Source organism: Prionailurus bengalensis, chromosome B2, assembly GCF_016509475.1.
Source record: "Prionailurus bengalensis isolate Pbe53 chromosome B2, Fcat_Pben_1.1_paternal_pri, whole genome shotgun sequence".
In the NCBI taxonomy this organism is placed as follows: domain Eukaryota; kingdom Metazoa; phylum Chordata; class Mammalia; order Carnivora; family Felidae; genus Prionailurus; species Prionailurus bengalensis.
The window spans coordinates 121,008,136-121,130,031 of NC_057349.1; the positions used below are offsets into that span (position 1 = coordinate 121,008,136).

Here is a 121,896-nt window from a genome sequence, read left to right on the forward strand (position 1 = left end):
AGGGGCCAGCTATCTCATGGGGTGGAGGGGGTTCCCCAGGGCTACTCAGATAAGCTCAGTGTTTTATTTATGTTCTGGGAAGGGATGCAGGAGGGTTGGCTTTTTCTAAGGCAAAACAAGGAGATACTGGGCAAGGATCTATACACCCAGAGCCTGTCCCCACAGGAGAGAGGGAATAGGCTTGGGGTCACAATGGGCCCAGTCTAAGCAGACCACCTGGAGGGGCAGAGGGACCCAAGGGTTAAAATCCACACGTAGAGCCTCAGGCGGCCTCCAAGAGTGGAGATGCATCTGTCTGGGACAAAGGACAATGCCCACAAGAGAAAGCTGGCTCTAAACATGTGCCAGGTCCAGACCCCATGGAGTCAGATTATAATGATACCCTGTTCTTAGGGCATCTTTCCCTTCCCCTTAAGAGTCTCTGGGACAACTCCTTCCTGTTTCAACTTTACAAGATGAGAAACTGGCAGGGTTGAGGGTAGAGGAAGGAACAAAAAGGGAGGAGAGATGGAGACGGGTTCAACTCTATGGCCCTTTGCCACTTGCGGCCCTAGGTTGGCCTGTGCTGGGGGAGTTGAGCCTTAACACATAAGATAGCCCAGAACTTCTCTTCAGATCTTGGGCCGGATATTCTATTTACTGAATGGAAACTCCATGACACTTAGCACTGTCTACTGAGAATGAGCAGAAAATGAGGCCAAACTTTCATTTAAGGAAATAAGAACAAATTCCCCCACTGAACACTTTTTAAAAGAGGCAGTAGCAGAATGGATGAATAAGGAAGTAAATAAAGTATTTGAATTACATCAGTCTACCAGTTATATTTATTATACGGACTTTCCATTCCTCACAGTATATTCCACCTAGGTTAGAAAATCAGCACTAACTCTGTCTTCCTATGGTCCCCTGTTTCTGTAACACATAAACCGGAGACCTAGAATCATCAAGATTTCCTCTCTTGTATCTGCCCGCCCATTCAGTCTCTAATGTATTCTTCCTTTATATAGTTTTTATATTTCCATTCCTTCCTTCCTTTCCATTTTCCCTACTCTCCATTGTTCCATTATTAGGGTCCAGACTGCCTGATATCTTGGTTACTATGATAGCTTTCTCATTAGTGTCTTTGATCAGGTCTCAGAATCCCTTTCCAATTCAACTTAGTCTACACTGAAGCCAAATCTTCATGAAAATATAGTATCTCTCTATGCTTCTTTGCCTAGCATTCAAGGCCTTCCGTGATCTGACTTTACCTTCTTCTCAACTCTAGGCCTACTTCTTCCCTATCCAATGTGTTTATTCCAGGCCAACAGGTATGCCCTGGATCTTTTACTTACGCTTGAAATAGCCTCGTGATTGTGTATACATTTCAGTTTTGTGAAATCCTATCCTTCCTTTAAAGTCGGACTCAAATGCCGCCCATCTCATGAAGCCTTTCCCAGCTGCCTCAGTTGGAAAGCTTAGTTGCGGTGTGAGTACGGTAGATTCCAGAAAAGTACACATCTGCCTAATTATAATTAAATCAAATAAGAACAGGAAGAAGCATAACCTTTGAAGGTGCCCACCAATATCGACTTGACCTTTTAACGAAATTTATACATCTGAGTCAAGGATGAATTGACAAAAGGGACGTGACTGACATCAAGAAACAAAAGTCTGCGTTCTATATTCAGAACTTTCCAGGAAGATATGAGGGACAGAGGAAGTTTTGTCACAAAACAGTTACTTCTATGGTGGAATAGAGTTAACTGGGTTTTCACAGAGGTTGGGTGAAGGACCCACTTTTATTGTCGGTGTGCAACCAGAAATCATATAGTAATCTGAACAAGAAAGTGTAATTTAAAAAGTTAACTACAGGGGCGCCTGGGTGGCGCAGTCGGTTAAGCGTCCGACTTCAGCCAGGTCACGATCTTGCAGTCCGCGAGTTCAAGCCCCGCGTCGGGCTCTGGGCTGATGGCTCAGAGCCTGGAGCCTGTTTCCGATTCTGTGTCTCCCTCTCTCTCTGCCCCTCTCCCGTTCATGCTCTGCCTCTCTCTGTCCCAAAAATAAATAAACGTTGAAAAAAAAAATTAAAAAAAAAAAAAAAAAAAAAAAAAAAAAAAAAAAGTTAACTACAAAAAAAGTAAAAATAAGGAAAATCAAAAATTAACTAGAGCAAAAGATTAACTAGAAATAGAGAACCATGGGGCTGAGAAAGTATACCCACAGAGGGAACAAACTTGGAAAAGAGGCCCCCCCCCCCTCCCAAGTCTAGGCCTCAGGCCTTATTAGAGAAGTCCACTGGACAGAAAAAATATCCCTGGATTATTCTGGGCCAGAAATGGCCCGTAGTTGATCGGAGCGCAGGCTGGCATGGGACTAGGATGCAGGGAACACTCTTCTGGTGGGAGGCAGGCAGAGGCTGGTAAACTGGGAACCATGGCTCGGATTCACTGGAAATTTACCCTCTGGGAAGTGTGCAGGGGAAAGCCATCCACGAGAGGTGCCACACCTCCAAAGTCATTGTAAAGCCACCAGAAGAGCTACTGGGTGGAGGTCCCCACAGGGAGGTGCTGTATTCTGCTGGCCACTGGCCCCTGCTGGCTGCCACTTGAGCTGGAGGAGCCTGGCCTGCAGAAGCTGGCCCATCAAAGGACCCTGCTGGGAAGGAACATTGTAAATGAATTTGGAAAAAAAAAAAAGAGCCCCTTCCTCCTGCAGTGTCCCTCCAGCGCCCTCTACTGACAAAGTTTAACGTGCCAGCTGCAAAGGAGAGACGCTTAAAAATCCAGCGGCAAAAGAGTGGATTGGAGACTGAGAGGTAGTATGCTGATAACTGGAAGACTGCCCAAGCCATTCTCTTCCTGTGCTTTATTTTTCTATTCATCAGACAAAATGGATTTGCTAATCAACTTCCCAGGTACTTAAATCTCAGGATTTTTCCTGGCCATTACCATCGCCATCATCAAAGAATCCCAAGGGGACAAAAACATTTGTGGAGACTTGCTCTAGAATCGATGTTTACATACATTATCTCCCGAAGTAGCAAACTATAATAACAACCATATTAAACAATAAGCAGTATGTAAGTACATGCTATTAATCTTTCTATTTGAACCTATGGGAAACTAAAGTCCAAGAACACCTAGTCAGTAAATGATGGATCTAAGAATATGAACCTGGGACCATCTGATTAGAAAATCAGTACTCTTTTCACTAACCGCCTGAATTTCTCACCAAGGGACTATTTTTTTGGTGTGCTAAGAATTCCGGATGCCAGGCTGAAAATGCAGTGCCTCGACTAAGGCCTTGTCTTTGAGAAAACCCGCTGGAAATCAGTTGTTCCTTTTTGTACCCACATCTCCATTGCGACTCTGAGGTTATTAGGCTCCCGGAAGAATGTTAAGCTGTCTCACGGTGAGCGGTCCATTTCTCGGAGTTCTGGATCCGGTACCCCTTGCCCATTCTCATTAATGCCAGGTGAGGTAAGGCAGAACCGTGGGTACTTGACACAAGCAATTTGCAATAGTCTAGGATGAGGATAGCTGCTGATACAGCAAATACTTTTGGCAAATTCATGTTTCATGGCCTTGTCTCTCACCCTGTGTCTGCTTGCTGAAAGCATCACATCCACGGAAGCGACCTCTGGGCAACTCAGCTGGTGAGTCTCCCTTGGTCTCCACTTTAGGTGTGGCCTAAAATAGATCTCAGCGCACATTTCCGAGACACTCACACTAGAGCAACACTTATATAACCACTGAGAGCAAATTCATCAAAATGCATAATGTTTAAGTAATTGCCTCACTTAGACTTCATTAAATTCTACTTAATTATCTCATTTATACAACATGACTATCGTGCCAAAAGTATTTGTGATAAAAGGTAGGAACAAAGAGAATTTTAAGAATTTAATATCCTATAAATACTATTTTACTTAATAGTTCTACAAAATAAAGTGGGGGCATATCTAGACCTACTTTTAAGATAAAAAAGGATATATTCCTTCCGTAGACCTCTCAGTTGCAAACATCGATCAGTCAATTATAACATCTTGCCGGGACTTAAGACAACTCCTGGTCTTTAAAGACTTCTGGATGCAGTCTAAAAAGGATCTCACGTTCTTGTAAATCTCACTAAGTGAATCGCAATAACAATTACAAAAGTGGGTCATTACTGTTCTAATTAATGAAAATTCACGGAGCATAATTTCCTCAATTCTCACAATTCTCTGTATAAATCGCTCCTTGCTGTTCAAGTTCGCACCACACGGTGGCAGCCTTGTTTCTCGTTTCCAGGTCTGTATTTTCACAGCAGGGATCCTGCTTGTTACTGATTCGTATCAGGTTTTCGGGAGCAAGGAGCTGATGCAGGACAATGTCCTGGAGGAAGCCAGCAGGAAACATAGCGTGGGCCTTTGTTTGCTTGCTTATAAAACCAAACTGATCTCCAAAGTCCCTTCTAGCTCTAACTTACGATTCCAAAGCTGACTGGAGACTGGCTTGAAAACCAGAATTGTGAGGAGAGGAAGGTGGCACAGAGCCCCCGCAGCAGCAAGCCCAACAAACACCTGCGCCACATGAGGGACCTAGTGAGGGAGGGCACGAGTGAGAGTGTTCCCAGCATTTTCCGGAAGGAAAAGCAACGGGCTCAGCAAACCTCTTTGAACGGTTGAGAGTCCCCAGGACAAAAGGAATTAATGAAGATTCTGATGGAAGTTCTAAATGAGCTAGAAAACACTAGTTACAAGTGTTGAATTTCCAGACCCTAGAAAATGTCCTAAGATGAATCCTAATGTGTAAAATTACCATCTCAGGGCGAAGTTAGAAAGAATCAATTCCTAATGGAAGTAACTCTAGAGGGGAGCTGCAAAACCACCCCAAGCCAATCAAGGCATAGTTTCAGGGGGGATAATCAATACCTGATCAATAATATTATTGTAACTCCTCTCAAGAAAAACCAAATTCATAGAAAGATAGCAATCTGCATGCTGTCTAAAAAGGGGGAAACGGAAGAATTTAAGATGTTTCTGCAGCACTGTGCGGGAGAGACAGTCTTGATCACATTGCATATATAGATTTGGTCCATCTGAGGCATATGTACTTTGTAAAGAGATTTTTTTTAACGTTTATTTATTATTGAGAGACAGAGAGACACAAAACGTGAGCAGGGTAGGGGCAGAGAGGGGGAGACACAGAATCCGAAGCAGGCTGCAGGCTCTGAGCTGTCAGCCCAGAGCCCGACACGGGGCTCGAACTCACCAACTGTGAGATCATGACCTGAGCTGAAGTCAGTTGCCCAACCAGCTGAGCCACCCAGGAGCCCCTGAGGCATATGTACTTTTAAGTAAGACATTTACTAGCCTAGTTTGAGAATGCTTGCCATTGAACAAATGTCCTGATCACTGGTTATTTCCGTTACAGAGAAACGATTTTATTTTCAGTATTTATTTGGAGACAATAGAGCAAAGTGTTTCAGAGCACAAGCTTTGGAATTAGCCCTTGCAAGTTTAAATTGTCCTCCCACCATGCACAAATAAAAATCATTTTACTCTGCCTTTATTACAATTATTTCGTTTTCTCCTCTCACTTCCTGGGCTAGAACTTCGAGAACAAAGGGGAGAACATAATGGTGATAAGAGGCATCCTTGTCTTAGTTTTATTTTAATGACTATGCTGCTAGTCTAGGCTTGACAAATCATATACATATGAAACACACTGAACATGTTCAAAGTTTGACTTTTCAGCAAGCCCAAACTTCCTCCCAATAAGGTAAATGCTAGCCTGGATTTTTTTGCTTATAGTATCCTTACTTATAAACATTGTTCTTGTTACTTTTTTTTTTTTTTTTTTTTTTTTACCCTTCCTTCACAAGCGATTTTTAAGTTTGTTTCATTTTGCCTGTCTTTGAGCTGGGTTCACACTCCATGCAGCCTTTGCAACTTGTTCATAGCACTCAATATTGAATTGATTAATCCCTGTGATTGCTTCTAACGTCAGTTTATTCATTTTTGCTGCCATATAATATTCCCTCGTATAAACACACCGCAACTTGTCCCTTCTATTTTTTAAGAAAATTTTGGATTTGTTTACAAGTTTAGCTACTAGAAGTGTGGCCTTGAATATTTTTGTGTTTGTATCCCAAAGCAAGAGTTACTCTATCACTGCTAACAAGATGAGATTGAGCATCTTTCCCTATGTTTGACTCATATTTTTATTTGTATCATCATGTTTCTTCTATGAAATGCTCTTTATGTCTTTTGCCCATTTTTCAACTGGGTTGTCTGACTTTTCCTTACCGATTTACAGAAGTTCACTACTTCTCCATGTTTTTTCATGCAGTAAAGACATTCATTTTATTTTGTTCATAAAAAAATTTGTTTATTTATTTTGAGAGAGACAGAGACAGAGGGGGGAGAGAGAGAGAGAAAGAGGGGTGTGTGGGGAGAGAGAGAGAGAGAGAGAGAGAGAGAGAGAGAGAGAGAGAACCAGAGACTCTCAAGCAGGTTCCACACTGTCAGTGCAGAGCCCGATGTAGGGCTCAAACTCACGAACTGTGAGATCATGGGTTGAGCCAAAACCAAGCGTTGGACGCTTAACCAACTACACTCCACACAGGCGCCCAGGAGATTCATTTTAATGTTCTAAACTTGAGCTGCTTTATGATTATTGCTTTCGTATCTTGTTTAAGAAATACTTCCCAATCCTGAGATCATAAATCCAATATAACCATTTCATCTGCTTCCATGCTTTCTTTTTAAAGTCTTGAAACTTTACCCGTCACATTTAAGTCCTTCCTCGGGCGGGAATTGATATTCCTGTATGGTGTGAAGTAGGGATCCTATTTTATAACCCATTTTCCCAGCACTGATAAGTGATTCGCTCATTCTTTCCCCACTGAAATCGCAACACGACCTCTGACATATATCAGGTTTCCTTATACGAGTCTGACTCTGGCTCCTTATTCTGTTTCGCAAGTCAATTGATCTAACCCTACACCAATAGTCCATCACTTAACTATAGAGCTGTTTAATAAATTCTGCCTGTTCTTCAGGATTGTTTGTCAAAGTTCCTCTAAAAAATCTCGTGGGGATCTAGATCGGAAGTCAATGGAATCTACAGCCCAGTTTAGGAAGAAATTACTTCTTTCAGACATTGAGTTTTCCTACCTATGAAAATGATATATCTCTGCATTTATGTAAGTGTTCTTCAATTTAATTGAATAACATAATTTTTATATAAAGGTCTTGCATATCTTATTAGGAGCATTCCTAAATGCTTCATTTTGTGGATTCTATATACCTTACATTTTTTATTACATTCGTTCAATTTTTGTTGCTGGATGAAGTGGATATGGTTGACCCTCAGTTTTCATTCCTACTCTTTCCTAGTATCACTGTTGTATTGTCACTGCTCCTTCCAGCAGAGTCTGGAAGGCTAACATCTACATTTTGCAGACTCTTCTGAAGCTAGTTTTATCTTTGTGAATTAGTTTCCACCAATCATGTAAATTTACAGGAAATTTGGAAGATGAAAGTAAGGCAGAGGTCATCTTTCTGACACTTCATCCGTTTTTGGCTAGTAAGTAAGCACGGTCATTGAGATGGGGAGCTCGTCTGCGGCAGTGTTCTAGAATCCAGTCACATTTCACAGGCATTGAGTTGAGAGGCAGTTGGGAAGTGGCTTTCGGATTCCACATTCCTGAATCGCAGCACTGGCGGTGTGTTACTGAATGCGGTGACCTGATTCTCTAACTTGTTTATTGTGGTCTTTGGAGGATCATTCTGTGTCGTTCTGAGCGTCATGTTTGGAAGCCCAAAACTTCCAATGATTTCATATTCCTCTAATTTCCTCTGTTAAACTTCTGTTTAAAGTACTTGGAGTGGCTTTAGTTCCCAGTTGTTAGCTGATTTGTAGAAACGCAACTAATTTTTATATTTTATTTTGCGTTTCACAACCTTGCTGAACTCCTTTTCTTATTCTAGTAACTAATAAATTCTTTTGAATTTTATTTTCATAGAAATAGTTCATCTGCTAGACATAACCATTATGTTTTTAAAAATCATTGTATCTTTGGGGTGCCTGGGTGGCTCAGTGGGTTAGGTGTCTGACTCTTCTTTTCTGTTCAGGTCATGATCGCAGGGTTTGTGAGTTCCAGTCCCACAGCAGGCTCTCTGCGGGAAGCACAGAACCCACTTGGGATCCCCTCAACGATCCATTTGGGATACTCCCCCACTTTCTGTGCACACACGCTCTCTCTCTCGCTCTCAAAAATAAACATTTTTTTTAAAAGGGGGAAAAAATAAAAATCTTTCTATCTTTGGTATATTTTTCTTGCCATACTCACCTGGCTGAGACTCCAGTAGAGAGCCGGTTGAAACAAAGTAAAAGTTTAACAGCAATTGTCCTTGTTTGAGTCTCATTCTTAAAAGGGAAGTGTTTGGTATTTCACCATTGGGTATGATATCTGCAGTAAAGATATTGTTGTTATTTGTAGATACTTTTTATCAGTTTAAGCAAATGTGGTTTTATTCCTGGCTTTATAAAAGTTATATTTTATTTTATTTTTTTTTTTAATTTTTTTTTTAACGTTTATTTTTTTTTGAGACAGAGAGAGACAGAGCATGAACAGGGGAGGAGCAGAGAGAGAGGGAGACACAGAATCTGAAACAGGCTCCAGGCTCTGAGCTGCCAGCACAGAGCCCGACTCGGGGCTCGAACTCACGGACCGTGAGACCATGACCTGAGCCGAAGTCGGACGCCCAACCGACCAAGCCACCCAGGCGCCCCTAAAAGTTATATTTTAAATCATAAATGTATATTGAAATACATCAAATGCTTTTTTTTGTATCTATTGAAATATTCATCTACTTTTCTACTCTTTTGTAAGAAAGCTTATTTATTTATTTTGAGAGACAGGGAGGAGAGAGGGAGAGGGAGAGAGAGAACAGGGGAGGGGCAGAGAGAGAGGGAGAGAGAATCCCAAGGAGGCTCTGCTTGGGTTAGATTCAGGGCTTGAACCCATGAACTGTGAAATCATGCCCAGAGTCAAAACCAAGAGTCAGATGCTTACCGACTGAGCCACCAAAGGGCCCCTGATCCTCTAATCTATTCATTTAGTGGATTATATATATTTACTTTCTTATATGAAAGCAACCTTGCAATCCTGGGATAAACTCACTTGGTCATGGTGTGTTTTTTCCTTTTTATGTATCGGCTACTAGGTTAAGCACTTTTTTTTTCAATGTTTCTTTCTTTATTTTTGAAAAAGAGAGAGAAAGGGACAAAGAGAGAATCCCAAGCAGGCTCCTCTCTGTCAGTGCAGAACCCAACCTGGGGCTCGATCTCACAAACCATGAGATCATGACCTGAGTCGAAATCGAGAGTCAGGCACTTAACCGACTGAGCCACCCAGGTGCTTCCAGTATTTTTTTTTTTAATTTTAAACTATTTCAATAGTCGTGCCATGATATCTCATTGTGGTGTCTCTGCATTGCTTTAATAACTAATAATGTTGAACATCTTTACATGTGCTTATTTGCCACCTGTATATATTCTTTTTTTTTTTTTTAACTTAAATCCAAATTGGTTAGCATCTAGTGTAACAATGATTTCAGGAGTAGATTCCTTAGTGCCCCTTACCCATTTAGCCCATCCCCCCTCCCAAACCCCCTCCAGTAACCCTCAGTTTGTTCTCCATGTTTATGAGTCTCTTCTGTTTTGTCCCCCTCCCTGTTTTTATATTATTTTTGTTTCCCTTCCATTATGCTCATCTGTTTTGTCTCTGAAAATCCTCATATGAGTGAAGTCATATGATTTTTGTCTTTCTCTGACTGACTGATGTCACTTAGCATAATACCCTCCAGTTCCATCCACATAGTTGCAAATGGCGAGATTCCATTCTTTTTGATTGCCGAGTAATACTCCATTGTATATATATACCACATCTTCTTTATCCATTCATCCAGCGATGGACATTTGGGCTCTTTCCATACTTTGGCTATTGTTGATAGTGCTGCTATGAACATGGGGGTGCATGTGTCCCTTCGAAACAGCACACCTGTATCCCGTGGATAAATGCCTAGTAGTGCAATTGCTGGGTCGTAGGGTAGTTCTATTTTTAGTTTTTTGAGGAACCTCCATACTGTTTTCCAGAGTGGCTGTACCAGCTTGCATTCCCAACCACCTGTATATATTCTTTAGTGAAGTGTCTGTTAAAGTCTTTTGCTCTGTGTTTTATTGAGTTGGTTTGTCATAATTGTTTTCTTACAATATTTTTAGAGTTTTTATAAGGCATATGACTTGCTAATACTCTCTCCAAGTCTATGGCTTACTTTTTCATTCTCTTCACATTTCTTTTGAAGAATAGAAGTTTTTAATTCTTTTTTTTTTTAATTTTTTTTTTTCAACGTTTATTTATTTTTGGGGCAGAGAGAGACAGAGCATGAACGGGGGAGGGGCAGAGAGAGAGGGAGACACAGAATCGGAAACTGGCTCCAGGCTCTGAGCCATCAGCCCAGAGCCTGAGGCGGGGCTCGAACTCACTGACCGCGAGATCGTGACCTGGCTGAAGTCGGACGCTTAACCGACTGCGCCACCCAGGCGCCCCTAGAAGTTTTTAATTCTGATGAAATCCAATGTATTGGTTCTTTAATAGGTAGTCTTTTGATGTCATACATAAGAAATATTTGCCTAATTTGAGGACATAAAGTTTTCCCTGTGTTTTCTTCCAGAAATTTCATGGCTTAGGCTACACCTTTAAGTATAGGATCCATTTTGAATTAATTTTTATATATGCTTCAAGATATGGATTGAAGTTCTTTTTTCTTTTTTTTTCCATTTGGCCACCAAATTATTCTAGCACCATTTACTGAGAAGATCATCATTTCTGAATTGTTTTGTTCAAGAATTTTGCCTAATGATTAAAACTGGCCAGTATTTTCATATCTCACACCCTCTTTGTAATGTTTGATAAGAAGTCATTCTATGAAACTAGGAGTGTTTCCTATTTTTCCATTCTTTAGAACATTTTATATAAGCTTGGAACTATTTATCTTCTTTGAATGTTTGTTACCAGAGTGTTTGGTATCCTCAAAAGCCATCTGGGCCTGAAATTTTCTTTCTGGGAAAATTCTGGCTATTAAGTTCTTAGGTGTGGCAAAATATGTTTTCCTAGGAATGTGTCCTTTCTTCTGTATTGCCAAATCCTTTGCTGTATATATGAATGTTTATGATATCCTCTAATCATTTTTTAATGTCTACAGCATTTAAAATAATGACCCCTTTTTGTATTCCTGATAGTAACTGTTTGTACTTTCTCTCTTTCTTAACTAATCTCAACTAAACAAATATTTGTAAGTTTTATTAATCACATATATATCAGCCATTAGCTCTTTGGATGTTACCTTTGCCTCTTTTCTCTCTGCTCTACTTCCTGGATTCTGATTAAATGTATGTTAATCATTTCTTTCCTGTCATTTACGTCAATACCTTTTCTTCTGTATTTTCTTTTTGTCTCTGTTTCATTTTAAAATATTTTTTCTAATTTATCTTCTAGTTCACCAATTCCCCTTTCAGCTGTGTTTGCTCTGCTATTAAAACCACTAATCAAGTTTTTAATTTCAGCTATTATATTGTTTTGGTTCTGGAAATTTCACCTTGACCTTTTTCAAACCTGCTTAGGTAATTTTTTTTCCTACAGATATTTCAAATGTATCTTTTATTTTATTAAATAGTAAGCATAACTGTTTTATTACCTATTTGATAACTTTCTAAATCTAAATATTAAATATTTTTGACTCTATTTCTGTTATTTGCCGTTTCTTTCGGTTCTTGCTCATGTGGTCTTCTTTACGTGCCTATATAAGTCTAACTCTATATGCACTGGGAATAGCACTTGGAAACCTATTTATAGGAATAATTTGAAACCTAATAGAAATCTACCTTCTTACAGAGTGATCTGTGTTTCCACTGGGCACCCAGGGACACTATCAGTCTGAAATCAGTGTCTGGAAACAACTACTACCGGACTTGTTTACTTCAGGTACATTCTTACCCTCAGGATATAGCCCTTCGGTGTCTCACTTTGATGTCAGGAAGATCTCCTATTCAACTTCCCAATTAGTGCAATCACTGGGCTATTGCTGTGCCCTTCACTTACGGAGGATGTCAACATTAAAGTTTCAGGTCTCAGGACTGGCCAATACTCACTGAGCAAAAATACCTTCTGATGACTATTGACCTTTCCAGGCTCTTCCTTTTTCTTAATTTTGCTCTCAGAGTCTCTTATTCTCTTTTCAGTATGTGCTTCTAAGAAAGGCTTCTGGATTTTTCTCCCAGGATTTTTAGTAGTTTTCTGCAAAAGAATTAGTCAGTTACCAGAATCCTGAGGTCCATTCCTTTCTTCCTGTGTCATTTTTGCTGTTCATACTTTAGGAAATTTCTCATTTCTTCAAAATGTTTAAATTTATTGGTAGAAAGTTGGTCTAGTGTTCTCTTTTTATCTTTTTAGTCTTTGGCATGTCTGAGGTTAAGACTCCCTTTTTCATTTCTAATTATTTTTATTTAAGCTTTATCTCTTATTTTTCTTGGTCAGACTCATACAACTGTTGTCTACTTTATTATGCTTTTTTAAAAATAAGTAGAATCCTCTGTATTTTCTTTGTGTTTTCTATTTCATTAATTTCTGTTTTTATCATTTTTTTTCTATTTTCTTGGAGTTTCTTCAGCTTTTTATTCTCTAATTTCCTTTTCTTTTTATTATTTTTTTTAACTGTTTATTTATTTTTAAGAGGGAGAGAGACAGAATGCTAGTGCGGGGAGGGGCAGAGAGCGAGGGAAACACAGAATCTGAAGCAGGCTCCAGGCTCCAAGGTGTCAGCCCAGAGTCTGATGCAGGGCTCAAACTCACGAAGTGTGGGATCATGACCTGAGCTGAAGTTGGATGCTTAGCCGACTGAGCCACCCAGGTACCCCTCTTTCTCCAACTTCTTAAGTTGGATACTTAGCTCATGAATTTTCAGGCTTTTTTCTTTAACACAAATCAAAAGATTTTTAATTGTATTAATTAATCTCTACTAATTTTTATCTGTGTTATCTATTAATAGTTCAGAGAGATTTATTGGCATATCTACTCTGATATAAATTTGTCAAATTTTAACTTTGTATCTTCTAATTTTTGCTTTTATTTTGCTGATATTAATGTGGCTACTACATTTTTATGATTAGCATTTTTCTGGAATCTTCTTAATATTTAACTTTCATAATTTCTGCTATTCATATATAATAAATCTTTAGAGATCTTCTATTTCCTTTTCATTTGTTTATTTTTTTAAGTCTTATTTATTTAAGTAATCTCTACACACAAGATGGGCCTTGAGCTCACAACCCCTAGATCAAGAGTCACATGCTCTGCTTGTTATTTTTTTTTAAGTTTATTTATTTATTTTGAGAGTCAGAGAAGGAGAGAGAGAGAGAGAGAGAGCACACAGGAGCAGGGGAGGGGCAGAGAGAGAGGGAGAGAGAGAATCCCAAGCATGCTGTGCATTGTCAGTGCAGAAACTGACTTGGGACTCAGTCCCACAAACTGTGAGACCATGACTTGAGCTGAAATCAAGAGTCGGACGCTTTACTGAGCCACCCAGGCACCCCATGTCACATGTTCTTCTGACTGAGCCGGCCAGGTGCCCCCATTTGCTTATTTTTTTAATCCACCAAAACAATCTCTGTTTTTAAGCTGGCGAACTCAATATATTTACACACAGCATATAGTTGAATTACTTGTAATCTATTATGTTTTTTGTTTTTTGCATGTGAGTTTAATTTACATGTATTTTGCTTAGTAGAAATTTACAACTTTTTTCCACTCTCTTACTTTACATCATCTCTTTGTTCCACTTTTTCTATGTCTTTTTTCTCTCTTGACTTTATGTTTGTTTAGTTGTTTGTTTTATTATTTAATTTTTGCCTTCTATCACATGGGAATATATACACTATTTTTTATTCTCTTTATAGTAGCAGTAGTCTTTTAGTAATCTTATTTAACAACTCAACAAGATCTAAAACCCATCATACTGTAACTTCTTTCAAACGATACAAATCTACCTGCACCAACATCCACCCTGCTACCCCAAGTTAAGGAGTTGGTAAATGTCCAGGGTAAAATTTCCAGAGTAAAAATTAAAAAGTTAATTTTCATACCACTAGAGGGCGAGATGCATTTTTCAAAATGACTTGTTTGACACACTTCAAAATAATGTTATGGTAAAACCCTGGTTCGTGAGCATAATTCATTTTCAAAACATGCTTGTAATCCAAAGCACTTGTGTATCAAAGTGAATTTCCCCATAAGAAATAACAGCAACTCAGATGATTCGTTCCACAACCCAAAAATATTCATATAAAATGATTACAATGCTGTAATAGAATACAAAATAATAACGAAAATACAAAATATAAAGGAAAATAAACAAATAAACCTGCACTTACCTTTGAAAAGCTTCATGGCCGGTGTGAGGGAGACAAGAGAGAGGAGGGTTATTGTGTAGGACGGTTTTCACACTTTCAGTCTCACTAATGGAATCACTGCTGTCTATTGGCTCAATGGAATCTTTTTTCTTTTCATGCAACTTTAACAAGGAACCTGTCCAATGACACATGGCTTTTGCTCCCTTTTGAGGATTTCGTGAAAATGTGACATTGCATTGTTATTAAACAGATTCATTGCTCACACTCTTCAGCCTTTTTTGCGTAGTCCTTTCCTACAAAATTGTGTACTCTTCCCCACGTCTTATACATCTCCCTAATCTCATCTGAAGTGAGGGATTCCTCCACCTTTGTCTCCTCCTCCTCTACAGATGAGATACAGACGTAGACTTCTTACAAAATTCTGCAGTTTTGGCCACTTGCAGACCTCGTTTGTACCTCTCGATGATTTCCTTCTGAACTTCCACTGTGATCATTTCCTTCTCGTAACTGCCTTTCTTTTCAACCTTTTTCTGCATGGGGGCCATTGTATACACTCTCACGGGTGTTGACTACAGTACAGTATTAATAAAATCTTTTTACCTATTGTATTTAATGTAACTGGCAATAAGGCAGCAGAGGAAAGGGTCTATATCTGCAGGCAGCCTGACCTAGAATGAAGCAAAGCATCCCTAAACTTACTCTTGTATGGAAAAGCAAAGGACTGTCCATAGGTGCTTTGAAGTGACAAAAAATCCACTAGTGCCAGTTGTGGGCAGCTTCCAACGTTCTGAAAAACCACTGATTTCTGCCAAACACCGTGGGCTGAGACGGAGCATCTGAACATTGAAGATGATCACCCACAATCCTGCAGCGAGCAAGAGAGAGAAGAACCATTGGCTCAATTGCAGTCATGTGATATTCGGCATCACGTACTACCCATATTATAAGACATCGCTTGTTTATCAAGTTAAAATGTATTAGAAATGTTTGCTTGTCTTGCGGAACGCTCACAGAACAGGTTACTCGCCATCCAAGGTTTTAACCGTATTTATATTAGTTGCAAATTGAATGATCTATCAAACGACCAAACAAACTTTTGTTTCAAGAATGTGGCCTAAAGATACATATGCTCTAGTATTTTAAGATTCAATTAAATTAACGGAAGAAATATAAACATAAAAATTAATTCAGAGCAGCACAAGAAATGAGTCTGAGGTGCCACCAGAATCACAGAACAGTGGAGAGTTTCTGAATCATGTAAAGCAGGAGCCACACTAGAGCATTAAATCTGAGATGGGGGGGGGGGATGGCAGGAGGGGGACACAGGAGGCTCCATTTTGTGTATGTACATTTGTGTCGTCTGACTTTCTACAAAGAAAACGTACTCGTGCATCATTTGTGTAGGAAAAAAAGGTTATTCCATAGTCATTTATAAATAAACTATATGGATAGAGATTTGATGATAAAAACCTAACAGAGCTGAGGATCTTTGAAGCTTGTACATTTGACCAATGTCGTAAGAACTCCTCCAAAAGGGGGCTAACATCAGAGACAGCGGAGGTCTTTAATTCACATGGAATGTATTTTTGTTATGAAATAAAGATCTGACTGCATATATATTTTTTCCAGTGGATAGTCAACTGTCTCAATACCATTTACTGATTAATTACCCTTTTCCAACAGAGTTGAAATGCACCTTTATCATTTAATAGATTCCTTTAAATACATAGATATGTTTTCTATTTTTATTTTTTTTTAATGTATATTTATTTTTGAGAGCAAGAGAGTGTGAGTGGTGGAGGGGCAGGGAGGGAGGGAGACACAGAATCTGAAGTAGGCTCCAGGCTCTGAGCTGTCAGCACAGAGCCTGACTTGGGGCTCGAACTCATAGACTGTGAGATCATGACCTGAAGTTGGACACTCAACTGACTGAGCCACCCAGGTGCCCCTGTTTTCTATTCTTTTCCACTCATATTCTGTCCGCCCCTGCCCCAATTCTATACTATATTAATTATTGTTGCTTTAAAAAAATGTTTTTAGTGTTTATTTTTGAGAGAGACAGACAGACAGACAGAGTGTGAGCGAGGGAGGGGCAGAGAGAGAGGGAGACACAGAATCCGAAATAGGCTCCAGGCTCTGAGCTGTCAGCACAGAACCCAACGTGGGGCTTGAACTCATGAACCATGAGATCTTCACCTGATCTAAAGTCAGATGCTTAACCGACTGAGCCACCCAGGCCCTCCCATTATTGTTGCTTTTTAATGTGTTTTTAGATCTGGCAGTTAAATATATGATTTTTTCTTTTGCAACACTATGTCATGCTCCTGCATTTTATTTTTCAGGTGAAATTTAGAATTTGATTAATTTTCTTAAAAATTATCATTAGCTATCGATTGGCATAACATTGAATATGTAGATACATTTGAGGAAGATCGACTTCTTTATACCACTGAGCCTTTCCACCCACGCAGTTTTACATTTGCTTGTCTTTTTTCTCCATCTTCTGTCTCCACTTCTCTTCCTATGTCACTTTGTTATCCGCTAGTGAACATTATTCTCTTCCTTACAGGATGTATCAGCTCGTTGTGTCAGTTCACACCTTCCCCGATTTTACTGCCAGAAAAGAGGACCGTTCTTTTTTCCAGCTGTGCCTCAGTAAGTCCTAGAGTGGGACACTCTTTGGCCTGGCTTGGTCACTTACCCTCTTCCTCACCAATCACAGGAGCCAGGAAAGTGGGGTCGTGAGTCCAATCAGGAGAGGTAAGCTGCACAGGGATTTGAGCAAGAACAGTATAACATAAAGAATTTTTAACTATCACAGGAAATTGGGAGTATTAATGGGCTGGCCAGCAAGAAACAAAGAAAACACAAAAGAATATAGAAACTGCACATTTGAGGGGCAAGCACTATTCCAGGGGCTGGGTTGGAGATTCAAGGAACAGACTTGCGCACTCTCCCCTCGCCCCCAATACAGCTGAGTTCCAGGCCTTATCGGAAAGGGCACGGCCATGGCTCACTGAAATTTGGTAGGATGCTTTCCAGAGAGAAGTCATAAGAAATCCACCTTCTAACTGCTGCGGAAAGCAGTTCACGGGAGATGTCTCACGGGGGGGAGGCTCTCCTACAAAACCTCACGATAGGGAGCAGGGGTGGCGGCTACCTGTGCTGTAGGAGGCAGACACTGGAGAAGCTGCTGACGCTGTAGGAGCCCCATGAACTACAGAAACCTGCCTGACCGCTGGGCTCCATAAGCATCTCTACAACAGAACGATGCTGTATTTCTATGGAAGAAGACACTGCTATCCTCCTTACCAGTAAAATGCTCACCCTTTTCCCAAAAAAGGAGACACGGGGTCCTCAGATTCATCGTATCCATTGCTAGCTATATTACTTAGTCCTCAGGTTCAGTCACCATTCCACTGAATATTGTTACTTAAAGACTAATTGTAAGGTTAACTTATGTAGCGAGTTGCATTGTGGCCTCAGGAGATAGGTCTACGTTCTAGTGCCCAGTTCCTGTGAATGTGTCCTTTCTTGGAAACAGGGTCTTTGAAGACATCATTCAATTAGGGATCTTGAGATGAGGTCATCCTGGATTTACAGTGGGCCCTAAATCCAATGACTGGTGTCCTTATGAGAGAAAAAAAGGCAGGGGCGGGGGCAGATTTGAGCTACAGACACACACAGAGAAGACAATATGAAAACGGAGGCAGAGATTGGAGTGACGCATTCATAGGCCGAAGGATGCTAACGATTACCAGGCTGCCACCAGAAGCTAAGAGAAAGACATGGAACACATTCTCTCTCAGAGCCTCCAAAAGAAACCAACACTGCCCACACCTTGATTTTGGAATTCTGGCTTCCAGAACTGTAAGAGAACAAATTTCTGTTGTTTTAATCCATCAGATTTGTGGTACTTTATCACAACAGAACTAGGAAACCAACACGGCTTCCAATAACTTGAATGTCAAGTAAAAACAGGAAGGAGATAAAGGGATAAAATGATCAGTAAACACAAATGAACGCGTAAGGTATAATAAGCCAAGAGAAAACATGCAACGATACTGCATTTCTGTAATTGTTCACAAGGTCACAGTTAGTGACCTATAGCTTTCACTTCACTACCCATTCTGCATTTCCCTACTGTCAGCTGGGACCTCAGTCGGTTGGGATTCTTTGCTTGGTGGAGTGGCGCAAACCTTCATTTCCAAAGGATCTCAGTCTTCTAACACCCTACCATTTATTTTTGGTTGCTATAAATTTTCACTCACTTTAATATCAGACACAGAAGTACGAAGAGGATTCCGGAGACTCTTCTGGGTTCTAGACTGTCTTTCTTGCCTCCACTGTGTGTAAGTAACCTAGTGTCCCAAACAGTGTCACCATTTAAGAATATCATCTCACTAACAGTTTACAGCTTTGGGTAGGGATTTTACTTGTTGTTGCTAATTTAGTAAATATAAGAGGGAGTTCAAAATGCCTCTAATTAGTTTGTGTGTGCCTTTTCTGTATACTTTATTTATATAAATAAATGTCATAATAGTTTCTTTGTATATTTATATGTTATTCATGCAGTAAACGTTTGGTAGAAGTCATATATATATATATGTAGTGATATATATATATATATATATATATATATATATATATACATACACACACAATTAGTGTATGTGTACATACATACATATCTCTATGTACATACGTACATACATACATATTACTCCAGCCAGTAAATTACCTGTTTTTGCTTTTTGTTGCAGCGGTATAAGGAACCCCAAATGGCCAGATGGTAGTCTCGTCTTCCAATTTAGTGAAACCATTGATATATCTCATGAAAGAAGCATTCTCCCTTTGGGGACTAGGGTCTCTACTCCGGCAGCAAAGTTTCCAGGTAAGGGAGGGAAAATTTCTGAGGGCATTATAAGGTGAGGTTGTGAGAAGAGCCGCTCCCACTCCCATACCTTGATTCCGATGTATTATGGCTATGGAAGCGAGGGTACCATGTGATGATCTCTGATGCAAAACATATCCTGTAAGACAGGCTTTCATTTCTTTCTAGGGTGTTGCCTCTCAGCTGGGCTATGGCTGAGGCTTCAGTAAGTCATTTCACTGTTCAGCTCAGCCGGCTGCTTTCAAGCGACGGGGTACGTGGTAAGGCCCGTTAATTTCCTATGCATGGACGCATGGCTGCACTTCCTTTGCCGTGAAATGAGTTCCCCGATCGGATGCGGTGCCGTGTGGAATGCACTGCTGGTAGATGGCACACCATTTTGTGAGTCACAAACACTAGGTGCTGGCAGAAACATTATGAGCAGCAAAGACTATCCATTTTCAGGGTACAGGAGTACTCCAATAAGGATGAATCTTTGCCCCCTCAAAAGTGGAAGAGGTCCCGTATGATCAATCTGCCATCAGACAGCTGTTTTTAGTAGCCCAGGGAAAGGGGGCCGGATCAAGGACTCGGTGTTGTTTTCTGCTCTCTCTCTTTTTTTTAATTTTTTAATTTTTTTTTTCAACGTTTATTTATTTTGGGGACAGAGAAAGACAGAGCATGAATGGGGGAGGGGCAGAGAGAGGGAGACACAGAATCGGAAACAGGCTCCAGGCTCTGAGCCATCAGCCCAGAGCCTGACGCGGGGCTCGAACTCACAGACCGCGAGATCGTGACCTGGCTGAAGTCGGACGCTTAACCGACTGCGCCACCCAGGCGCCCCGTCTGCTCTCTCTCTTGACAGTAGTGTCAGCAAGGAGAGTGTCGGTAAGGAGACATTCAGATTGTTGAGCGTATACATAGCCTGCATCCCCACCACCATGGCCACTTTGTTCAAGGGCCCACTGAAGAAGCCATGGGTGGCTAAGCAAAGAGGCTGCCTGACATCCAGAGACAGTGCCATTTCACCCACCTGATTATTAAAGTCTCCTCTGCAATGGGTACCTGTAGCGTGTATCCAAATGGTACACACGGATCTTCACAGTGTGTGCTCATGAAAAGAAACTTATCTATATACCTCTTCCCCACACTACCTTGTCACCAATCTTCCAATCTTATTCCTTTCCGAGTCCCTGTACGTCTAGAAGAAACCACTAGCAATTGCAACTCCCACTTGGACCCACATTAGATTGGAGGTAGGTAAAGAGCAAACATAGTTCTCCAAATAAGAGGTGTAAGTACTTTTCCCAAAAGAAGACAGGTGTTCTTGGCTGACAAACCAATAAATGTTCCCTACATGTTACCCTTTGGCTGTTCGGTGCACGCACACACACACACACACACACACACACACACACACACTGGTTTTCACATAGCTGTAGTTTCTCTTAACATAAAGCAACTATCCCTTATGCAATTGACAATGTACTCAATCCCTACCCAATGCTAGAGGAAAACTCAATGTCACCTGCAGCCCAAATTCAGAATCTTTGAGTGTAGCCAATCTTGATAAGGTCCAGATCTAGCTAAATGATAATGATAATGGATTTTTTCCCCAATGCACAAATATATAATAGAGGGGGGTGGGGAACAGGATAACGAAACCTAATAAGAAAGGGCAAAAAGGAGACTCACTGTGCCATGGTTGAGCATATACTGTATAATGTAGAATAAGCATAAGAAGGACTTCTCTTCTCCAGGAGAAAACTGAGATCTCTTGTCAGTCACTCAAAGTGCCAAGATCTCCTTTATCTATTATCCTCAAAGGCTGTCCTTTAGAGAAGTAGTGAAAAGGAATTTCCTGGGACTTCCCTGGCAACTGAATTCCACTTTCTGCAGATCCCAGGACTGGGATGTTGTCTTTGAGACAGCACAGCAGTAGAGGCCTTTTGCAAGGCTAAAGGCTTTCTGGCAATCCCTTAAAATTAACTTGGCTGTCAGTCAATGTCATTTAGGGGAAATCCATTAGCTTGTTATCAGAAATCTCATTTAGGCAGCAAGCTTTAAATAGGGACTTTGCCCTTCTTGTTTCCATCTCTTGGAAACTGGCCTGGGAACTCTACTCTGTCAATCACCCTAGATCTTAGTTCACTGTCTTTGCCACAGACTTTATCTGAGGGCAGGGAGGGAAGCAGGCTGGGATTGTAAAGCCAGGTTACAGCTTCAGACTGTCCCCTAAGTTGTGCCCCACTCAACTGGCACAATGGGAGAAATTATCTCTCAGTTGGTAAGGGGGCACAGCAGAAGATATTTGAGAAGAGCCCCGAGGAATGAGACATCCCTGACTCCATTGTCCTGCTGGGTCTCTGCAATCCTGTTTAGTGTTTTAACCTTATGAGGGATGAAGCGGCGTCGGGGGGGGGGGGGCAGAAAATCTAACTGTTTCAATTGGCAGAGTAGATATTATCTGATCACTATCAACGCAAGATCACTAACCCACTGGCAGAAAGGACTCCTCTTACCAGCTATATAAGTACCACTTTATTATTGCCCATCTCCTTCTGAGTGGCCCTGCTGAACCAGTCTGTCTCTCTCAGAGCACCAAGGGAGTAAGAAGTAGCCAATATATTCCAATAGCTTGATTAAAAAAAAAAACAAAAACGAGTTTTCATAAAGCTAGAAGCCTTAGTGGACACAGATATCTGTTGTGAAGGATCACTTCTTGCTTGTTTGTTTTTAGTTATCAACTCAACACAGACAAATGCTTTCATAAAGAGCAAACTGCATGCTTAGGGGCCACATTAATGTCAAATTACTAAAAGTTTCAAAATGCTCCTCTCAACTTCTATACCTATTTCATTGCTGATCAGCACAGTTTACAGACTGGCTTTGGTCCATACATCACATTTTAAGGAGCACTTATCTAACAGATAAATCTGACTAGGTTCCCAGCCTAGGTATCAATTTCTGTATTAATGGAGAGTCTTGGTTCAGAACATATACTGTATATTCTAACCTTACCTACCACCTGAATAATGAGTAATATTATAATCTTACCTGGCACCTAAATAATGGAACACATTCTAAGCTAAGACCAATGAAGCCCACTGACTCTATCTCACTGTTTTACGTCTTCCCTGGTGAAGTGAATTCCTTGGTCAGAGGAAGGGTGTATGGGCTAATGTGATAGGTCTACGGAGAATGGGGCTTGCTTGCAGCAACATACATCCATTTCCTGGATGAGGCACTTGTAGTGAGACAAACTGTCGACTAATCTATGACAAAAGGAGTCTGAAGTAATTGACTGGCTTCATACCAGGTATCTTGCTGGTCCCCTGAAAGAAAGCTGCCTCATGAAGACCTTAAAATTGGTCACCATTGATGTGAAATTGACTTTTCAGCCTTGGCACTAATCAGGGGATTACAACCTTTCCCTTGCCATTTCCTTGGCAAATCAGACCATGTTACACTACAGCTTAAAACCCATCACTTCCTCTAGCACTTGGAAGAAAATCCAAACTCCCTTCTGTGTCTACAAGGCACTGAAGGTTTAAGGCCTGACTTTGTCTGCAATTTCATCTGATGTCACTCTTTCCCTTGATTAGATCAGGACGCTCCATCCACGCTAATGCTTCGGCATAGCAAACTCTTAGCATATCTTGTTCCCTCTGTCCGGAACACTCTCTGAACATCCCTTCCACTCCCATAGCTTTCAGTTAACAGCTGGAATGTTACCTCCTAAGAGTCATCACCCCAGTATGACACAGACATTACTTTCCAGTCAAGCCTCGTTTATTTTCTTCACTTATACCTAACCAAGCTACAATTATTTAATATTATTCGAAAATAAGTTAGTACAAATATTGCAGCAAAATGGAAATTCCATTCATCTACAGAGCTTTTTAAATGCTCAGATATTTTTTGAATACTTAGAGTAGGAAGCAAAAGATCAAGAGCCATCCTTAGAGACCCAATAGATAGACCCAATAGATAATAGATAGACCCAATAGATAATAAAATACCCAAATGGTTGCATACTCCCAAATGCCCTGAAGTCAGCCCTTGCCTTCATAGTGGCATTATCATTTTTCATCCACGATTCACACCAATCAGAAACCAGATACCCATGACCCCGCCTTGTGGCCTTTTATTAAATCAGAGCTGCCCGTCGGCCTCTTCTGTGGCCAGAGGCTTCTGGCTGCAGCTGAGCTCGGGAGCAGAGGCCCGTGCCAGCCTGAAGAGTGGGACTCCGGGGGCGCCGCGGGGTTCTGCGCTGCCTGGCGCTCCCCAGGCCGTTACCCGAGTCTCGCTCCCGCGGGCAGCGCCTCTCAGGCCACCCCCGAGAGCTCATCGGACCCCAGCGCGGCCGTTCAAACTGGCGAGTGTGCGCCTCTAGGGGTCCCCGGATTCTAGGGCTACTTGGGCGCAGAGCCGTGAAAGAGTCTCAGTCCCCAGGCGCCCAGCTTTCGAGTGACCGCCCTCCTACGCCCGTCGGCCTGAGCCACCGTTTCTCCTGCTGGGCTCCCCAGCCCTAGCCTGCAGCCGCCCTCGCCCCCGTCCATCCTTCCAGGATCTGACTGCGCCGCGCATAAGCCTCTGAAGTGCTCGGGCTCCCAGGCGGAGTCCTGACCGCAAACCCAAGTTGAGTAAGGAATAGGGAAGGGAGAGGCGACAGAAGTGTGACCTAAGCTCCCTGCCTCTATCTGTCTGTCTATCTATCTATCTATCTATCCATCCATCCATCCATCCACCCACCCACCCTTCTATCGATCTGTCCATCCATCCTTCCGCTATCATCTCCTGCCGCTGTATTTTAGGACTAGAATTAGAATTCCTTAATGAGAGGTTTATCATGACGTCGTAAATTAACGCGTTTAACTGAAAAAGCGAAAATAGGACTTTTTCAGACAGAAAATGTCTTAGAAAATAAATTTACTTGTTGAGAACTAGTTTTGCTAATTGCGTTAAATGGTGGACCTTGAAGTTGAACGAGCTAACGAGAAAGTTCTAAGGTTTTGACGAAAAAATTAAAGTCCATTTATACTATACTGTATGCCAGGAACAACGAACTCATGTTTAGAGATGAGCTAGAAAGGTACAAAGATCACGCAATTTTTTCAAAACCTTTTCAGGCGGTCCTCCAGCAAAAGAAGTCTAGCCCAGTAGCAGTCCCTGCCCCCAACACCCGGACGTCGCCAAGCCCAAGAGCGGGAGGGGCCTACCTTGGGGGACCAGGAAGGAGGAAGGGAAAGTGGGGAAAGGGGCGGGGGAAAGTGACGGGAGCAGTGAGAGCCGGAAATGAGTGGCTAGCGAGGAGCCCAGGGGCGCCCTGTCCGGCGGCGCTCTAGCCCCCGCGCACTGTCTCTATGTTCCCCCTGCGTCTGGTCTATTTATTGTCGCGGGGAAGAAGCGGCCGCCCAGTACCCGGAACAACAAAGCACGAAAGACGGAGCTCGAGCCTCGGGGGCTCCTAGCAACGGGTCGGGGCGGGAGTTCCATGGAGACTGGGGAGCGCGCCCGCCTCATCATCATCCTTGTCCTCCAGCTTATCCTCCGCGTCCGACGTAACCGGCAGCAGCGCTGCCGCCGCGTTCTCTGCCGCCGCCCCCTCTTCCCACGGTAACCCCGTAGGCGACCCTGGGCGGGGGGAGCGCGGGCGACCGGGCGGCCTGAGCGCCGGGTGCCGGGCATCTGGGCGCCGGGGCTGGCGTGTGCGAGCCGGGCCGTACGGTTGGTGGGGTGTGCGGGGGCGGACGACCCGAGGAGAGGAACTAAGGTGGGAGGAATTGGTCCGGGGGCCGAGGGAGGGTCTACTTCTTAGGAGGACCGGGTGATATTTGGGGAGCTCATCAGGGATAACGGCGTGGGGGGCGGGGCGTCCCTGCCTGCGAGCTTAACCGAGCGGGGTGTAGCAGAAGAAAAAGAGGTGTTTTGTTTTTCCTGTTAGCCACCCCTGGGAAAGACAGAAGGGAGATTCCCCATCCGTTTCTGTGAAGCCCTCACCCTGGAGAAGAAGAATCGTGCAAAGATGCTAGGGGTCCATTGCTTCCCAGAAAACTTCCAGCGGCCTCTGCCGCGGCGGGAATGCTACCAAATAGCATCTTCCCCGGTTACTGGTGCCGGCAATGCCAACAGCCCCGCTTTATTATTATTATTATTATTATTATTATTACCCAAATTAGGTTTGATGAAGGGTCCGGAACTGAGGAAGATAAAATGAATTGTGGGCAGAGCTAAGCGAGGATCAGAATTGGGATAAGCGCTTAATGATAGCCCGTAAGAGCCCTAAAAGTAATTTAATTGAGAATGACGGTTTTTAAGACTCCTTCAGCCGCGGTGTGCATCTGCGGGCTCTGTCAGTGTGCTCATTGCAATAAGACTCAGACTGCAGCCAGCCAGTTCACATCTGTGAGTTCTCTGGCTGCGTCTGTCACCTGCAGTTGCAAAGCGACACTGGCAGTTAACCAGCGTGGGCTTCTGTATTTAGGGTTAAGAACAGTGCCTTAAAATTGGCTGAAGGTAAAAAAGAGAGAGAAACAAGCCTGGTGTGATTTTTGTGTGAAGAACCAATTACAGAATCCCTGAGAAAATTGAAAAATAGAAATACAAGGAAAAGATTTAGCAGTCGGAGCGTAATCTGCTGTCTCTTTTAAAGTTTGAGAAAATGGCAGGCCATTCAAATGGAGAAGGGACTTTTATCGCTATCTGGTTTAAAGAATTATTTGCAGTTTGATACCTCCAGGTAAATATTTGTCAGCTTATATGATCTTGGTGCTTTACATCACTATTTAGTGGTTTTATACTTTCCCAAATCATTCCAGGTCAGTAAATGAGGTTTCCCTATGGCATACTGAAATGGCCACATATACCTTCAAGAGAATATCACCTTCATGTCCAGTGAGAATAAAGCTCTTTATATAAAGTTGAGGATTAACAATGAAAATAAAACTGATAAATCACAGAAGCAATTATGTCAACCACAGCTTCTGTTTGTCTCAAGCTTTTTTTTTGGCTAAGCTGGCTTGTCTTAAGCAAAATGTGTCATCCTTATTCTCAGCCCCCTCTTTTCATACGCTTTGCCTTCAAGATCAGAAACTAATGGTCTGCTAATAAGTGCTCTTGATTGGTTCACTATAGCCAGAATAGCGTTTTTAACACAGGCATTTTCCTGGAGTTGGGGTTCAGTATCTCTTGTTAAAGGACTTTCATGGATGTGCAAAGAGGTGGGCAGTTAGTTATCTTTAATGGAAAGTATAAACATTGGGAGATTTAGAGTTGCTTAAGATTCTAAGAGGAAAAACCCAAGATTGTCACCTTTAGGTTAATGAATCAAGGATTGTTTAATCTTTTCATAAAGCTCTTCTTCTATGAAGGATATCCTGGGGGAGGACCACACTTGAAGCTGTTGGATGTTGAGTCCCAAGATTTCCATAGTGCACATGAGACTTAAGTGAATTCCCTCAATCCCAGGGTTGCCATCACATACTTCACCTAGACCCGTTTCTGGTTCCCTGTCTGTTCCGTGTTTGAGTGGGGGTCAGGCCCTAGCTTCCACCTTTAGTAGCAATCCAATTTCTGTGTTCCCTGCTCTCTACTGTAGCATTCCCAGTGTTTGGTGTTGTTTTAGTCCCTATCCTTATTTAATCATGTAACAGTCCAAATGATTTTTTGGGCTATTTGTATTGTTTGTTTCTTACGGAGTTTTCGGTATACATCCTTGGGCTATATATCCTTTTCATTAATGTTAACTTTGTTGTATTTTCCTTCTTCTGTATCCCTCCCCTTTATTTGTAGAATTGAAGTGGTCATGTCAGATGTTATGTATTCATTCTGTTTGTGCAGAACAGCAGGTTAAGAGCCTCATGCTGGGACTGTATTGAAATAAAGCAAGTAAAAAATATTGTCACTTTTCAGAATTAAAAGGTGTTTTACAAGTTCAAGTGGTAGTACTATAATTATAGACACAGTCACTTTTTTAAAGGTTAAAAGTATTGTAGAGCTCACTGTGTTTTTAATTGAACCTCAGATTTTCATAATTTTTATTCTGAAAACCTTCTTAGTATCAGTCTTTTCTGATCATTTTGCATCTGAATATTTAACTGAAATTACATTTTGCCAAGTTTGAGGGAACAATTTAAGTGATTCCCACAAATTTTTCTTTATGTGGATAATTTTTATATCAAAACTTTTGTGGATATACAGTAGTCCCCTCTTTATCTGTGGTTTTACTTCCTGTGGGTTCAGTTCCCCCTGGTCAGCCAGGGGCTGGAAGCAGACAACCTTCCTTCTGATGTATGGTCGGAATGTCAGTAGTAGCTTAATATTAGGTTATTAGGTCATAGGGCCTACGTCATTCACCTCATTTCATCTCAACATATATGCATTTTATCATCTCACATCACAAAAAGAAGGGGGAGTATAGTACAATAAGATATTTTGAGAAAGACCACATTCACATAACTTTTCTTATAGTACATTGTTATAATTGTTCTGTTTTATTACTGTTGTTAATCTCTTACTGTGCCTTATTTAGAAATTACGCTTTAACATAGGTATGTATGTACAGAGAAAAACATAGTGTATATAGGGTTTGGTATTACCTGCAGTTTCAGGCATCCACTAGGGGTCTTGGAACATATACTCTACAAATGAGGGGAACTACTATATACGTGTGTAGAATGTGCAGAATTTGCTAAAGTAGAGCAGATACATATGAAATATGCAACCGAATGTTATTGGAGAATGTTATTTCTTATCATGGATGTGGCACATCACTTACAATAAATATTGTATGATCTAGTTGAATGGGTGTCAGCATTGTTTTTAGGCGAAGGGAGCCGGTAAGAATCTGGTGATTGATTTCCTTCCGTTGCATCATTGACCATGTGATGAAATTATTATTGCTTTGAAAAATAAAATTTAAATTGATTTTAGAAGAATTCATAGTAGAATGTTTCCCCCGTGTGTTTAACTGAAGACCTGTAGTGCTTTGAAAATTTAGCTGTGTTGTGACATTTGAATTAAAAAATAAGGATTTCCTGAAACGTACACTCAGATTTGTTACACCTTTTATATGCCTAATGCCGCATCGAGTATGTAAAGCTGGATGAAATGTGTTTCTCTTCAGGTGCTTTTTGTGCTCTTGTAGATAGCAGAGAAATGGACATACCATGAATACCGAAACATGACACACAAATTTGTATTTTAAATCCCTTGTTACACACTGCCCGGTGCTATTGATGTACAGATTTCATCATGCCTGATAAAATTAGGACTTTCTGGAGGATCAGGACTATGAGTTGCCATCCTATTGTATGCTAATGTCATGCAGGTGTGTGTACATATTTTGAAGATTAACATGTTAATAAAAGGGTATATTTATTTTCTTTGACTTCGGAGAGTAATCTGGTAGATGAGGGGAACCTTTAATTATCTAATTAATTAATAATCTAATTCTTGATGCCTACAATTTCAGTTATTTTGGGTTTTTTTGTTTTTTTGTTTTACTGGCTGCAAATTAGAAGCAAAAACTTCTCTAACATGATTGGGGATTTTTTTTTTTTTAAACCAGTTCAAACAGTAAAAATAATGATTTACTGCCTTGAGTAGCTCCAGTATTTGCTCGCATGAATACCACCTTGGGAAATTTCGAAAGGGTGAAAGAGTATATGCGTGTTTGAGGTCTTGCCAGGCTACGTATACAAATTTGACTTTTGTGATACAACCTTTTATTAAGAAGAAAGATACGGAGTGTGTGTGTCTGTGTAGTTGTGGAAAAACCAAGATTCTAGAAATAGGTCGTTAGTGAAAAAGAATCAGTTTGTATCAGAAGTTATATTCATCTGGTCTTATCTTGTGATTGGTGATAAAACTCAAAATTTGGCTTCGATGGCTTGTTTTGTGTGGGACACCTGCTGCTAGGGATCCCATTAAATGTTAAACACACTAAAGTGAGTTCTGGGACAGTTCGGACGGGCCTTCGTGCAGGAATCAATAATGAAACTGTTTAAAATTTCACGAAAAAAAAAAACGTAGCACAAAAGTTTGGCTGGCAACTTCAAGCATGCAGTATTCATTCATCAAGCAAGAGTACTGAAAATCAGATTGTGTACTGAGGACGCTTTTGTCAGGACATGTGTGGATGAGGACTCTTACTGTTTTAATTGTATTTAGCACCATAGAGATCTGCTTATAAACATGGTCCGTGGTATGTTTTTTTGTTTTGTTTTGTTTTATGTCTGTTTATTTTTGAGCGAGCGGGAGAGACAGAGCAGAGCTTGAGCAGGGAAGGGGCAGAAAGAGAGAGAGGGAGAAACGGAATCGGAAGCAGGCTCCAGGCTCTGAGCTGTCAGCACAGAGCCTGATGCATGACTTGAACCCACAGACTGTGAGATCATGACCTGAGCTGAAGTTGGATGCTTAACTGGCTGAGGCACCCAGGCGTCCCTGTTTTTGGTTTTTAACTCCCTCGATGAGAACGCATAAAATTTTAAAAGAAGTAAAAATTTGTTTTTGTTAATTAAATAGTTCCAAAGAATCAGGTGCGAGCCTTCTTTTGTTGATGAATTACAGGTATTTTCATTGTGAGGCAGAACAGTTTTAGTCAAAATCAGTTATACTGTTTTCTTAGGATTAGTCTTAATATAGCACTTAACAGTATGGAATCAGGATACAGGCTGTCTGTGTTCAATACAGTGGCCGTGCTGCTTTTTGATGATATGGCCTGAGTAATTTATTTCACTGCCTTGATTCCCGAGTTGTTTCAACTACAGTATGGGACTAATCCTAGTACGACCCTGTAGGATTGCTGTGAGAATTAAGTGAAAAGCATTTGGAACAATGCTCAGCGTAATTAGGTGAATAGATATTCCCTGATGCTGACAGCAGTGGTACTAGGCAGCACATTAAAGGTGAACCAGCTATATAGTTTGTGTCCTTCATATGGAGGCTTTCTGTTAAAGCACTGGAATTCTTGATGTGTGATTACCGACTTAGACTCATCCCTGCTGTTAGGTTCTGGGGGGAGGGAAGCACTTTTGTTTTAATTTTGAATTATCACACAGGCATCTGGTTAGCACTTACGGCAGATGGACTAAGTAAAAAGAGACATCTCTGTTTCTTGGGAAAGGAAGGCCAACAAAGCCTGATCTGGCACCACGTTGCAGCTATTGAAATGCTATTACCCTGTGGACTTGACCACTTGTTTTGCTGTATGGTGCTTCTGAATAAAAGCAATAGACCCTGATGGTTTTATTTAGCAGAATTCCTCTTTCTTTAGAGGATACTATTTTTGCTTGTATAACCTTAAATGGTGATAAACTTGAAACTTGTTGGTGTCTTTGTCAGGCCATTTAACTTGTGTTTTCTGTTATCACTATAAATGTCCTACATTGTAGCTTTCTTGTAATTTTAGAAGTAGCTGAGACTGCTGCTCTGCTCCAGTAATTCAAGTGACTCAAGGATGACCGCATAGAACTGGAAAATTATTTGTTTATGGTAAGGCTAACACCAGATACCGAGGCTTACCTAATCAGGGGAATAGCTTGATAATTGTAGTTTTGTTTAGGCTGTTATTAAAATGGTTAACTTTTTAAAGCGAAGTACAAATGTTTTAGTTTAGTTAGAAGGACATTTGAAACTGCTGACTAGAAAATAAATGTTTCTGCTTAAATACGGTGAATTGCAAACTGTTCTTTTCTGTTTTGGCTGACATCCAGGTTGAAATAATGTTTTCATAAAAGGTATATTACAGAAGTTTATATGAAACGTGCTATTAAAAATATGTTTTGCTTTAAACGTACAGGGGCCGAGTTTTATAACCCTTCCATCTTGTGCTGTTTTGTTTTAGTTGGTTTTTATACTATTTCTCCCCTAAGAAGATTGGCGTATATGCTTGTATGTAGAGATGTGGCTTTTGTTTTCCTGTTTAAAGAGAGGGAAGTTTAGTTGATGTTCTTGATTTAGTTGAGTAGTCATTTCGTTGACTAGATTGATATAGTATTGATATAATATTGTTAACATTATTCCTATAGCCATCATGGATTCTGGATCTGAAAAATATTGAGATAAGCAAAGAAATGATCATGGCTATTTCACTGATATCTATATCCATATGTATCTATATATATCTCTGTAGATATCTATATCCATAGATATATATCCATAAATATATCTATAGAGATATAGATATATAGTTTATACATACACACCTCCATATATCCTTTTAGATATTCTAAGTACTATAGTGGGAGATTTGTACGAAAACAGGTCTCCAAGGTGTTAATATTGTCCAGAATAAAAGCCCGTTTTGAAATAAAGGTCTGACTGACACATGGTTAAATGTTCCCTAGTGTTCTTTCCACCACACTTTTTCAGGGACAGGTGTTGCTGACCTTGAGATATAAAGATAATAAAGCTAATGTGTAGTCTAAAAGCACAAATACCAAGATGGGAACTTGGTTTTTGACTACGGTCACCATTTATAGAACCCATCGTTGTTTGAACCTCAGCTAACATTCCTGGTAAACCTGAACCTTCTGTGGAATAAGAACCACCCCAGTCCTTGTAAATTGCTGCAGAGCCTCTTTCAAGGTGCAGAGCCTTTTCTTTTCCTTACCAGCTGATGGCTACAGTGAGCTTCTTGGCTGTCTCCAGTTATTCGTAGGCATGTGTAACCCGGTGAAGTTGTGATGAGCATCCTTTAATTGCACGGCTTGACCATATATATCCCAGAATCTCTGCTGGGGGCAGGTTAGGGTAGATGTGGATGGTACAGCCTTCTTGAAGGCATAGTCACCAGTTCATGAGACCTGCCTCAGCACCACGTTGGTATGCTAATCTCAAAGGGACACTAGATTTCTTAACCCAGTTCTTTCCTCCTTTTTTGGTGATGGTGGCAGTTAAGGTATGTGACACAGCTGAACAGTTTATGACTGACGAACAGCCATGCGAATAACTCTTTTATCATCTCAGCAGCATACTGCTAGTGTGAATCCTTAGGTTAGTAAAGCTGAGAAAACCTTTGGCTGGCCAGTGATCTTGAAAATTCTCCTTCAGTGCATAGTACAGTACTACTTGGGTACTTGTTTAATTTGTGTGTCTATTAAGAATGTGTGTCTATTAAGAAGGTGTGCCTTTTAATTTACTCTTTCTAGGCTTTTTGTTTGGGGCCGATTAAATTGGAAGAGTTTCAAATGTCTGAAGCTACATTCTTAATTCGTCTTGTGTTACATCCTCACTCTTACTTTGTAAAGAGTGGAATGATGGCTTTATTATCATATTCGTTTAATTACGCGACTGGTAGGCTGGAAGCAGCTGACCTGTTGGCTGGTCTGTGACCAGCTACCATGGAATGAACTTTGGGTATGGATGGTTTAGGGCTCACGGGACTCCTGGGGTTAAAATGGAGAACGTAACCCTTAGGAGAAAGGAAAGGGAATATATACATCAAAAACGTTAAGGATCTGTATGGGTGCTTTAATTAAAATAATTCTTTCTTTACATCAGAAACATACTTCTGTATTTGTAAAAGCTCCTGAAACACAGTTGCCCTTCAGGATTTGGGGGTCTAAACTGAAACCAATAATAACTTGTTAGGTGTGTGAACACTAAGCAGAACCAGTAAGTTAAATAAGGGACATAATAGATGCTGTTAGAGAACTTGAGTGGTTTGGGGCTACTAAGATTCTTACCTGTTACAGTGAAAAATGTCTGCCCTTCCTACTTACTCCCCAACCCCACAATTCGGTTTTTCACTTGTTCTTGAAGTATTCATCTAATTCAGCAACTATTTGTTGAGTTGATGACCAAGTGCCAGCTAAGCCAAATTCTAAAGGTTACACATTTATATTAAACAGCTCTCTTCAAGGCGTGTGGGGCCTATAGGACACGGTTATCATGCAGACGGTACCTCTGCGGTACCCTCTGCTCGGAGAGCTCCTCTTAGTGTTTCGTGACTGGTTCCTTCTTATCCTACAAGATCGCACGTTAAGAATAATTTTTCGTCTCTGAGGAACTTAAGAGGCCTGCCTGCATCATTCCTCCTAGAGTTTCTCTTGTGTCCTCTTATTCCCTTCACCACATAGATCACATTTTCTTAATTATTTTATTTTTTTATTTTTTATTTTTTTAAACTATGGCTCTTTATTTTTATTTTTTTTAATTTTTTTTCAACGTTTATTTATTTTTGGGACAGAGAGAGACACAGCATGAATGGGGGAGGGGCAGAGAGAGAGGGAGACACAGAATCGGAAACAGGCTCCAGGCTCTGAGCCATCAGCCCAGAGCCTGACGCGGGGCTCGAACTCACGGACCGCGAGATCGTGACCTGGCTGAAGTCGGACGCTTAACCGACTGTGCCACCCAGGCGCCCCTCTTAATTATTTTAATTGCTTATCTGTTCATTGTCAGATTCTTCCACCGGAATACAGCTGCCATGAAGTTTCCTTCTCTGACCGTTGTTCTGAGCTGTATTCCCAGTGTCCAGCTACAGTGCTTGGTTCGTATCAGTTGTGGATTCAATGAGTCTAACCACAAGTAAGAGTCTGTTAGTGAAGCAATGAGGAAAGGGCATCCTAGGCAAATTTAAAATTAAGAAAAGGTCTGCTGGAGGAGAAATAGTTGAGATTGTTAAGGTGTGTTGGAAGTGGAAGAAGATTAGGTCACAGAAGGTAAATTGGAGGCTCGAAGCTCACTGCATTCCAAGCCAAGCAAGTTAGATTCCATGTGTCCGTGCAAGAGGGCCAGACTTTTCTTTAAGCAGGGGTGTGGCACAGTTAGGAAGAGAGCTTATTTGTTGGATGGACTAGATTGTGGATACTGCAAGCAAAGTTCCATTAGAAGGCCGTGGTCATAAGGACATGTGAAAGCCTAAAATAAAATGTTGATGCTTCGGATGCAGAAAAGAAGCAAAGTGAAAAGTTAACTGGGTATAAGAGAAAGAGAAGAGCTGAAGGATGATTGATTCTGAAATTTCTGATTCAGGTGTTGAGTGAGTGTTGGAGGGTGGTTCCATCAACTGAAATTAAGAATGAAGAGACCACAAGTATTTCTGAGGGGATTAATTGATTTTGGATGTGTTGGTTTAAGTTCATGAACATACCGCACAACCAGTGAAGAAAATGGATTCAGATCTCTGATAGGTTAGGATTGACGTAGGAGTCATAAACTCAGAGATAACAGTTGAAGCTTGGAAAGCTTATAGAAGAAAAGGGCTCTTAAATTCATCGAGAATATGAAAAACAAATGGCCCCCTCAGGTACACATCCAAATTTGTGTGTGCACAATTTCAGGGGTTCCTCACCTCTGGAACCTATTGTTGAGCTTTTCAGGAGCTGTCCTGGGATTCAGTGAGGAACTTCCAATTTGCAGAGCAGAAAAGTATTGGAGATGGGAGGAGAACCTAGGGAAAGGTGCCTCAGAAGCCAAAACTAGGGGTGGTGAGGGAGAATTTTGAGAGTCAGGAGTGCCCCGTGCTTTATGCTCTGGAGAGGTCCATCAGGAGGGAGTTTCAACTGCGACATCAGATTCAGCAGTGAGCCGCTCGTTCCTAAACATTTCATACCATGCAGAGGCACAGGGCAGAGTGTGACAGTTTCATGCATGAATCAAGTTAAGGAAACAATGCATGGTAAACAGACTACAGAAGTCTTGATGTTCTCTAATGATAAACAGGCCTAATACGAGAATAGAGTCCATTTTAAGGACCTGCCGAAAGGGAAATTCCATTATTTTGATGACCTGTTGTGGTGTTGCAGCCCAGTGGTTCTCAGCTGGCTACCCACTAGAAACAACTTGGCAACGTTTTCAAAAATTAGGGCCCCCATGAAGGTTAGTTAATCAATATCTCTGGGGGTTGAGGCTTTTTGTAGTTGTTATTTTGTTTTATCTTTTACTTAGTAGTTAAGAGCTAGTGTTGCAGTCAGAGAACTTCATTATCATTCTTGATTTATGTTCTATGTAAGAATACTTTCTTTTACTTGTATGTTATCTAATTACTCAGTTTACTGTTGTGCTGTTTTAAAATATTTTGTCTTTCTCACAGACCTTAATTTCCAGTTTAAAAAACGTGACTCAGCCCTCAGTCAATTAAAAGATCTGACAGTTCTGAGTAAATTAAGACGTTCTTAATGGTGCTTACATGTGGAAAGATATTCATTCTGTAACCCTGTTTGCTTTTATTTAAGTATGTTACTTTTTTACTAAATAGTAAAAACTGCTTTTTACCTAGAAAAGTTTGAACTCTGTATTACTATTTTCCAACTAGCTAATTTATTTCATAATTCTACCTTCCTTTTCTTAAAATGGCACTCATACATGACATAGACCTTAAACGGGTTGTCTACACTAGAGCACACATTTTATACGAAGGGTAAGCCTGTAAAAGCAGTTGAAAGGAAACCATCAAAATAGAAAATTTCTCATGTTGTATTCTACCTTGGGGTGCTTTCTCTTGATTAAATTCTTGGTGAGCTGTCGGCATTCAAGTTTGAACCCTGCATTCACATCCCTGACATAAAAAGCAGAATACAGAATACGGAGAACTTTGAACTTTATGGGTGTCAACCCTGACACCAACCAGCAGGTGAAAGAGGGGTTGTTCAGCTTACTAGCCACCTAGGGAGTTAATATTTATACTACCAAGAAAATGATAATCTTTTTAAAATTATGTGGTTTTATTAGCTTATTAGTGGCTTAATTAGTTTCACAAAGTGTGGTTACTTATGAGTAAGTTAGGACAAATATCAAGATTCTCTATAAAGTGACAGACGTAACTAGTTTTTGAAATGATGGCTCACCATATGGGAGAATACGACATATAAGACTGGGGAGAAAACCTATGCCATACACTTGAAATGAACACAGTAGATTTACACTTTAAGCGAGATGAACATGATACACAGTTTTGTTGCAGTTTAGTTTCCAAATCTATTGTACCTCTAATTTTCCTGTGTTTGCAGGTACCTAGCTAAGTAAAAGCAAAATATATATTTTGCAATATGTAATAGACTTGGTCAGATTCTTTTTCCCTCTCTCTCCTTGTTCCCCTTCTCCCCTAACCCCAACCCCCCCCTCCCCCCCGCCAAAAAAAACCTCTGCATAAGAAGCACTTGGTTTGAAATGGTTTTATTATTGGGGATTTTTTAAAAAATCACTGTTAAATCTATTTTTTTATAATAACAGACACATCAAAATTATATTCTTTATTTTTTCACTTGCTTTTTTCTTTTTTTCTTTTTCCTTTTATTCTTTGTCTTTTTTAGAGTTTATTTATTTTGAGAGAGAGAGAGAGAGAGAGAGAGAGAAATCCAGAGTGGGGGAGGGGCAGAGAAAGAGGGGGAGAGAGAGAGAATCCCAAGCAGGCTCTGCACTGTTAGTGCAGAGCCTGACTTGAGGCTCCAGCTCACAAACCACAAGATCATGATCTAGGCTGAAATTAAGAGTCAGACACTTAACCGACTGAGCCACCCAAGCACCCCCAACCCCACTTTTTTTTTTTTAAAGAGAGAGAAAGCAGAGGAGAGGGGCAGAGGAGCCTGACATAGGGCTCAATTCCATGACCCTGAGCTCATGACCTGAGCTGAAATCAAGAGCCTGATGCTCAACTCACTGAACCACCCCGGTGCCCCTCTACCCCTTGCTTTTAGACTTGAAAGAACAGGATTTGTTTTTGTTTTTGTTTTCCAAAGCTTGAGGACCACAGCAGATAACTGGAAATCCTTTCCAGTTTTGAACACTTCTCTATTCATGGAAGATAAAGAAAGGAGATAATAACAACAATGAGAATGGCTAAGTTTGAATGCTTACCAACTGTTAGTACTGTACTGTGTTTTGCATGAAATTTCAATTTTTGCAACACTGCAGGATAGGTCCTATTACCTGCCTTATTTAATAGATGAGGACATTCAGGCACAAAGTCATTACATAACTTACCTAGGGTCACACAGCTGATAAATAAATGGTAGGGTCTTGATTTAACCCAAGTGATCTATTCCAGAGTCTGAGCTCTGAAACTTGTGTGTGTGTGTGTGTGTGTGTGTGTGTGTACTGCTTTTTAATCTCAAGCTAACAGTTAAGCTCTTCCAGACATTTTATTGAATGTGTTTAGTGTCTTGGGAACTATGCTAAGGTTTGGGTGTAAAAATAAGTGAGATTTGATTATGTGCTTGAGGAGTTTATTGTCTACCAGGGAGACATAAATAAATACGAAATTTTACTATAGTGTGGGGAAATCCTGTGATAGTGGTTTGCATAGCAACATGGTACTGGGACTCAGAGTAGGGACACCCTGGCTCAGTCTTAGGGATCGGATGTCTTAGTTCCTTTGATTTCTTATTTTATCCATCGTGGTTTTAATTACCTTCTCTACTCGGGTTTTCAGATTTTTACCTCTAATCTGGACCTGTCCTGAGTGATGGACTCTTACCTAATTGTCTGCTCTGTACCTCCCTATGGATGTCTTATAAGTTCCTTCAACTCAGCATTCCCCAAACAGAATCCTCACCATCGCTCCTTGTCCTGTCTGCTCTGCAGCTTGCTCTCCTTCCAGTGTTTCTGTAAATAGTATGTTAGGCAACAAACCTGGAGTCCTCCTCCACCCCCTTTTCCTCTTTCTGTATCAGCCACAAAGCTGTGTTCAGTCATCTCCTAGAAATGTCACTCTTCTGTCTACTTCTTTGCATCTTCATCCAGCCTGTCTCCACTGCTTCCCTCTCTCACCAGGACTGCTGCACTGGACCCTGACTGAGTTTCCTGCCCGTTCTTATCATCCAGTCCATTCTTCCATTACAGACGTGCCAGGGATATATTTTTAAAAAGCAAATACTTCATGTCATTTCTTGCTTCTCTTTTAGTTCATTGCTCTTGGGATGAATGTGAGAATGTGAAAATCCTTAACGTAGTCTGGAAGGCATGACCCCTCCGTGCATCTCCAGCCTGGTCTTGCGCCACTCTTCCCACTTGAGCTGTGCTGGCCCTTCTTCAGGTCTGAATAGTTTGTACTCTTCACCTTGGAGCTGAGAACCCCTGCATTCCCTCTACCAGGTCTTGCTCAGGGCTGGATCCCCAACCACCCCCCGCCCCCCGCCCCCAGCATGAGGCCTAATGCTTAGATTTCCAATTCATTTCTACAGAATTGATTGAATGAAGGGGATGCTGAGCTATAGAACAAATAGGAGTGAGACAGGTGAAGAATTTTAGCGAAGGAATAGCATAAGCCGGCAAAAGATTAATATTCTTTAACATATAAGAGCTTGTATAAAGCAGTAAGAAATCTCAGGAGGAAAATGAACAAAGAATCGGAGACAGTTAACAGAATAAATACAAGTGGTAGTATTTTAAAAGTGCACTCTTATCAGTATTCAAGGAATTTCACCCTCACCAGTTAATTCACTATTGGTTTTTCTTGTATCTCAGATTGTCAAAGACCTTTTCAGAATACTTTGTTGGGGAGCTATGACAGAATATACATGTGATCTCAGTCTTGTTTAATATGCAGATAAATGTAAGGATTCAGCAGCCTAAAAACATGTGCCTTTTGAGCATGGGGGAGGGGGGACCTTAGTAATTATAACTGTGCTAGGACTTGTTTTTCTTTGAGTATTTTGTATGTGATTGGAAAATGATGTGGTATCTTCCTTAAAATCCTGCATTAAGGCCATTTATTTGAAATACTAAGAAATCTATCCAAAGTAAATTTTGTTCTTCATAAGGAATTGGTACACTCAATTTCTCATCTTTTGAGTTTGAATCCGCAAATTTCAAGTTATATTCAGTAAAATATACTTATTTTCTTGTTATCCACAGTAATACATTAGTTGATGTTAGCATTGACTAATATGGCATTAATTGGGCACATTATGATTTGGGAGGTGTTCATTAATTTCTCAAAACAAATCATGTGATGAGTAAATGGTGTATGCATTTTGCAAATAGTGTAGGAACGTTCAGAGCCAGCCCACTTTCACAAAGCTTCCACTAGGATCCAAGTTCTCTTACTTTATTTCTGAGAGAGAGAAAGAGAGCCTCTGCTCAAGCACTGGGGAGGGGCAGAGGGAGAGAGAGAATCTTAAGCAAGCTTCATGCTCAGCGTGGAGCCCAACCCGGGGCTTGATGTCCAAACCTTAGATCGCGACCTGAGCTGAAATCAAGAGTCAGACACTTAACCAACTGAGCCACCCAGGCACCCCCAAGTTCTCTTATTTTATAGATAGGTTTTAGTACATGATGAAATAGTGAAATTCTTAAGTGGGCTACTATTGAAACATTATTAATATGAGGTAGATATTAGATTATTCTTAAATTACAAAAATACTTTGTTTTGTTTTAACTGGAACTTTTTCTTTGAGTGTAAACCATTGATTTGCCTTTCATTAAGCACACATTCAGAAAATCATCAAGTTAAATTTCCTCCATTATTTTTTAGGCACCATCACAAATATTTTTACTGACTGAAACATAAAAATTTTCCTTCCTATTTTTTTTAAATAGATAGTTGCTGGCAACCCACCACTTGTTGTTAATTTCCATAAAAACAGTATTTTTGTAGTTTCCTTAATACAGATTTAAAAAATCGTAACAGTTCATTTTGATGCAAGGTATTTACATGAATGCTACCAGCTTGCTGGTCTTCAGAATTGTTATTTAGACTAAGTCATAGGTGGAGGCAAAAGTAATGAAGATACTTGAACTTTCTGTTTAACTCAATGTAATCATGGTTTGTATATCAAGTACTTTTTGCTTTATACTTAAATACTTGTTGAATGTTTTATGTAATATGGATGGCATAATATATAAGCTTTTCCTTTGGAAAGTACAAGGGTTTTTTTTTAGGCCAGGCGTCCTGTTAGTAAAATTTTCTTTCTGTGGCTAGAATGCAAAAATGCCAGCCCTAAAGATGGGTCCCGGAAGTGCACCAGGTGACAGAATGATAGAATGTCACCCTGCCACACGGGTGCAAGGTTTGCAGCTTCGTCCATGTGCCTGTGCTGTTGCCCTGTAGTGCTGCCAGTCTTCTCCCTCCGCTGCCCCTTTGAACATACACGCATGTTGAAGGCAAAGCGGGAAGTTGAGAATTGGGATGTTAATTTAACTAAACTGACACAGTAGCTCTAGAACTGAAATAAAAATTTAGTGTATAATGCCTAGTTTGTCAGTAGCCTGCCTTCATCTAAGATGTTAGAATCTGGGATTTGAGAATTGGGTGGGACCTTAGAAACCATCTAGTCTCATCTTAATCGAAGACTCATTCTATAACATTCTTAACTGTTGGTTAATTCTCTAGCCACACCTCCCCCCCCCCCCCCCCGCCTCCTTTTGTGACACTTCTCTTCTGTGGAGTCCCCTGCTTTGCAGTGGTATTTGTTTATCGGTGTGGCTTCGTGAGATCTGCTTCCATGTGACTTTAACTGGTTCTGTCAGTTTCCTTTTTATTCAGATATTTGAGAACAACTGCTATCTTTTCTTTCCTGCGCTAAATGTCCTGAGACTTCCCTCACACACTATTTTTATATCTCATACCATCCTACTTCCCTCTGGATATCTGGTTATCATTGCCCTCTTTAAATGACAGTGTTTGGATATTGAGACATTTTGGTAGCAAAAAAGGCTATAGGCACTCCTTTGCTGTAGGTGCTCCTATCTAACCTAGGTTCTGTTTGTTTTTTAAGTAATATAATCACAACTTCATGTTGTCTTAGTATGGCCTAGTGTGAAGTAAAGTCTTTTCTTAAACACTTCTTAAAATTATTGTGGAGAGGCACCTGGCTGGCTCAGTCGGTTAAGCATCCAACTTCGGCTCAGCTCATGATCTAACCTGGGTTCGAGTCCCACGTCAGGCTCCGTGATGACAGCCTGGAGCCTCCTTCGGATTCTGTGTGTCCCTCTCTCTCTGTCCCTCCCATGCTCGTACTCTGCCTCTCTCTCTCAAAGACAAATAAACATTAAAAAAATTATTATGGAAATTTTCAGAGAGAATTAAAGGGAGAATAGTATAATGAATACCCATCCGTATGTCTATCACGTACGTTTAACAATTGTTAAGACATGCAACAGTAACGTGACATTTTTTTGGTCCTAAAATACAATTGTATTTACTGTCCATATCTATTCTGTATCCCAGAATAGATTGTCCAAATTTGTTTGGTTCCTGTAGCAGGATTCCAGCATCTAGGGAGTCATCTGAAACTTTATCCAAATCTATTTGTTACTGAGTTCAGATAATGAAAAACACTTGGATTTTAACGTAAATTATAAACACGACATGCCTCCCTGAATATTTTGGTAGTGTCTCTAAAAAATAAGCATATTGGTCTATGTAACTAGTCTGTCATTGCACATAACGAAATGAACAGTAACTCCCCAATATATGTATCACTCAGATCCATACTGATGTCCCTCAAATATTTCCTACAAATGGTTTGTTCAAACCAGTGTTCAATCAAGGACCATGACAAACATATTTTATGGATTTTAATAAAAATGTAGATGGGGGGCCTGGGTGGCTCAGTCGGTTAAGCATCTGACTTCAGCTCAGGGCATGATCTCACAGTCCATGAGTTCGAGCCCCGTGTCAGGCTCTGTGCTGACAGCTCGGAGCCTGGTGTCTGCTTCAGATTCTGTGTCTCCCTCTCTCTGACCCTCCTCCGTTCATGTTCTGTCTCTTTCTGTCTCAAAAAAAAAAAAAAAAAGGCTTTAAAATTTATCAGTGTTGCATTTTATTTTATTGATACAGCCTAATTGGGCCAGCCCAGGAATTAACAGACTTTTTTTTTTTTCCTTAAAGACCGGATGGTAACTATTTTAGACTTGTGGGTCATCTGGTTTTTGTCATAACTGCTCAGTTGTGCCACGTGGTCATTAGGTAACACTTGAGCATGGCATGTTCCAATAAAACTTTTTTTTACAAAATGGCCACTGGCCCATTGTATAATTTGCTGACCCCTGCCTAATCTGCGGCGATCTCCATTTTTTTCTCTCTGTTAATATGGCTTCTCAAGGTTTGCATCGGTTCATGAAATAATACTATTTGGTTATAAAATTCAACTACCTGTGAATCCATCAAGCAGTAATAGCTGTCATTTAATTAATGCATGCTGTGTGCTGTATGGACATAGATAACCGTACTTAATCCTTCACAGCACCTTTGGGGGGGGGGGGGTGCAGTGATACCGCCAGTTTTCAGACGAGAAAGGGAAGAAGTAAGGTTTCTCCTGTGCCATGAAACAGATGTGAAAGAACGTTGGCTTTTTCAAAGGCACAACGTTAGCTGGGTTACAGGCGTGTGCTGAGGGACTGTCAAGTCGTCTGTTGGAGTCAGGACACAACGTCTGTGTCCTGATGTGCTATTTTGAGAGCTTTATGACGAATATGAGGTTACTTTGGATGGCATGCCTCACCTGTAGAAAAGAGCAATCTCCAGGAGACCGTGAGGGTTCATGTTGTGTGCAAATGGGTCTAAATCCAGTCTTCCCCTACTTTTGCCATTTCTCAAATCGTGGAGGGTGATCTTGTGGTTAAAGCGTTGGAGGCCGCTCTCCCGGTGTCCTCAGATGCAACTTGAATATCCTCAGAGTAGCTAATATGTTATTTTTCTGTGCTCTGTTTATTTCGTTTTGTTCTCCTGGCCTTTTATTAGGTTTTGGGGGTATTTTTGCCTTGTTTTTACGAAGAGTGTTTTTTGTGGCCTTTCAGTTTCAGTATCTTTCCTGATGTGGAAAGTATAAAATGTACTAGAGCTATTACTGGTCTTAATGCGCTCCACAGATACCGCGTTTTTGGCAGACGGGAGGTTTGTGACAACCTTGCACCAAGCAAATCTGTTGGCACCATCTTTCCAACAGTTAGATGATTCCCTCGGTGTTTCAGACTTACTCATTATTACTGTGTTTGTTATGGTGATCAGTGATCTTTGCTGTTACTCTGTAGTTGTTTTGGGGCCCTGTGAAATGCTCCCGTTTAAGGTGGCAGACTTGAAACGTATCCGGTGTGTCTGCTCCACCAACTGGTCGTCCCCCTGTCTGTCTCCTCGCCCCCCCCCCCCCCCCCCGTGCCCCGAAACACAACGGTATTGAAATTAGGTCAGTTTGTAGCCCTCTGATGACCTCTAAGTGTTCAAGTGAAAGGAAGAATTACACTCCCTTGAAATCAAAAGCCAGATACGATTACGCTTCGTGAGTGTCAAAAGCTGCAGTAGGCCAAAAGCTAGGTCTCTTGTGCCAGTTAGTCAAGTTGTGACCGCAAAGGAAACGTTCTTGAAGGAAATTAAGACTGCTACTCCAGTAAACACATTAATGGTACGAAAGTAAAACAACTGTATTGCTGATACAGAGAAAATTGTAGTGGTCTGGATAGAAGGTCGTACCAGCCCCGACATTCCCTTAAGCCAAAGCCTGATCCAGAGCAAGGCCCTAACTCTCTTCAATTCTGTGAAGGCTGAGAAAGATGAGGAAGCCGGAGAAGAAAGTTTGAAGCTCACAGAGGTTGGTGCATTTAAGGAAAGAAGCCATTTCCATGACCTAAAAGCAGGGTGAAGCAGCAAGCGGTGATGTAGAAGCTGAAGCAAGTTATCCAGAAGATCTAGCTAAGATAAGGAAGATGGTTACATTAAACAACAGATTTTAAATATACACAAAATAGCTTTCGATTGCAATGAAATGCTGTTTAAGGATTTCATAGCTAGAGAGAAGTCAATGCTAGCTTCAAAGGATAGACTGGCTCTCCTGTTGGGGGCTGATACTGCTGGTGACTTTCAGTTGAAGCCAGTGCTCATGTACTATCCCAAAAATCCTAGGACCTTTAAGAGAATCTACTCTGCCTGTGCTCTATAAATGGAACAATAAAGTTTGGGTGAAAGCACATCTATTTGCAACATGGTTTATGAATGTTTTAAGCCCACTGTTGAGACTGCTCAGAAAAAAAGATGCTTTTCAAAATATTACTGCTCGTTGACAGTGCACCTGGTTACCCAAGAGCTCTGGTGGAGATGTGTAATGAAATTAATGTCGTTTTATGCCTGCTACCACAACATCCGTTCTGTAGCCCATGGATCAAGGAGTCAGTTCAACTTGCAAGTCTTATTGTTTAAGAAATACATTTCCATAAGGCTATAGAACTGCCCCAGATAGTGATTCCTCTGATGGATCTGGAAAAAGTACATTGAAAACCTTCTGTAAAGGATTCACCATTCTAGATGCCATTAAGAACATTCATGATTCATGGGAAGAGGTCACAATATCAACATTAAGAGGAGTTTGGTAGAAGTTGGTTTCAATCCTCATGGATGACTTTAAGGGGCTCAGTACTAAAGTGGAGGAAGTAACTGCAGGTGTGGTGGAAACAGCAGGAGAACTAGAATTAGAAGTGGAGCCTGGGGGCGCCTGGGTGGCTCAGTCGCTTAAGTGTCCGACTTTGGCTCAGGTCATGATCTCGTTCACAAGTTCAAGCCCCGCGTCGGGCTCTGTGCTGACAGCTCAGAGCCTGGAGCCTGCTTCCGATTCTGTGTCTCCCTCTCTCTCTGACCCTCCCCCCATTCATGCTCTGTCTCTGTCTCAAAAATAAATAAACATTAAAAAATAATTAAAAAGAAGTGGAGCCTGAAGATGGGACTGAATTGCTGCAATCTCATGGTCAATCTTGAATGGCTGACGAGTCGCTTCTTAGGGAAGAGCCAAGAAGATGGTTTCCTGAGGTGGAGTCTACTCTTGGTGAAGATGCCGTGAAGATTGTTGAAGTGACCAACAGAGGATTTAGAATATTACATGAATTTAGCTGATAATGCAGTAGGTTTAATGGATCGAGAGGACTGACTTCAATTTTGAAAGAAGTTCGACAGTGGCTACCTACTATAGGGAATGCATCACCTACTATAGGGAAATCGTTCATGAAAGGAAGATCCGATCCATGTGGCAGACTTTATTGTCTTAAAGAAATTGCCGCAATCACCCCAATCTTCACCCCAACTGCTTCATTCTGATCAGTCAGCAGCCATCAACATGGAGGCAGAACCTTCCATGTTCTCCTTTTCCTTTCCGCCAGCAAAAAGATTGACTTGCTGAAAGCTCAGATGGTTAACATTTTTTAGCAATAAAGTACTTTTAAAATAAGGTTTATATGTTGATGATTTTAGATATAATGCTGTTATATAATTAATAGACTATAGTATGGTGTAAACATAACTTATATGCACTGAGAAACCAGAACGTTTATTTGACTTGCTTTATTGAGTTACCCGCTTCTTCATGGTGGTCTAGAACCAAACCCACGCTATCACCTGTAGTCTTTGATGCAATTTGTCTTAAAAGCCAGGAGGTGGCGGTGTTTTCCAAGTAATGCTTTAAGGTTGCAGTTTGTGAGGGTTACTGAAGTAATGTTTTTGAATACCACTGAAAAGTCAGAGAACCTAAAACACACAATGTGTTCTTATCCATAAAATCATTGAGTGAGGAAGAAGCTGCTTCAGCCTCTATGAGGAATTTTTTCTAAGACTATTTAAAAATTTTTATTGAGATACAATTGACATGTAATATGTTTCAGGTATACAACTTAATGATTTAAAAAATATATATATATATGTATATGGGTGTGTATATGGGTGTGTGTATATATATATACATATACATATGTATATACATACATATGTATATACATACACATACACATATACATATATATACATATACATATCTATATACATATACATATATATATACATATATACATATGGGTGTGTGTATATATATATATATATATATATATATACACACACCCATATACACACCCATATACATATATATATGAATTGCAAAATAACCACCACACTATGTCATTAGCATCCGTCACCACACATAGTTACACATTTATTTTCTTGTGATGAGATCTACTCTCTTAGCTTTCAAATATACCATATGGTAGTACTAACTCTAGTCGCCAAGCTGTACATTATATCTCCAGGACTTACTGGTTTTATAACTGGAAGTTTGTGCTTTTGGCCACAACTGTAATGGACTTAATAAGAAGCTAGAAATATGATAGTTCCTGAAGTTAGGGCAGGGGCAGTTTTGAATTCTGCTTTTTATTAGGAGGAAATATTTGACAACTCATAGTAGGCATACTTGGAGCACAGGACGAAACACCTGATTAAACCATGCCTTAATGTTAGGCCCTGTGCGGTGAGAAAGTCATTGATAATTCTATTTAAATCAAAATAGAGTTAACTGTGCTTTTCATATATATGTTGTTTTTCTCTAATATATATGTTATTTTTCTATACTGTACAAAGATTCTAATATTTATGTTGTTTTTCTGTACTATACAAAAAATTGAAGAAATTAACTTTTTCATATTCCTATATGAAAAAACTATTGGAATCTTTTACATTTCAAAACTTGGAGTTGAATTTTTCTTTTATTTCTACCATGTTTGCTTTTTTAGTTATATTATTTCTACTTTCATTTACCATTTTCTTCCTTCTATTTTGTGGTTGTCATTTACTTGATTTCTTGGATCGAATGCTGAAGTCATTTATATTTGTCCTATACTTGATTTCTTGGATCGAATGCTTAAGTCGTTTATATTTGTTTTCTTTTTTATGGCCGAGAAGTATTCCATTTTGTATATATACCACATCTTTTTTTATGCATTCACCCATCAGTGGACATTTAGGTTACTTCCATAGCTTGGCTATTGTAAATAATACTGTGATGAATGTAGGGGTGCATATATCTTTTCAAATTAATGTTTCCCCTTTCTTCAGATGACTTTCCAAAAGTGGAATTGTTGGATCGTTTTTAATTTTTTGAGGGACCTCCATACTGTTTTCCACAGTAGCTGCACCAGTTTACATTCCCACCAACAGTGAACAAGCTTTCCCTTCTCTCCACATCCTCACCAGCGCCTGTTATTGTGTGTCTTTTTGTTAACAACCATTCTAACACATGTGCAGTGATCTCTCCTTGTGGTTTTGAGTTGCTTTTCCCTGATGATTAGCGATGTTGATTGAGTATCTTTTCATGTGCCTGTAGGCTATCTGTATGCCTTCTTTGGAAAAATGTCTCTTCAGTTCCTCTACCCATTTTTTAATCAGATTGTTTGTTGTTTTTGCTATTGAGTTATAAGAGTTCTTTTTATTTTCTGGATATTTACATCTTACTGAGTATATGATTTGCAGCAATTTTCTCGCATTCAGTAGGCTGCCTTTCATGTTGTTTGCTGTGCAGAAGCTTTTTAGTTTGATGTATCGCTTGCTTGCTTTTGCTTTTGTTGCCTTTGCTTTTAAAGTTAGATCCAGAAATTCAGTGCGAAGACTGGTGGTATCATGGAGCTTACCACCCGTTTTCTTCTAGTTTTATAGTTCCAGGTTTTACATTCAAGTCTTTAATCCATTTTGTGTTATTTTTACGTGTGGTGCAAGATAGGAGTGTAGTTTTATTCTTTTGAATGTGGCTGCCCGGCTTTCTCAGCACCACTTCTTGAAGAGACTGTCTGTTCACCATTGTGTGTGCTTGCCTCCTTATTCATACATCGGTTGACTGAACGTGCATGGGTTTATTTTGGGCTCTCTATTCTGTTCTGATCTCTATTACTATAGCTTTGTAATATAGTTTGAAATCGGAGTCCAGCTTTGTTCTTTCTCAAGATTGCTTGTGTGGTTCCATACAAATTTTCGGATTGTTTGTTCTATTTCTGTGAAAAATACCATTGGGATTTTGATAGCGATCGCATTGAATCTCTAGATTGCTTTGAGTGGTATGGACATTTTAACTATTAATTCTTTCAATCGATGAGCATGTAATATACATTTACTTGTTTTCCATTTTCTTTCATCAGTGTCTTACAGTTTTCAGTGTACAGGTTTTTCATCTCCTTGTTTAAATTTATTCCTAGGTATTTTGTTCTTTTTGATGCAATTATAAATTGAGTTTTTAAAATTTCTCTTTCTGATAGTTTGTTGTTAGTATATAGAAACAGAACAGATTTTATATATTGATTTTGTACTTGGCAGCTTTTCCTGAATTCATTTATTAGGTATAAAAGTGTTTTTGGTGGAGTCTTTAGGGTTTTCTATATATAAAATCATGCCATCCACAAAAAGTGACAATTTTACTTTTTCCCTTTCCAATTTGGATGCATTGTCTTTTTCTTGCCTAACTGCTCTGGCTAGGATTTCCAATACTGTGTTGAATGCAAGCGGTGAGAGTGGGCATCTTTGACTTGTTCCGGATCTCCGAGGAAAAGCTTTCAGCTTTTCACCATTGAGTATGATGTTAGCTGTGGGGTGAATCTTTGTTAATATCCACCACTTCTTTCTTGTTTTACAAGATAGCTAAATTGACTGCAAGTGGGTTTTTTGTTTGTTTGTAATGCTTCAGAAATGTGGAGTCTTTCGTGTAGGATGCCCCTTTTTTTTTTTTAATTTTTTTTTTTTAACGTTTATTTTTGAGACAGAGAGAGACAGAGCATGAACGGGGGAGGGGCAGAGAGAGGGAGACACAGAATCTGAAACAGGCTCCAGGCTCTGAGCTGTCAGCACAGAGCCCGACGCGGGGCTCGAACTCACGGACCGCGAGATCACGACCTGAGCCAAAGTGGGCCGCTTAACCGACTGAGCCACCCAGGCGCCCCGCCTGATTCTTTTTTAAGTACTGACTCCATATTCTGTCCTTGATTTAAAACGTATTAAAGCAATAGTGTTTTCTGAGGCTGCTTGCCAGGTTATATTCATCTAAAATATGAACATTGAGTAACTTAGGATGAACTACGCCTGTGATCTCATTTTTAGAGTTTAAGTTACTAAAGTACAGGCACAATTGTGTGTTAATTTCAAGTCTTCTTTGCAGTCACCGAGATTTGCTTTATACCTACTTTCTTGACTTATTTTTACCCTACATATTGTCCTGGTATTCTCGCCTTAATTTGTTTTAATTTGTTTTAATGTAAAAAACAAAATCTGTGTGAAACAGTAAATTTGACAGTTTCTTCATACGAGTTTCTTTTTAAGTAGTGCTTTCTGTAGCCTCTCTCTTGGGATGTGCATCCGTTAGGATTAGGCTTGGCTGCATATGACAGAAATTCAGCAGGCGAGGGCCTTGAGATGGAAATTGATTTTTCTCCCACCTTCATCAAGTCTGGAATTAGGAAGTACAGGGGTAATAAGGAATTCCATTGGATTAGGGACTGGGGCTTGCTCTGTCTTACTGTTCCACTGCCCTTATCTCATAGTCTCATGATCAGATGGCTACTTGAGCTCCCAATTCTTACATCTAAAGTCCAGCCAATAAAAGTGAAGAAGGGTAGGAAGGCCAAAGGGGTCTTGGCTGGCTTAGTCTGGTCACTCTAAGCAATCTTTTCTTCGCAAAAGATACAAAACCATTTCATTTTGCATTTCGTTAATCGTGACAGGATCGTGTGGCCCCTTGGCTCTACCTGTTCCCAGGGAGCCTTGAAAGTATGGATAGTATTTTATTTCTCCCAAACACCTGGGTTCTGTTCATCTGGAACGGATGTTGGGGTATGCAGCTAAGAGCCTCTTTACCTCAGTTATTTCATAGTTTTTACAGGAAAATAGAAAACCTGGTGAGGTCTATATGGCTCAGCATCTGGGCTATAATATAATCATGGGAAATGGTAGTAAGATATCTCTGCTTATTGATTATTTTATCCATATTAACTGTCATTTTTGTGTTATTATTGCCAAATATGTATGCTAAGTACTTTTTATACACTCTGTATAATCCCCACAACACGTTCTAGTAGGACACTATATTCCATGCCACAAATGAGAAAACCGAGGCACAGATAGATTGCATACCTTTTTCAGGTTCTCGTACCTGGTGTGTGGGGAGTCAGGATATTGATCCTGCTGTTTAAGGTCAGTGTTGATAACTGCCTCCATCCTCTTTAGTAATCCGTCTACTTGTATATGCACTGCTACTCCTGCCCCATCCCTTGTACGTAAAAATTATTTGAGTTGACTTAGAGATACACAGAAAACAACAAGGAGATAAGCAGATTGAAGGGAACGTAAAAGTCAGAAATTGGTGAAGCGGAGATACAGGTGGTGCACAGAACTGAAGGCTCCATCGTCCTAGAGAGGTGCCACAGGTCTGGTCTGACTTGTGTTCTGTCAGATCCCAAACGGCAGGAAAACAAGCTGGAATTTTCTTTATCGGGACCCTTGGCATCTTCGTTGTTTTAGTCATGCAATAATTTGAATCCTTATAAAGAATACTAGTTTATCATATTGTAGCTGCAAGGGATCCCCAAGATGATTACAATGGTATTGTTACTGTTTTCTGGTATTCTCTTTGTGGGTTAGGTGAACTAAATTACCATTACTTGTTTTTTAAGATGTGGAAACCTGGTCAGAATTTTTTAACTGGAAATGGGTCATATGCTTACTGGTAAAAACTGGGGCTCTTTTTTGTTGGTTCATTTATAGAAATGCTCGTATCATAGTTTTAAAAGGATACAGACCTTGAAAGACTGTGATCCTGACGAAAATGGTGTGCTATTTTGTGAGAGCTTCTTCCTACACTCATAGACTCGTGAGCTCCTTGATGACAAAAGATTTTGCCTTATTCATTTTTTTCCTGGTGTCCTCAGTGCATAGAAGGTATTCAGTAAGTGAATAATGAATGGCTGACTAGTAAATGAGAAAAATCTATTAATATTATAATTAATATTTCTGCTTCTTTAAACAGGTAAGTCAGTTACCTAAAATAGAGGAAAGACAGGTCATCCTTCTTCTCGCCCTGGCAAGTTGTATGAGGCGGGTTACAGTACCACTAATGATTGGACATTGGGACCACAAAGTCCCACCCTTAAACTTGGTGCGTTTGGAGAATTGCCATAATTATGATACACCTGAAACATAGTTGTTGTAAAGGGAAGTACCAGGAGAGAAGTCTGGTAGGCTCCTGGCACGTAAATGTTACTTATTAATTGTAGAATAAAAGGTCCGGATTTTGAAAGATTCTGTACGACATGTTTGTTATCTTTTTAAAAATGACATTTTTAGTGAGGAAAAGAAGGGACATGATTTGGTTTGAGTCACATTTGAAAACTAAATAGTGTAATTCATTTCTTATATTTTAATTTTCAAGACTATTTATGAAAAATAAATTAACAGGATATTTAAGTGTAATTACTTTATTTTGTTTTCTTTCTCAGGATGTGATCTTCGTGGTGGGAAGCTCAGTTTTTAAACTACCCCAATGGATGCAGACAGTGATGTTGCATTGGACATTCTAATTACAAATGTAGTCTGTGTTTTTAGAACAAGATGCCATTTGAACTTAAGGAAGATTGCTTTGGAGGGAGCAAATGTAATTTATAAGCGTGATGTTGGAGTAAGTATCTAAATTTTGGCGTGTGGGCTACATAGACTGGTTTTGTAGTGCTATAAATGATATACTAAAATATATTCACTTACCGATAGTTTAAGAGCACCTTACCAAGTGCCGGCTGTACTCAGTACAATATGGAGCCCTGTAGAAGCCCCCCCGCCCCCGCTCCCATGAAGTGCCAACTTTTGCATATACACATCTCTAAGTCTTAGCAAAGAATTCACAGGCTACTAGACATTTTTTTCTCTTAATTTCTTTTAACTGAATAAGGGGACATCTGTACAGTGGTGTATACTTAATTCAAATATAATTTTTTACTTGCATGAATGATGCATGATACGAATGAGGTCCTAATACATATGTTGTGATTTTTGTAGTATGTTGTCATACCCCTCTTTATTTAGCTAAAATAAAATAGTTGGTATTCTTAGTAACACATTGCTGAAAATAATATGATTCATATCCTAACCTGGATACTTTCAATTTTAGTTTTTGTTAGACCTCTACTCTTTAAAATAAAAGCATTGAGGGGCGCCTGGGTGGCATAGTCGGTTAAGCGTCCGACTTCAGCCAGGTCACGATCTCACGGTCTGCGAGTTTGAGCCCCGCGTCAGGCTCTGGGCTGATGGCTCAGAGCCTGGAGCCAGTTTCCGATTCTGTGTCTCCCTCTCTCTCTGCCCCTCCCCCGTTCATGCTCTGTCTCTCTCTGTCCCAAAAATAAATAAACGTTGAAAAAAAAAAAAATTAAAAAAAAAAAATAAAAGCATTGATAACTTGCCTTTAACCTTATTGAAGATTAACGTTAGAAGTGACAATACGTGTTCATTGGATTTTGTAAACCACATGATGTTGAGATGTGTATCTTATACATTTATTATGAAAATTATGAATGTATATGAAGGCTCCAAGCTCTAAAAATTAGGTGCCAGTATACCTCAGTAAATTATTAGTTCTTAGTACTACAAACTAAGTTAAGGGGAATTGAATTCAATTAAAACTTAATAGTGACACAATTAAAGATTTTCAAGTTCATCAGCAATGCCATCGTCACCTAAATAAAGGAAGGAATATGTCCGCTGAAGAAGGTTAGCGAGTAAAAGGCCTCGTGCTGCTTTGGATCTTGTGTGTGCCATGGGACAGGGAAGTCATTTTTCCTAGGAAGATGAACTGAAAAGGCTGAGTTGATGGTAAGCAGGTGGTGAAAGGCACTTAAGTGCAGAATAAACTCAGTTTAGTGTTTCCCAGCCACTTGTGTGTGAAATTTTATACTATCTTTTAGTTCAGATTTTATTTTGACTCTTTGGGAAATTTTATCCTTCCAGATTTAATAGCTTTGATAATAGGTGGGTAATACGGCATATGACAGAGAAGGGGCAAAACTCAAAATGCCAACGGAAGTTTGAAGGAGAAACGTCTGATTCATATGCTATCGTAATCAGTATACATTTACTTCTCTTATGCACACTGGGCATATAATTAATATTTCCATAAATGAAAAACTACAGTGAAAACTTAAATTTGTTGTTCTCTTGGACCTTCGTCCTTGACCGACTTATGCTCATTCTGTAGATAATTTCATTCAAACCCACAGCTTTAAATGGCTCTCATATCTAAGGAATCTAAAATTACATCTCCAGCTCCACCGTTTCCCCTGCATTCAAGATTTGTGTATTGAACTTGAACATGTAGTAGGCATCTCAACTGTAAGGTACAGAAAGTAGCGATGAGTACCATGAAGCAGAATAAAGCAAGGTAGGAGGTGGGGAGCGACAAAGGGACGGGTGCAGTGATGGAGTGGTCAGGGAAGGCCTCTCTGACATCTGGTGAGAGACTTGAATGAAGTGAGAATATTGAGGGAAGAACATTCCGGATGACAGTAACAATTACTGCAAAACCCCTGAGGTGTGAACAAGTTTGGCATGTTTAAGGATCCATTTATGTGGATTGCGAATTGCAAATTCCAGTTATGTAACCAGCGGGGAATGAGAGTTGGAAAGTGTACAGACTCGTGGCGTATTGATTTCAAGTATATAGTAAGAGGTTTATGCAGACCTTGTATTTTTGATTAATTGAATGTCCTTTTGGATTAATATGTTCTTTGTGTTCGGTATGGAGCTCGATTCCCGAATGGATGATTTGGAGAACAGTTATTTATTTCAGGCATGGGTAAGCGTCGAGTAGTCAACTTGTATTAAAATGGCCACGTAGAGCAGCACCGTAAGTGAAAATTAATATTTAATGTGTAATCAGGTTTTGGGTTTTGTGTGTGTGTGTGTGTTGTTTTTTGCAGAAAGTATTAATGAAGCTTAGAAAACCTAGAATCACAGCTACAATTTGGTCCTCAGGAAAAATTATTTGCACTGGAGCAACAAGGTAAACTTTCCTTGGACTTTTAATGTTTCCTTTGTACAAGGGGAGGACGTTTTCCTGGACTTAAAATCATGTGTGTCATTTGTCATGTTTGTCAGTATAAAGTTTATTTCCTGTGTGACTGATAATCTTTTCGTTTCCTTAAAACCGTAGCGAAGAAGAAGCAAAATTTGGTGCCAGACGTTTAGCCCGCAGTCTGCAGAAACTAGGTTTTCAGGTAATGTTTTCAAAAAAACATCCAAACTGCAAATATGAAAGGATTTAGTTTGTAAAGGTAAACTTTTTAATTTAATAGACGGAAGAAATCACACAAAAACTTCCTCACGATTGGCCTTTTTCTTACCGTCCTTCGGTACAAAAATTACGCAGTGAGCTTACCCACGTGAGTCCTTGCAAGGATCCTGGCTTTTTCACTGCCCCCTTTCTCAGAGACGCTTGTTACCTTACACGTGACCTGCCTTCTCAGCTCTTCAGGTTGTTCACTCCTCACACACACACACCAGGTCATGTTTTTGATGACCTCAAGAGTAGTTTGTCAGGATGATGAGCAGGGAGTAGGGCCCTACGTTCAAAAAGTTGAAGCGCATTTGTTTTTATTTGTAGATAGCTATCACATAAATTATAAAGAAGAAAAAAGATATTAGAACGGAACTTGCCTAGATCTATACATTTTATGGCTAAGAGTAAACAGTGTTCCTACATTTTATGGTTAGTGACGGCATTACCATTGTAACAGGAAACTGTGATTATTTAAAAATATGTAGAACTTACTGAATCTGTGCTTGAGAAATAACAGCATTTGCTGGTGTAAGTTGAAAAGGATTCACATGAATAACCAATACTAAGTATACACCTGTGTATAAGAACTCAGAAAAGGCTGCATTTTGTAAAATCAATCAGCTGTATTAAAAATGACATGAATCCTGGGGCACCTGGGTGGCTCAGTCGGTTGAGCGTCCGGCTCTTGACTTCGGCTCAGCTCATGGTTGATGAGTTTGAGCCCCACATCGTGCTCTCTGCTGTCAGTGTAGAGCCCGCTTCAGATCCTCTGTCTCCTGCCCCTCCCCGACTTGCGCTCTCTCAAAAATAAACATTTAAAAAAAAAATAGCATAAGTCCAAAACAAAATGCACAGTGTTTGAAAACGGACATTGTAAGATTGGCCTGCTGTGTTAGATCCACAGTTTAGTCCACAGATAGTGCATACTGGTTGGTGGGCTCTTACTTGTAAAGTGACCATCACTGGGAGGTTAACTTTATCAAATACCATTTTATGGAGGCATACATTTGGTAAAATTGCTATGTAGTATGGACTTGTTACGTCACTTGCAAATGATGAGTCAACGAAAGAAAAATAAAGATGTGCTGTGGTCCCTGAAGAGATGGGCCCAGGCTGTGTGGAATTCAAATGAGCAGTTGTGGGAAGTTGAGTTTCTCTGTGTCTTCCTCCGTCTTCCCCGAGGTGGAAGATACTAGAAAGGCGCCGGGGTACTGATGGTGGGAGAGGGGTAGGGTTGGTGCCTAAGAAAAGTGGCAGTATTGAGAGTCGTGACTCATGGTGGGGCCACTTTGGACAGTGTGGTGACTTTCATCAGCTGCCTTGTGCAGGTACTCCGATGGAAGATAGTTAACCCAGAATTGTGGTTTTACTGGGAACGTTTCAAAAGATAATAAACTGCTCCATTCAAGTTATTGGTAGGAGTGGCTGAAGTTACTTTTCAGCCTTGGACCTTGTCTTATTATAACATTAGACGTGTTGAGAAAAATCCCAGTTAAAAACACCATTTTCTCACTCTACCCTCCCGGAAGAAAACGTCTAACTAAACTCGCAGAAAGGTCATTTTACCTTACTCCTATAAGCAAAAGTCTGACCTTTCAGAGCTCAGTGTACACGCAGTACTCAGTATTGACTCAGCGTATACTCAGTATTTACTTATTTAAGTGGCAACTTCCATTTTGACTCTTGAACTCTGCTTTAATTTTTATAATCACTATTCTTTCTCCTGTCCCAGCAGATTAAATATCCCACTTAAAGTTTAAAAAAATACAAGATAAGATTCAAAAGACCCAGATGTTTTAATCTTGCAAATCTCTCAAGTTTTATTTAATTTTTTGATGAAGTTTTTGACCTTTTTCTTTAATTACAGTGGGCCCTTGAACAACACAGGTTTGAACTGTGCGGATCCACTTACGTACAGATGTTTTTTGATAAATCTATTACAGTGCCATATATGTATTCTCTCTTCCTTTTGACTTTCTTAATAACATTTTCTTTTCTCTAGCTTTATTGTAAGAATACAGTATATAATATGTATACAAAATATGTGTTAATCGACTGTTTATGTTATGGGTAAGGCTTCCAGTCAATCGTGGGCTATTAGTAGTTGAGTTTGAGGAGTCAGAAGTTATGCGTGGAATTTTGACTGGCAGGGGCACTAATCCCTGCATTGTTCAAGGGTCACCTGTATGGTAGTAAGAAGTCACCGAAAACTAAATCAGTTCGTCAGGTGTTGTTTTTCTTTCTAGTTTGTTCTTACTTTTAAGGATTGAAACAGTTACTTATAGTTTCCCTGATGAACAATTTCTATTTTCTGCTGAGCAATTTTTTTGTTGCAAAATAACTCATTGAGTTGTACTTCTCTCCTGAAGGTAATATTTACAGATTTTAAGGTCGTTAACGTTTTGGCGGTGTGTAATATGCCATTTGAAATCCGTTTGCCAGAATTCACAAAGAACAATAGACCTCATGCCAGGTAGGTCTTCGAAGAATCAGGACAACTTACCAAATTTGTAATTGTTTGTCAGCCTATAAATATTTATATTAATTGTGTGGTTTTTTTTTTTTGTACAGTTATGAACCTGAACTTCATCCTGCTGTGTGCTATCGGATAAAATCTCTAAGAGCTACGTTACAGATTTTTTCAACGGGAAGTATCACAGTAACAGGTATTTTATGATACTGAAAGCAAGCGTATGGCCAATTATGGTTTGAATGAAGTGCTTATATCCAAATATAAATATTGTCTCATTGCCCCCTTCAGTCACTTCTGCCCTTCAAAGGGAACCAGTCTCCTGACTTTTAAAACTGTAGTTTCGTTTTCCCTGCTTTTTCTACTAGTTTTAAGTCTTATACATACTATTTTGGGTCAGTGTTCTTTCATTCATTATTACCTAGTGAGATTCATTCGTATTATTCCATGTAGTTGTAGATTCATGACCTAAGCCAAAATCAAGAGTCAGACGCTTAACCCACTGAGCCACACAGGCACCCTAAGAGAAATCCACTTCATAAACTTCATAGAGGTTTTACCTAAGCAAAATACTCATATATCACTGGTGCCTATTTATCACGTCTTATGTGTATTTTGTTATGTATCTTCTGAGTCCTAAGTATTCGGAAGGGGTGGTTTCAAAGACCAGGCATAGATGTCAAAGGATCACATTAGCACACAGGATGGTTTTTAAAAGTACTGTGCGTATAAATTGTACGGAGACATCACTTGAGAGTTAGGCCCAACCTTTGACTAAATTGGATTCAGGAAAATTTCTTTGGTGTCCTTGAATTTTTCTTTTTATTCCTTTAGTCCTTAAGAGAAAATACACGTTACCAACACCTTTAGACTCTGAACAAGTAAGTTTTAGTTTTGACTCATTCTATGGGTTTTCACATCTTCCTTGGAGACTTTTAAAACCTACTGCCAGGGTCATGCCGAAATCTTAAAATGGAGTGTGGGGGAACAAATCCATGTGTTCCCTTCTTTCAACTGCCTCTTCCTACATTTTGGAGCCTAGGCCTCTGCAGAGCCCCAAATCTGTTGAGAAGTCCCCATTAAGTGTAGAGTTTATGATGTATAGGTAAAATCTACATTTGAGTTAATAGGTAACTAAGCAACATCACAAACTGAAGACAGGTTGATTAGTATACGTTATATATTTACATCTGGAACATCCTATGAAATGTTAACAATTCAGTGAACAGATACTGAGTGGTTCCCATAGGCAAAACACTATCCTATGTGGGGGAAGGGAGAGGAATCAGGAAAGAGCAGACCCTGATAGCACGTGGTCAGTACCTTCAGAGAGTTCACAGTGGGTACAATATGTGTGTTTTTAAGATCTTTCAAAAGAGTTAAGCGTACGTTAGTGAAACCATTTTTATTAAAATGTTTTATGAAAATATTTGGTCTTTTTTTATGTTTCCTTTTATCTATTCAAGTGGAATATTAAATTTTTTAGAAACTAGTTATTCCTAGTATTATATGGATTAATTCATATGTAGCGTCACCTCATTCCCATGTGTGTGTGTGTGTGTGTGTGTGTGTGTGTGTGTGTGTGAGTGTGCGTGCGCATGCGTGCGTGCACGTGCACGCGCCCCTATTTACTGAGTGAACTGTGAGGATGAATGGCCAGGTTAGTAATAAACGTGGGGGTGGGTAGTGAGTACTAACCTGCGGGGCGTTTTAGACCAGTTAGCTAGTCACAGCCCTCTGATTTCCCAGAACTTGGAAGCAGGCTTGTTGTACTTTACTGGGTTCCTCAGCACTCCTGTGAGCGTCAGAGGCAGCCTAACCAAAGCCAGACTACAGCGACCCAAAGGATAGTGCCCAAAATGTCTGCTCCCGTTTTTCATTCCTTCCTTTAATCAGTATCTCACATCGCTTCTTATTCTCCTTCACGGCAGTCTGTGTGTGGTTTTTATGTACACTGTCTTCACCCTGGGGCCCGAAAACAAGACGAATCACATCATTGGTGTTTCAGATTGCCTTGAACTGTTCAGAAAGAATTTTATTCTCTTGGTTTTTGCTGTGACCGTCTGACTATGTAAAGTGTAGAGCTTTTTAAAAACAACCCCATATATTTTCAGTTCTGGGAAATCTGCGTTCCTGGCGCTCTTCTCACCCCTTCCTCTCTCTGTTGTGTTTGGTACAGGGCCCAACGTAAAGGCTGTTGCTACTGCTGTGGAACAGATTTACCCGTTTGTGTTTGAAAGCAGGAAAGAAATTTTATAATTCATCGCTTAATTGGTTAGAATCCCTAACTGAGCACCTTTTAAAACCTGCTGCACATTGGACTCAAAACAAAAGGAAAACTGGACCAACAGTAATTGAGGAAATAGACTCTTTTATTCATTCACGGCTACAGTGTAAGCTCCAGGCCCTTTGGATTTTATTTCAGACCTTGCTGTAATATAAAAAGGAAGTTTACAAGACATGACATTGCTGCTTTTACAAAAGGACATTCTATTTATTTTCGCAGTAATTCTCATGTCCCCGAAAGCAGAGCTGTCACAGTGTGCACTACCTTAAATTGTTCTGTTGTTGTCATTAGTTTTTTCCAGTTTGAGCTAATGTGTTTTATTTGTGAATAGTCTTTTACATTTTTGTATGCTGAATATGGGCACCAAAGAACCTGTAAAAGTTATCTTTTTCAATTGAATGTGCACAAATAAAAGTTTGGAAAAGATCTCTCTTCATATCCATTCTGTAACTTTTATTCCCCATTTTCTATTTTAACAAAAATTGTATTCACAATTCTTTTTTCTTTTTGATCTATGCAAGCTTAGACTTTTGCTAAAAGTGTGTTGGCTTCTTTTTGAAGTGTATTTTGTAAATATATATATGCCACGTGTGTATACTATCTTTTAATGCTCTGTTACCAAATATCAAATAGGCAATTTTTTTCTTGCAGATTAGAAATAAAAATATGTGTATAAATTCTAGGGAATGAACCGGAGTAGAACTTTATAGATTAAGCATAATGTTTTATGTTGCTAATTTAATATGATAGAAAATGTTAAATATCTTTTAAAAGTTACAGAATTGTAGTTTAAAAAAGCGAAACCTCTTACCTATGAGATGGATGTGAGAAAGAAGCTGTGATGGGTTGTACCTCGTATACACTTCTGTGATTCTGGTAAGACTCAACTCTAGTTGTAGGAAAGTAGTAATCTGACGTTGGTGTTCGAGGCTGTACTAAGAGTCTTGTCAGAAGTTGATACGTTGCGCTGTTTTAACAAGAAGTGCCCACAAGCTGCCTCTGTGCCACAGTATAATTATAATATAGTTCAACTTGAACTTGAAAGCCATTTTGCAAGGCATGTCTTTCCCCTCGCTGTGTCTTATTTAATGGAGCTGAAGAGTGACTGCCTATCCAGTATTTGGGATTGCTCCTCTTCAAATGACAATAAATGTGCATGTGTGAAACATTGGCTCTCTGGCTCACCCGCGTGAGCCCTGGGATGGTGGCGTGCGAATCAGGCTGCAGTTGTGCTCCACCCCTGGGGTGAGGAACTCGGTAGAACCAACAGTAATTTCAACGGGAAGTGAAGTTGAGTGGAGAGTGCAATTAGCTTCTCAGTAGAAACCTACTAGAGACAGTATTCCAACACAATCCTCCACCAAAACCTGAATTTCCAAAACGTTTTGAAAGCTTCATGAGAAATGGCCGCGTCCTAACCTCCATATTCGAGTCCATTTTCCTCACCATCTCATAAAGTCTCCCAAACCTCACTTACGTCCTGCACTGAACAACACAGGTTATTTTAGATTTATTTTTATCTTCTTTCCTCTCGATGCCTTTCCCTACTGTGCCTCTCACTCTTAATGGCGGGGGGGTGGGGGTGGGTGGGCAAAGGCTAACTTCTATATTTTCTTTCTTGTGAAAGACTTCTGATTTTCAAACTTCCGTGTGCTCTCTCTCTCTCTCTCTCTCTCTCTTTTTTTTTTTTACATTGTGTTTATTTGCTTCACGTTAAGAGCCAATAGGATAGGTAGACCTCATAAAATACAGAGGATACCATTCCGTGAAGAAGTTACAGGTTCCGGGCAGACTATTTTAAAAATTGAGATTTTCCACTTAGCTTTAATTAACAGTAACAAGTGACCTGTTTTGTAACGTTCGCCCCAAAAAGAAATGTGGGGGGGGGGGGGGAACATGATTATATGGCCAATGTGCGGATCCAGATGTTGTAATATTTTCAGCATTCGAGTGACTTGAAAAGTGGGTAGATCAGTAGCGCATCAAAACGCTTTCTCAGAAAAGAGGAAGAAAGACAATCTAACCGGTTTAGGTTTCAGGGCTGCTGTGTGAGCGTCACCTGGCAAAATGTCCTGGCTGACCCACTAAACTTAACAAAGCTGGGAAGAATGAGCGTGTCTGAGGTCTTCTGCTGGCTCTTCACAAGTGCTGTAAATTTTTTGATAAATAAAAACTGTGAATATATACATACACATTGTAAGTATTCCCCCTTTTTTATTTTTGAAAACCAAAAAAAGCTCTGATTGGGGACATGTTGGGTAAAAGTTGGTTCGAAGACAGAATTATTTAGTCACGGACTCAGGGTAATAAAAGACACGTGTAAGAGTGTTTAAGGTACCGAAGTTGAAATCACCAGTTGAAACCACCTAAGTTTATGAACAATTTCCTACCCATTTATGATGAATGGCTAAAACAAACTGCTAATGTATACGTAGTGCTCAGACTTTGAAGGGAACGTGTAACAGTTTTGTTAAATATCTCACAATCTGGGACGCTTGGCAAAGAAAACAAATGTGTATCAATTCCCTGTCTTGATTAAAAAAAAAAAAAAATCCCAGCATCTAATTCCACTGAAGATTCATAATAAATTTCTTAAATTGATCCTCTAGAACACACTTTTCCTTTTTCCAAAAAAAAACAAAACAACACACAACCACCCAACACATGCTCTAACTTGCATAGGAAATATGCTGTGGTAGAAGGAAGGTCTCAAGTCTCCCTTCCTCGTAACTTTCCCTGCCAATTTTCATTATGTAATTCATTTCAGAATCAGGACTTTTAGTCATTCTCCTGAGTCTCTGCTAGTACAGTTTCCCTATTAATTATACAGATTTGTAGTCTTCCCATTTTGTTGTAGGGAAATGACTAGGTCATATACCCTTCTGTCAAACTGGGGCAGTTTGTTTGGGGCCAGTAGAAAAATCCCAACCTGAATAACGAAGGGTTTTGGCTCTTAGGATTCTCTTTTCTTCAGGCCAAACGTAATCGGTTACTCTTTTTCCAGTTAGGTTATTCGTGCCTTAAGTCTTTGTGTGCCTCCCATAGCTTATAATATAGTAACTTAATGGGTTACTCCTGAAGTGGGTCAAGATTCTTTATTGTAGGTTCTCTGTCGTCCTATCCAAATTGGTAAAATGCCCCACCAAGTCCTAATATTCAACTGGAGAAATGCAGAGGAAAGCAATTCATTGTTGTGGTAAAAACTCAAGCTTCTGGTATAGCTGGTGACCTCTGTTTCATCATAGAGAAGAACATAGGGAAGGAGTTGTCCTGATGTCCTATGTCTGCAGTCATCTGAAAGTCAGCATCAATTATAGCCAGTATGCCATGACCTGAGGTAGTGATATTCCTGAGGAGTGCAAAGAATTGCAGGAAACTATGGATCGCTATTAAGTCATGAAAGCCTTACAAGGAGAGAGTTTTATAAGCTTGACTGCATAACTCAAACCTAATTGATTATAGAGATTTGGATAAATAACCTAATGGCCTGACTCCTTTTCTAATGTTTTACTAACAGCTACTACGAAGTATATATGGTCCCAGGATTTGGAAATTGCCTTTTCTATTCATATATATTTTTTTAAATGGATGGAAAAGTGTTTGTTTTTCTTAACTATGGCACAATTGTTTCTTTTAATATGTGATAATACATAAAATTTATAAAGGGGTATTTTGCATTACACTGTTGTTCATAATTCATAGAATGAGCTGCATAATCTTTGTACTTGTTGAAATATAATTAGGAATTATCACTGAAATCCTAGCCAGGATCCTATCCTAATCTAAAACATAGGTGCAATTGTCCACGTTGTGTCCTTTTTTACAGAAGACCCAGTGTAAGTACTGTCGTAGTGGGCAAAAAAAAAAAACCCTGTAAGCTCGTGTCCAGGCCACTTACGTGTCCGGATAATAAAGCTGCGACTGGCCTCCGTACGTACATACCTTAAGGCAGAAGTTGATCGCATTGCTAGTTCATGGTTTTTCCAAGGCTGCTATGTGAAAGGGGTGGGAAGTATTGAACCAGCCAGTATTTTTCACCTAGTATCCTACTCAGAGTAAGAGATCACTTGGGATCTTGCACCCCATTTACACTTTGACAGGTGGACATGAAAGGTTGTCCTTATCATTTCAGGGTGTCCCTCTAAAACTAGCTCCGTGACCCTAAGAAAACATGGGAGTGGCCGATAGGTGTTGGTACAAAGACACCCTTCTAATTTGTCAACACTTGGAAGGTCTGAGGCCATTAGATCTCCGGAGAAAGCCGCCTTGCTCGTCCCCTACCACACCGCTTTTTACACTCCAAGAGCTGCTCTTGGGGGTTTTCTTTTTTGAAGCTGTTTTGGCACTAATTCCTCTTGATGATGACTCATAAAACAAATGTTGTTTTTCACAAAGTTCCTGAAAGAGAAAGAGGCACGAATGAAAATGTCGCTCTTAATTTATAGTACTGGGGTAGGGGGGGAAGGGTGCAGGCTTTTTTTTTTTTTTTTTTTTTTTTTAAACCACCCTGGGCCTCTCATGTTTTAGCTAAGCAAAAAAGACATTTTCATTGTAAAGCCCTGATGTATCCTGACATTCAGTACCCCACAGAACTTGGGTCGATTTCATGCACAGGGTAATGGGGAGGTGACTTCTCCGAACACAATCAAGGCATTCCTACCAGCAGAGTCCAAGGACAGTATTACACAGAACTAATGGCGATAACGTCCCAGATCCTATTTTGTCTCCACTTCTCGAACCCAATTAACGTGCCTGTTTGTATATCTACGTTGTCTGCCTTCTGCATTATCCCCTTGCTCCGGCATTAATTTCTTTTCCTACAGGATTATTCCCATGATGGGATTATTTCCCATAAAAATATGCCCTAGTATTTTACGTTCATTTAAAAGTGAAACAAAGGGATGCCTGGGTGGCTCAGTCGATTGAGCATCCGACTTCGGCTCAGGTCGCCATCTCACGGGTCGTGAGTTCAAGCCCTGCATCAGGCTGTCTCCTGTCAGCGCAGAGCCTGCTTTAGATCCTCTGTCTCCGCCCCTCCCCCTTCTCTCTCTCCAAAATCTACATTAAAAAATAATGATTAAAAAAAAAAAAAAGCCACCTTTGAACCTCCGCTTTCAAAGATCTTTTCCTGTAACTTAGCCACTTACTTAAGTGGCTACTGTGCACCTAGTACTACGCTAGGTACTGAAGATAGCGTGGATATAGAGTCCTGCTTTCAAGGAGCTTACATTTTAATAAAGGAGACAGGCACATAAGCACCTGATTTCAAGTAGTGAAAGTGTGAATGAGAAAAGTAAACGGAAAGAAAAAAAAGAAGGAAAATAGTTGGGAGAGAGGCGACTATATCCCGCTGGCATCGCTCCCAAGAGGTGACATGTGATCAGAAACTGTAACAAGAAGGTAACCATGTGAAGCATTAGAAGCACTGTGTTTTCAGAAAGATCAGAGCACGGTGAGTACACGAACGACAAGATGGGGTCGGGGAGGTAGGTGGCAGCCACAGTGAGAAGCTTGCATTTTATCTGAAATGTAATTTGCACCATAGCATTTGGAGCTGAGGAATGACATTTGTAAAAGATCAGGCTGACTGCCCCATGGAGGGCAGACTGTAGAGGGCCAGGGCTGGAAGACCAGTGTGGAGGTTAGTGTAGTCCAGGAACTCCGAATGGTACTGGCTCAAAGTGTCAGATTCATGTATGTCATGCCGACAGATTTAACGAGACCTAGTGACAGTATAGATGTGGAGCACAGTGATTATCGTGGATGAATCCTAAGCGTCTGGCCTGAGGAGCCCCTCCCCACTACCCCCAGGCAGAAGGCTTATGGAGGAGGGTGTGTGCATTTGGGTGAGTGGGTCTGAGAACCAAGAGTTCTGTGTAGGTCATGTCAAGCTAAAGACGCCTATTAGACATTCCAACCAAAGATGTTAAGTAAGCGGTTAGATTTGGAAATTTGAAAGTCAGGTAAAAGGTCAAAACCTGGAGATAGGAGACATTTGGGAGTCCTCACTTTTTGGATGGCTTATAATGCCTTAGGGATAGGTCTAAGAAGTAGACGTAGGTATAGATCTAAGGACTGAGTCCTGGGCACTACTGGGTTTTTTATTTTTTATTTTTTTTAATCTTTATTTTTGAGAGAGAGGGAGACACAGAGTCTGAAGCAGGCTCCGGGCTCTGAGCTGTCAGCACGGAGCCTGATGTGAGGCTCAAACTCACAGTTCGTGAGTTCATGACCTGAGCCCGAAGTTGGACGCTCAACCGACTGAGCCACCCGGGTGCCCCTTGGGCACTACTGTTTTTAAAGGTATACAGGAGGAGGGGGAGAGGGAGGAAGCAAAGGAGACCACGAAGTGACTAATGAGGTAGGAGGAAAATCAGGGAAGAGCGGTATTCCAGAAGACAAGTGAAAACAAGTGTTTGCAGATAGGGAGCATGAGGAGCTGGGCAAGTGCTTCTGGGAAGTCGAGTAACGGGGACCGAGAACTGTCCCCATGTTTGGTAACTTGGAAGTCCTAAGTAGCCTTTGGAGTAAGAACATGAGCAAGTCTGAGTGGAGTAAGTTCAAGAAAGAATGGAAGGTGAGGACACAAAGACAATACAGAGTACAGTAAAACCTTGGTTGGCGAGCATAATTCGTTCCAGAATGTGCTTGTAATACAATGTGCATATCAGTGCGAATTTCAAGAACCATTGGCTCAGTTGTGATCACGTGACATTCGGTGTCACGTACTACTCGTATTGCAAGACATCGCTTGGATATCAAGTTAAAATGTATTAGAAATGTTTGCTTGTCTTGCACAACTCTCACAGAACAAGTCACTCGCCATATAAGGTTTTACTGTACTTGAGAACTGAAAAGTAGGCAGGGAAGGGGTGGGTTCCTGGAGGGAACTTGAAGTCTAGGGAGGTATATTGTTTATGACGGTAAATACTGCAGCTCTGTGTGTGTGTGTGTGTGTGTGTGTGATGATAACCTCAGAGAAGGGGGAAGTTGATGCACTCAGCGCATAAAGGGAAGAGCTGGCATAGATGGATATGGGCATAGATGTAGGTAGTTTAGTGGATGGCATGCAGGATGAGTTGGTCTCTCTATTTCTCTTTTGTCAGCGAACTGAAAAGGCAAGATCGTCGGCAGAGAGGAAGTGGGAAGGGTACTCAAGGCTTGAAGAAAGAGTATAGAGTGTAAGGTAATCCTCTTGGAGAGGAGGGAAGTCAACTCTCTGGGCAACATGGGTTGTTGGACTCGCCCGAAGACCTACTTGAGATTTGTGTTCATAAATCTAAAATCAGTCTTGTCAACACGGTTGTGTGTCTTCTTCAGCCACGCTGTGCCCCCTGGGTGCATGGATAACATAAGAAATGGTTTCATCAGAGTTGGGTTTTCCCGAAATGATGGAGGAAGCGAAGGCAGGGAAAAGGGAGCGGTGGTGGTCCATGAAGTCTGAGCAGGGGAAGCCGATGGCTACTCAGTGGATTCCAGGCCCTGGTGTGGCGCGGATTTGTTGCGGTGCTGGTGCTTGGGAAAGTGAGCTAGGGCGCAGAGGGGTCACAGGGCGAGGGGCAATGACAGTCCGTGATAACGACCATCCTGTTTGCTCCCCTTCCGAGCAAAATGACAGAAGGGCTGTAGCTGATTCCCTCACTTCGTGAACTTCTGTCCCATCTCAAGCCTCAACCCTTCCGTCCTGTCACTCCACTGAGACTGTGCCTGACAAGCCTGCGGTCACCTTACTCTTTGTACTTGACCTCTCAGCAGCTTTTGGTACCATCTGGTCCCATCTTCCTAGAACACTTTTTTTTTTTTTTGGTTTCAGTGATCCCATGGTCTCCTGGCTTTCCCCCAAACTCACTATCAGCTCCTTTTCAGTCTTTATGGATACTCCGTCTCCTCTGTTGGATCTCTAAATGTCGGATTAACCTAGGGCTTGGTTCTGGACTTCCTTCCCTTCTCTCGGCTCTTTGACTAGATTTCATCCGGTTCCACAACTTAAATGCCATCTACAAACTACATAGCAGCCCAGTCTGACCCTGTCCCTGAGTGTCTTTCAGACTTATTATATATCACACAGCTGGCTAATAATATATCTCCCTGATGCCTAATGATCATCTCAAAATGAATATATCGAGAATAGTACTCTGGACTCTCTCCATCCCCGAAACCTAGTCCTCCTTGTGGCTACCCTATTTTACCATCCATGTAGTTTCTCAAGCTAAACATTTAGGTGTCATCCTGACTACTTCATTGCCTTACTCTTATATCCAATTCATTCATTCATTCATTCATTCATTCAATAACTTTAGCTGAGATCAATTAGCCAGTGAGGCTGGTAAAGAAGTTCTCTAAGAAATAAACCTTAGGGCACAAAAACTTTAAAATAGTGGGAAGATACAACGGAACCAGTAGAGGATGCTGACAGGAGACAACCAGGAGGGGGGGGGGGGTCCTCGAAGGCAGTGAAGCCAACTATTTCAGGAGGAAGGGCATGCTCACCTCGGTCCAATTCTGGGAATGGTCACCACGCTAGCCATTAAGATGAGGAAGGAGAATCGACCACTGGCTTTAGCATTGTAGGGGTAACTGGGATGCTAAAAACAGCAATTTCTGTACAACGGTGGCCATAAAAGTCTTACTGGGGCAGGTTCATAAGAGAATGGGAAAAGAGGAACTGACAATGAATATGCTAGAATTTGCTCTAAATGGTAGCAGAAAAACAGCAAAAGCCAAAGAGAAAAGTGGAATCAAGGCCATTTTTTTTTTTTTTTAGATGGGGAAAAATTGCACAGGGTTTCCCTGCTGGTGAGCAGTTGAGATAAAGGGAGAGGTAAAGTGGGCATGATGCATGGGTGAGCAGAGAGAACTGTCAGAGAATGTCCTGGAAAAGGCATGGGGGGAGAACATGAAGTGATCGGCCTCAAACAGGAATGCTGAGGCTAACAGAGAAAACCCAGAGGGATGGTGGCGCATTTGGATACAAACACGTGCGGGTTGGTGTGCCAGGTTATGGAAGTGTCCATTTTTCTCAGTAAAGTCAGAGGGGCAAGGCCGTCAGTGGGAGTGAACAGGGCTAAGGAAGAAGGGAGGTTTCCAGACAGAGAAGGCAGTACGGAGCAGTTGTCTAGGAGACAAGCAGTTAATGGACCAGGGACACGTGTGATCGCCAGGCAGCAAGCACTGAGGGCCATTTGAGGTCAATGGTCGTGATTCGAAATGAGAAAAACCCAACACCGCACTTGTGTGCTTTCTCAGCCACGTTCCGCTGTGCGACTGCAGAGGCTTACTTGGCACACCTCAAAATGTAAATCAGATCATGTCACTCCCTGCTTAAAATATTTTAGTGGCTTCCAATTGTACTTAGAATGAAATCCAAACTCGCTGGGCCTGCAGAGTTCTGTACGCTCGTCTCTACCGACTTTCTGACTAATCTCACACAGATTTCAGCTTCCTGGGCTTCCTGCTGTTCCTGGAACGGGTCAAGTGCGTTTCGGATTAGCCTTTGCGCTGTTCTCTCTGCCCGAATTCTCCTTCACCCTACCTTGGTTGGCTCCTTTATTATCACATAGATTTTATCCTAAATGTTGCCTCTCAGAATAACCTTCTCAGATCAGCTGATCAAAAATGGCCCCCTGGGGCACCTGGGTGGCTCAGTAGGTTGAGCATCTGACTCTTGACTCTTGATTTTGGCTCAGGTCATGATGTTGAGGTTCGTGAGATCGAGCCCCATATTGGGCTCCACACTGACAACAGGGAGACTTGCTTGGGATTCTCTCTCTCCCTCTCTCTCTGCCCCTCCCCCACACTCGCTCACTTCTCTCTCAAAATAAATAAACTTTAAAAAAAAACGAACAAAAACAAAAAACCTAGGCCCTGATTAGGAGGCTCTCTTATTGCCATGTTTTAATACGGCCTTTTTGCTTGTTGAGTAATGTTGCCGTAGCACCTAGAACAGTGCCTGGCACGTATTAGATGCTCAGGAAATATTTATCAAATCAGTGAATTTGGGTGAATGAATGAAGCAATGACCTGCTGGAAGCGGAAAATAACCTAAGTCTCAGAGCCAAAATATTTCCAAAACGTTAGCTTGTTAATTTTCTCCATTTGTTCCCGCTTAAACTGAGGAAAAGCATCAAAGTCACAGCTGAAATAGCAAATATGGCAAACATCCCATTTGGAGTTTGTGGCTGGCAGGGCAGAAGTTCAAAACAAAATCCTTTCAAATTACATTCTTGCTGAAATCTTGTCCGACCTCTCAGCTGAGTCACTGCTTATTTTATAAGAAACTTAACAACCTTGGGAGAATATTTGTTTTCTCAGCCTCGCGGAGATGGAAGCACAAGATCCGAACTCCGGAGATGAGGAAAGAAAAGTGCTAAGCGCGGTATGCAGGCTCAACTTCGAAGTTAATTTGACATTATAAATTGCTTCCTTTCTTACTCCTTAGGAAGTCATCGGGAGGTACATGTCAGGACTATCTCTTTCCATGGTGGCAAAAAATGATTCACTTGTTTCATAGACTCCTAAATTTGCAAAGACTTGCTTGACATAGCAGTGTCCTCCCGCAATCTCTAAGCTCCCTTAAGCTTCCGCGTCCAAGCGAGCTCCCTGGGCTTTCTGCTGCCCCGCATTTACTTAGCTGGTTGGAGAACCATTATGTATTTTATCTTTTTATTTTTGTCGCCGACATTTCCCTCCAGGAAACCTTTTTTTTTTTTAAATATATGAAATTTATTGTCAAATTGGTTTCCATACAACACCCAGTGCTCATCCCAAAGGATGCCCTCTTCCATAGCTGTCACCTACCCTCCCCACCCTCCCACCCCCCATCAGCCCTCAGTTTGTTCTCTTTTTTTTTTAAATTTTTTTTTCAACGTTTATTTATTTTTGGGACAGAGAGAGAGACAGAGCATGAACAGGGGAGGGGCAGAGAAAGAGGGAGACACAGAATCGGAAGCAGGCTCCAGGCTCTGAGCCATCAGCCCAGAGCCCGACGCGGGGCTCAAACTCCCGGACCTCGAGATGGTGACCTGGCTGAAGTCGGAGGCTTAACCGACTGCGCCACCCAGGCGCCCCTTGTTCTCATTTTTTAAGAGTCTCTTAGGCTTTGGCTCTCTCCCACTCTAACCCCTCCAGGGAACCTTGTCTAATGTACAGACTTTGGCCAGTCTGCACAATTCGGGCTGCTTACATTTTCATTTGAAAAGCCTTTGCCAACCTGCTTCTTCGAGCTCAGATGAACCGCAGGCTCTCTACTTCTAGATAAACAGGAGTTAGCCAAGGGTTCCCAGAGCAACTCTTTCCGCCCTCCGTACTGGGTTTCCGCACACCATACACCCTAGGAGATGCCTTCACTGCTGCTGTGAATTTCACGTGCAGGATTGGTTTGCCACCTCCTCTTTTATAATTCTCCGCATCAGAGCTCGCATCTATTTTTGGCCTCCAACACCTGGTACCCGTGTCGTCTTGTCTAGGGTTCATGGTGCTTTGGCTTCTGGATTCCTCTTACTCTGCCGTTTATCACTTGAGGTTCGGACTTAAGTGTGAATACCTTGCGTGACTCACAAGTAACAAAAATGTGATTCTTTCGAAAACCTTTCATAATCCAGAGCTTTACTGATTTAGACGGATTCCTTCCCCACCCTGACGCTGAATGAGTAAGTTTTGTTGCGTTTTAGACAGCCAAATCAGATACTGCTAGGGAATGTCTTATTCTGGAGGTCTATTAGATAGAAAGATTGGCTTCTCTGAGGGTTTGTCCTCAGATTTTTGTTTGGTTTGCAATTGGATACATTCTGACAGCCCCGTGTGAAAAATAGATCTGAAAGTTTCTTAACCTTAGCTCATCCAGAGCGTTCCTTCTGCTTCCAAGTTAGACTTAAAAAGTTAATTCCTAACTGCTTTCTCCCTGCCTCAATTCTGTAGTGTTGTTCACGAGAATTTTAACAAACCTTAATGTTTTAAAGGAATTTCACACCCCCAGCTAATAAATGGGTAGTTAAAAAGTGCTTACGCACACGGTGGACGGACTTACCATGAAGCCAATGACACATAAGCCCCAGGGTCCCTCCCTGCACAGCCTCTTCCAAGACCTACATAGTCACACCTAATTTCACATTCATAATTTGTATTTTTTTTTCCTTCGACGGGGCCCCTCAAAAGCTTAGGCTCCACGAAATGTGGATCAGCCCCCACTTACATCCCTATGCACTGATGTGTTGAGGACCGTCTTCCGACCGACACCGGTCTCTCCGCTCCCTTGGTCCATTTGCATGTCCCAGAGGCCCCTCACAGACAGTCCGTACAGACTGAGTTCAGGGTTGTCCCTGAGCCCCACCAGGCTCCTGCCCCCCAAACCTGCTCCTCCTTCTCCTGGTCTTACGAGGGCACATGTCGCCATTGTGTATGGGGTTAGTTCTCTAAGCTTGAGGGAGATTTGCTCCTTTCCCTTGACCATCTTTTCCAATCCAGGTCTAAGTTGTCTGGTTCCATCCCGACACGCCATCCAGCCCCATAGTTTTCTGTCTGGTTTCGTCAACACACTCCCATCGGTCTCCCTCACTCAGCTGCCCCTCCACTTCCATTCTCTGTATTTGGCCAGAGTCCTCCTTCAAAAATCGGTAACTCTTCCCTCCTGTTCGGTTACTTTATTTTTTCATTTTTATTTTTTGAATTTTTAATGTTTATTTCTGAGAGACAGAGCATGAGCATGGGAGGCGCAGAGAGAGAGGGAGACACAGACGCTGAGGCAGGCTCCAGGCTCCGAGCTGTCAGCACAGAGCCCGTCGCGGGGCTTGAACCCACGAGCTGTGAGATCGTGACCTGAGCCGACTGACCCGCCCAGGTGCCCCTAAACAGGCCCCACTGCCTTTAGCACCAACTCCAAACTCTTTACCAAGAAGGACGAGCCCCTTCCTGACTGTTCTCTGCCTTCTGCTCGGCACTCCCGTCTCAATCCTCTTGTCCTCTCCAGACCACACCAGCGAGTATACTGGCCTCCGCGTGTGATCCCCCTGTGTCTCGCACCTACACCTCTTTGCCCAGGCAACTCCTTCAGGATTCTGCTTCGGTATTATCTCTTTCAAAGGAAGATTTTATAGATGAGATCCTCCAATATAGGCGATCTTCCTTTGAGCCTGCCAACAACGCTAAATATTTGTAATAGTCTGTTTTCTTGCCTGCCTTCTAAAGAAGCTATGGATTCTTTGTCTCCTGCGTCTTCAGTTCTTTCCTAGAACGGTGTCTGGTGGAGAGCAGATGGTCAAAAAAGAGTTGAATGAGTAAGATGAAACCGTGGGGAAGGGAGTGGTGTGGTATAGCCAGTCGGGCTCACTTATCTGAACACATACCTCTGCCTCTTCCCATTGCACAGGCTCCATTCAACTGTAGATGAAACCACACCCTACAAGCCACAGATCAACACCTATTGTGCTCCACACGGTCATCCAAGCTCTAATCCCCCCACACAATGAATTCAGCATTGGCCTTGTTCATAGGTTATCAAATTGAACAGCGGATACTTTTCCACCATCCTCTAGGAATCAAGATTATGCTAGGCACCACACAGAGGTTCCGGAAGAAAGACAATGGGCAGAGGCCACTCCTGGAAACCAAGACTTTACCACTTAGCTAAGGAGGGGGAACCCCTAGAGTCCTAGCTACGCCAGTAGAGAAGAAAATGGGACTCGAACATGTGAAAAATCCAGGAGAGAGGAATGCTATCCAGGGCTGGGGTTATGCAGGGCTTCTAAGATGAGGCTTTGCATGGTCTCTCAAGGCATAAGGATGACCGGCTAAATCGGCGGTGGTAACTATAATGTAGGAAGAGAAGGAGAGATAAAGAAATAAGTATCAGTGAGGCAGGAGGGAAGCCAGGAAAGAAAACTGTTTCACAGGCGCTAAAAGAGAATTTCAAGAAGAGTAGGTGTGGAAGAGTCAATGTGGTTAAAAACAGTTTTTTGTGTGCGTGTGTCCATCTCATCAAGAGATTAAGTCAATGTCTACAGCCCTTGATTCTGGGCTGGCCTTGGGACTTGTAGGATGCTAGAGAGTAATGCAGGTAATGCAGTGTGACTTCCAGGACGTATACCCCACAGGGCCTTATAGCTCCGGCTCCCACCGCCGTGGAATGCTGCCCAGAGTCTGCCGTGTGAGGAAGCCATGTTAGATTGGAGGCTGAGGCCACGTGAAGGGCAATGGGAGCTCCCCACTGAGTCAGCACCCGCCGCCATCCTGTGGCTGAGGCTCCCTTACACCGTCCACTACGGCGGTCCCTCCTGCTGATGGAGACACATGAGTGCAGCCAGGCTAACCGAGCAGAGGCACCGCCCAAGCAAGCCAAAGAATCCTGGGAAATGGGAAATGGTGTATCTTAAGCCACCACATTTGGGGATGGTGCGTTCCACCTGAACAGACAGCTGATGTGAAACAGGTGACAGGGAAGAATGAGAAGCGAAGAATGAACAACAGATTTGGAAGTCTTTAGCGTCCTGGCATCTAAGTCCCCGAAAAAGGCCTTGAATCTGAATCAAGTAGTCAGATGAATGCATAAAGTTACCAAGGTCTGAGGCTACTAGTTATTGGAATCAGGTATCTGTGACAGTCCTGTTGAGATTCTGTGCTCTCCAAGAAATCCAGTCAGTTGGTTTCAACTAGCATAGGGCCAGGCAATGTGCTGATCAGGCCAAGGGTACAGCCGGCTTTCCTGACAATTACATGTCTTCGTAAATGAGTAACCTTCGTTTTCATTGTGTTTTTTTAAAAATGGGGGCCTTATCTGTATTAAAAAGTAATCCTACAATTTGATGTTTAACTTACAGCTTGAATTAAGAGAAAAGTCCTTCTGCTCACTTAAGTGAAATATTTACTTATGTATTTATTTATTTTTTAACGTTTATTTATTTATTTTTTTTTTTTTTTAAATTTTTTTTTCAACGTTTATTTATTTGTGGGACAGAGAGAGACAGAGCATGAACGGGGGAGGGGCAGAGAGAGAGGGAGACACAGAATCGGAAACAGGCTCCAGGCTCTGAGCCATCAGCCCAGAGCCTGACACGGAGCTCGAACTCACGGACCGCGAGATCGTGACCTGGCTGAAGTCAGACGCTCAACCGACTGCGCCACCCAGGCGCCCCGACGTTTATTTATTTTTGAGACAGACAGAGACAGGGCATGAATGGGGGAGGGTCAGAGAGAGAGGGAGACACAGAATCTGAAGCAGGCTCCAGGCTCTGAGCTGTCAGCACAGAGCCCGACGCAGGGCTCGAACTCACGGACTGCGAGATCATGACCTGAGCCGAAGTTGGATGCTTAACCGACTAAGCCACCCAGGCGCCCCTCTAAGTGAAATATTTTAAAAAGGCAAACCACTCTCGGGGCTCCTGGGTGACTCAGTCCGTTAAGTGTCTGACTCTTGATTTCGGCTCAGGTCATGATTTCACAGTTGGTAAGATCGATCCCCGGGTTGGGCTCCATGCTGACAGCATGGAGCTTGCTTGGGATGCTCTCTCCCTCTTTCTCTGCCCCTCCCCCCCTTCTCTCTCTCTTTCTTTCTCTCTGTCTTTCTCTCTTTCTTCTCCCCCCTCAAAAATAAATAAATAAACATGGGGAAAAAATGCAAACCACTTAAAAGTGTATAAAATACAAAGCGAAAGTTTTCCAAACCCTACTCTACACGAATATGTACACGTCCAGCTACCATCAAATCACCTATCAGGTATGTTCTTCCTTCAGGCAAAAGCTGAAGCATCATGGTGCCCACATTTCCTGTAGCAATCATACATTTTTCTCCAGTGCATTGAAAGACTTTCTGGAAGAAATTCCCAAACTGTAAATAAGTCGTGCCCTCCCCGTATATTGAAACCCAAGAGCAAGAATCTCTCCATGTTCAAGTGTAATGATTTAATCCGAGGAAGAACGAGTTCCCCTTCATTCCTGGCCCCTGTGCATCACCTCCTTGCCCTCCGTTGAGCAGTCAGAGCTGTGAGCTCTGTTACCAAAACCAAAGAGTTTTCTACAGCCCCTGTCTAAGTTAAATGGTCTAAACAATCTCTCTATGTGAGATGCGTTTCACCAGTTTTCTGAATGCTATCCCTGCGAGAAACTCTTTATCTTCTTTTTTTTTTTAATGTTTTTTCAACGTTTATTTATTTTTGGGACAGAGAGAGACAGAGCATGAACGGGGGAGGGGCAGAGAGAGAGGGAGACACAGAATCGGAAACAGGCTCCAGGCTCTGAGCCATCAGCCCAGAGCCCGACGCGGGGCTCGAACTCACGGACCGCGAGATCGTGACCTGGCTGAAGTCGGACGCTTAACCGACTGCGCCACCCAGGCGCCCCAAAACTCTTTATCTTCTTAAACTCGTTTTGATTGTGCCGCATTTGGAATGACTGAAGTCACTGAAACTCGAGTGTTCCTGATAATCTTAGCCTTAACAGGTGTTTAGGGCTTAAAGACAACCTACACGTGTAATAGGAATAGAAGCCTATGGTTCTGGCACGGGATGATCATGGCATTCCAAGACTTACCTGAAACCCCAAACAAACAAACTAACAAAAAAACCCCTCCTGGCTGGGGGACCTAGGGAGACGAGAGAGGTTCTTTGAACATTTCTGAAAAGAGCTTTGAAAAGTTCACCTGTTAGAAAGCACTGGTTATTCTAACTCCTTCGCTTAGTCACCCAGATTCAACACATGGCCCTAAAAGCTGCAGTTGTGCTCTGAGATATGGCTTCACACCGTAGGGAATATCCTGAAATAATTTCAGATGTCATCATTATTCAGTTGTACATAAAAGCTGCATTTTTTGGGACCAGAGTGTTGTGCAGAGAGCAATGCATAGAATACTTACCCTTTGGCCAGCTCCGCTGATATCTGTTCCAAAGAGCATCCCTTCGTCTCAGGTATAAACACAACAACAAAAACCAGGGATGCGAGGCTCATGATCGTGTATATAAAGCACACCCATGGCAAGCCAATGAGATCTACAAAGGACAAAAGAGACTGATTAAAAATGTGGGTTTTGCTTTTTGTTTTTTTATTTTAGAGAGAGAGAGAGAGGGAAAGCAGGGGAGAGGGAGACAGAGAGAGAGAGAGAGAGAGAGAGAGAGAGAATCCTAAGCAGATTCCACCCTCAGTGTGGAGCCCAACACAGGACTCGATCCCAGGACCTTGGGATCATGATCTGAGCCGAAATCAAGAGTAGGACACTCAACTGACTAAGCCACCCAGGCATCCCTAAAAATGTGTTTTGTGTTGCTTTGACCCACTTTGTGGACAGCTGCTTCTTAGAGCATATAAAAAACATGTGTATTTCCGAACACGCTGGTAGGGTATATACCCAGGGAAACAGCAACTACAAATTAAAAATACAGTCAACCTCCGTAAGTGTCATGTTTACCAACTACCCCAGCTTGCCCTGTCAAAGTAAATAGAAGCCTTGTGGCTACCACCATTTAAATCCAATGCCATTGTGCCATCTTCCTGCTGAATATGCTCATTGCCAAAAAGAAAAAAAGACCTCAAACAACACAGAAACAGAGAAAGCAGAAGGTAAAATATCTCCTCTCTCTCTCTCTCCTCACCCCACAGTTCCCCTCCTGGGAGTACTGGCTGTAGCAGTTTGGTTTCTATTTGGTGGATATTTTAAAAGACATTTATACAGATGCACTTTTCTTGAAATGAGCTCACCCGTCTTTACCCTGACTCAAATACGTCACTCGTATTGGCAATATTCATTTTAGTAGCTGGCAGCATTTTTGTGATGCCTCTTCCTGGATTCAGAGAAAAAAGTGATAACTCCTTTTTTTTTTTTTAACGTTTATCTATTTTTGAGACAGGGTGCGAGCAGGGGAGGGGCAGAGAGAGAGGGAGACACAGAATCTGAGGCAGGCTCCAGGCTCTGAGCCATCAGCACAGAGCCCGACGCGGGGCTCGAACTCACAAACCGAGAGATCATGACCTGAGCCAAAGTCGGACACTTAACCGACTGAGCCACCCAGGTGCCCCAGAAGTGATAACAGTTCTAATGAAAGGCATTAGCTTGCTAAGATTCATCAACAAGAAGCCGCATCCTCTCCTGCCAGCCTGGTGTTTCCTCTGACTCCTTCTGGTCAAAGATACAGTCCTTTTGTAGTTACTGACCAAGGTTCGAGGCAAGTTAACTGGCAAGAAGCGGCCCCCAGGGCACCGGAGCCTGGCATGGGCACTGCGTTGCCCCGGGCTTAGCAGCAAGAAGTCCAGCCTGGCAGGGACTTGTGGGAAAGAAACTGGCTCTTAATAAACACAGGCTCAGACTGACCTCAGCCAGAGACAGTGCAAACAGCCCTTAACAGCCGCAGCCACGAATCCCGACTGGTCAGTCAGGGAAAAGTGCAGTGGGGAGGTTTGGCGAATGCAGCGTGGAAAGATCTGGGCATATTAACCACCTGCCAGTCAGTGAGGTGAGGAGAAGCAGGAAGAAGGGACAGTGCTGCAGTTCTTTGGACAGTTGTTGTTTTTTTTAGTTTTTTTTTTTTTTTTAACATTTATTTATTTTGAGACAGAGAGAGAGACAGAGCATGAACGGGGGAGGGGCAGAGAGAGAGGGAGACACAGAATCCGAAGCAGGATCCAGGCTCTAAGCCATGAGCCCCGAGCCGGACGCGGGGCTTGAACTCACGGACCGCGAGATCGTGACCTGAGCTGAAGTCGGAGGCTCAACCGACTGAGCCACCTAGGCGCCCCTGGACAGTTTTAATTAAAGTCCGATCCCTTGTGCTTTCCTTGCTGCTGGCACAGGCTTTCGCCCCAGTGAGGGCTTAATAAAGTGCTTGTAGAATCGGTCATCCTTTCCTCTCTGGGACATAAAACCGGAATATAGACAGTGGGGAAAAAAAAAAAAAGATCACCTCATCGAACTCGTCCTCTGTTCTGTTTGAACACTTTCAGTAACATGGAGTTGATGAGTTGATGGCTTCAGAGATTCTCACCGCACAGTGGGCTGGCCCAACTGTTACAAAGGCCTTCCTCACTCATTCTGAAGTCCAAGTACTACCTTTCAAGAGCTCTGGCTCTGGTCCTGCTTTGCCCTCCGGGTCAGCTCTCCAGTCCCTTCGTCATGACAGCGTGACAGCCACGCAGGCACCCGAGCGAGCTCCCATCCATCCTTTCCCTGAGCATCTTCTCGCCCCAAACACACAGGACTTTCGCAACTTTTCTGCACAGACCGCGGGTCACAATGCCCATCCAGGTGCCCTCCCGTGCTGGGCACACGGCAGCCCTCTTTTTTTATTTTTAAATTTTTTTTTAATGTTTATATTTGAGAGAGAGAGAGAGAGACACAGAGTGTGAGTGGGGGAGGGGCAGAGAGAGAGGGAGACACAGAATCCGAAGCAGGCTCCCGGCTCCGAGCTGTCAGTACAGAGCCCGACGCAGGGCTCGAACCCACGAACTCTGAGATCGTGACCTGAGCCGAAGTCAGACGCTCAACCGACTGAGCCACCCAGGCGCCCCTTGGGAAGTTGACTTTTGAAAGTAAGCACAGCCTTCCCTGTTCTCAGCAAATTCGTGTCCTGCCACTTTGCTTTTATGAGAGACCTACCTCGGTATCTGTTTTTGCTAACTGAGAAAAATCCAGAGAGGATTTTCGCTCTTAGGAAGTGCGAGTTGCTTTGCTTCAGGCCATTTCGGCTTCTGAGTGGTTTGGTAGACACACTCTACTTTCGAACAGCGGGAGAAACCTGTATCGAATTTCAAACGCAGCCCGGTGAAATGTCACCTACAGGTTCATTCCAGGATTTTTAAGTGAATGTGCTTTCCCAACGTTTGTTCTAAATGCAGGAGAACTTCTGAATGTGCATTAGCTCATCTTACACATTAGCTAGCCTTCCCAGAGACTTATGTCATCTTTTCCCATCCCTGATCGTTTCCATTCTTTCTTCTATTTTTTCATTACAATTTTAGGTATAGTTGACACACAATGTCACACTGGTTTCAGGTATCAGGTTAGTGATTGGACAAGTTGACACATTATGCCATGCTCACTCCATTTTTGCATTTATATTTCCTTTCTGCACATCAAGGGGCAGATAAGGGGTGTGTGTGTGTGTGTGTGTGTGTGTGTGTGTGTGAAGGTGAAGCGTACAGGCCTATGCACGTGATCTGAGAAGGACACGTATGGTTGGTGCTAATGACCAGTTTCTTTGTTTCCTTTAATCTTAGGCTATTTCTAAAAAACGTGGGACATTTGAAAATGTTATGTAAAAACCCAAACCATGGTTAGTGAATAACTCCAAAACTGAATTTCCAAAAGTAGATGTACTCAAAAAAAAGTGGTTGACAGGTATTCAGAAGTATAGATATAGACCTTTTCGAGTACACATCCACTTTTCAAAACTCATATTTTATATGTATTTTTTAATATGTATATCAGATACACATACAATGGGAAAAGGAAAGGAAGAAAACAGCTCCTTAGTAATTTTGGAAGATGCTGGGGAACTGTCTCATTATTTTGAAAACTAGAAAATCAAGAGAAAACGTCAAGCATTTACCTTGCCTTTTTCCTACGATTCATCCTTTAGGGCAGGCAAATAACTAATGAGAAGAAATTCCTCCTTAGAGAAATATCAATGACAAAAATACAGAAGGAGCGATGCAGTGAAAATAACGGATCTGGGGTGCCTGGGTTGCTGAGTCAGTTAAGCATCCGATTTCAGCTCAGGTCACGATCTCGCAGTTTGTGAGTTCGAGCCCCTGTGTGGGGCTCTGGGTTGACGGCTCAGAGCCTGGAACCTGCTTCAGATTCTGTGTCTCCCTCTCTCTCTGTCCCTCCCCTGTTCGTGTTCTGTCTTTCTCTCTCTCTCTCTCTCAAAAAAAATGAATAAAATATTAAAAAAATAACACTTAAAAAAAATAACGGATCTGGGTGATGATCCTCGAAGGGGCCTGAATGACAAAGTGGGACACAGACAGACAAGCAGACACACAGGGTGTGCCTTTGTGGCAGGACACCCTCCGTCATCTGTGAAGGAGTTTATAGACAAACAAATGAGAAAATCTAAATCTGCTCTCAAGCCTCGAGATCTAAAGAGCAGTTCTCAGGAAACCCAGAAGACAGAAGGCCACGTGACATGACTATAATCAGCAAAACCCAGCGTGGGGAAAACTCTTTGAAACAAATGACCCAGTTTCTTCATTACAAATCCAAAGATGGGCAGGAAAAGGAGGAAATGGAGATGAAACCTACAAATTAGGAGCCATGTCAATCAACGGCAGATTGTGTTATTTGGATCGTGATTCAAACAAAGTATAAGAAAATATAAAAAGTGTATAAAAGACATAAAAAAATAACACAAAATATAAAAAATAACTATAAGGCATGGAAGAATGTGGATACAGACTCGATATTTGATACTAAGGGATTACTGTGAATATTTTTATTTCTGATAATGACCTTGCAGGTATAGGTTTTAAACGCCTGATCTTTTTAGAGGTCCACGTGGAAATTTTATAGACAAAATGACGTCCTGTCTGGGATATGACCCAAAACAATTCGGGGAGAGAGAAGCTGGGGTTATAAACAAATTGAGAATGATAACTTTAAATTGGGTGGTCGGTACATGAGATACATCCTCTTTATGTTTGAATGTTTTAAAAGTGTCCACAGTGAAATGTCTTCTAGGTGAGTGTGCTTCCCCAACATTTGTCCTATGAGCACAAAAGGTGTTAGAGGCAAACAGCAGGTCCTTACCGGTCACAGTCAAAAATGTCAGAGAGATGATGAGATTGATGCCCCAGTTCATGCTAGAAGTTAAAGCCATGGCTCGTCCTCTAATTCCAGCAGGAAAAATCTCGCTCAGTAGTAGCCAGGGCACTAGAAGAAAGGGAAGAGAGGGTGGGGAGCAGCGAAATTATCAAACACCCATTGAAACGGAGGGCCAGCCCCCTGACCTCCGACCTCGGTCTGGCCCTGAGTGGTTTATGGTTGGAGAGCAGGGCTGGGTCCTTCCGTGGCAGGAGGGAAGAGGACAGGCTTCCTGCTCCTCTCCAGCCAAGTGAGAAAGGATTCGGGAGAAACACCAACAGAGCCTGACAATCCTGGAGGAGGGGTGGGGCAGGGGTGGGGGGCGGGAGGACAGAAAGCTGGTATGTGACACAGGACCGAGAAATGCAAATGGGAGGGGCAGTGGCTGGGGCCACCTGCCAGGGAGCAACCAGAGAGGCAGCTTGGGACCTCTGCCAAGCACAGAGCCTCAGGGCCAGACCAGCGCTCTACCTGCTCCATGTCTGGGCCCTTCCCTATAATTTCCTTTGCCCCTGACCTTGGAGAAATCCAACATCATAGCTAATGAGTGGGTAGGAAATGGAGCCACGAAGGCAGGAGGAAGCAGGCTCTCTTATTCCCCCTTCTCCCACTTGGTCTTCCTGACCTGGGCAAGCTGAGTGGACAGAAGGTCTGAATTCAACAGAGGTCCGAAATTTGATTATCATACTTGACTTAATGTTTGAGTGTCTGAAAGGAGACTCTGGTCGGCACAAAAACTGACCAGAGCACTTTTGATTCTCTGGGAGTGACGGGGAGCATTATAGGACCCTCCTGATGGGATCAGGAGGGGCGGCCGAGGAGCAAACGCACTTGTCTTCTGCTTACAGCCTTTCAAGTCCAATCTGCCCTCATAAAGGAGCTACGAGTTCGTACAAGGGACGGAGCACGTCCCGAAACTTACTTCAAACGAGTCTCCTCAAATCTCACACGACAGGAACTATTACTATCCCTCTTCACAAGAGAAGAAACTCGGGCTGAAAGAGTTAATAATTTGCCAACGTCACGGCGCTCACAAGTGGCACGGGTGCCACTGAGTCCTGGCGGTCAGTCTGTGAAACTCATGCTTTTTAATCACGGTGCTCTCTTGCTGGTGGCTCAATAAATATTTGTTAATGAATAAGTAAATGTGGAATCTAAGCCTTTGATTCTGAAGAAAGAAGGACGCAGGAGCTGCCCCAGCCCGGGCTCACTGCTGGCTAAGTCACCTTGTGTTGGAAAGCCATCAGTCACATACAGCCCAGATGTACCGTCCTAGCCCAGTGGAGGTGGGGGGTGGGGGCGGGGAGAAGCTTGAAGCCAGGGAGGGGCCCCACTGCGGGCAACCACTGGGAGGGATCATGTGGGAACCAAGCTGTCAGCTGTGCCTCTAATTTAACAACTTGGCTCTCATGACAAGAGCAGGCTCTGGGCTGAAAACATCTGCTCATAGTAAATTTGCTGTTTCAGAGTAAGAAAAACAAATTGAATTATAGAAGAGAGCTGGAGAAACATTTTTTTTTTTCTTGATTACCTTTTCCACGTGAATCCGTATCGAGTTACCTTTAGGGCATGGAAGATACTTTAAACAAAAGGAACACGATGATCATTGTTTTAATTAACAGGGAATTCAAAGTCAACATTTCGTACCCCTCCCCTCCGCTTCCTACTTGCAAAAAAAAAAAAAACAAAAAAACCACCAACTTTATTGGGTTCTTGCAGATGACACCCGAGGTAGGATCACTTTGCTCTTAATGAGACCAAAGCAGTGCTGGGGTAACCTTGTCTGGGGCTTTGTTAAGACTGGGGATCTGGCTCTGACAGTTGTGTGATTCTAGCAAAGTCTTTGTAATGACCTGCCCTTGGACAAATGCAAGATGAATTTATGTACATGCAATTTCTTTGGAGCTAAATAATCTACGCCACAGACCAATCCCTCTGCCCCTTTCTGCCATTGTTTTTTGTCAAGGTAGAGCGGAGGGTCTCTTATCACCTTTTGCTCTAGCAGCCATAAGGAGGAGGTGGGGGATGGGTCACTCTTTCATTCTGTTTTCTGGAGGAGTTCGCACAAGTTTGCTTTATTTTTTTAAAAACTTTTTAAATGTTTACTTATTTTTGAGAGGGAGAGACAGAGCATGAGCGAGGGAGGGGCAGAGAGAGGGAGACAAAGAATCCAAAACAGGCTCCAGGCTCCAGGCTCTGAGCTCTCCGCCCAGAGCCCCACTCGGGGCTCGAACTCACAAACCGTGAGATCATGATCTGAGCCGACACTTAACCGGCTGCGCCACCCAGGTGCCCCTCACACAGGTTTTCTTGGTCTACTTTCATCCCCACTTCGTCACCTCTGAAACTCCCTCCTTCCCTCCCCAGTTTCATCATGACCTCCTCTGGGAATTATTTGGTGGGATTTTGGAAAATCATTGCTGGGGTCATCAGACCCACGCTGGCATCGAATGAAAATGAGCTGATCTTTCTGTTGTAGAAAGTGGTAGAGCTCACCAACAAGAAGATGGGACAGTTTCCTAAAGCCCTAGTTACAAGCACTCAATCTGAACTGTCAGAGGTTTCCTGAAAGGACCCACAGTCTACACTGAAAGCCTGGGTACTAGGTGTGCGTTCAATTCAGCACCTGAGCCAGCTTCTCGGGCAGTTGAACCAGGCAGTGAACAATGAACTGAATGTTGAGAGAGGGACTTTCCTTCGTCTCTGATAAGAGCTTGTCAGGCAAACCTTGCGCCTGACGTTTCCAAAAATAATGCATCATTGTGGAAAGCTTCCACTTCTTTTTTGATCTAATAGAAAGAATTCAAGAATCGATACCTTGGTTTATCTAATATTGACAAACTGGGTGCTGTAGCAGTTGACAAGCATTTTGACAAGGATGGTTCAACCTCCCAATAAGAAGCCTGTTAAGTCAAAAATAAGGATTTTAATTGTTAAAACTATTGTTAAGATTGTTGATATTATTTTAACAATGAGTTCAGCACCCTAAAATCACAGACTTCCAAAATCAGAAAGTGAAATAAAGTTCTGAAGGTGGTCCTTGCAGCAAGGGAAAACTTCCTGAAAGGATAAGAATCTTTCCACGGCAGCCTCAGGAGCAAGATGATGAAAAGCCTCCACGTTCCCTGGGAAGGGGCCACGAATACCCAAAGCGGAAAGAATGGAGAAGCTCTGTATCAGTTCACAAGGAAGGAGCTCGGAGATGTAAAATGTCACATGGGGATTTACTATGTTGATATTGGTAATGGCAAGTAGAAGTCTTCTGAAAATCACCAACGTTGCGTTCTCATGAGATGGCCTCATCGCTCTCCCAGGGAAAATTGAGCTATTGTCACATGGCACCGTGAGGAAGTGCTGGCTCTCTCTGGGAGTCCTTGTTCTCCCCTTCCCTGATGACAGAGCCAGAGGGGATGCTTTGTGCCCACCGCATAGCGAACTCTTCTACAATGAGTGCCACCGCTACATTTTAGCAGACCCTGAAACAGTCCTCCTTGATTTCTGTTATTCCACCTTTAACCCTGACGTTCCAGGACTACCTTGGCAATTCGTGCCTCCATAAATGTCAGTCTGCACATGCCTTTTTTTTTAATGTTTATTTTTTTAAGTTTTTTATGTTTATTTTTGAAAGAGAGAGAGAGACAGAGTGTGAGTGTGTGTGTATGGGGGGGGGGTGCAGAGAGAGGGAGACACAGAATCTGAAGCAGACTCCAGGCTCTGAGCTGTCAGCGCAGAGCTTGACGCGGGGCTTGAACCCACGAGCTGCGAGATCACGACCTGAGCTGAAGTCGGCCACTTAACCAACTGAGCCACCCAGGCGCCCCAATGTTTATTTATTTTTGAGAGAGAGTGAGAGAGACAGAGCACGAGCAGGGGAGAGGCAGAGAGAGAGAGAGAGAGAGAGAGAGAGAGAGAGAGAATGTGAGGCAGGCTCCAGGCTCTGAGCTGTCAGTACAGAGCCCAATGCAGAGCTTGAACTCATGGACCACGAGTGCGCAACCTGAGCCAAAGTTGGATGCTTAACTGACTGAGCCACCCAGGTGACCCTCTGCACAGGTCTTCAAGGCCTTCTTTTGTGGCTGCGAGGATAGAGGAGATTTTGGACTTGCCAGGACACAATTTGTCCTCAAGTATTGGAACTTGTATTTCACATGCTACTGAATCACCACGGCTGCCCGTCAGAACGCGGCTGATCCGGGTGAGATCTGCAGACAGTGTTGACGGCCGGACACAGTGTCAAAAAATATGTTGACGTATCTCCATGTGCCATGGAGGACAAGGACTTGCATTGGTAGGGGCCATCAGTGGAGATGACCCAGCCCACCCAAAGGTAAACTGCCTGCTTATCTCCACCCCCTCCTTATGAGCCACCAAGGCTATCACTTATCAGACCCGCGGCTCTCCAGGCACACCTTCCATTTGGCTTGAGCTTTTCCTGAACCTCCTGGCATGCCAGCTCCAGGTTTGAAAAGTTCGTGGAGGTCTTAAACTCTTACCAGAGAATTCCTAGCAACTTTGGAGGAAGTTCTACACTCAGGGTGCAGAATTTTCAACAACCTGACTTGCTGAGAAATCAGTGTTCCACACTCTGCAGAAGTAAAGCTAAATCCCATGACTTTTATTGCCTATGCAAACAGCGCAGGGCACACCTAGCTCTCTGTCTGCCAAGAGGTCCTTTAAATATGAATATGAGAGGGAAATAGGCCAATTTCCTCCCAACCAGATGTTTAAATCCTGGCTTTGGAAGTTCCCTAAATAGGATAAGTGTGCTCTTTAAAGGTACCCTGCACTGTAGAGCACCATTTCCAACGTCAGTGATGACGCAATAGCTTTCGCTTATTTTTATTTTTATTCTTATATTCTCCTTTCTCTCAGTCTCTCTGAGTTTTGCTCATGCCTGGCCTCTTCTCAAATATTGTATTCAAGAATACTATTTTGTATTACTTAAACAAACCAAGAAAAGCAACAAAAGAAAGTCTCAATGTTCCCTAATCTTTCTATCTTCATGATCTCTAGTCAACACCAACTGATTTTTTGAAAATAATGTAGGGGAAATTGGAATAAATCAAATAACCCTCTGTTTAAAAAATGCCAGAATTGATCATGGAACTCCTTTGTGAGCAGGAACCAGTTGGAAATAAGAGAAAGCTATTGGCAGTGGTCTTCAAACTTTCTTCTTGTGTAACCTTTAAAATAATTTGAAAAAATAAGTACTTTCTTTCTTTATAAGCCAGCATCAAACTCCCTTTCACCATAAATTTAACTGATAGCAAAGAATGCAACTTCTATGGTATTATACACCCTAATATAAAATAGAACACTTATCATTCTATGAAATACGATACCTATCTGATATTCATCATCATCCATTTAAAAAATACAGGAATAAGGTATTTAACATCAATTTTATGTAGTTTTTCACCTTGAACTTGGTATTTTATTCTTTTGTAATGAATTTTTAAACTTGAAAGTCTTTTGATCACTCCATCATAATTCTCTGAAAAAAAATTACCTTAAATTGAAATTTTAGGGATTTTTAAATTTCCCCTAAGAGATTTTGGTATTTTTTCCCTCAGGTATTAACACAATAATTAATACAAAATGGATGAAAATTATAGAAATATGTTACAAATCTTTAGAAATAATTATCAGATATGAAAAGTGAAATGTATTGAAAAAAAGCCTCCCTTAATTGACCAGGGAGTTTTTTCTTTATCATGTATGTGTGGGTGAATGTCACTTCTAGAACAATATGGTACATTTCTACTCTTTAGATGAAATTTATTGTTCTCAAGGATAATGAAAAAAGATGGGGAGTTGAAGAAATTTTATAACAGCAGTATCACTCAGTTCTTTGCATTAACAAAACAAGTTTTTTGTAATGATATATCAGCTCATAACTTGGTTAGATCATTCTTTAATTTTGTTGAAAGTAAATTATTGGAAATATCTAGGTTTATGAAAAGATGATTATCTAGTCATTCTCATTTTTCCATACCATACCTACAGCAATATTTCCTTTTTTTTTTTTTACTCAGTATATGAAATTTATTGTCAAATTGGTTTTCATACAACACCCAGTGCTCATCCCAAAAGGTGCCCTCCTCAATACAGCAATATTTCCAATTATTTTTTTGATTAGTGCTCCTGAGGTTTTTATAATTTGGGACATGTGTCATAATAAAAAGATTTCCTGATGGGTAATGGGTGTGCTTTAACAACAGTTATTACAATGGAGATGAGGAAGAAGAAAATTTAGGGAACAGATTTTCCCTAAAGAATCAAGAAATTTATTTTCTTTGATGTACCATTGAAGGAGTACTCTGGAAAATGAACCTCTAGGAGTCCGACTATCCCAATTTTCGGACCACTGAACTAGGATTCAAAACGAAAAATAAAAAAAGGGGTTACGAGAAATTAGTCTTTTCTTGTCTAAACTATAACTTGAATGTCATCCTTCAGAGGTAATACATTATGCGGTGCTTTTTTGATGATTGCTTTGGGCTTAATCAGAAAGGTATTCTGGTTTTTAAATGTTGCAAATATTCCTCGGAAAAATTCTTAACATCGTGCTCCGGAAAACATAAAGTAGCAAAGGAATGCTTGGGTTGATCAAGACAGTATTAAAACCTTAGTCTGTTTCTTTCACATCTTTACTGTGTGATATTCACAGGCTTCAAGGGCACAGGACTACGCTGTGGTGCCGACTGAGAGGGAAGTTCAGCACTTGTTTTATGGGAACAGTTGCCCATGGTAATGGAACTGATGGTGTCATTTCATTAAGTGTTGAGTTGTGCTCACACTACAAAAATGCAATTTTTACACTGCTGCTGTTAGGTACTGGTTTCCTGCTTCATGTAACTCCAAAGAGGAAAATAGGATTTCACTGGACAAGGGCACATATTTCTTTCAGCACAGAGCCCGACGTGGGGCTCGAACTCACGGACCGTGAGATCGTGACCTGAGCCGAAGTGGGACGCTTAACCGACCGAGCCACCCAGGCGCCCCAAGGGCACATATTTCTTTAAGCCTTTCCTCTTTCGCTCAGATGCAAACTTAGTATAAAACTATTCAGATACCATTTTTTAATTTACTTTGCATTATTTTAATGACTCACATCAGAGCACCAAATAAATCACCATTTTCATCAATCAACATGGCCTTTAACTTCATTAATTGGAAAAAAGGAAGAGTACGGGTGGGAATATTGGTGATAACTAAAACCTAAGATTTAAAAGAAAAAAAATTTGGAAAGATCTTAAACTTACACACTTAACACTTACACTTAACACAGACTAATGTGTGAATATGATTGTTTAATGGCTACAGTTGATAATAAAACACCCATGTTTGTAGCATAATAATTTGGGGGACACCTTGTGGCTCAGTGAAGCATCTGACTTCAGCTCAGGTCATGAGCTCACGGTTTGAGAGTTTGAGTCCCGCATCAGGCTCTGTGCTGACAGCTCAGAGCCTGGGACCTGCTTGGGATTCTGTGTCTCCCTCTTTCTCTGCCCCTCGCCCACTCACACTCTGTCTCTCTCTCTTTCTTTCTCAAATGTAAACATTAAAAAATTAAATAAATAAAATAAAGCATAATAATGTATGCAGTATGCCTTTTCTCTAAAGGTATGTAACTATCCTATAAGAATTGGAGGGGAAAAAAGATGATCACTAAAACTGCCTTTAACAGTCATGATTCTGAATATTAAAACCCTAGAGCCTAGGAGGCAATATGAAGAATACTGAAATCTTTTTTGAAACATTCAATGTACTCTGGTCTGTATGCTTCTGTGTTCTAAACCCAATATATCTTAGAGTGAAGCAGCTTCCAAATTAGAACCTGCTGTTTCACATCCTGGAACTATCAAAATCTTTAGCTATGAAAACATCACATGAACAATTGCTTTTTGAAGAACTAGAGTTATTTGGGTATAAAATCTAAATTTGAATGTTATGGCAGAGGAGTCTCATGCTTCCTACTGCTAACCCATCCTCCAAAAAGCTGGCTAGACTCCGTAAAACTAAACCACACAAAAAGTTAGACTCTACAGTTTTTGCAACTTAAAAAAATTCTGGTTTCTTATTGAAAACATAAAATCAGCTTTTGGGGGTTACTTGACTCGAGAGACAATTCTCTGTGGCTCTCTCGCAGTTCTGCATATCTTCTGAGCAAAAGCACTGACTGTCTTTGGTCTGGGCTGTCTTTCTAAGGATTTTTGTATAACAAACAGCCTTGGAAGACAGAGATAGGGTCTCCTCCGGAGCAAAGGTTTGTTTACAATCCAATAAATTAAAGATAATGTCTTCCATGGAAGAAATCAGGCTGGCTTACTGTCTATTATAAAAGATTTGGGTTCCCTAGGCTTGGGGCTCCTCTTCTCAAAAATAACCCATAATATGTGCAGGGATTATCTCGTTCTCTTTGTGGTTAGCTTGTTTTCTGTTGTTAGCTTGCAAGTGGGCTAAAATATCAGCCAGTTTACAGTTCTTGAGAGTTTGATTACTTGTGGCAATGGCATGATTTTTCTACAAAGATCTTTTATTACTGTGGACTGCCCATTTACATCTGATGGATTCAATGGGATTGTTAAGCCTGAGATAATCCATTGAAATATTTCTGTAAACTCTAATATTAATTAAAAAGCAAAAACAAGTCTCAAATGCCAGGTTCAGATTTTCACATATTTCTCTTAGGAAAACTGTGAAGGAATTGACTCAAATCTTTTCTGTAGAGGCAAGTTTAAATACACCTAATTACTAAACCAAGGTATGGAACATTATTCCATGACACTGCTAATCTTAATCTTTGTTTTCAAAGGAAGGACTGGGTCTTGTATTTGGGGAAAACAATAGAAATCTGGAGATGAATATTTTGTATAACACTATAACTTTTTAATGGCCTTAATTTTAGGAAATTTCAAATGTAAAACTTCTTAGGTCATCAAATATTGGAGATGGCCTTGCATCCTGAATTGAGTAGCTTTATTCAGGTATAATTTTTGGTGAAAGGTACACAGGGTTCCATACACCATACATGCCTCTCTAATTCCCTATACACTGACTCATATACCAGAGGAGATCAGGACGTATCAACCCCAAACTAGACAGAGAGCTCCCCTTTAGTCCCAGAAGCTGAGAGAGTTCCAGAAACACTTTTTTGACTCCTACAACACATATTTATTGCACCCCTGCTGTGGGCCAGGCCCTAGGTTAGGCTGGAGGAAACAACAATGAACAAGATAGAAGTTGTGTACACATAGGACATATAGTCTGAATTAGTTGCACCAACGTAGAAGAGTGGACAGGTGGGTGTTTCTCAGCCTACCTCACACCTTTCACCAAAGCTTCAGGACCTTCTCTAAGCCATGTCTGGTTTCCTAGGAAGCTCTCTTGACTGCAGGTAATCCAGAATTAAAAGATACTTTAAGGCCCAAATCTATTCGTTTTAGTCTTGACCCAAGTGGAATAGTGTATAGAAGGGAGGTGACGAGGACCATGGCATCATAATTCAACATAGGGCCGTGAGGTACTTCCCGTGGGTCCTGACATGGCTTGAACAAAACGCCTGCTGCGGTCAGTGGTGGCATTATCAGAACTATTCACGTCTTGTCTGACATTTATTAGCATAATAACTAGCTGTATTGGGTCCACACTGGACGTCAGGCACTGAACTAGGAATGCTTGATATAGATTGCCTCACCTTAACCCCATGGATTACACTGTGAGGCAGACAGTATTGCCCCATTTTCTAGATAAGGAAGTTGAAACCTCGAGAGATGAACTGACTTTCCCGAAGTTCCACACCCTGGACCTGAGATTCGAGGCCGGGCAGTCAGATGTCAAAGCCTGGTCCGAATTCAAATACTCCGTGGTACAGCCTCAACAGGCTTTCTTGCTGTTCTGCTAAATCTTCAGTCAAGCTCATGTCCCCTCAAGGCCCCTTGACCTGCCATCACCCCTGATTCAAACTCCCCGCCCCCAGATTTTCACACCACTTTCTTCGTACAAGCATTGGCCCAATGTCACCACACCAGGAAGGCTTTCTGTGACCTTTCGACCTCCTCCACACAGGCTGTTCCATTTATCCTTTCCATTATTTCTTTACTACTCTTACCTAAAGCTGGATGTGAGCATTTCTCTCCTCTTGACACTGTATCTATCACGCATGTAGTCATTTTCTTGCTTATTGCCTGTCCCCATCACTGGGCTCACGAGGGCACATCGTGGGCCTCGCTCACCCACCCCGAGTCGCCACACCACTGAGCCCCGTATGTCGTGGGTGAGCAATACATATATGCCGCATAAGCGAGTGAACTGATGACCCCCCCCCCCATCGCTGCTTCCTCCCTCTCCCTCCTCCTCTGGGTCCCCGCAAGTCGCTTTCTTGCTGGAACTTCTGCCTATTTAGTAGAAGGGCTCTGGGAGGCGCATTGGTGGCACCTGTCACTCAGCCTGCAGTGTAAGGTTGTGCTTGAATGGGTGAATACAAAGGTAGTTAAAAGATAACAGCCACAGTCTCATTACCGAACTTAGCATGTGACGTCGGACAAATTCCTTCCATCTGCTTTCATGAATAGAGACTGGTCATGAGATGGAAGAGGTTAATTCATTAATTTATGAACATAGTAAGGTTTGGATTTTAAAAAGCCCTAATTGTTGTGAAAAGAACAGCCACACACATTTTTCTGTGTTACGGTGGCCACTTTAAGGAGGGCTGGGTTTCTACACGAATGTCACCTCAAACGAACTCATGAGCTAATAATTCCACGCCTCGGGTTCGGGCTCGTCTGTGCTTTACTTTTGAACGTGAGTCAAAGGGAAATCTTCCTGTGGGTCTATGTCCTCACGGTGTAAGGGACCTCTGGTTCAACCCTGAAGTTTGAACCATGATGGACAAATATTCTGTAATTAGAAGGAGCTAAGTGATGATCAGGACCACCCCAGAAGCACAGGAGAGGGTAAGATTCCGATTTTGAATGTATTTTAAAGTGAAAAACGAGGTATGGAAAGTAGCATGTTAAATAAATGCCTCTAACAGAAGCAGTGGCATCTATATCCTGATTTCTTTTGATGGAAGAGGTTTTGGATGAGTAACAGAAAAATGGAAGGCAGAGACTTTAGGCCATGAGCCCTTCAGCAAGCGGATTAAGACTATGGATTCCTTCCCTGAATAGTATATTAGATGCATACAATAAAATACATAAGATTACTTGGTACCGACCAAATTCATGCCCCCTCCTGAATTCAAATTCTAGGCCGAGCTTTATGATGTTACATGGAGGGAAACAGAGGACCAGAAAATAAAATGATGTAAGGCATGTACTTTAACCTAAAAATAGAAACACTTTTTTTTTGGCTGAAGAAACTATGTTGTGATCTAATACAATTAAGGAATGTTGTTCTAAGCCAATCCCGATTTAAGAAGACTTAATAAAAACAGTTTAATCTTGCTTTCAATTTTACTTTAGAAAAGCAGCTAACTCCCTTTATACACAAAGGATTTGCATCTATTACAAGCAATAAACTCTTTAAATGAAATACCTGGGCAATAATCACATCAGATTAGTAAGTTTGATTATGCATTCAAGATCTGGTATGAAAACCTTGCTCCTAATAAAAATCTTTAAACTCCAACTGGCTTGCGCAGTTTATACTAATGCTCTAGAATACAATTTTGGTGACCAAATTGGAATTCCTAGGTTACGTTTTCTTTAAAAAGAAAAAAACTACAACATAATATACAGACATAAATGACTGACTCTTGGCAAAACAAAAAAAAAAAAAAAAAAAAAAAGGACAGTTACCAGATCCCTTGTGAAAACTCTAGAAGAATCAATAACCCAAACCACGCGTATGAAATAACCACTGGTTCTCACCAGAGGGGAAGATTTGGGATTCTGCCTCACACTGCGTGCCCCCACAGATTCATGAGTGAATACCCAACTCTTTAGGCTTCTTTCTTTCTTTTTTTTTTTTTCAAATAATGTTTAGTTTTGAGAGACAGAGAGAGACAGAGCATGAGTGGGGAAGGAGCAGAGAGAGAGAGGGAGACACAGAATCCGAAGCAGGCTCCAGGCTCTGAGCTGTCAGCACAGAGCCCTGTGGGGGCTCGAACTCACGAACCGCGAGATCATGACCTGAGCCGAAGTCCGACTGAGCCACCCAGGTACCCCTAAGCTTATTTATTTCTTTTACTCAACATGTACTTACATGGCACTCTGAGTGCCAGTCTTTAAGGACTTCATTATGAGCCGATTTAATCTTAACAAGGCTATGATTTAATTATTAATCATATCCATATTTACAAGTGATAAAAAATGAGGCACAGAGAAGTTAACTAACTTCCTCAAGGTTGCACAGCTAGCAGAGTGGAGATTCACCTCCAGGCAGCACCCTACTCCAAAATCCACACTTTTCCTTTGCTTAGTAATTGAACCCATATCTTGTTACCTACATGTCACCCAGCTCAGTCCTCGGAACTGCAATTATAAGCTGGGGAAACCATGAGACAAAGGGTCATTTCTTCTCCCACACCCAAACCTCCTTCAACCAAGAGATTCTCTACCTCCTTAGCAGAAAGAACTCTCTTCTCTTTCTAGCAGCAAAAGGTAGAGATGCCCAAGAAAAACTGGGGCTACTTTGAGATACTCTGAGTCGGAAATTCCCCAATAAGGCTTCACGACTTGACAAAGAAAAGCCCTAAGTGCCTCCCACTACCTCTTTTCAAGGCCTCCTCACTTCCCTATATCGTATCAGACGGGCCAAACCAGAAAGAGATTTTTTTGGAAATATGCCCAAGTGATGGATTGTTCCGCAAAGAGCCTCGCGATGGTGGCCAGCAGGGATAGCTCACATGGTGCCTCGCCTGCCCTGGAAGGCTTGACACACGTAAAAACCCACACTTCGAGATCTTTCTTATGTTTGTATCTCATTTTAAAACTCCTTTTCCCCCAACTCCTCCTCTTAGAAACACACATGCCTTCCTTCATGGTTTTCAAACAGACTTACGTAGTGCTCACTTAAAGGAGGAGAAGGAAAAAAAATAACATGAGATGTCATTTCTTTCCCCAAAGGCCTTATTCTAATAACGATGTTTGGTTAATAAACCAAAACAAACATAACGAAGCAATACACTTCATCATTAAGGCCTCAGTGGTGTTATCACACATGTGACTTCCACTTACACCAGACTCAACAGCATCCCAAACAGTCGCACGTGCTTCAACTCACTTGGCACTCACCCTACCCTGTGAGATCGAGCAAGGGTCATTATGCACAATTCATAGATTAGAATCAGCTTCAGAGAAGATAAATGGCTTTAAGATCGCACGGCCCGTAGGTAGAAGAGCTGGAATGAGAAGAACCCAGCTTTTCTGATTTTACATTCAGGCTCTTCCGTGGCCCCGGACCAGACCGCTCTACACTAGAAATACTTCGTAGTGCCTACAAACAAAAAGACCTCTAAGAAACCGAGTGAATTCCTAAAGGAGACGAGACTTATACTGAGCTCTAAAGACAGGAGGGATCTGGGAAGAGGGGAGGGGGAAGGAAAAGGAACCGAGAGAACCCGGTGTGTCTCTCGACCGGGGTGTGGAGCCATGGAGATACAGCAGCGCCGAGAGGTAAAGCGTGACCTCACTACCCGAGGGCAGCTCCCTTTGCCGTCCATTCGGAGTCTACACGTGCTTCTGTATGAGTGGTGGCACCGGAGCACAAGGCCACTGGCTACAAAATGGAGCTGGGAAGATGAAGGAGGGCCTTGGAAATCATACCATCTTTCCCTCAGAGATGGGTGAGGGAGTAATAGAAAGAGGATGGATGAGGCTCCAGATGCCTGGGGATCTGGTCCCACGTCTGTGTGCTCTCAATCTCATGGACTTCTTTCTTTTCTATAAAAGGAATACGTTGGACTAGGGAATGTCTAATCTTCGTTTCATCTTGAAAGGCATTGGACTTCCTCTGATGTGGTAGAAAGCAGGAAACCATGGAAGATTTGTGAGCTGTAGTGATATGAGGAACATGGTGTTTAAGGGGGCCCCTATGTTGGACGGGAGGGCATGGGAAGGATCTGCAATGTAAGAGAATTACCCGAAGCGTCTGCCGGGAATCAAAGAGCGAGCTCCTAAGGGGTCGACTACGATGGCAGAAACGGGAAGGAAAAGCTCAACACAGGAGGCATTTGTGAGCGGCAATGCAAGAGCGTTTGGTCATTGACTGGATTGGGAGAAGGCATTAGAGCATCAGACTGAATGACAGACAGCGTGGAAAAGAAAGGGCCATTCCCCCTGGTCTCAGGGAGAAAAGAATTCAGCACTGAGCTTCTTGCATTGGGCTTACAGTGAAGCGTCAAAGTGGAAAAATCCCGTGCTCATTAGGAAAAAAAGGAGCTCGAAGTCATAGGACACGATAGAACTAGAGATAAGTGAGAGTCATCAGCTGCAGGGAGATAATGAACATTCCTGAGAAAATAGATGTGGAGGCTTTTATAATGCATTAGCAAAAGAGTCTTTTTTGTTTGTTTTATAGCTGAAGAAACGAAAGCCAAGAGACATTAATTTAATGATCTCACCTCTTTTTCAGAAGTAGATGGAATGGAAGCTAGTCACACATGTTAACAACTTAATAAATATCTATCACAGGAATAAGAGAAACAATATCTAACAGAAATAAATATCTATCATGGCATTTGAAGACAGCATTCAGGGCCCTTGACCTTCTGGAATGTTCTTGGCCACATTCACATCTATTCTTTCTTAGTCCGGAGTTCATTACTATGGCGGTTTTGTACTGCGTCCATTGAGCTGAGCTGGAACTGTGTTTCCCAGAGTTCCCTCCCCTGGGTAGTTCTGGTGAGGGTTGGCCAGAAGAGAAATTTGCACGAGGCTTGGAAGGCCAAAGTGACACATCAGAGCCTCTGCTGGGTCCTAGACGTCACTAGGGCTGTGACCGGCTGCCTTTCCCTGCTGGTCGTGAGGACTAGCCAATGGCACCCAGTCTCCTCCTCTGGCCTCTCTTGCTGCTGTCAGGGCTCTACGGAGAAGGACACCCGCTTTTCTGCGGGTGGCCAGCGTCATCAGAGTCGATGTGGTGGGAGACAGACGTGGGCTCCAGTTTCTTCTCGCGGATTCCAGTTTGTCGTGGCTTTGAGGCCATCCTTTCTTCCCCGGGGCCCTGTGTGAGGGGCAACCCTTGTGACAAGTTCCTTGTCCCCTATCACTTACAGTGGTCCTGCTTCCCTGACAGAGCTGCTCACAATCCCTCCTTACCCAGGCCTTCCTATGCCCCGCCTCCCTCTAATTGACCGTACTTTGCGTCTTCCACTGATTCCCAAGGGCCCATTAGCCATCAGAAAAGGGTGATGAAATTTTAAAACACATCTTCGTATTTTTAAACAGACAGCATGATGGACAGAGAACCAAGAAGGCAGTACTAGCTACAAGGAGGTTTGGGGGACACCATCTAGGGGCTTCTGGTACCTGACCGTGGAGGCCTCCACAGCACCCAGAACTGCCCAGTCACTAAGCGAGAGAGAAAGAAACTCCTATCTTATTGAATTCACTGTTATTTCAGTCTTTGTTAGGGCTGGGCTTGAAATCTAACCAAACAACCAGTAAACATTATCTTCGTCAACTTCAGTCATTCAAGTAAGTACACATCAGAAACTTCTGTGTTCTTATCATTACCCTCCCTCTCTCTTATCCTGCAGCTCAGCCTCATAAGTGTACATGCTCACTTACCCAGCAGAGCTTCCGAAAAAGAGGGACTGTCTCTATCTTGCATAAAATGCAGAGTGGAGCACTGAAACAGCCTCATGTGATGGGCAATGACACACGATTTCCATTCATTCTTGCCTCTACAGCGTCCTCATGGAGGACGGAACTAAAAGTAATTAACATTTATTTTCGAGACCAACAGAGGCCTGCTTATTCTTGCCTGGGACGAGGATTAACACTGAATTTCAGAAGACGAGTCTTTTCAATTATTTGAGCAAGTCACTTCGTTGGCCTCTGTGAGACCCAGTACCGTCATTTGTAAAATTTGGTGGCCATTCTTTCTTCACAGGCTTGTCCTGAAGGTAAAACGAAATACTTCAAAGTATGTAAAACCTTCCTAGCACAGTATTTGACCTAATAGGTGTCAATACGTATGAGTTGGATCTACAGCCTAAATTATATTTTGAAAGAATGAGTAGAGAACACTATTTCAAGAATCCTAAAGGGTAAATAACAAACAGCTCCCAATAATTTCTTCCAAAATCAAACGGAGTTTGCTGAAAAGGGGAATTCTTGCTCTAATACAATAATGTATCAAATGGGAAGCTAGTGACGGAGAATTTGCTGCGTGTTGTCAAAGTTACCCAAAAACTAAAGACAGAAAGGGAGTAGGAGCTCATACCATGAGTATGTGGGTTCTGGAGGTTTATGATCAATGTCCGATATAATATGTACCATATCATCACCTCTGTTCACCTGAAAGTTTCTCTGACTTAAAGCAAGAAAAGCATCCTTTTCTTTTTGTTCACCTTTCCTTAGATTCTTAGTTGATTCTTGATATTGTAAAAGACTGGATCAAGAAAATTGATGTAAAGAAGATTTTTAGTTATATGATGAACGTGTAGGAAAAAAAGACGCTGGCAAAGGAAATCAACGAGACAATACCACCTGAAGTTTATCACATGAGCAAAACTTATTGTACTCCTTCATATGGAAGAGTTCACAAAGGAGCTCGAGTTGTTCCTTGGTACGAGACAACACTTATATGTTGCCCTTCTGGTGGAGTTCAAGGAGCTTCTGGGAATAAAAGCGTAAGATGCTCTCTCGAATTTCATTAGCTTTGTGCATCAGAGTAACCACGTAAGTATTGTCTGCACCGCATGCATGTTTGTGTTCCCCATAAAATTCATATGTTGAAATCCTAATTCCCAATGGGATAGCATTTGCAGGTAGGGACTTTAGGAGGTAACTGGGTCATCAGGGTGGAGCCATGAGAAAGCTAGCTTCTCTCTTGTCTGTCTCTGTTTCTGCCTCTCTCTCTGTCCCTCTGCCATATGAGGACACACTATGAAGGTAATGGCCAATCACAAACCAGGAGGGGGGCTCTCGCCAACAGCCAAGTCTGCCAGCACCTTGATCTTGGACTCGCCAGCCGCCAGACGATGAGAAATAAATGTTTGTTGTCTAAGCCATCCAGTCTTTGGTCTTTTGTTATAGCAACCCAAACTAACTAAGATAAGTGTCCCACAGATACACACCCAAGATGCCTGATTCCTGAAATAATAGTCGAAACCTGTTTTCAGGAAACTTCATTAATAATATTTGTCATTGCGAAGTCTTAACAAGGAGGGCCAGGGTTCAGAAACAAGTCAGAGAGGTCAGAGGCTGATGGTATTGTAGAATTGACTCGTATCTGCCCATGCACAGTCCCTTAGAAGGAAATCCATCAACTCACAGTGCCAGATGAAGGGCCAGCTCTGGTCGTCCATGGTTTGGACCATGTGGCCTAGAGGTGTCCTGAACAACCACTTATGACTGCGTCGCAAAGGACAGAGCCCATCAGATTCCTTCTCTTTCTCTGGAATTTGAGAGAATCAATATCTAGAGACTGATCTCAGTTAGATGTGGGAGTAGGCTGCAAAGTGAGGAAAGAGAACAGCTGTAGAGGCCATATAAGTCATGTGCAAATCCAGGTACTAATTAACTGAGATTAAGGAGGCCAAATCGGCTGGTTGCTGACCAGAAAGAAGCAGACACAGGGAATATAGTTCAGTTAATTCAAGTATCATCTCCTTGAAGACAGGGACAGTGTCTGTCTTGTTCATTACGATTTCCTCAACATCTAGCATAGTTGTTTGTTATTAAAAAATTAGTCACTTGATACATATCGCCTGAACGAATAGTTAATGACCTAACAGTAGATCACCAGAGCAAGCCCTAAAGTGACTTTCTTTCTAGGAACATTGTCAGGTCCTGGAAGCAGAAACCTAAATTTGTCCATGAGATTCCCTCTCCTTCAACATAGCCAATGTCTTCTCATGTTCTTAAGCTCCAATATTTCCTTTTATCTGAGCAACTCTGCTTGGTCCCTGATCCTTGTAAACAACAACAGCAAAACTTTGTGGGAGAGAGGAACGAAGAAAGGAAGAGGGAAAGAGGGAAAGAATGGGGAGAGGGAGAGTTGTAGGAGTTGACTTATACTTCCCTAAAGAGAGGTTTGGATTTTGTGTGTGAGGCTAAAAGACGAGGAACTGCCACCAACAACCTGTTCTAGAAAACCGTAGAGTTTGCTCAAGAGAAGTGTTTGAACTTTGTCATTGGAGTAGACCAGCTATATAAAATAAAACAACCGTGTAGCTATCTCCCTGTAAATTGTTTATATTGTATTGAATGGGAGTAACTTAAGCTTACTCCTGCTTAATGAGTAAAGTGCTCAGGGAGGTTACTCTGGTGATAAAACATACAGTACTTACAGGAATAATCCACCCTCCTTCCCAACTCATCGTTCCCTGTTCTTCATTATTACTGAATGCATCCACCAGTGTGTCTTTGAGAAAAACTAAAAGCTTGATTTTTTCCTTCCATTCACGAAGACACTCAGGAATGATATGGGAGAAAATGTTATTCCAGTAAACTGCTTTCATAAAACACAGATTTCTTGCACAATACTCATCTTTTGAGGTCTGGTTTATCCCCAATCAATTGCTATTAAATTATCCTCCTGCGACAGATAATGGAAAACTAATCCTTCTGTTGAATACCAGCCCTGCGCATCTCACAAGAGAGGTATGAGCCAAGCATACTTTCCACATGAGTAGAAATGTCAGGTGGCCAGTATTATCCCCATCTTACGTCTAGTAGGTTTATGTGCAAGGTACCATAGCCATAAGACGTTCTGATGGCCAAAGGCAACAAGTTAGCATTCATAAGGGCAAAGAGGGAAGGAATAAAAAAATAGGATACTTACTTGGTCCTAGACCAATGGAAAAAGCAGCAACATAAACAAGCAAGCTGGCTAAGGAAAGCCATTTCAAGAAAGCTGGGACGTCCGCGGGATCTGTGACTATCTGGTATTGAGCTTGGCTCAGTCCAGTATTTGGTAAGTGTGTCACTCCTTTCTTATCCATGTCATTTCTCATGGGCATTAGGGAGCTTTGGCTGCGGGCAGTGAGCTCCTTATAGAGCTCTCTAAGAGTGTCATCACTGGCTGACAGGTTTCCGGGCCCATAGAACACAGACTCATCCAATGATTGGTTGACAGGGCTATGGCTTCTGCAGATATTGGTGAAGTTCATGGGGATGTTGAGATTCACGATGCCCATGGTCATCAATGAAGCTGCCATCACAGAGGAGCCGATACAAAGGAAGGTTTTGCTCCCAACGTGGTCTACAAGAAGAGTGGCGGGGATGGTGCTGATGACCTTGACGACCCCAACCCCAGTGGAGGCGAGGCTCGCTGCCTCATTGCTTTGGAAGCCAACGGACTTCAAAACAGTTGACGCATAGAATAATATGTTTGGCTGACCAGTGACTTGCACAAAAAATACCAATGTTAGGCCTATCATTATCCGGGTCCTCATGTTGTCCTTTGATCGAAACAGATCCCAGAAACTATACTGATATTCATCTTTCAGGGAAGATTTGATCCCAGTGAGTTCCTCAGTTGTATCTGAGACGGCTCTCAACCTTCTGAGAACCTTGCTAGCAGCTTCCTCGTGTCCTTTCATCACCAGAAACCGGGGACTTGGAGGCAGAAAATACATTGCAATTGCCTGCAAAATTCCCAAGGGAATGACAAGGCCAAACATGTACTTCCAGCCATGGGAAACATTGGCAAACGCATAATTTGAGATGTAGGCAAAAAGTATGCCGATGACAATCATCAGCTCATTCAGTGACACAAGCAGGCCTCTTCTGTGTTGGGGAGCAATCTCTGCGATGTAAACACATGTGGCAATTGAAGAGAGTGAAATGGAAACCCCTAGAGCAACGCGTCCCGCTATGAGGACCGTGTAAGATGAACTGAGTATCAACACCAGGCTTCCGAGTCCAAGTAGGCAGGATGACAAGATGATGGCAGCCCTTCGTCCATATCTGTCAATCAGGACCCCTCCAGTGAGAGAGGCGAGCAAGGCCCCCATGAGGAGGGAGCTCACAACCATCTCCTGCTCGTGGCAGGTCAGGGCTAATAAGGTTCTTATCTGCAGAAGGGCTCCAGAGATGAGCCCAAGTTCATAACCCACCAGGAGGCCACTGACAGCAGCAGTGACGGACGACAGGAGAGTAAACATGCCGCAACCTACAGGCAGAGAGGAGAGACAGAGAGGTCAGTTCTGCACCATTAGTTTAAACATTTTATGTCTGAATGGAGACTCAAGCTTGTGTGCGTAAGCTTTTCGGAGCACTGAGTATACACACACGCACATTAATATAGTAAAGTAATATATTAACAAAAATGATTAGATATAAATGGAAATATCCTTTTTCTTTCATTTTTGGAGGAGAGGGGTGAGGACATTTAGGAAGTCATTTCCTTCTATTTGTGGTGCCACTGTTGTTTTTCAACAGCTACGCAAGATAAGCAGATGACAGATGATAAAGACTGAACAAACGAGCAACCCCGTTTGGTTCCTGCTTTGGTGTTGGATCAGAAATTCAGCCAGCCCAGTTCCTCGGGCCCCATGGCAGGCTTTTCTCTAAAGGCAAACCTCCAAGGCAGAGTAGAAAGGGTAGAAACCTCCATTCCCCTTGTGTACCCTGGGGAAAAATGAACCACAACCTCCAGGAAACCTGCCCTCATTTCTCCTTGGTCACATCTGGCCACAGTTGGCTCTTGCTGAAATATGAGGGTAGTGTGTGTGTGTGTGTGTGTGTGTGTGTGTGTGTGCGCGCCTGTGTGCGCGCGCACACACACACGCGCACGTGCGCGTATGCCTTAACAAAGTTAAGGTTGTATCAGAAAGAAGGAAGAAGGAAATGGATGCAGGGGAGGGAACCAACAACATCCATTACTTGCTGTGAGTACGGAGGAAGGGGAATAGGACTTGGGGGAAGAAGGACAAAAGGGACTTCATCTTGTTTTGTTATTTTTAATGTTAACAACTGACGGAAAATAGCAAAATGTTCACAGGCATTAATTTTCAGAAGTAGGTAGGAGGGTGTTTATTATATGTGTATATCCGTAGTTTGTCAAAACAGGAACAAAACGAAACAAAAAGTAACCGAGGGCAGCGCAGGGAAGAGCACTGCAGGCACAGGAAACAGTAGTTTGCAACTGAAAGGCATGACACAGGAAAGCAAATTCTGGAACAGCTGGGCAGCTAGTACATCATATGTGGGGTGCAACCCCAGCTTGGAGAAGTAAATAGGATCCAGTAAATCAGGGTAGACACAGAGGGCACACTTCAAACAGAGCCCTGCAAGTCACAGTGACACCTTTTATTTATTTTTTAAATACTTATTTCGGGGAGAACGTAAGCAGGGGAGGGGAAGATAGAGGGGGACAGAGGATCTGAAATGGACTCTGTGCCGACAGGCTGACAGCAGCGAGCCTGATGCGGGGCTCGAACTCACAAACTGCAAGATCGTGACCTGAATCGAAGTCGGACGCTCAACCGACTGAGCCACCCAGGTGTCCCACAGTGACACCTTCTATTGTTTTCCAAGTATAATGGGGCCAATGCACACTGAATAGCATGGGGGGACTGACACCAAGTTTCTTGCTGCTGGGTGCAGACTAGTTCTTCCAGAAGCAAGACTGGTAACAGAGAAAAGTGTGTTGCCTTAGAGTTGACAAGAGATGATAGTAGCTTGGATGTTCAGAGTAGACCTGGAGACACGTAGACAGATTCAAGAGTTAATTTGGAGGTAGGGTGCCTGGGTGGTTCAGTTGGTTGAGCATCCAATTCGTAATTTTGGCTCAGGTCATGATCCCAGGGTCATGGGCTCGAGACCTGCATCGGGCTCTGCACTGAGTGTGGAGCCTGCTTAAGATTCTCTCTCTCTCTCTTTCTTCCTCTAGTCCCCTTCCCCAGCTCACAAGTGCTCTCTCTCTCTCTCTAAAATTAAAATAAAAAAAAAAAGAGTGAATTTGGAAGTAATAACAACTACACTTGCTTGTGAATTGGGAGTTAGAAGGAGAAGAGGTGGGTCAGAGCCCAAGATGGCTTCCTGGTTTGACCTGTTGGTTGAGTGATTTTATAATGTTCAATACCCTGTGGACAAATATGTACGTGGGATTCAGCAGCATTTATTTGGGATTTAAAAGCAGGGGAATGAATGAAATCAGGTAGGGAGGTGAAGAGAAGAGCTGAAGAAGGAGGAGTAGTCCTGGGACCTGGGGAATGCCGACATCTAGAAGACAGACAACAGCAAAGGAGTTGGAGAAGGAACAGAACTGAGATGTGTACAGAATAGACTAGAAATGTGCATGGGCACACAATTATCACAGGCTGAGCAAGGGCTATTTAAGCCTGTCATTGTGGCGGGGGAGTTAAAAATGATGTTCAGCTCTAGGAAGTGAAGCAGGTCAAATAAAGTTGGTCTGAGTCTCTTCCCACCAGAAATACCCAAGGTATTTTACATCTCCAGGATCCTGGGACATAGGTGACTTCAAAAAATAAATCTAAAAAGGATTGAACATTTAGATGGAGGAGCAAATAAAAGTGCAAGAACCCACAATAAAATAAAAGTAATTCATGAGCATAGTGAACATAAACTATTAAAGTGAAATTAAATTAGCAATTTATCCAGCTAAGTAAAAAACAAATATTTAGCACCAGTACATGGAAGATATTTCTGTAGGTAGTGGGAAGAACACACACACACACACACACACACACACACACACACAGAGAGGGAAATAAGGACAACCAGATGTAGTTATATAGTTGCCCCCAAGAAACCCAAAATTCTGGTGATATCTCTATTATCTATTATTTATTATGCAGTGTTTTAGTTTTTACGTGCAAAATGGCTTTAAAGTAGTCTCTTATAGTGGCTCCTGGGTGACTCAGTTGGGTAAGCATCTGACTCTCAATTTCAGCTTAGTTCATGATCTCATGGTTCATGAGTTCCAGCCCCACATCAGGCTCTCCTCCTCCTCCTCCTCTGTCTCTGCTCCTGCCCCACTTTTTCCCTTTCTCTCAAAATAAATAAACAAATCAACAACAACAACAAAAAAGGTACTCTCTTATAAGATCATTCATGTGCTAAATTTCCACATATTTCCCCCCCATGTGATCTTGAAATCCTCAGCAACATATTTCTCTATGACAAGGAGAATCGGGTCAAATTCTCACATTTTGATAAGAATATTGTATTACTTCGTATCTCTACCTCCCACTGTTCATTTTATCTATTATTTTTTAAGTTTCTTATTTTATTTATTTTTGAGGTGGGGGAGGGACACACAGAGAGAGAGAATCTCCAGCAAGTTCCACACTGTCAGCATGAAGCCCAGTGTAGGGCTTGAACCCACCAACTGTGAGATCACAACCTAAGCCGAAATCAAGAGTCAGATGCTTGACTGAGCCAGCCAGACCCCCCAATTTTATCTACTTTTGACATATTGGTTAGCTTTTATATGTTTTGGCAATTGGCCTCTGCTATTCATATTAAAAAAAATAAACGACATTGAAGAATGAAACACTTGTAAGGCAGATTGAGGGAGGCACCCCAGGAGTGGATTTAGAGTGACACAGGGCAGCAATGAGGGGATACTGAGTCAGGGACATGGCAGAATAGATGCTGCAACTGCTTGAGTGGCAGAAGATTGCCCTTGGCACTTCGCCCTCTCCTTCCCCTCTTGTTTCCTCCCTTTGTTAGCTGGGAGATAGTGTATTCCTACCAAAAGAAAGACTTCTTGACATACCAGATTCCCTTCCTTTGCTGCTCTATCATGTTACTTCAGACAGAGTCTGAGGTGGGCAAGTCACAAAGCCTGCTCCTTATACTGTGGGGGAAATGCTCCTGACGGAAGAGAGATCCAGCTTCTTTGTCCACTTTCTGGACTTAGCTTCATATGCTGATTCTTTTAGTCAGCGTTCACGGGACACGGACAAATTGGGATGTGTGCAAAGGGTCTGGAAACCATCCCAGTTTGTCAAGGTCCCTCTAGATACCCAGCAGCTAGCGCTGAGTATAATTCCTTAGAGTTACAATAAAATTATTTCCATATGAATTACTAAAAAGTCTTTTTACAAAATTACAAGTGTAAAAGTTTTTTTTTTAATTAATTAATTAATTTGAGAGAGAGACAGAGCATGAGCAGTGGAGGGGTAGAGCGAGAGGGAGACACAGAATCTGAAGGAGGCCCCAGGCTCTGAGCTGTCAGCACAGAGCTCAACATGGGGCTGGAACTAGTGAACCACGAGATCATGACCTGAGCTGAAGTTGGACGCTCAACCAACTGGGCCACCCAGGCGCCCTGAGTTTAAAAATTTTTTTATATATCACAATATTATCTATCTATCTATCTATCTATCTATCTATCTATCTATCTCTATCTATCTGTCTTTCTGTCTGTCTATCTAGGGAGTTGGCCTTTATTTTTTTATTTATTTATTTAAAAAAAATTTTTTTTTCAACGTTTATTTATTTTTGGGACAGAGAGAGACAGAGCATGAACAGGGGAGGGGCAGAGAGAGGGAGACACAGAATCGGAAACAGGCTCCAGGCTCTGAGCCATCAGCCCAGAGCCCGACGCGGGGCTCGAACTCACAGACGGCGAGATCGTGACCTGGCTGAAGTCGGACGCTTAACCGACTGCGCCACCCAGGCGCCCCTGGGAGTTGGCCTTTAAAATCTTAAAGGGTGCAGAGGACATTCTATGACCCTATTCCCACACAGGGGGCATACCAACAGGGGTGATATGTCACAGAATTAAGCTAAGGGCTTAACTGTGTGTATTTCATTGAGGGGCCTGTCCTCCCTGAGATATGCTTTAAGGGATCCTGACCAAAACAAATTTCACTCATCTTGGTGCTGCTCCTTGTTACTGCTGAAGTTCCCTTACAGTCTCCAGCTGCCCATTTGGGATTTTGAATTCCAACGAGCCCGTGGAAGGTTAGTCCCTAATCACCCTAGATTGTAGCCCTGTGACACCTCAGGACTTCCACGACAGGACATTTTCCTGGTGCTAATTTACCATAAAAAACAGTGAAGAGACATAAAAAGTGGACTTTTTTTTTTTTTTTTTGATGATGATGATAAAAGCAAGACATTATTCTACGGATGCCAGAAGGTAGAAATAACTTTTTCAAGAAATCTGGCCATGAACAGGAGGAAAGAGTGTGTCGCAGGCAGGTGGGGTCTGCCTAAACACAGATGAGAGAGTTTGGGCAGCTCGCTGGACCCAGAAGCAGCAGCCGGTCCTGAAGGAGAGGGCAGGATGAGGAATTCTGATGAATGCCTTTTCAAAGAACACCCAGCCCTGAAGTCAAATACCCTGCACTTCACGTTCATGGTGACCTTTAGCATTTCTATCCCATTTGCTCATGGCCTTGCTCAATGGGGGGCCTTTCCTTAACATTCAAGGAAATGGCCCCAAAGGGGTCACAGGGAACTCCCAGCCTTTCGTGGACATCACAGAAATGGCGACTATGTGCGGACTCACACCTGGGACCCGCAGTGCTGCTGGGTCACGCCTACTTCTCTGTCTTGCTGCTTCGCTAGAAGTCCAGCAGCGTCCCTGTTGAAGCCACGACGCCTGTGCTACAAGGTAAGGAAGTAAAAGCACTTGCGGAAGATGCCATCACAGCCACGGGGCCTCACGTACGTGCACAGAGACCCACACGGAGGGCACAAAGGGCAGGAGCCTCCCCAGGCGAGGCGAGGCCACAATAGCTGCATTGTCCGCCGCGTGTGGTGACTCACATGAAACCACGCTGTCACTGGCTCGCACACGACACAATTTTCCATAATATTTGCGTTTCTGCCTGCTCTCTGCTTTCCTCTCTTGCCCCATATGTCTGTTCCAGCCTGGGTACATAATGGGCGCACCATGAACACTTGTCGGCTCACTAAATCCTACAACAGACGGCAAAACGTGCACACACAGGTTCCTCTGGTAGGCAGCCAGGGAATTGGACGGCGTGCCCCGGTGCGAATGCCTCTGAGGTTTCAAAGAGCCCCCTACTTCACGTTTTGCTCGGGGGGAAAAACTTGCAGTGGCCCCCAAATGGCCTTGCAGATGTGGTCTCCCCTTTCTCCACTCCTCCTCCCTGAATATCTTCCATCCCAACTCCTCTTTCAAGAGTCATCCCAAGCGCCACCTCCCCCAGGAAGGCCACCCTGCTCGGCCTTATTTTGCGAGCTTCACCCCTCACCCCCCTGGGCTCCTGCCGCCCAAAGAATGTGTTTCTAGTGCACCTGTCATCTTTCAAGGTGCTCACTTATTTACCCATTTGTCTCCACCTGTTAAGCCGAACGTCTAAGAACTCTACTTTCCTTATGTCTGTATTCTCATCTGTGGTCTTTGGCGCAAGGTAAATACTCAGTAAATGTTTGCTGAGTGATGGAATAAATGAATGAATGATAAGAGCCCTCCAGAACACTGATCCTTGGTCCTCTCCTCCCCAAAGTTCTGTTGGCAGACTAAGATTAAGGCACAGTATTATGGAATGGTTAGCATTTACAACTTTATATTTACATAAATGCTTAGCATTTGAACAGCATAGCATTAGCATTTCTATAAAGCTTTCAGCACTATTTTTAGCCTGTTAATATAGCACCACCGGAGACACCGTAAACCGTTTCGTTATCACTCATATATTTATTCTATATGAAACGTGAGCCCCGTGTTCTCTGGCTGTTCAGACTCACTGTTTAGCAGCACCCGTCAGGGACTCGGGTTTTCAGCCCCCACAACAGTCTCCAGACACCGGTTCCTCCCAGCCCATCCGGACTACTTGCTGTTTCTGGAAAATGCCATGCACTTTCCCAGACTTGTGCTTCTCTTCCAGCTGTTCCCCCTCAGGGTATGTCTCTCCCCTAACTTCAGAGTCTAGGGGAAACCTGAGTCATCTCTGAAGATACAGTTTGAATATCGCCTTCTCTACAAAACCTTCCCAGACGCCCTCTGGTTAGCGTTAATCTCTCTCCTCTCTCTTGCCTTTCTGTCCATGACCTTACAGCACCCTGGATCGTATTTAGTTGCGCCCGTCTCCTGCCTTAGATTGGGAGCGCCTTGAGAGTAGGACTGTCGCCATCAAGGGACAAAACTCATCAAGGGACCCACACAGGGCCTGCCAGGAGAGCTCAGTACAGACTCCTGGTTGTCACGTGGGGGAAGGGCGCTGGCCCAGAGAGCTCCCCCAGGCCCAGAGGGTATGGCCCCTGGAGAGTTGAGGTGTGCTGTTTCCACCAGCTGCCAAAGGTCCCGGATGCTGCCCCTGGGCCCTAGACCACGTGTGGGGCCCCTGGTGGTGGTAAATACTGGGCACTAGCCTGCATCTAGTCCCCCTCCCCTCCCAATCCCCCTTAGCGTACAATGAAACTCAGCCCAACAGAAAATTTGGCCTCCCTCTCTACCTGCTATTGTTTGGCCTTTCAAAAACAAAAAACGATAGGAACCTTGCTTTCTTTTTCATTTTTCAAATCTCAGGTTTGATTTAGTAGTACGTATACAGCCACCCTTTCCGGAAACCAGGCTTCTCCAAATTCCCTGGGCTAGGGAGGTACCCAGAGGGGACGCTGCTTACACTGGCTTATTAGCCCTTCCCTTCATCTTGCCCTATTAACTCTCTTTTTCTGCCTGATTATTCACAGGACTTCCATTCTTTTCTTTCTTTCCTTTTCGCTTTTTTGCCTTTCCGTCCTTCCTTCCCTCCTTCACTGTGAGACTTCCGCCGGGATAAGTCTGGCTACTTGTTTCTTCCACGCTTTTCTGCTTCTACTTGAGTTCTTCTACTCAGGAAAGATTTCTTCTAGTATTTTGGGTTTCCCCCTATTTGTTTAGTAATAATTATTTATGTGTTATTTATACATATTCATCTCATTTCCCGCCTGTATCTTTTTTTTTTTAATGTTTATTTGTTTTTGACAGAAAGAGAGCACGGAACGGCGAGGGGCAGAGAGGGAGACCAAAGCACTGAGAGCAGAGACCCCTTCGTGGGGATCGAACTTACAAACCATGAGATCATGACCTGAGCCAAAGTCGGATGCTTAACAGACTGAGCCACCCAGGCGTCCCCACTCTCTGTCTTCTTGTCCTGCTTATGTGCCCCTAGAATAGCCTCTCCTACGTCGCAGATCTCAGAATATAGTTCTGCTCCGGCGGCGTTAGTGTCCTCACGCTCATGACAGGTTCACACAGGCCTGTCTGCACCTGTGTCCTCAGCTCTGTCTTCACCTGGATTTGTTCTCGTCGTCGGGCGTTGTCCTAATCTCTTTTTTCAGAGTCTACTCTTACAAAATGTATAGAGAACAGAAAACAGATGCTTTCCAAAAATGTATGTATGTTTCCTATAAAAAGAAATCTTAAAATGCATCCTTCGCCTTTGTATTTAGAACATACTTGCCAGTGGCCAGATTTGTTGCTTTCTCTGTATCCAGCCCCCAGATCAGTTATGATATTTTTGACCGTAGGAAGCCAAAACCTAAAAAACAAGGCTTTAACACATTGTGGCGTTCGCTGTTTAATTGGTGAGAAGACCGAGTTGAGTTTGGTGTCTCCCAGGATTCATACTCTATCCATTCTTCTGTTCCTGCCTCCTCAGAGGGTTGGCTTTTGCCCCTGGTTTGTCACCATAGGTGCAAAGAGGCCGCCACAGCCCCAGGCTTAAGATTCTCTCGCAACCAAATTCAAAGGCAAATGACGGTGTAAGGCCTCTTCCTTTTTTTCATGGAGGGAACTTTCCAGAAGCACCCTGGAAGAGGATGGGCTTCAGAATACGCTAGCCCCGGAATGTGGTGCCTTGGCTTATTGGATGCTTTAAGCTGAAGGAGTTTGAGAAAATGGCAGAAGCAGGAGGGTCCCTCTGGCCTTCTCCCTGTCCTTTCCCCCTGAAGCAGGCGACACCCTTACATGGGAGGTGCCCTCCCCACACCCACAGGAAGGGAACAATCTTATCTCTGAAGACAGAGAGAGACCACGAAGGATCCGAACAAACAGGCCTTGCCCAGTCTCCCCAGTTCACAACACTTACCTCACACACCTTGACCTGTCATTTGCTCCGCGGCTGTCCACGCTTCATCAAACAGAGCATAACAACACTCAGGTTTAACCATTCCTTACTCTGTAGTTCCCGAGGGCTCCCGTGTCACGTAGAACTCGCATTACATTCACGTGGATACTTTTTCCCCTCTTAATCTGTCTTTGTCAGTTTAATTTTCAGACCTAGCTGAAGACTTCCCATCGTGTCTCATTGGCCAGAAGCAGAGGGCTCCCTGGTCAGACTTGGCTGCAAGGGAGCCTGAGATGCGAGTCTCTGAATATTTTAGCTCCCCAGATAGGAAAGGCAGAACATGAGAAGGGAGGTGGAACAGCTGTTGGGTCTTCAGTGTCTTACATACCTTATTCTAGCCACCCGGCTGCCATCGAGAACGCCTCTTAGCGAGACCGGGGGGAGCACTTGGTGTGCAGAGCGACTGGCCAAATCTCTGATGCCTGGAAGTAATTTTTCTGGTGGGACGCCATTGGACGGAGGCAGGACTTGTATTGCTTCCGTGTTTTGGTCCCCTGACTAGGAAGAAGAGATACCATTCCTGCATGATTTAAAGCAGTCTGGAAAACCAGTACGGGCAAAGCTACAACTTCTGGAAGGCACCGTTCCAGTGGCTCATCCAGGCTTTGTCCTTTCTTAACACTGATCTCATGTTCCAGAACTCGGTGAGCCGCTGTCTTTCCTATCTGCCCAGAGTTGCTGAAATCTTGGAAACTGTAGCCCCTGAGAGAGAAAGAGAAGTAACGGCAACGGGATGCCTGGGAAGATCGGACCGTGCGGCAAAGCTTCGACCCTCTGCCAGAGTGGCCCCAGGGGTCTGTGGCGATGTCTTCCCTATATCTGGCTCCCGAAAATCCTCTCCATTAAGGATGTGCAGTGGGAGTTTGTGCAAAGCTAAAATGTTACTGCCTTTTATACATCAGGCCCATGTTTGTACCTAACTTTGGGTTAAATGCTAAGCCATTGATGAGTATCTCTGGCTTTTATGCTTTTGTGACTTTACATCTCTTTCCATGTTTTTATGGATATTTTCAACAGACAGTTAAGGGGGTGTGATCTGGAGAACAAACCAGCAGCCACGTCACCTGGAGACGTCTGAAGACTCCACCACGGAGATTCTCAGTGTGTGCGAGTGCAAATGAGCGAGGGACATGTGAGAATTCACAAAATCTTTAATTAGTGAACGTTGGAAAACATAGTAACACGTGTATCTGCACTCGAAGATTTCAAACGTATGCAGATGTGATGGAAAATTATAAAAAAGTTCAAGTTCCGGTGATGGCACAGTAGCGTCCCTTCAGTCTATATTTTCTTTTTTTTTTTTTAAATTTTTAAATGTTTTTATTTATTTTTGAGACAGAGAGAGACAGAGCATGAGCAGGGGAGGGGCAGACACAGAATCAGAAGCAGGCTCCAGGCTCTGAGCTGTCAGCACAGAGCCCAACAGGGGGCTTGAACTCACAGACCGTGAGATCAGGACCTGAGCTGAAGTTAGAAGCTTAACCGACTGAGCCACCCAGGCGCCCCCTGTCAGTCTATATTTTCTAATCAATAAATATAAGATGGCAGAAACTATTATGTGAGGATCTAAAGTTGTTTAAGGAGTTGTTAAAGGGGTCTACATACTTGAAAATGACTGGGAATCATCCGTAGTGCATTTAAACATTTTAAATTGGGAAAATACAATGGGAAGAGAACAAATAATATTGTAAAGGCTGTGGATGTAAAGCTCTTAGGAAATGCACTTTATTTACTAAAAATAAATACCTGCATGGTCATCTGGATGTTAAGGGAGAAGTGCATGGGGCAAGTTGATAATATACAAGTGGACTATGGGAAAGAGAGAGAGAGGAAAAAAAAAAAAAAAAGGCCGAGATGTTTTATATAACATAAGGGAAGAATTTTGAGCTGTGTGTGGATGTGTGTGTGTGTATGACAGAGAGAATTCAAGAAAGACTGGCCAAGAATGCCCAGAAATGGAAGAAATTGAAGAAAAATGGAGAAATGGAAGAAAAGGTCCAGACAGGTTATCAAGTTGTGGGGGAGAGGACGGGGATAAGGGAACAAAAGGGCCACAGGCCTACAGATTTTAGGAAAGTTGGTTTACAAGAAATTCCCTATGGTAGATTTGACAGGATAATTTTAAAAATGGGCTCACCAAACATTTATTTGGATGATAGCTGTCTGCAAATCGTAGTAATGATCCACAAAGAGCTTATATGAATGGGATTTGAGAATGTGAAGGAAAAAGGGCCATGATCTGCACATGGATCAAAGCAAAGATAAGAGAAAAAGACTAATTGTAGGAAGTGAAGGTTAAGAATCCAGTGGAGACAGGAAGTTGATCAGAAGAACAGCAAGGCTCCTCAGGTATCCTGTGTGTGCACAGTGAGGGCGGCGAGTAAGAAAACATGTGGACTTAGCCTCATGGGGGATGGAACTGTGTTTATTTAAATATTAAAATAATGGTGGCCCCATGAAGCTGGAGGACTTTGACATGCAGATAAGGTTTTCTAGAACTCTCTAATTCTGTCCCCACTACCATCATTTTCAGAAACTTGCTTAGTTTCTCTAAACTGATATGGTCTCTTCCTAAGAATGCTTCCTCTCATGGTACTTAGCACACAAAGGTTTTGTGATATGGTCCCTGCTTACATCTTCAGATTTCTTTGTCGTCCTCTGCCCTCCACCCTTCTTTGAACTCTGTGCTCTCGTCACACAGAAATAGCTGGAGGTCCCTGAATGTGCCATTTTGTCTTCTCAAAACTTGTACGCAAGCTGTTTTCTCTGCTTATAATGCTCTCCGTAAATGCAATGACCTCAGTTATACCTTCTTGACTCAACTTCACTCTACTATCTTCCAGAATCCATCAAAACCTGGCTGAGCTGCCCCATGGGCATTAGTACGGCATTATATCCCCGGCCACCTCCTCCATCCTGGGTTTCCTGAACTCGTGTCTCTCTCCACCAGTTGGTAATATGTATCGGCATTGCATGCATGTCTCTTATTCACCCTGGACCCGGCTGTAGCACGTTTGCTAAACGATCATCTTATAATTATTTCGATTCTGGTAAAATCTGGTAAAATCTACAGACACGGATAATGTTCTACATATTGCTTTGCACTCTGAAGTATCCAGCATGGAGTAAGTGCTCAATATGTACTGCTGAATTCCCATGTTCTTTAGTTTAGCGGAACAAATGCTTAATTCATTTGCTCATTTAACAGCTCAGCTTGTACTATGCGCCAGCACCATGTTGGGCACAGATGGTAACATGCTCATCTGGATGAACAGTGCAGTCAGCAGGATGGTCTTTATGAGCACTGTGTTGAGAGATTTCCCAGGTTGCATCTGGATTTGGTAGCTCAAGATGGTGGTGCTTGTCCCACGTGCACGTGATCCCTGATGGAAAAGGCATAACTCCTACCTCTTAGGAACAGTATTTTCCAAGCCCACAGTGCTTGCGATCCTCTCAGAGCTCTGACAAATGTACAAGAATGTGTATTTTATCTAGGAGCTTATAACCTTATAGCAAAAGACGTGTTGCATGGAAAATCAGGGAGCTAGCTAAAATCGAATGCAATAAAGTTCTGAAACGAGTTTAGCAGGTACCCCAAATCAAAGATCAGATAACAGAACAGAGCAGGGAGTAGAGACATTGGTGCTGGATGGTATTACGGGTCAAGTGGGTAAAACCGTGGATTGGATCATAGGATACTGACACTCTGATATTATCCATGCTACCTGGAGTGAGTCCCTTTGGTTCTCTCCAGGAGGTACCCGGGCTTAAGGTGAAGGTACAGTCAGGAATCAGAGTGCCTGATTAGTTACCAGCTAGATTGTGACATGTCCCTTAACCTTTCTGTTCCTCTGTGTCCTCATTCCTAAGATAGAGATAATAATATTACCTACTTCATAAAGTTGTTATGAGAATTAATGAGGCAGAAGAATGTGTTGGGCATGGTAGTAACCATTTGGTTCTCCTGGCCTCAGTTTCCTTATCTGTGAACTGGGGATAGTAGTACCTCATTGTGTTATTGTAAAGATAAGAAGGAATAATAGTAATAGAAACATTTGACCCACAATAATCATTCAACAGAAATTTGTGTCGTCTGGATCAGTGGGGTAAAATCTCCATGACATGGAAATAAACCTTTGAAACAGTCTCTCTTACTGATAGCAAAGGAAGTAAAATGATACCTTGTGTCCAGCATAACAATTATGCCTTTTCATAAATTCTTGAATTCCTTTGTTTTTGGTAGTACCTACATAATTGGGTTTATACCATGAAAAATTCTTCCCGTGAGTTTGCCTGGGGTTTCAACAATCTTGTTTCCCAATGGAATTGAAACATTTTATTAGCTTGGGAATGCTCTCTCACCACAAACTGATCTTAATCACAATTTATTTCTCTGTTCTTAAAAGTCTTGCTGGGGCACCTGGGTGGCTCAGTCAGTTAAGCCTCTAACTTCAGCTCGGGTCATGATCTCCAGTTCGTGAGTTCGAGCCCCTCATCAGGCTGTCTGCTGTCTGCTTTCAGCATGGAGACCACTTCAGATCTTGTCTCCCTCTCTCTTCTCCTCCCCCACCTGTCTCAAAAATAAATAAACATTAAAAAAAAAAGTCTTGCACCTCTGAGGCTGAGATGCCATTTCAGGCTGTTTTCTAAATTAACATTGCACATTGCTCCCAGCACCAACTTCCACAAAGTATGGAAGCAGGTGCATGTAGAACAAATTTTGGAGAAAATTATATGGACATAGCCAACAGCCCCAGAGTCTGCCTAACTGTGCCAGGCAGACCTGAGTCATGAGTGTTCCGGAGAAACAATTACTTCCAAGGGGAGCACAATTTAACAGCTTAAAGGTGAATTACACTTGATTTACTCAAGGAAAAAAATACTCCTGTAAGTCAAACAAAGGACTGCATTTTTCTCCCTGGTATTTTGGCAGAACAACACAAAGTAAGGGATTGTTTGAAAAGAATGAAACCTACTGAAATTAAAAGGATGTAATATATTATTTTAGTTTTATTATTACTCCTATACCTCAATTGTATAGAAAAATTAGTATATCACTGAAGTATAGCCATTTAGCAAATGTATAAATGAGTGTGCTGTGTTGTGTGTGTGGGGTTTTTTTGGTTTTCTTTTTTTTAATTTTTAATTAATTAATTTTTAGGATCCTATGGGATTAGCAGTGCTGTGACATAGGAAGTAAAACGGTACCAATGAGCCAAAAGAAAACAAAATTAAATTTTAAAAAACATGTATGATTTTATGATTTACTGTAAAGGTTATACAGCTGACTCTAAGTTTCAGCTGGGAACTATCTGGGGTGATTTCAAGTCCTCTGCCTTGAACGGAGATTAGGTACCTTCTGAGGGAAGACGGGATGAGAAATTATCCTTATTTGGTATTTGGTCAAACAGCCCCTTGAAATGAAGCCCATTCTAACCTTCCCCCCCCCCCCTTTCTCACCGTACCTTGGTATCTTTTTACATGGCTTTTATTCTCTATTTTATTCAATAACTCATCTTCTTGGGGAAGACTGTGCCCGAGGAAACCATTGAACTAGGGAACCCAACTCTGCTCAATTTAAGAATCTTCTACAACGAGTTCTGGCTCACAGTCTGAGTCAGTAGGTGTTTTGCTGAGAAGCAGAAACTAATTGCACACTAACAGGGGGCGGGGGGCAACTGGGAGCTCTCAGAACTTTTTAAACCCTGAGGCTAATTATTACTTGGTTCCTACTACTGAGAAAACGCTACCTACAAAACCAGATTCAACAACTATTATTGAACGAGAAGACAATCCCACCTATCTACGGCAATTAAACATTGCATTTTCAAATTGGCTGACTCCCCTTGGATTTACACATTTAAATTGGAGTTTTCCTCGGGCAGCTACCGGGTGGGTTTATTTTGAGGTGTTTTTGGTTTTGCTTTCATTTGTTTGTCTGTTTTTTTTACCCGCTAACATAAGATTTAGCCCAGCAAAAAGTACCCCCTTGAAAATTCACAAACAGTAGAAGTTAAGGACTACCACTAGGCATGTTCCTGGGATCTCAGAGGCCTCAGCTCCTGTGAGCAATCTGACCAGACTATGGGTGATATTACAAATATTTCACAACGGGGATGGGGCACTGACCCATCAGAAGAGGCATTAGCTGTAAAACCAGCTCAGGCACAATGTGTCTGCTGACTGATTTCAGTCCTCCGGGTCAGTCACACCGCTTGAAGGCTTCATCCATGTCTGCCAGGCCCTGCCTCCTGCAGGCTCCCTCCAGTGCATGTCCGCAGCTGTGGTGGCAGCCAGGGGGTAGCCTGTGGAAGCAGCAACCTCTCTGCCCTCTCTAGGGCACAGCCATTTCCAAGGGAAACAAGAGCCCTGGCTGTGTGAGCCCAACACTACCGGGAGTCTGTGGTGAAACAGCTTCCGCCATGTTGGCTCAGAGCCTTCTCTCTCCCTAGATCTCAGAGAAGCCATTTGCCTGGCCCTCACAGTCACAAGGAGCCTCAAACTGAGGCTTTTGATGTGATTTCCAAGTGAGGTTAAATGTACAGTCATAGAGATAAGCTGACTGAAGTGAAAAGGGAGATAATCATCTTTAAATCTGTTCTTATTTCCAGACAAAAGAGTCGACAGTCTCTCAGAGATTCACATGTCTATCAATCCTGCCATTTCCTTGGCAATATCAAGCTGTATAGAATAGTTTTTTTTATTGTTATCAGTCATCAATTTGTTAAATGCCTGTGTTTTTAAAGCACAATAATCTGTGTCACAGGTTTGGCCACTTTTTAATGTAGGGAAAGCCTGGGAAAATGCTAATGGCTAAGACCTGGGTCTTCCCAAAATGACTGGTTTGCTGTTAGACTTGCCCTTCTCACAACCAAGGCTCTGTTAAGAGGTCGAGTTGATTGGCCTGACTTGCTCTTCCCTGGGGACAAGGTTCCTTCTAAAGTCTGCTCAACTCTCTTACAGGTAGACTGTCCATCGGGCTGCCCAAGGAAGCCTGAGAGAGCTGGGCCTGACTGAGTTTAAGGGGGCCTGGTTCAGGCTAACCCTGGGAACCCAAGACTCAGTAGGAGCATAGTAAAAATGCCCCACCCTCAAAAACATCGCCTGCATAACCAGAGTAGTGACAGACCTGTGGTTTGCTAATGTGGTCCCACCCAGGACCCAGCTCAGGACTACAGGAGCTAGGAAGGGATCAGGGAGCAGCCCGCCTCAGGCTCTTCCTTTTGTTCACCCCCCCTTCCACTAAAGAGGTGCCATGATTACCTCTCTTATATACTGACCACCTACTTCAGCTTTTCCTTTGTCGAAAGGAGTTTCACAGCTTTAAACAAGTTTGAAAACAACTGCCTTTGGATACTCATCTGATTAGCCCAAGTGTACATTTCTTAAATCTCAGCCTGCAGCATTGTGGATTTAGAAGGGTCTCGGGGGGGGGGGGGGGGGGGGGACGAAGCCCAGCCCCTTCAACTGGGCCAGTGAGTCCAGCCAGTGATACTGATCTGGGTTCCAGTGCATCGGGCAGCCGGGGCTCCATTGCTTGAGAACTTGCACTCATACAGTGAATATTGTTCTTGGTCTCTGATCCTTTGGGCAGGTGCTGGTGGGGTAAAAAGGGCCTCAAGGAAACTCCTCTTAGCCTGATCTGAAACATGAAATTGGAGGGGCGCCTGGCTGGCTCAGTCGCTTAAGTGTCAGACTTCGGCTCAGGTCATGATCTCACAGCTTGTGAGCTCGAGTCCCGCATCGGGCTCTGTGCTGACAGATCGGAGCCTGGCGCCTGCTTCGGATTCTATGTCTCCCTCTCTCTCTGCTTCCCCAGTCATGCTCTGTCTCTGTCTCTCTCTCCCCTTCAAAAACAAATAAACATTAAAAAAAAAAAAAAAAGAAACATGAAATTGGAAGAGTCTGCAAGACCCATCTGCTGAGACAGAGGAACAGGCATTCAGCCCCCCAGGCCAGAGACCTCAGGGTGAGTTTTGCACCAGCCCTGCGAGAACCTGGGCCAACCACACATCTTCTCTCACTTGTGTGAGATGTTGTAGCACTGTGCTTTTCTAATAGCACCCACACAGCGGTCGGCTCTAGGCTCCAGGATTACGAATTGAGCTTAACGCTGCCTATAAGGTCAGTTATAACATGCCCGTGAATACTAAAAAAAAAATTACTAAAAACATACACGCTTTATGTCGTAACTGATTGAAAATGGACTTAAGTTCGTTAGCTTGTAGTCACTGGAACAAAGACTTCTTTCCAGTTTCAGAGGAGGTGGCCGGGTGAGATCTGCCAACACTTTTATTGGGCGTAAGAGCGTTAGGAGGCGCTAACATGGAGTCTGGAAATTTTTGTGTGGATTTGTTTCTCAGTATCTCACATGATCTAATTACTTTGTCCTGGGTTGTATGACTCATTCGTCTTTGTGCTTTAATTTCCCCATCTAGGAATACAGAAAAACTTGTATCTTCAAATGCAGGACTAGGATGGTAATTATTTTTTTTTTAAATTTTTTTTTCAACGTTTATTTTTATTTTTGGGACAGAGAGAGACAGAGCATGAACGGGGGAGGGCCAGAGAGAGAGGGAGACACAGAATCGGAAACAGGCTCCAGGCTCTGAGCCATCAGCCCAGAGCCTGACGCGGGGCTCGAACTCACGGACCGCGAGATCGTGACCTGGCTGAAGTCGGACGCTTAACCGACTGTGCCACCCAGGCGCCCCTAGGATGGTAATTATTGAGCATACGTAAATACTCTGGATTTCCTGGATGAAACTATGGGAATGTACAAAGAGGTCACCAGAACGATTCGACACACATCATTTCATTAAAACCTCAACATTTTCATAAAACAGACTACAGTATAATCCCAAATCGTACAGCGAGCCTGCAGTATGCCTTCCGTAGGTACAAGTCCATACACATAATTGCCTTGGATACCACGACGCGTCTGAGACAACGAAAATTTGTACTAATAATCCTAAAATGTTTGTATCCATCTAAATATAAACTCTAGCACAAATCAAAGCTTTATTCATTTAGGATTTGGGGGAGACGTTTAGGCTTCCTTTCTTTTCTACGTAATAAAGTTTCATTTACAATTAAGTTAAAAAATAATTTACCGTGTTTATTCATTTTATCATTTCTTTGGAACACAGCTGCATTGTCGGTTGAATCTTGTGCCTTTCCAAACACTAACACCTGTGACCTTCCTGCAGGATGACCGTGACCTTGCGCAATTTAACCTATTAAGAGTACATGGTGCTTTCAAAGCCATATCAGAATGAAATAGTCCATATTTTTAATTGTTGCCGTGGAGGCCCCTTCAGGACAAAGTTTCTTTTCATCCTCTTTGTGACGTTCTCACGGGCTGTTTAGCGAACGCTTTTGTTGACATGGCCACCTGAGCAAGCTCGGCGGTTCAGTCTTTCAGGAACTCGGAGAGAACATTGCAACTCTTTCCTTTACCCTCAAATACAAGCTTCCCTGGCCTGCTTGGAGACGGAGGAGCCAGGAAGCACCCTTGGAGAAAGGGGTAGTTCTGCTTAATCGAGGGAGAGGCCGTCCTGAAGGATGACCTCAGGTACTCATTCTTGACCAGAAGTGGGGAAGTAGGAGGAAGCTGAAGGGGGAACAGGGCAGGGAAGAATGACAGCCTCTCATTGTGGAAGAGCCAATCCATGCCTCCGTCAGAGGGGTCGTGGATTCAAGTCCAAGATCAGACAGACCCATGAGGCAAACGTGATTTGATAGATCCACTGCAAGGTGAGAGGCACGTGCCTTTTGAATCAGTTAGTGTTCTGGATTGTTCGTGAAAACTGGCCATTTTCACATTGGCCGTTCCAATAAGTGGCCTGGGAATCTATGGTAGGCATGGTGAAGGGGCACAGAGCTGAGGAAAGCTTCAGAGAGACAATGATCTGTGTTCGATTTAATTTCCTATTACGATTAGTTTCCATTCCTTTGGGAACCAACTAACAGAGTAGGAAAGGCTAGCCAAGAGCTTGCAGTGCGTTTGTGGGAACTGTAAATGTGGAAGTGAAGGAAAGCATTTGCTTGAGCAAAGATAACTGGAATGAATTAAAACTTTTTCCAGTTTCGCCTCCAGAAGGAGAAAGGATTCAAGGACCCTCAGTTTCAAAGGCGAGTTTGACAGTTAGGCAGGAGCAAACGGAGCACAGGTTTGAGGCTTCCCTAAGGCTCAAATGCTCAAATGCATTACCAACTAGACGCTGGGAAGTTAAAAAAGAAAGTTGGTGTTCATTGATTACGTAACTAACAATTTTCCGGAGCCTACTTAAAATACTGACTTAAAACATGGTGGTTCTCCATATTCCCTCGTTACAGATTGCCCATTTGTGGCAATCAATGAAAAAGTGTGTGTGTGTGTGCGCGCGCGTGTGTGTGTGTGTTTACACATGCGACTCCCTTGCCAGTCACTCTTCCCCAAATGAAAAAGAGTTACACATTATGTCAACACAGTCCACGGACCCATCGTGCCAGCAGTGGGACTTCAATCTCCACGTTACAGCTCCTTGCCTCTCCTCCTCCCACCGGATCCCGTTCCCTTCTCTCCACGCACCGTGCACGCTCACGTGTACACACACACACACACACACACACACACACACACGCGAGCGAGACCCGAGCACAGCTTGCTCCTCCAGCCGGTCGGTGCCTCACTTTACCTCTGGCCCCGGGAGGATGCCGGCTGCCGCTGGCCGCGCCGCTGCCGTCCGTCTCGGCCGCTCTCCCCTTCGGGTTCAGCAGAGCGGGGCCCTCTCTGTTTTCAACAGGTACCATGGTCGCGGAGAAGTTACAGCCGCTCCCGCGGCCCCGAACCACCCCGGCTGCCCCCCGTGACAGCGGCGGTCACTGTCCCCATGGTAGCATGCTTAAAGAAGGGTGGAAAAAAAAAACAAACTTCGGGCAAAGCCAATGTGATTTGTAACCAACTTTGTTTCTATTTCCGAAGGCTTTGCCCTTTTCGGTGACACAGGCTGTTGCTATTTGCAAGCAGCCTATCAGAGGCAGTGGGAGGGCCGTGTCTCCGAGGATTGTTTTTGCCTTCAGATGCGGAGTTGGAAGCAAGGGGTTAAAAGGCCGGGGGCGCTCAGGGTTTGGCCGCAAGCTGGGGTGGGGGGTGGGGGGGAGCTCTTGCATGCCCCGCACCTTTGAAAAGAGGCAGAGAAGAGAAACCTGCAGATTTAAAGGGAAGCTGAGAGGGACGGCCCAGAATGTTCACAGATGGTATCACTTAATCTTGCAGAGAGGGGGACAATTTATGCAAAGACATACCAGAAGGAAAAGTGTGGCAGTTTTTCAGCAAGGCTGTTACTCCAAGAGTCGTGATACTCACCATTTAAACAAAGCATAAGACAGCTTTGCTGTTTCGGCCTGATTTTGCTCTAGGTGAGTGTGGTATGCACTGTTCCTCCACAAGGCCCGTCAGACGGATCCAGGCCCGAGACCAAGCGTGCATGAACTCATACTGCATAGATTCTTTCGACTTTTTATACCCTGGGATGATCGCAAAGTAATCCAGTTTATTTATGCATAGTTGTCTTTATGAGAGGAACCAACCGCCCCCCCTCCACCCCACCCCAATCTTCGTCAGGTTGTGTGATTGCCTGCTTGTGGGAGGAGGGTGTTTCCAATTCAGAGACGTCAGACCGATGACCCATTGTGTGAGTGTGGTGGCCATAGACTCGGAAACAAAATCAGGGAGTGAGAAGAAGATTTTGCCCCCCCACCCCCGATTGGTGAATATTATTTAGATAAAAAGGTCTTACAGAGTTGTGATGTTTTACCTTCGGCTGTATGTTTCAGCAAGTCATGTTTCGCGAAAAATCTTAGGAAATTGGGATCGTTTTAGAAAATCATTAGGCGTGAAAA

The 121,896-nt window shown here is 42.5% G+C and overlaps 2 protein-coding genes across 15 annotated transcripts; one reads left to right on the forward strand and one right to left on the reverse strand.

Annotated features, from left to right (window-relative positions):
- Window positions 1–23,479: 23,479 nt before the first annotated feature.
- On the forward strand, window positions 23,480–59,482 carry TBPL1 (TATA-box binding protein like 1). 14 transcript variants are annotated; one of them, XM_043592425.1, is made up of 9 exons: window positions 23,502–23,957; window positions 30,725–30,807; window positions 33,721–33,808; window positions 51,475–51,653; window positions 53,941–54,023; window positions 54,174–54,237; window positions 56,669–56,772; window positions 56,871–56,965; window positions 58,519–58,985. In XM_043592425.1, exons 4-9 carry the CDS (start codon window positions 51,519–51,521, stop codon window positions 58,659–58,661), a joined length of 624 nt encoding a protein of 207 aa, XP_043448360.1. In that variant the 5' UTR covers window positions 23,502–23,957; window positions 30,725–30,807; window positions 33,721–33,808; window positions 51,475–51,518; the 3' UTR covers window positions 58,662–58,985. The 14 variants fall into 14 exon arrangements, with proteins under 14 accessions (XP_043448366.1, XP_043448362.1, XP_043448360.1 ...); XM_043592426.1 differs by having other exon boundaries at window positions 23,502–23,952; XM_043592423.1 differs by lacking the exon at window positions 23,502–23,957 and adding an exon at window positions 24,606–24,930.
- Window positions 59,483–61,250: 1,768 nt separating this feature from the next.
- Window positions 61,251–121,120, reverse strand: SLC2A12 (solute carrier family 2 member 12). The gene is made up of 5 exons (XM_043592417.1): window positions 120,690–121,120; window positions 99,792–101,123; window positions 80,778–80,900; window positions 75,897–76,029; window positions 61,251–63,454 (listed from the first exon to the last, which is right to left on the reverse strand). Exons 1-5 carry the CDS (start codon window positions 120,802–120,804, stop codon window positions 63,349–63,351), a joined length of 1,809 nt encoding a protein of 602 aa, XP_043448352.1. The 5' UTR covers window positions 120,805–121,120; the 3' UTR covers window positions 61,251–63,348.
- Between the last annotated feature and the right edge of the window lie 776 nt (window positions 121,121–121,896).

What these genes read in the sequence shown, in the direction of transcription:
- TBPL1 (XM_043592427.1), top strand. Translation starts at nt 51,519, where the DNA reads ATGGATGCAGACAGTGATGTTGCATTGGACATTCTAATTACAAATGTA. An exon ending in TGCAGAAACTAGGTTTTCAG is followed by an intron (nt 54,238 to 56,668) that starts GTAATGTTTTCA and finishes TCTCTCCTGAAG; the next exon opens with GTAATATTTACAGATTTTAA. An exon ending in GGGAAGTATCACAGTAACAG is followed by an intron (nt 56,966 to 58,518) that starts GTATTTTATGAT and finishes CTGATTTCCCAG; the next exon opens with AACTTGGAAGCAGGCTTGTT.
- SLC2A12 (XM_043592417.1), bottom strand. Translation starts at nt 120,804, where the DNA reads ATGGTACCTGTTGAAAACAGAGAGGGCCCCGCTCTGCTGAACCCGAAG. An exon ending in GCATCCTCCCGGGGCCAGAG is followed by an intron (nt 101,124 to 120,689) that starts GTAAAGTGAGGC and finishes CTCTGCCTGTAG; the next exon opens with GTTGCGGCATGTTTACTCTC. An exon ending in TTCCATTGGTCTAGGACCAA is followed by an intron (nt 80,901 to 99,791) that starts GTAAGTATCCTA and finishes CCTTTCTTCTAG; the next exon opens with TGCCCTGGCTACTACTGAGC.